General features: G+C 48.1%; 5 protein-coding genes and 2 long non-coding RNA genes across 11 annotated transcripts; 5 read left to right on the top strand and 2 right to left on the bottom strand.

Moving 5' to 3' along the window:
• Nucleotides 1–569: 569 nt before the first annotated feature.
• LOC142819917 (uncharacterized) lies at nt 570–7819 on the bottom strand. The gene is made up of 3 exons (XR_012897603.2): nt 7626–7819; nt 4671–4929; nt 570–823 (listed from the first exon to the last, which is right to left on the bottom strand). It is a non-coding gene; the product is annotated as an uncharacterized LOC142819917 (long non-coding RNA).
• A 12772-nt stretch (nt 7820–20591) lies between these two features.
• Nucleotides 20592–23298, bottom strand: TRNP1 (TMF1 regulated nuclear protein 1). Its single transcript, XM_089773464.1, has one exon. It carries the CDS (start codon nt 23121–23123, stop codon nt 22611–22613), a length of 513 nt encoding a protein of 170 aa, XP_089629590.1. The 5' UTR covers nt 23124–23298; the 3' UTR covers nt 20592–22610.
• On the top strand, nt 21621–28107 carry LOC142819905 (uncharacterized). The gene is made up of 2 exons (XR_012897586.2): nt 21621–22423; nt 27736–28107. It is a non-coding gene; the product is annotated as an uncharacterized LOC142819905 (long non-coding RNA).
• Nucleotides 28108–51971: 23864 nt separating this feature from the next.
• KDF1 (keratinocyte differentiation factor 1) lies at nt 51972–78452 on the top strand. 5 transcript variants are annotated; one of them, XR_012897567.2, is made up of 6 exons: nt 51972–52103; nt 60898–62012; nt 63536–63610; nt 64821–66864; nt 77159–77248; nt 78404–78452. XR_012897567.2 is itself a non-coding variant. In XM_075908576.2 (5 exons), the coding sequence occupies exons 3-5, from the start codon at nt 60917–60919 to the stop codon at nt 64901–64903; spliced, it is 1254 nt and encodes a 417-aa protein (XP_075764691.1). In that variant the 5' UTR covers nt 51987–52103; nt 54489–54651; nt 60898–60916; the 3' UTR covers nt 64904–67656. The 5 variants fall into 5 exon arrangements, 4 of the variants coding, with proteins under 4 accessions (XP_075764689.1, XP_075764691.1, XP_075764690.1 ...); XM_075908576.2 differs by lacking the exons at nt 77159–77248; nt 78404–78452 and adding an exon at nt 54489–54651 and having other exon boundaries at nt 51987–52103; nt 64821–67656; XM_075908575.2 differs by lacking the exons at nt 77159–77248; nt 78404–78452 and adding an exon at nt 56652–56766 and having other exon boundaries at nt 52013–52103; nt 64821–67656.
• A 1569-nt stretch (nt 78453–80021) lies between these two features.
• Nucleotides 80022–98221, top strand: RHBDL2 (rhomboid like 2). Its single transcript, XM_075908578.2, has 7 exons — nt 80022–80250; nt 83320–83468; nt 88663–88775; nt 92373–92473; nt 93572–93632; nt 94197–94258; nt 97741–98221. Exons 1-7 carry the CDS (start codon nt 80041–80043, stop codon nt 97918–97920), a joined length of 876 nt encoding a protein of 291 aa, XP_075764693.2. The 5' UTR covers nt 80022–80040; the 3' UTR covers nt 97921–98221.
• Nucleotides 98222–120040: 21819 nt separating this feature from the next.
• Nucleotides 120041–123239, top strand: GJA9 (gap junction protein alpha 9). The gene has a single exon (XM_006134273.5). It carries the CDS (start codon nt 120041–120043, stop codon nt 121598–121600), a length of 1560 nt encoding a protein of 519 aa, XP_006134335.1. The 3' UTR covers nt 121601–123239.
• Nucleotides 123240–127114: 3875 nt separating this feature from the next.
• MYCBP (MYC binding protein) lies at nt 127115–139542 on the top strand. Its single transcript, XM_075909056.1, has 5 exons — nt 127115–127350; nt 127448–127520; nt 130903–130951; nt 132546–132675; nt 139448–139542. Exons 1-5 carry the CDS (start codon nt 127336–127338, stop codon nt 139490–139492), a joined length of 312 nt encoding a protein of 103 aa, XP_075765171.1. The 5' UTR covers nt 127115–127335; the 3' UTR covers nt 139493–139542.
• The last annotated feature ends 1722 nt before the right edge of the window (nt 139543–141264 follow it).

The following is a 141264-nucleotide window of genomic DNA, read 5'->3' as shown; positions in this document are numbered from 1 at the left end:
TGTGTATTAGAACTGGGATCGGCTGTAGGACCAAAATCATGAATGCCGAGCTACACTTGACCCACAGCCATGGTTGGGCCACAATTGGTCCAAGGCATCAGGTATTGGATATTGCTGGATTAGATGGACCAGTGGTCCAAATGGGGACTGCAAACTCTCTGTTTCTAACATCTATTGCAGGGGAGAGGAACTTCCGGCCAGGGGGCTGGATGTGACCCCTGGCTTGCCTGGATCCGGTCTCCAAGGCTCAGGGCTTCCCTCAGCATTGGGGAGCCTGTGCTGGCACTCCAGCCCCTGCTGCTGCATCGCAAGGCTGGAGCACACAAAATCTACTAGCCTGGACCCTCCTAGGCTGTGCTGTGTGAGAGGAATGTGGGGAGGGTCGTTCTGCTTCTCAGTTGGGGGCCACGTCAGTGAGGGTTTAGTTTTTTGGTTTTGCTTCTTACTTGCGTGTGGCTTCGGACTGATTTTTCTATGGGTCAGTGGCCCCTGACCCAAAAAAGGTTCCCCCACATGGTGTCTTCTTGGATTTCCTGTGCTTGGTGGCATAGTAGTTTTTTTGTTGTTATTTATTGAATACTGATATCGTGGCAGGGCCGAGCTGCCTCCACTACATTAGGACCCCACTTCACAAGATGCTGAATGTACAGGCAGCCTAAATAAACCGATGTGTCGTTGGTTCACATGGCGTTGGAAGCTGGGAAAAATCGCCTTTCTGGCTGTAGTTGCAGGGCCAGTAGGAGGAAAGATTCTTCCGTCTCTTCAGAGCGGCTGTCTCTCAGTCTTACAGCTGAGGTTGACACATGGCCCTGGATGGAGCACCCTGTAATATACAATAGGGATGTTACATTTAGATTAATTAACTAATCTAATAGTCAGTGAGATTAGGTGCCTCAGGAAGCATAGGGCCGGTGCTGGTCCAGTGCTCCCTGCGGTGCCTCAGCCTTTGAAATGTACAAGAGCCCCACTGGGGCTCTTGCACATTTCAAAAGCAGAATCACAGCAGAAGTGGTGCAAGCAGAGACTGCTTCAGTCCCCGCTCGTGCCGTTTCCCGCTGTGCCTCTACCTCTCCAGCCCGCCGCAGAGATGGTGCTGGGGGGAACCGGCTTTTAATCCGGCTCCTGCTCTCCCCCCTTGCTGCCTCTCTGATAGAGGCAGCAAGGGGGAGGAAGCGACTAGTTGCATTACTAGTCACTAGCATAAGCTTATCAGATAGTCGACTAGTTGCTTACATCCCTAATGTACAAACTGTGGAGGCCTTGGCGGCACCTGGCAATGCTGAGACCGAAGTCCTGTTCCAAAAGTTAGTCCAAACTGGATTCCTCTCGAGCTGATTTCTATGCCAGCTGTCTAAGAAGAGTTCATGCTCTGCAGATGTCCAAAGGTTGGACTTGGTAGAGTTTTTTATTTGGGGGGGGGAAGGCGTTGTCTGCTTTGACACAACACACTTGAGCATGAGTTTCCCTTAGCAAAGACACAGAGGGTTGAATAGTCAAGTGGTATTTAACAAAGGGAGTTTTTCCATCAAGTCCCTCACTGAAAGGAGGAAACGCAACGCAAACAGATGGGCTCGGATTTTATGGCCGCTCCAGGGAGCCGAGAATAACAGCCCTGAAATCAGTGCCGAGGCGGTGGAAAAGCACAAGAAAAACACCTTTGGATCCATCTGGACGCGGAAAGGGGGAAATATGGCTTGACACACAGAATAAGCACAACTGTGACATGCCTTCCTCATGACAGGCCAGTCACATGACGGCTCCTGTGTTATTACATTAAGCACCTCGCTCGCTGGGGCAGAGAAGCGCATAATGAATGTATCATTAGTGTTACTAATAGCATGTATTAAGCTCATGGAGCATGTCTAATTCACCCCTCTGATTAGGTGTTTCCCAAGTATCTTTCGCTCCGACTTGGCTCTTTGGCTCAGATCCCCAGGTCCGGCAGCTTACTGGGGTGTACGCCAAATCCGACTCCCACCTGTGCAGAAAACCACGCCTCTTCTCCAGAGATTTGTTTATTGACCAAGCAATTCAGTGTCAACGCAAACCACCTCAGAGCCCGCAGGCTGCCCTTATTTCATGCCTCTATCATTACTCCCTACTGGTTACCTTCCCTACCAGACTTTCCAGCTGGCTGGTCCTAGGATCTTCACCTGATCTCACCTCTGCAGGTGCTCGCATAAAGCCAACAGGCAGAATCGAACCTAGGACCTCTGGAACTTCGTGCATGAGCTAAAAACCAGCTAGTTTTCGGCTAAGGCTGTAGCACAGACTTATTCTCGCTGAGTTATCTTGATGCCACTAGACGGGACCGTGGCCCACACCCAGCATATGTGTGAGTTACCCCAGGCTCCTTTGTCCTGGAAGGCCTGCCTCCAAGCTGTCCCTGTCTTGCCCACCTGACTCAGCCCATTTGCAGGGCAGTGGGTTGCATGTTCTCCAACACCAGAGCCCTGTTCCCCCAGCTCTTGCTGACGTCCAGTTCTTCCCATCTTTGTGAAGCGTCTGGGTGCAAACGGAGCCTGCTGGCTGCCCGTTCCTCCCCGCACTGATTGCTGGGCAATGTCCAGCAAATAAAGGGTCTCTGAGTTAGACGTGCCGCTCACGTTGGCTCTGCAAGCGTGAGGCGTCCCATGGGCGCGATGTCCTTCTTGCACAGTTGAATGCTCTCTGCATTTGGCTTCGGCCCAAGCCCCGAGAGGTGTTGCACAACTGTCCATAAAAGCCCTTCCTGCTGCATCCGGTCTTCTGAGAGCCATCCCCGAGGCTTGGGAAACAACCCGGGCCCCCCCACCACACATATGTTGGGGTCATAAATAACAGCGCCGTAAATCAAGCTGTTTCCTGCAGAACAGGCCTGGCAGCCCCAGCATAGAAACAGGAAAGAGGGCCTTGCGGCCAGCTCTTTTCTGTTCCCGCAAGCCCTGGGAGCAATCCTCGGGTGAAGGGAGGGGGGATGAGGTAGACGGATATTAGTCCAACACCGCTCCAATAACTGAGTTCCTGGTAAGTCTACAACTTCTGGAGAATTGTGACCAATCCGCCACCTCCCTCCATCATGATCTCCTGAGGATAGACATGAATGCCAGAATGGAGAGCAGAGAGCAGGGGAAGAACTGTGTTGACTAGTGGGTAGTGGTGTATGGAGGTCTGGATTTTGTTCCTGGCTCTTTCTCTGAACTGCTGTGATGTTGGGCGAGTCACTTCTTTGCTCAGTGCCTCAGTTTCCCCTCCTGTCCTGACTTTTGTCTGCCAGAGTCAGCTCTGTGGGGTCTGCACAGCGCCTCGCACAGCGGTGACCTGATCTCGGTTGGGAGAAGTCTAAGCTCAATAAGGACAATCAGGCTATCTAATCTCTAGGCAGCGGTGTGTGGCAGGGGTCAAGAGTCACTTTCTTCCTGCGCTGCACAAGGAACTCCTAACAGACTAGGAAAAAAGATTCGCGCTTCACCCTGTTCAGTCTGCCTCTGCAAAGCCTTCTCCAGCAGCCCCCTACCCCATGCTCCTACTTGGCTTCCTGCTCCAGGTTAAAGAAACTGCTTTGGTAATCCTGCAAGTGGGGAGGTTGCCATGGGTTGTGGGTAACTGTAGGGCTGGGGGAGACAAGCCTAACCCTAACCCCACCCCTGCACCACAGGGCAAGCCATCAACTCCCCCCCATGTCTCCCACAGGAGCCTCCCGGGCTCCAGAGCACCATGAGGAAGGCAACTGGCATGTAGCCCAAGCCTCTCTGGTCCTGGAGCATGGGGAAGGCGGGTAGCACCTAGCCCAGGGGGAGCCACGCTCCACCCGCAGAAGGCTTGCTGCTTCTGCCCAGAGCTCTGAAGCTGTAGATGTTCTGGGGGTGGAGTGTGGGTGGGGCTATGCCTAGCTATCTGGGAAGGCATTGCCTTCCCCCACCTAGTATACCTGCCCCCCATGGAGCTAGCCAGACCGTCCTCTCTGTATTACACCCCTCTCCATCAGCTTCATTGCCATGTTTGTCTGCAGCATTTCCCAAGGATGGAGCCTTCCCCCCTTCCCACTAGTAGTCTCCAGATCATGTACTGTCTGCGCCAGGGGCTGTTTTCCCACATCCCTGGTCATACTGTGTCGTACAGGGACTCCGGCTGTGACTCACCTGGGCCAAGCAGGGGCCGGGAGGTTTCTCCTACCCTTCGCTCCAGTGCTGAGAACCTTTTGCCTCAATCTCAAGTGCTGCTCTAGGCAAGCCCCATGCTGGCAGTGTGGGGGGTGAGCCCTTGGACTGCCTCTGACATCATACAGGAAGGGAGAGGGAGAGTCACGGCCCGGAGCTAGTCCTACGATGATATGAGGAGGATCGTGGTGTGGGGCTCTCGGAGAAGCACTTTGGAAGGCAGGGTGTCTGGCGTGCGGGGTGGGGGTAGAAGGGGTCCTGAGAGCCCCAAGGCCCTGTTCCTCTTGTGTGCAGAAAGGCCTGGTCGGTAGAAAGATAGCTGGGACAGCAGCCCTGGCTATGGCTGTCGAACCCTGGCCGGGGGCGTGGGACCGCAGAGGTGCTTGCTCACGCCAACCCTGGAATGGAGCCTGCCCAGTGTCTCCTTCCTCTTAAAGAGCAGACAGATAAAAGCGAAGAGTCTGTCTCCTTCCACTCTCCTGCTTTCATCCCTCCTCCCCTCGCCCCATTTCTGTTCCCTCTTGGACTCACCTTTCTGTGTCCCTTTCCCGTGTCCCCTGGGAAGAGTTGACTCTTCTGAGGGAACCCAACAGTACCACCTGGTGGGCAGCTCCTGTCCCGCAGCCTGCGCTTCGGCCAGTCCCCGGCTAGGACAAGGTGCTCTCACCCCTCGGCTTGATTGACAGCTCCTGAACCGGGCCAGCCGTCCCAAGGAGGCACCGAAAAGACACCACCCACTCCAGCCTTTGGAGACCATGACGCCTGCTTCTGAGCGGGCCGCCCTCCTGCCCTATGGAAACGAATAAGGTTCAAAAGCCCGGGTGAAGCTGGGGCGACCCCAGGTTGGGCCCTGGAGGGAAGAGGGTCTGCATCTCTCCCACTCTGGGTGCACCCTTGACTGGGATCATCGGGATATAGTGTAACTCCCACACCTAACCTAGTGTGGTTCACTGTCCCATGTTGTGGCACTTAGACCACTTACAGCGAGAGATAAGAACAAGGGAGCTCTACAGCCTAAGCTGAGAACCAGCTGGCTTTATAGCTCAAGCTATAGGGCAGGGGTGGGGCCTTAAGGCCCTAGAGCTGGATCCAGCCCCTGGGGAGCAAGCCTCCCTCACGGCATTGGGGAGCTGTGCTGGTGCTCCAGCCCTCAATGCCCCCCATGGGGCCAGAGCACACAATCAGCTAGCCTAAGCCCCCCTAGGTTCTGGTGGGTGTGGGGAGGAATGTTTTTCTCTTCAATCGGGGGGCTACATCAGTGAAAGTTTGTCTGGTTTTTTTGCTTCTCCCGTGTGTCCGGCCCCTGCCTGATTTTTTGTGTGTGTGGATCAATGGCCCCCAACCCAAAAAAGGTTCCCCATCCCTGCTATAGAGGCTCCTATACTTAGCTCCAGAGGTCCCAGGTTCAAATCTGCCTGGTGGCAGTTACAATAGCTCACTAATCCCAGCCTCTGCCTCAGAGATTGGTGCACCTCAGTCCTTCCTGTTCTCTGTGTGTGGCTTGCAATAGGGCAGAAACACTTTGTTCTAATTCTGGAGGGGTGGGGAGAGGATGGTTAGTGGCCTGTGATATACAGGTGGCCAGCCTGGATCATCAGCTGGTCCCTTCTGGCTGTAAGCTGTCGCTGACAGGGTGGGGGTGGGGACTGGGGATTGTTCTCTGCTCAGAAACCTCGCGAGCCGTTTTTTCTGGAGCTGTAGTGTCACAGGCTCACCACAGCCAGAGCCAAGGTCCAGTCAGAGCGAAGCAGCAGCCGGGGGCCCCTCAAGGCTGGGGGGCTCAGGCGCAGACAGGGAGCCTCTCAGGCCTAGTTCTATCTTAGGCCTGCCCCAAAGTGACCGTGTGATACTCAGCTGGCAACTGTGATTGGGTCTCAATCCAATTTTGCTTGGAGGGGGGGGAAGGGAAAGGGCATCTAGGGTCACAGACACCCGCCCCGCCAGGCTACAGTGGTGGCAGCCGTGACCCAGATGCCAAGGAGCAAACAGGCCATGCAAACCAGGCGCTCCTAGATCCAGGGCCTGGCTGGCATGGTGGGAAGGTTGGGGGAAGGGAGCGTTCCGGAGCTGTGATTCAGGCAGCCACTTCATAGAATCATAGAGCTGGAAGAAACCTCAGGAGGTCATCAAGTCCAGCCCCCTGCCCAAGGCAGGACCAATCCCAACTAAATCAACCCGGCCAGGGCTTTGTCAAGCCGAAACTTAAAAACCTCGAGGGATGGAGATTCCACCCCCTCCCTAGGGAACCCAGCCCAGTGCTTCTCCACCCTCCTAGTGAAATAGTTTTTTCGAATATCCAACCTAGACCTCCCCCACTGTAACTTGAGACCTTTGCTCTTTCTTCTGCCATCTGTTACTACTGAGAACAGCCTGTCTCCATCCTCTTTGGAACCTCCCTTCAGGAAGTTGAAGGCTGCTATCAAATCCCCCCTCATGCTTCTCTTCTGCAGACTAAACAAACCCAAATCCCTCAGTCTCTCCTCATATGTCATGCGCTCCAGCCCCCTAATCATTTTGGTCGCCCTCCGCTGGACCCTCTCCAATGCGTCCACATCCTTTCTATAGTGGGGGCCCCCCAGAACTGGACACAATACTCCAGGGCTGTGTCCAGACTCCATGCCTCCGTCGACGGAGGCATGTAGATTAGCGAGATCGGAAGAGGGAAATGAAGCCGCGATTAAAATAATCGCGGCTTCATTTAAATTTAAATGGCTGCCCCGATCTGCCGATCAGCTGTTTGTCGGCAGATCGGGAGAGTCTGGACGCGATGCCCCGACAAAGAAGCCTTTCTTCATCGACACAGGTAAGCCTCGTGAAACCAGGTTTACCTGTGTCGATGAAGAAAGGCTTCTTTGTCGGGGCATCGCGTCCAGACTCTCCCGATCTGCCGACAAACAGCTGATCGGCAGATCGGGGCAGCCATTTAAATTTAAATGAAGCCGCGATTATTTTAATCGCGGCTTCATTTCCCTCTTCCGATCTGGCTAATCTACATGCCTCCGTCGACGGAGGCATGGAGTCTGGACACAGCCCAGATGTGGCCTCACCAGAGCCGAATAAAGGGGAATAATCACTTCTCTGGATCTGCTGGCAATGCTCCTCCTAATGCAACCTAATATGCCATTAGCCTTCCTGGCTACAAGGGCGCCCTGTTGACTCATATCCAGCTTCTCATCCACTGTAATCCCCATTAAATCTTCCTGTCACTATGCCTCAGTTTTCCCATCTATAAAAATGGGAGCAGTGTGTCATCACTCCCATGGCACAGGGGCCAGGCCCTGCACCAGAGGAGCAGGGCCCCGGGAAGGAACAGGTATGAAATGCAGTGAAAATCCCTGCAGGGGATCGCTAGGGCAGGCACAGTGACTCAACTGCTCTTATTGGAGACGGCTTATTTTCACCCTGGTCATCTACTCAGCTCTGTGGCCCCACATGGCTCCCTCCCTTCCCAGGGAGGCTGGGGTCCCCTTGCCGGTGGATACTCACAATCCAGCCTCACAGCTGCCTCTCCCCAGGCTGCTGCCGGAGCACTCTGAGCCAGGGAAGGTGCTGCTGAAGGGACCCAGGTGCCTCCATCTGTCCCTGTCCCTCAGAGAGGCTGGGTAGGAGGCCAGCGGCGTGCACAGCTGCTGCGTGCTGGGGGCTTGTATGGCCTCAACCTCTGGGAACTGCAGGGAGACGGCGTGTAAGCCGGGCAGCGGCTTTGGATTCCGGCTGACGGGAGCTGGGGCGTGCACAGCGACAACAATGGACAAAGCGTTCTGTTCCCTGCGTGGGAGACCCCAGCGCTTTCCCCCTCCCCCACTCACCGCGGCCCTGAGGAGAAGGCAGCAGCTTGCACAATGGCTCAACACATCTCCCTGGTCTCTGGAGGGTGTGGTCTCCAGCCCGTGCCTAGCAGCCAGGAGTGAAGGTGCTAGGATGAATCGGGGGGGGGGGGGGGGGGGAGGGAGGATCACCAGTCTAGGGACACCCTCCATTTGCTTCCTCAGGCCCTAGTTCTCCCCAGCCTCCACCCCTCTCCACTTCTTTCACTTCCCATCTTCTATGGGCCTCCCTGCCCCTCTCGGGCATCAGACTCTCCCGCGACCGACTCTTTGGCTGGCACGGAAGGTGCCTGCTAAATCTGGCAGAGTTTTTCCAGCAGAGCTGGGAACAACCTGTTTGAGGAGACCTGGCGAGCGGCACGGTCTGCCCTGCCCCAGGCACAGTCTGTGTTGCTGTAAAACAATAACCAGCTCCGGCAGAAACGGCACTTGGCACAATCCTTCTGAAGGAAAAGGTCCGTGCTCCTCTTGGAGTGGCTTGGTACCGTGTCCAAGCACCTCAGCCATTCATGCATTAAATCCGCCCTCCATCCCTCCCCCCACCGCTCTGCTGATGGAGTGGATGAGGGGTGGGGAAACTTTTTTGCATGGGGGGGGCTGCTGACCCACAAAACATGAGTCTGGGGTACACACCAGAACCTGAGGGGAGCCTGGGCTAGTTGATTTTGTGAGCCCCACAGGCATTGGGGTGGGGCCAAGAATGAGGGGTTCAGTGTACAGGAGGGGACTGCTGGGAAGTGGGCTGGTGGTGAGAGGTCTGAGCCAGATGGGGATGCAGGAGCAAAGTGTAGGGGGGTGTGGTCTGGGTGGGAGGTAGGGTGCAGGAGTGGGCCGGGTATTGAGGGGTTTGGGAGAGTGGGAGGGTGCAGGAGCAAAGTGGGGGTGGGGTGGGGGTCCAGGTGGGAGGAGGCTGCAGGAGCAGACTGAACATTGAGGGGTCTGGAAGGGTGTAGGAGTGGGTTAGGGGCTGCCGGATCTGGGCGACACTGGTGTGGGTCCCAATGCTGGGGGGGAGATCCCCAACTCTTGGGGGACCAGATCCAGAAAGCCAGGGGCTGGATCTGGCCCCCGGGCCTTAGGTTCCCCACCCCTGCAGTAGGTGAAGAATCAATGCTTCTCAAGCAGGGGTATTCATACTTCTAGCAGTACACAGAGCTTTTTCAGGGGCTGCATTGACTGCTCTAGACATTTGCCTAGTTCTACAACAGGCTACATGAAAGCACTGGCGAAGTCGGTACAAACTAACATTTCATACAATGGCTTGTTTATGCTGCTCTGTATGCTATACAGTCCCTGCCCTCATCAAGCGCTGAGTGAGCTAGACAGAGAACATACTATTACCTCTACTGCCCAGATGGGCAAACTGCTGCACACGGACACGTAAGTACAATATTTATATTCCAGTTGATTTATTTTATGATTATGCAGTGAAAAACGAGCAAGTCGGCAGTTGTTCGGTCCTAGTGTGCTGGGGCACTTTTGTAATTTTGTCTGATTTTTGTAAGCAAGTCAAGAATGGCCAGCTGGGTCAGACCAAAGGTCCATCTAGCCCTGCGTCCTGTCTTCCAACAGGGGCCAATGCCAATTCCCCCATTGAATCCCACCCCTGTTGCCCATTCCCAGCTTCTGACAAACAGAAGGTAGAGACTCCATTCCTGCCCACCCTGGCTAATAGCCATTGATGGACCAAGCTCCATGAATTTATCTAGCTCTTTTTTGAACCCTGTTAAAGTCAATGTCATCTTTAAGGGAGGTGAAACTTTGGGGGAGGTGGTGTTACCAAGACAAATCAGCTTCCTAAAGGGTACAGTTGTCTGGAAAGTTTGAAAGCCACTGGATTAAGTGGCTTGCCTCAAGAAGCACAGGAAGTCTGAGCCAGAAATCACACCCATACCTCCTGCTGGCCGGTCTAAGGCCAGACTCTCTAAGCCATGGATCCTGCCCAAAGTGGCTAAACCCAAGAACAATCACTTTTAAAAAAAGTGTCTTATGTAGCCCTGCAAGAACAGTGAGAATTAATTCACAATGTTGCTAATAAGAGGCCAAATAGGATAACAAATGCAGCTTCTGCGCATTAAACCGCTGGATATCTGTGCTTCAAAGTGGTATGTTCTGGCTTTGGTCAGCGAGTTAGTTTAATAGCACAGCTTAATTGTTTGTGCGGTGAAACAGAAGAAACTATAAGATCCATGGAGCACATAACCCCATTTTAATTTGTCTGGATATAAGGAAAAAATTGTACCCCACAAATGAAGGAGCCAGAGAGTCTCACCATGTCTAGTAGGAATGTTGCCTGTTCTATGAGGATGGAACCCAGGCACTGCGGTGATGGGCAGCAGCATAAAACCCGAATATTACAGTACCATTTACAGGCTCCAGTCACAATCAGGGTCCCATTGTGCTAGGTGTCTTACATACACATAGCAAGAGCCAGTCGCTGCTTTGATAAAGAGAAGAATGAGACAGAACTTATCGCTAATGCACGGATGGGCAAACTCCATCAAGTGACTTGCCAAAAGGCATGCAGCAAATCGGTAGCAAAGCCAATACATAAACCTAGATCTCCTGAGTTCCACTCTAGTGCTTTAACCACTAGCCCCTTCTCAAGATCCAGGACTTCAAAGGAAATGCTCCAGAATGTCTCTGGATCATTAATGCAGGTGTTTTCAAACTACAAGTCATGACCCAGGACGGGGGGGTGGCATGTCGGGTGCTGGGTCTCCTTGCTGCAGGGAGATCAGGTGACCAGCGGGGTCTGGGGAACAGGTGACCAGTGAGGCATGTCCTGGCACTGCAGACTGTGCTGTGCCCCAGAAGCAGCTGGCAGCAGGCCTGGCTCCTAGGTGGGGGATGGGGGAGAGCGCACAAGGCTCCATGCACTGCCCCTGCCCTGAGCACTAGCTCCGCACTCCCATTGGCTGGGAATCTGCTGCGGGCTGCTTCTGGGGTGCAGCCTGGTCTGCGGTGCCAGGAGAGGCAGGAAGCTGCCTTAGCCCCCCCGCTGCACCACTGACCAGGAGCTGCTCAAGGGAAGCCCTTCCTGCCCCAGCCCTGACCCGCCCCCGAAGTGAGAGCCCCCTCCTACACCCCAAGGCTCTCCTCCTCAGCCCTACCGCGAAGCTCCGGTCGAATTATTTTGGGTCACGGGCATCAATGATTTTCTTCAACTGGGTCATGAGAAAAAAAAAAGTCTGAAAATGAACCTCCCCCACCCATCTCTCGCACGTTTGCCTCGGGTCTAAGTCCCTGCTCCTAAGCCTTGCATGTACGTGTGCTTCTGTTCTCCTGCAAAAGCTGTGTCCTTGGACTGTATTGCTGTATTACTCACCGTCTGTCATTTCATTACTGCCAAAATTTCTGTGCAGCAGCTTGGTCATTAATGGGAGATCTTACACTGCCCTCTTGTGTTACCAGTAGACAGGAATGTGGTTTCAGACTCTAAGGAAGTGCAGATTCATTTGCTTTGCAAAGCAGTTCCTCTTTTCTAGCATCCCCTGCTGCCTGCTCTCTGTGGCCTTGGCAGTTAATCTGCAGTATGAGACCCTGTGTGTTTTGCAACCAACATAGTTTCTGGCGTTGCATTGTTTTCACACTCACATCCCAGTCATTAATGGTGGGAGTCTTTGCCCAAATCTTTCTGACCTAGCACTGTCAGCTTTAAGAATTTAGCAATCCTCACCTGCCTCTCCACTATACGGTCCATCCTCATCCAACACGGCTACATCTCCCACCTCCCCTTCCCCCATCAGGCCTCCCCGCCAGGCTTTGTCCTGCTTCCCCAGCAAAAGGTGCCACTTGGTCACATGCGCCTCCTGGCCTCACATTTCAAAAGGCATCAACCATTTTGTATGTGGGGGAAGCTATCGCACTGAAATTCCCATCAGCTAGGTATTGGTGCAGTGCCCAGGGAAACTGAGGCACACACACACAGGGGTTTACTACAGCACCGTAGAACTCACGTGCAACTTAAGGCAAATACAATCCCTGCTTCGTCAGAGATGAACCTTCTGCTCTTCTGTCAATTTAATGAGGGCTCCCGCAGCAATGCAAATAATAAAACCCAAATCCTCTGTTCACTCCCCCCCGCACTTCTAACACCCTTCCAAGTCTTATCGGAGCCTTACAAGCCCAAAGACTCTGGCTCCTTGTCCTGAGACAGGGATCTGGGGCTGCTTGGTGTTCCACCCTGGGCACGATGCCAGCACTCCGTCGCTGACGTGTTTCATGAGATCTACACTGAACCGCAGCACAAAGGAGAAAATCTGGGCTTAGGCATTAACATCCCACATTAATTTTTCTAGAACGACTGTAACGAGATAAGCCTGTGATGGCACCAACAAGCGCCAGCACTACTTAGGGAACATGATTGCTGGCCCCTGGCAAGTGGACAGGACCGTAGGTATTACATAAGCCTCGTGTTCTCCAGGAAGGGCACTCACTCACCTGCTCTCTCCAATGGGCTCTCCCGTGCTGGAAGGGGCTTGACATTTCAGTCTCATCTGGGCGCTCTCCTCTTGCATCGCGCTCATTGTCAGTTGGGCACGTCTACATGGCAGGCTTCTTGGGCAAGAGTGCTTGTGCAAAAGGTCTTCCACAAGAGCGCGTCTACACTGCCGTGTGCTTTTGCGCAAGAGTGTCCATGGCAATGTGGATGCTCTCTTGCACAAGAAAGCTCTGATGGCCATTTTAGTCATAGGGCTTTCTTGCGCAAGAAATTCATATTGCCTGACTACACTGCCTTCTTGTGGAAGAGCTCTTGCGCAAGAGGGCTTAATCCTCGTGGGGAGAGGAATAACTCTTCCGGAAGAAGCCCTGTTTTCTGACGCTGTACTGTAAATTTACTTGTGCAAGAATGTGCGTGCAGTGTAAACGCTCTGCAAGTTTTTGCGCAAGAACAGCTGTACTTGTGCAAAAAGCCTGCAATGTAGACGTAGCCTTGGTGTTCTGGCTCTCCCTTGCAATCCCGGTCGAGGATTGGGGCCCTAGCATGAGCGGGGTTGTACGGAGAAAGAAAAAGACAGCACAATGTTACGATACAATCTGAGGTATCCGTGCTGTAGGTTCCACGAACAGTAGCAAGAGAGTTTTGATATGGACCGTCCATGGGTTTCAGCCCTGGAGTGGGTGTGGGAATTAACAGGCAGTGAGAGAACAAGTGTCCTGTTGGAGAAGCCAGGGATCAGAGGCGTGGCTAGAGTGGAGTGAAATGGCAGGTTGTAACGAAGCCTGAGACATCATGAAGGAATTAGCAACCAGTCCTAGGTGGGCCATAGAGTGCAGGTAAAAGGAAATATGATCACATGGCTACGGCAGTGGGTGGAGACTCAGGAGATCTGACTCCTAGTCTTGGCCTTGCCATCAACTTCCTGTGTGCCACTGGCCAAATCACTGATGTGAAAAGCAGCCAGGGCATGGGGGGCCTTTGATCTTGGGTGTTCACCGAGGCCTGACTTCCAGAAAGGGTGAGTAGCTCCAGCTGCCATCCGTGAGAGCTTCTGATGTTCAGTGCCTCTGGAAACCAGGCGCTAGGTGCATCTCACATCAGTGGTCCCTTCTAGCTCTTTCACCTTCGTTTCTCTGCACCACTACCAGCAGAAAGGGGGCGAATGACGCTTTGCTGCTCCCGCTAGTGGGGATTCACCGTCCACGGCAGGGGGGCACGTGGTTGTCACTCCCCACCTTCCCTCACATTCTCCACCTGGACTGCAGATTTGCCTGTGGGATGGTTTAATGTGACGTGTTATTTCATTGGCTGCGGTGTGTCTGTAGCTGAACGTGTCCTAGGAACCTAGGGTTAGAACAAGTGACTGGGTAATCATGGCACTTGGGTTCTATTTTTAGTTCTTCCACTACCTTCTCCTGCCGTCATTGTCCTTCCTGAGTTTGTCCATGAAATGGGAATAAAATAATAGAATCCTAGAACACTAGAACTGGAAGAGACCTCGAGGGGTCATCGAGTCCAGTCCCCTGCCCTCATGGCAGGACCCCATACCTGACAGATGTCTGTCTAACCTGCTCTTAAATATCTCCAGAGATGGAGATGGAGATTCCACAGTCTCCCTAAGCAATTTATTCCGGTGTTTAACTACCCTGACAGGTAGGAACTTTTTCCTAATGTCCAACCTAAACCTCCCTTGCTGCAGTTTAAGCCCATTGCTTCTTGTCCTATCCTCAGAGGCCAAGGAGAACAATTTTTCTCTCTCCTTCTTGTGACACCCTTTTAGTTACCAGAAAAACGCTATCATGTCTCCTCTCAGTCTTCTCCTTTCCAAACTAAACAAGCCTAATTCTTTCAGTCTTCCTTTGTAGGTTATGTTCTCTAGACCTTTAATTATTCTTGTTGCTCTTCTCTGAACCTTCTCCAATTTCTCCTCACCTTTCTTGAAATGTGGTGCCCAGAACTGGACACAAGACTCCAATTGAGGCCTAATCAGCACACAGTAGAGCGGAGGATGGCTTCTCATATCTTGCTCACAACACTCCTGTTAATGCATCCCAGAATCATGTTGGCTTTTTTTGCAACAGTGTCACACTGTTGACTCATGTTTATTGTCAAAGTCAGACACACAGGACTCACAGATTTGTCAGACCGCTCTGTTTATTAGCAAAGCCGCTCTGCTAATACACCCAGAAAATGTGAGTACCATACAAAGCTCAAACCCCTTTGATTTATACACTCAAAAGAAAGCCAACTTAACAAGATTAAAAGGTGGCAAAACTTCACATGATTAGTATGAGACTAGTCAAGTATCTTCATTTCCACATCAAGCACACAGCAATCTCCTGTCCATATCGCCCTGGTTACCTCAATTACTTTCTGCCTAACACCTAATGTTCCTTTTCCTGTTATCCCAGGCACACCTGGCTTCATTCTGATCTGCATACCTACAAACATAATCTTCTCTTACAATATAATTCTTTCTACTTTCACATTAGCTTGTGGTCCACTATGACCTCTAGATCTCTTTCTGCAGTGCTCCTTCCTAGACAGTTGCTTCCCATTCTGTGTGTGTGAAACAGATTGTTCCTTCCTAAGTGGAGCACTTTGCAAAATACAATATAACCTCCTACCAACGGGGCATTGGGAGGTTTAATCAATTAACATTTGAGGCTGCTTGGTAAAAGATGCTGGAGACAAGCAATTATGAGATTGTAATTGTGCTGTGACCAACGTGTGAAGAAAAGAATCTTTACAACCAAGGCGCTAGCATTATTTCAATCTGAGTCCGTTAATGGAGAGGGGGTTTCTTTTCGAAAGGTCTTTCCCAGCAATTCCTTTAAGCAGGTTCTGCTATAATCGGGTCAAAAGCTGATTTGCAAATAATCACCGGAGCAGGGAAAAAAGAGAGGGATTTAAGACCAAGCTGTGCTTTTCATACTATTAATTGAAAACCTCTGGGACATAATGTGTTCCTTCTCCGCTCTGAAACCTGTAAGCCGCTATTAAAGTCCCCTTTCTGCCCTGCTTTTGAGAAAGGGTCCCTGATGAGATTAAGGCTGCAGCAGACTCTGAGAACCTTCTTTAATATTCTTCCTTCGGGTATGAGTTGATTTAGAAAAGGAGCAGTTGGCTGCTGGCTGGAATAGGAGCAGTTTAAGTGATGGGAGGCACAAGGTCGTGCGGGCTTAGAGGCCCTCTCTGCTGCAGAGCTCTGCAAAGTGGGAGTGTTTTAAAGCCAAACTTGGAAGCATTTCCTTATGCATAATAAAATCAGTAATCCCTCACACTTATCTAGCATTTGTCATCCACAGCTGGAGAAACTGAGGCCAGCAGCAGGATGAAGTGACTTGGACAAGGCCACCCCAGCAATCTAGTTGCAGAGCTGGGATGAGAGCCAAGGTCTGAGTGGCAGTCCAGTGCATACTCACACCCACTCTCCCAGAACCAGGGGGTTGTTCCACAACCTGGTGGCACTTACTACATTTAAAAAGCAGAGCCGCAGCGCTGCCCTTGGGCGCTAACGCCCTTATCGATTAGTTGATGGAAATTCCATCGACTACTCGATTAGCTCACTAACCTCTATTTAACATCCCTAGTGGAGGGCCAGTGGCAAGGATCCCTATGGGGACAGCACGGCAGTAGGTTGCCTGCAGCGAGCTGATGGTGGGGCTGCTCAGCGCATGGCAGCGTGGCTGTCTGGTGGGGCCGGGAGCCGTGGTGCCTGGCAGGTCCTGGAGGCAGGTCCTGGAGCTCCAGTGTGGTGTGTGCACCTGCCCGGCAGGTCCTCTGTAGAGTAACTGAGCCTTTCTCCTCCTCTCCTAGCCAGACTGTCCCTGCAGCCGTGAGCACCATGGCGAGAGCTGTGGTGTTAGCAGGTGGTTTTATCGCCATTATAAAGTGGCCGCAACATACCCACAAACACTCAACATACCCCCCCCTCCACTCCCTATCCCGGAGGCTTAGACTTCTTCCTATCCTGCCTGACAAGGGTGGATGAGAGTTTTGCGGGGCCCAGGGCCCCCCTTTGGAGAAAAAATAGAAAAAAAGGCGTGAAATGTGCAAATTGAAGGCTATTTTCATATTAAATGTGAATTGGGTAAATTTGATAGAAACTTAATTTAGCTGGATAATTTTTATTTTAATTATATTGTAATTCATTTTTAAACAAAATTTTGCATTAATAAAAAAGGGGGGAATATCCAAATGTTGAGCAAAAAAAGCGCCTTCCCCCCCCCCCAAATAATCATGGCACCTTTAAATCTTACACTTCCCACCCCCACCAGACAGGGCAGGGGAAGAATGTCCCAAGTGGCTTTCCAGCTGAGAAAAACGGAAAATATCAGACATTTTACTGGTCCCGTATTTTCTGTTTTTTTTTTTTTACCAGACAAGCCACAAATACTGGTCTCTCAGGGCCAATACCAGACACCTGGCAACCCTACTCGGAACTGGAGCCTGCGTTTACAATAGGCCAAGGACGTAAGTCGGGAGATTTTGGCCCCTTCCCCACTTCGGAAATAGGTCATAATGGTGGTGGTGGTGGGGGCGGGAGGTAGGGTCGTAAATCGGGCTGTTATAAAGCAGGGGCCTCCTGTATTTGTGGCAGGGGTGGGAAACCTTTCTTGGGTTCGGGGACACTGACCCTATAGAAAAACCAGTCATGTGCTGGGGAATTAAAAGCCTGAGGGGAGCGGTGATTAGTAGGTTCCCACAGCTGACCTTTTCCAGGTCCGGCCAATGGGTGGGGGGGGGGGGGAAGCAGCCATGAGGGACCCTCCCCTGCCGGCTCGCAGCTCCTGCACCACAAAGGGCCCCGCCGCGCTGTTCTGTTCTGCGTGGGGGGGAGGGGGGGCTGTTGCTGCCATGCGGCCGGACCCAACCAGCGTGGGGTTTGCTCTGGCTGCTGCAGCTCCTGCGCGGGCTGCCTGCTACGGTGGGGGCGGGGGGGCGGGGTTCCCTCGCGGGCCCCAGGCTGCCGACCCTGCTCTGAGCAGGGCGGATGAGAGTTTTACAACACCGGTGCTCGCGCGGGGCCTATTGAAGCGCAGGGCCCGGGGCCACCGCCCTGCCTTATATCCGCCGCTGCTGCCTGAGTTCCTGTTATAAACAAACCAGACACACCGCTTTCCTCCACGCTAAGTGGACTTTGAACATAAAAGCCGCAGCTCCTGGAATCGTGGGATTTCCTGGGCCCCTCACCTTGTCCTTCAAACAGGCCCTCGTGGTGGCAGAGGAAAGCTTGACAATGCTGTTGTTACAGGCTTACGAACCGGGGGCAGAGGGAAACCAAAATAATTATTTTTTTTAAATCTCATGGTTTGTAAACTAGTCTGACCATGCCGGGGAGGAGGGTAGGGGCTAACTTGTGATTTTTGACCATTGGGGTTGGCCATGCTGCCCACTAGAGTTACTGGGAGCTGGCACCGTACCTCACGGGAGCCCTGTTCTTTGCTTTCCAGGTTAGTGTGACGGGGTAGGCGGACCCCCCGCCGGTCGGACCCCCCGCACTGAGATAAGCCCCGAGGAGGGGGGCAGAGTCCGGGAGGGGAGATTGGGCGGCGGGGATTGCGCCGCTGAGCGCCGGACGGTAGCGCCGAGCACCAGCACGACCGATAATGGACGGCCCGGGTCGGCGTCAGTGAAGGCGCCGGCCAAGACGCCAAGCAGGACGGGGGCCGGGACGCAGTGGTGACGTAAGGCCAAAGCGCCGAGGAGCGGGGGATTCAAAAAGGCCCCGGCCACGGCCGGGAGGAGGAGGAGGGTGTCTGGCTCCAAGGGGAATCCCAGGACCGGCGAGAGGACCCAGACTCCGAGGAGTCCGTGCAACCAGGAGGCCTCCGAAGCGGACGGAGGGTAAGCTGGTCCCCACGCTGGGGGAATCCGCAAAGACATTGACCGGGAGGAAGGGACCCAGGGCGGGGCCGCGAAACCCCGCGAGTGGAGGGTTTGGGGGAAACTTGGCCCCCTCCACTGACAGAAGAGGATGCACGTCCCCTCTCTCAGGGCCCTGGGTCGGGGCTCGGAGTGAGGGAGGGCCCGAGCCCCCTTCCCGGTCCCCCTGGGGATACACATAGGCTCGACCCACTCCGGCGGCAGGAGTGCTGCAATAAGGCCAGAGGCCCTGACAGGGAGCGGAGCTCCCACTTAGGACGGTGTCCCACCCAGACTCGGGGGGGGGCTTTAAGAAAACGGTTACAGTTGGTCCTTCTCTTTCTCTATTTTTTTAAATTTTTTATTTTGTAACTGAAAGTTACAAATGAAACAGAGCAGGAAAGCTGCCCCCGAGCACAAACTCAGCAGGTATTTAACTAGATCACAAGCTGATATATGTGCCTGGTAACCACCCAGAATGTTCTTCTTGGCTAGGTCTAGACTACAGGGTTGTGTCTACACTGCACTCCTTTTCCAGAAAAGGGATGCAGATGAGACAAGTCGGAATTGCAGATGAAGCGGGGGATTTAAATATCCCCCGCTTCATTTGTAGAAACATGGCTGCCGCTTTTTTCCGGTTCGGGGCTTTGCCGGAGAAAAGCGCCAGTCTAGATGGGATCTTTTGGAAAATAAAGCCTTTTCCGAAAGGTCCCTTATTCCTGATTTTAAGAGGAATCTTTCCGGAAAAGGGGTGCAGTGTAGACACAGCCCAGGGCTTTTTCCGAGCGCTTTTCCGGAAGAGGCTTTTCCGTTATTTGGCCCAGTCTAGAGTGCCCTGGAGTGAGAGCTGCGCTCCTTTGCCCTGGCGTGGCCCTGCCCGACCTCCTTAACCTTGCTCAAGAGTCTGGTGGAGGCCCCTCGTGGCCAGGGTCTCAGCCATCTGGCCATATATGTTGGTATTGTGCCGGTTGGGGTGGAGATCCTGGAGAGTCTCCTCTTCGCCCCATACCTCCAGGAGGGCCAGGATCTCCACCCCAGACCAGGACGGTACATGCCTTTTCTGGCCCCTGGCAGGCTCCCGGGAGTGCTGTGCATGCTCCCTGGGAGGGCCAATGGGCTCTTGGGGGCTTGTGGTTGGGACATTGGTGCCCACATGTCAGGCACTGGCAGCCGGGTGGTGTGTTGCAGCTCCCGGAGCTGCCTTCCTGCCACAAGCCCTGTGCCAGGTGTTTGCAGCTTTGAGGGATGCTGGGAGACAGGAACTATAGAGTTATGATGAGTGTGGACGGAGTGGCCAGCAGGGAACACATGTTATTTCCTGGAGGCCTCTCTTTTGACAGAACTCCCTCCTCCGCATGCACACTTGCCTTTTCCCGAAAAAGCTTTTCCCGAAAAAGCCTTATTCCTCATAGAATGAGGTTTACCGCCATTGGAAAAAGCCCGCCGTTATTTCGACTTTTTGTCGAAATAACACAACGGCCGTGTGGATGCTAGTATTGTTTTTGAGGAATAACGGCCGTTATTCTAGGAAAACACTGCAGTGTAGACGTACCCAGAGAGACGTAAGGAGAAAAAACAATGCCTAGGAAACTCCCCGTCCTGTATATTGTCCCCTCACTAAAGCCCAGCAGGTGGCATGCTAAGAGAACTACCAATGAGTACATCTGTCACCCAGCCCGCCTTTCCCTACTACATGCCCGGCGGTTGTTTCCCCTGCTTGTTGGAGCTTGTCTTCAAGGTGCAAGCTCTGCCTGATACGGACTCAGTCACCAAGGGCAAGTCTGCACTTAAAAAGGCGGGTTGGTGTGAAGATGCTTTAAACTGACGGGAGAGAGCACTTCTGTCAGCACAGTTAAGTCACCTCCCCAAGAGGCAGTAGTCACGTTGAGTGGATAGGCTCTCCTGCTGACATATCAAGGTTTCCACAGGGGTGTAAATCTAGTTAGCTACATTGCTCAGGAGTATGGATTTTTCACACCCCATGGCGATACAGTTATCCCCGATATAGGTCTGCAATGTGCAGACTAGACCTAGATATGTGCCCAGTGTCCCAAGGCACCAGCATAATAGATATTCCTGGTCCAGTGATTGTGGTTCTAGTGCAACTTACACAAACCACTAAAAGTAGGAAGACTCCTGTGACAGAGAGGCCAAAAGGGACGCAGAGCCCAGCTAGCAAAGGACAGTTGGGCAGACGGGTTAGAGGAGATTTGCACTGGTACGTCATTTACAAGCAGTTGCTGAGTCTGATTTTGCAGTTTTCCTATCCCACCCTCCTTCCATATTTAAAGCAACCTCTCAAGATACCATATATAATGAATAAAATATATAGCTGTTTATTTATGCAAGTGCCTACTTCCAGAATGTGCTTGCTATAAAGTACCAAAGTGCAACTTGTGTATATTCAGTTCGTCCGGCTGCAGTAGCTGCTCCGGGCCCATCCAGCATAGATTATGTAACAGACCTTCTGTGTATGTCTCTCTCTCTCTCACTCACACACACAAGTAGTCTCTACATTACTTTATGAGTCAGTGTGATTAAAAAAAAAAAGGATCTTCATGTTTAAAAAAATAAAGGGATGAAAGAAACTGCTTCTAGCAGGAGTCAGAGTCCCATGCAAAGTGAGCAATAGAAGCCAGAGTGATGGATGAAATCCAGTACAGAGACACACACTTCACCATAGTTTCTGAGATTTTTTTCTTCCACATGTTGATTGTCTATTTCTGCACAGAGCTTGAAAAATGGTTCTGTTCTTTGTATCCAGCCTGGACTTTCCAGCACTAGAATTTGTCATCAGAGCTCAACAATCTTGCCCTTGAAGGGCTTATAAGGACGTGTCAAGGTTGCTTATTGTAATGTTCCTTCTGAGTGAACTTCATACCTGTGCAAAGCATATGCATCACTTCAGTCCCATAACCGTGGGCTTAGGCAAGGAGAGCTCAAGTCGAGGACATGGAGGGCCAAGTCTGATGGAAGCAATGCCTAGGCCTAGTGCTAGCCCTCTTCCGGGGCTAAGTTTCATCCTGAGAGCACAAACCTCTTGAAGAACATTAGGCCAAACCATGGCCCCATGAAAGTCAGCCGCAAAATTCTCCCAAGATTTCTATGGGACCGTGTTTTCAGTCTAGCTCATAGTTATGGGGCACCACCGAAAGTAACAATCACAGTCTGAAAGTGAGAATATATTGCTTCTCAATGGAAACATTCATCTGAAGCTGCAGAAGACTGGTTCAGACCAAGTGCTGCCACCCTCAGGTGGAGCATCTTGGTGTCCCAGCTGGGAGGCTATGTGGTCATTACAGTCACTGAATAGGAGAATATTCCTCCTTGGTCTCTGTAAAAACAGTCTCAGTGGATTCTGGTCCAGGAATTGAAACATGGTCCCAAACTGTTGTAGGGACATCCGGTTTGGTGCAGTCCAGTTGTGATGTCCCCAGGTGGATAGCTGATGTCTCAGGCTGGATATGTGCAGGGGCAAATTAAGGCAGGATTCTTTGATCCAGTCCCCCCTGACCAAAAGGGGACCAAATGCAGCAGTGAGTCAGAGCAGCAGGCTGATGAAGTGGGAGACACTGGAGTCTATGTGGGAGCTGGCATGGAGGGTCTGTCCCCGGGAGGCAGTCTCTCTCTGGAGGGCCTATTAGATCTGAAAGCACCCTGGGAATAGCCAAAGAGACTGATCCCTTCTGCAGCACATTGGGATCTTCTACATGTGACATGGGACTGTGGCATATTGGGGTGGGTTAGGCTCCTGATGAATCTTCACTCTTTCTTTTCAGATTAGGAGGAGCTGCCGGTGGTTTGAGGAGACAATCGGCCAGTATTGGTGGGACGAGAGGGGCGAGTCACCTCACAGGTGGGATAGGAGTTGTGCATGCTGAGTGGGGGGTGCTACTTGGCCCCCCAGGAGAATTGAATCTTTCAGCGGATGGGCACTATGGGAACCCCCTGCCCACATTTAGGGCTCTCCTGACCTGGGAGGGTATAGACTTAGAGGGGGGCAGGTCCAGCACAACTTCATTTACAAAAGCACCTCCCCCCCCCCAGAGACAGCTGCTGAGTCGGGCCTCGGGAGGCAGAGGTGCAAGTAAAGCAGGAGCTGTCTGAGCCAGCAGGGAGCTCTTCCAAGAGCCGGCAGAATTTCTGTAAGTTACTTTCACCGCCGCACAGAGGGGACGGCTCCCAGCTCGGAGGGCTGCAGCGGGGGAACCCCTCCCGCCCCCGGCTGCAGGGGTGCCCTTCCCATCCCGCAGGAGGGGCACCTCGCCGGGCCGCGCTGCCCTCCCCAGCCCCGGGGGGGGGGGGGGAGACCCAGCCGGGCGCCCCCTCTGCTCAGGCCGCCTGCTGTCCCGGCGGCGGCCCCTGCAGGCTCCTCTTGAAGGGGGACTCGGGCGGCTCCGGGGCGCCCCCCCGGCCGCGGCGCAGCGTGCCCCCCGCCCAGGGCACGCAGCTGCCCAGCCCCAGCGCCGAGGCCAGCAGGGCGGGCGGCCGCGCCTTGCGGGAGCGCCGCAGGCTCTTCTTGAGGCGCTGCCCGTGCGCCGCCAGGTAGATCTGAGCCTGGCCGGCGCCGCTGCCCAGGCGGGCCAGGCTCTCGGCGCGGCTGGCCATGCGCAGCTCGGCCTGCACGAACACGCGGTGCAGCTGCTGCACCCGGCTCTCCAGCTCCAGCACCAGGCGCCGCCGGGCCTCCACCTCCAGCAGCCGCCGCCGCGCCTCGGCCAGCTCCAGCGCCCGCACCGCCCCGGGCAGCGCCGCGCCGCCCGCCGCCTCCTCCTCCGCCCGCCGCAGCCGCGGCTTGCCCGCTCCGGCGCGGCCGGGCAGCGGCTCCGCGGCTCCGCCGGTCATCGGGGGCGCCGCTGTCCCCTGGAGGTGGGGGGCGGGTCCTCTCTCCGCTCCTGCCCCGGCTCCAGCCGCTCCCGCGCCGGAGAGCCGCCTGCTGCTCCTGGGGGGAAGAGGGGTCCCCGCTGCCGAGCCCCGCTTCTCCCCCGGGCGCTGCGGCGCTAGGATGCTCTGGCAGCAGCGCTGGGTGCCAGCCCTTATAAGGAGCCGGGGCTGGCGCGGAGCTGAGAGATGCTTCCCTGAGCCAGTCACAGGAGCCGCAGCGCCGTCACTCAGCCCCCCGCCCCCCTCCATCGGTGCCCGGTGCCGCGCCCTGACCCACCCCGCCCTGTTCCCCCACCTTTCCCTCTCCCCTCGCCTCTCTGCTTTGCAGTAAGCCCGTGTGAAGGGAGGAATTTACACACTGGGTAGAACCGGGTTCAAAAAAGGAGAGACGTTCCTGGAGGGCAGGTCCATCGGTGGCTGTTGGCCCTGATGCGCAGGGAGGCAACCCCACTCTCAGGGTGGCCTTAAACCTCCGCTTGTCAGAAGCTGGGCCTGGACCACAGGGGATGGATCACTCCTAACTGCCCTGTTCTGTTGGTTTCAGGCTGGCCCTGGCCTATTGGGACCGTGGCCGTTCTTATGTTTGTCTGAATTCTTAGCAAAAACTTCCTTTGGTTTGTTTTAAACCTGCTACCTATTCATTTCATTCAGTGACCCCCAGTTCTTATGTCATGGGAGCAAGCAAATCACTTTTCCTTGTGCATTTTTTCCACACCAGTCATGACTGCAGCCCTTCCCGGCTATCCCCACCCCATCCATACTTAGACACCCCCCCTTTACCCAGGCATACATCCCTTCCACAGATACCCTTTCCTCTGCCCCTTTCCCTGCCACACCCCTTCCCCAATCACACATCCCTACTCAGGCACATGCACCCCCTCCATACACATAACCCCTTCCCCAGTGCCCACCCCTCCCAGATATACCTCTGTAGCCACACATGTCCCTTCCCCAGACATCCCTCCACCCCCACACTCTCCTCAAATACACAGACCCTCTGCCCAGGTACAAACACTCCCCCCTCATATCCGCACTGTTGTATTCTCTTCTGTTCAGACCATGCCCGTCACCTTGGTGTCTGAATGTATTAGCCTTCCTTTGCCACGCCCAGACACACTCCTTTTCCCCCGAACACACAGCTCCGTTCACTTGGCATTGAATATTCTGCCCTAAGTAATGGCTCTATGCCCCTGGAAGGGTGACTGTTATTGTGATTTAACTCTGTGGGCATCATCAGTAAACAGATGGAAGGGAAGGGAAGGGAAGTGGGCAGGCAGCTGGCTAGAGACCATCTCGCAAGGCACCTACAGACCTCCAATATGTCTTCAGAGCTCTGCTGAGATGTATACAGCTTGAAATCCTCTCTATTTACCAGCTTAGCTATGAGAAGAATTCACACAGGCAAAGTATCTGCTCTTCAGACAATGTTATGAGTCAGGGATGAAAGTCGGACTGACAAGGCAGGGGTCAGCAGTAACTAGGAAGGGGGTGAGCTCATTTGATCTCCTTGTTGCCCAGTCTGGAGGGACCCCAACTTTACAGAGCAGTTCAATGGGAAAATAAAGGTGACTTGCCAGTAGAGCCTAGTGCCCCGGAAATGCAGATCCTCTGTTTCAGCACTCACTCGGATAGTGCAGCGTGACTGCCAATAACATTATTATATAAGACTTTGTTAATAAAGCTTAGTGTGGGCTGGGTTGACAGGAGATCACAGAGCCAGTCAAAAAGAAGAGAGCATTCTGGAGTGGGAAAATGACATCTGCTCCTAGCTGGTAAACAGAGGTGGCAGCCTCAGTGATCACCCCCCATGCTGGGATATTTTCCTTTATGTTTCCTGCTTTTGTCAGCACAACTAACAGCTGGACCTTAATGCACCTGAGAAACATATGGGCGCGTTCCCTGGGGGTCAGGCGGTGTGTGCATGTCACACTGTTAAACATACTCTTGAGTTTGACAAGGCTGCCACATGTCTGTCAGATATCAGCGCCACATCAGACTCTTGCATCACCTCTCGGCCTGCCCCCGGCTGCCAGCTAGTGCCACTAACAGCCCTCTTGCCAGTTAGCAAACCTGTTTTGATATCCCCTCTGCTGCTGCACTATACCTAAAATAGAAAGCGCTTCCTTGCTCCTCCAAAGGAAGCAGTTGTGTTCTAAGCACCGTCAAGCACAAACATGTTGTGACAGGCTAGTGAAATATTGAGGAATTATACCTATTTTAAATCCTGAGTTGTTGCTTTACATATGCGTGGAACGAATCTGAGACAAAATTCAAGCTCAATTTTGACCACGGGACCTTTGCTGGAACCTGTATTATAGCATTGTCATTTAATGAAAGGACCCTTTTGTGAGACGCATCTTGCTGTTGCATACAAAGTTATCTCCTCACCTTCTATCTGCCACTCCAAAACAGCCCTCCATAGGATGAGTGCAAATACAATTTATGAGTCAGCAAATCCTCTGCTGTAATTATTGACTCTGCCTTTGATAGAACTTGTACCCCCAAGGAATGAAGAAAATCATCTTGAAAAGACTGGTTGCCTCTTCCCCTAGCCTGTGGGAGCAATAAAGAAAGGAGAGACAGAGCCTTACTCCCCTTGGACTAAAATCTGATGAAATAATTGCATGTTTTTCCTTAAGCACCTGAGCAGAAATTCCCTTGGCTGTATTCATGCTCAGGTGAGCCTTTGAGCCAAGTTCTGTGTTCATTTGCAATCATATGTTAATAGTTCAGCTGTGAAGAACCACATACATCACATCAGTCTGTGACTGACTTTCCGGGACTGAGAGTTACTTTATTTCTTTCCATTCTTTTCACATCAGCTGCACCTGGTGAAACAGGCCACACAGAAATTAAAGGTGGACAGGCAGAAATATAAACTGAACAGACAAGATAGGAAGCTGGGAACTGGACAATTATGTACTTGAACATGAAATAATTTGGGCTCCTGAATTGCTGAACGCCACACTCAATACAGATGCTGATATTTTCTGGCTGAAAAAAACCCCCTAGTAATTAGTAATGAAGTCACATTTTCAAGTGCTCAGCTGTTTTCATTGTCCCCAGTGGTGATCCTTCTGAGTTGACTTATTATTAGGGACTGATCCTGCTGCCATTGAAATCAATGGCAAATCTACATTTGATTTAAATTAGAGCAGTATCCTATTAATGATGCAGCATCTATATCATGCCTCCTATGCTTTATGACAATTGGATTATGAATATGTATAACTCGAAGATGATGTAGGCAAAATACATAAGAACATAAGAATGACCATACTGGATCAGACCAAAGGCCCATCTAACTCAGTAGCCTGTCTTCTGACAGCTACCAATGCCAGGTGCCCTACACCATGAAATTTATCATTTTTAAAGGTCCAATCTGCTGAATGTATATATTCTATTTCTGTGCATGTGTCACTCTTGTATGTGAAGTTAGAAATGTGAAGTATGAATCTCTTTATAATCTAGAATTGGCAGTGAGAGCCATTAGTGGTACTTAAGACCTTAATGGCCCGGAGGTCACAATAATGATTTGTGAATGGTTTTGTTTTTCTGTAAACCTGGCTTATGATTGGTCCTGCCAGGACATGTGGTCAGACCACCTGATGCTGTGACTCATTTTGAATCTGGTACTTTTCCACTCAAGACGAGAAAAATTTGAACCGAACACAAAGAATTCTTGCCTTGAGCAAAAGGAATATAAAGGTGGGAAACCAAACAATTAAGGTAGTTACCCGATGCCAGGAGACCCCTTACTTATCACCCAAGATGCCTGCTGGAAACATCTAAGACTAAACGGGGAAGAATTGGGCCCAAGCTAGGAGGCTGCCTAGCTTGTGAAAGAGATGATTAGAACAATTGTTAGGGTAAAAACTTGCATGTAACAAGATTCTTAGGCCATTTCTTCACTTTGGGAAAGATTGATGCTGCCATGATTTATCTTCCGGAATTAGACCTGCTAAATCGAACATAAGAACATAAGACAGGCTGTACTGGGTCAGACCAAAAGTCCATCTAGGCCAGTATGCTGTCTGCTGACTGTGGCCAGTACCAGATACCCCAGAGGGAGGGAACACAACAGGTAATCCTCCCGTGATCCCTCTCCTGTCATCCATTTCCAGACAAACAGAGGCTAGAGACACCATTCCTACCCATCCTGGCTGATAGCCATTGATGGACTTAACCTCCATGAATCTATCTAGGTCTCTTTGAGCCCTGTTAAAGTCCTAGTCTTCACAATATCTTCTGTCAAGGAGTTCCACAGGTTGACTGTGCGCTGAGTGAAGAAAAACTTCCTTTTGTTCATTTTAAACCTGCTGCCTATTCATTTCATTTGGTGACCCCTCATTCTTATATTGTGGGAATAAGTAAATAGCTTTTCCCTATTCACTTTTTCCACACTAGTCATGATTTTATAGACCTCTATCATATCCCTCCCTTCGTTTCCTCTTTCTAAGATGAAAAGTTCAAGTCTTTTTAATCTCTCTTTATATGGGACCCTTTCCAAACCTGTAATCATTTTTGTTGCCCTTTTCTGAACCTTTTCTAATGCCACTATATCTTTTTTTAGATGAGGCAACCACATCTGTACGCAGTATATCAAACTCAGAGGGCACCTTCATTGATGGCTGATACTCCTGCTCCTGCAAGAAGTAAGGGAAGCCAATGGAAGCATTGGCTCCCGTCGGCCTCCCACTGTGAGGATGGCGAGGAAACTCGAATTAAGGCACGTCTACTCCAGCTATGTAATTAATGTAGCTGGAATTGCACATCTTAATTCGACCTTCCCCTTTAGTGTAGACCTAGCCTGCATGTATTAGGATTAGCTGGTATGTTTTGTTTATTTTGGCGTAGTAACTTACTTTGATTTGTCTGTTTTCACCTGCAATCACATAAATCCCACTTTCTATATCTAATAAAAGCACTTTTGTTTATTATCAAGCCCAATGTAAATAATTATTACCTGGGGGTTGGAGGAGCAATCACTGTGCATCTCCCTTTTTCCTTGAAGGAGGGGGCTGACCTTATGGGCTTTCTTGGTTAAAATTTTTATACAGCGTAAGACAGATTTATTTGGGGGTTTGGTCCTCTGTGGGGATATTCCTGGGTGCTGTCAATGGTCTTATAACTGAGCTCTCCCAGACCTGAGCTGGCTCAGCATCTGCTTGCCTTGCTGGGGGACTGTTACCCTAATTCTGTGCCTTGGCTAGGGGTGACCAGAGCTTCTGGCCAAGTGGATAGGGTATGGGGTGCCCCAAAAGGCAGATAGACAGGCTCAGTGGCATGACCAGCACACTGGTTGACAATACGAAGGACATGCCCATCACAACCCATAGATTCCAAAGCACTTTCCAAAAGAAAATTTGAGTATAATTATCCACATTTTACAAACAGGCAAACAGAGAGGAGAAGTGACTGCCGACAATCACCTCGCAGCTCTGTGAGGAGAACCCAGATGTCGTGGCTTTTAAGTTAGGATCCTCGGTGCTGTGCTAACACAGCTAACCAACCTCTAGAACAGTGGTTCCCAAACTTTTTGGCAGCATGCTCCCTTTTTGATTTTTGAGAAAGCCTCACGCTCCCCTCCCCCAATAGCAGCAAAACTTTTTGAGCCAAAAAAAAAAAGGAACTGACCAAAAAACAAAAATAGCAGCAAAACTGGAGGGGGGGGGGACGACCTTGATTGCCTCGTGCCCCCCCCCCCTGGAATTTCTTCACGCCCCCCCAGCGGGGCACACACCCCCATTTGGGAATCCATGCTCTAGAAGCATATTAGCAGATGGACATTGTTTCATTCCCCTCATTGCTTCATTCATGCCTCAGTCATGAACAGTGCCAGGAGCTGTCCATTTGAGGATACTTTGGACTCCTGCTGGGAAATAACCCTTTGTGCGTATCTAGCACCTTTTCATCTGAGGCAATTGGCAATTTTCCCATCACGCCTTTCAGGTGGGTGAATATTATGTTACCCAGTTTATAAATGGATAAACAATGATGGAGTTGGGACTATTGTAGAGGTACTAACAAAGAAGTCCTGACTGCTACTTCCTTGCATTGTGTAACCCACAGACTAAATTCCCTTTCTAAGAGTAAAGGAGATGACCTGAGCTTCTTTTTTGAACAGCACTTCCCCTACAACGACTTTGGAAAGTCTCCTGCCTTGCTCACGTATGCAAATGCTGCACTGCATTTATTATGGCTCTCCTAGAAACCATCAGGCTGTCAGGATGACAGCTTCCTATTCGGATTTCAATCATTGTGCTATTTTAATGTTCCACGCACATTTTATTTCTGGTTTGCTCTTCTTTGCACTTGGTTGCGCAGAAGTAATTAGAATATTACAGAGCCTGCTTTGCAGATTTCCTTGTTCTTCCCTCTTCTCCAGTCTTCGGGTCTTCCAATACACTACTGTGTGATTCATCTGCCACAGTATAGCTGTGATTCAGTCTGACAGCCGGCCCCTGCTCTGTTTAAGTGAGCTATTCTCAGAACATCACCCCAGCAATAATCAATATCAGAGGCAACTGGAGTTACAATCATTCTGAGCTGAATCCTGCACCACTCTTCAGGGGGAATTTTGCCTAAGAACTACAGGATCACGCCCCTTTGTCAATATCTATCACTCAGGTCTTGAAGTGTTTTAATAATTTAGCAGAGCAGTCTGGATTTAGCATCCCTCAAAATAAACCTCTTTGATGTAAAAGCTGGCTTGCAAACCTCGCCAGCAACAGACCCCAGCACACGTGCTGAACCAGGCACTCAACACCTGTACTCGACACGTCACAACCCAAGCCACAAAAAACACACCCACGCCAAACATGCAGGTATATAGTGCTAATTACCCAGCTGCTCGTGCATTTTTACCAACCATCATGATATTATTCTGAGTCTCACAATCTATGGTACTATGCTCCTGGAGTCATGGGATTAGGTCAGGCTCTGGGCTTGCATTAGAACAAAAATTCTAGCCTTTGTAATTGCAGAGAAAAACTGAACAGGAAAAGCTACCGGTGCCCCTAAAATGTTAGAAATCAGAAAGCAAATAAAAAGAATCCCCAGTTGTTAAAAGTCATTATGTTTAAGCCAGTGTCACTATATGCTACACTGAGTGGAACAGAGAGCAAGACACCAAGGCTGTGTCTACACTGGCATGATTTTGTGCAAATACTTTTAACGGAAATTTTTTTCCGTTAAAAGTATTTGCGCAAGAGAGCGTCTATACTGGCATGTGCCTTTGCTCAAAAGATTTGCTTTTGCACAAAAGCATCTGTGCCAGTATAGATGCTCTCCTGTGCAAGAAAGCTCCAATGGCCATTTTAGCCATCGGGCTTTCTTGCACAAGAAATTAACATTCCTGTCTACACTGGCCTCTTGCGCAAGAATACTTGCACAAGAGGGCTTATCCCTGAGCACGAGCATCAGAGTATTTGCGCAAGAAGCATTGATTTTTGTACATTACAACATCAGTGTTCTTGCGCAAATAGTCACGGCCAGTGTAGACAGGCGGCAAGATTTTGCGCAAAAGCAGCTGCTTTTGCGCAAAATCTTGCCAATGTAGACACAGCCCAAGTGGCAGGGAAGTGCCTTGCTTAAGGCCACTAGGAGAGTATAGCCAGGCCAATTGACTCCCATGCACCTGAAGGTCACACTACAAAGTAGCCTGCCTTTGTTTCCCCTCTGGGACTGTTAAAGAAACTAAGGCTGTGTCTACACTGGGGTAGTTTGGCGAGAAAAGTGCTGTTGACAAGCAAAAGTCAGTAAAAGTGAAAACCAGTTAAACTGGTTTTTCTGCCTCCCTTTGTCGACATTTTATGGCCACATCGCTGGCTCCCCTGTTGACTGATAGAGCAAAGCAATGTGGATGTGGGTAATCATCCCGCACTGCAGTGTTGTGGGAAGGCAGAGCTGATCTCTGCACTTCTTGGGACTCTGGGAGCATCAGCATCAGTAGCTTTGTGAGCTCTCTGTGCCGAGGATTGTCAAAGAAGCACCGCAGTCTCTCCAGCCCTCCCCCTGCAGCAGCAGTCTGCCTGCCACTGTGTTCCTAACAGGGCAGAAAAGGAGCGTTCCAAAGATTTGCTCTTTGTTTGTTCCCCAAATGGAGCAGCTCACTCAACTTCCAGATGCTTCCCAGAGCTTTGAAAGGAGAGGGGCACATGCCTGCAGAGCAGAAGAGATCACAAAACACTGAGCACAGCCATCAGGGCAGGCATTGTGGGATACTGGAAGCCAGTTCTCTTGACAAAACAAACAACAGAGTCCACACTGGCTCTTTTCGACAGGAAATAGAGGGGAAAAGACAAAAGCCCCTCACAGAGATGCACATTTTTTGTCAGGAAAAACAGCCACACGTCGGGACATTTGTCGCACTGTAATGTGGATTCTCTGAGGTTTTATGTTGTTCAAAGGCAGTTTTTCTCGACAGAATGTGCCAGTGTAGACAGGGCCTAAACTGCACACACGCACCCCAAACTTTTGTCCATTCCTATCCCTTCTCAGCTTGTGCTTTATTAAATTAACAAAAGATTCAAAACAAAGTTTTCAAGTGCATCCCCCAAAAAGTCCACACACAAAATAAAGATGTTGTGTCCCCTTCCCAGGTGTTCCTGCCTGGGGCCTTTACTACTTTGTCAAGCCATTCCCAGTCTGGCATCCAAAGTCTTAACTTCCAGGACTCTCCACTAGAGCCTGCTTGCTCCCAGATGTCTCTAGTGCCTGAATATGGATTTCTCTCTCCTTCCCTCCATTGCAGCCACCTTGTTGCAGAGAGACAGTAACAGAGTGGGGAATAGGGCTTGGCCATCGTGACTTCCAGTCCCAGTGTTCTCTGCCTCCCTGGTAGTAAGATCTTATATTTTTCTGTTTGCAGGAACGCACAGGAGCAGACTGCTCAGAGCAATAAATAGACCAAGGGTAGGCAAACTACGGCCTGTGGGCTGCATGCGGACCGTCAGTGTTCCATGCGTGGCTCCTGAGGCATTATGTTCACTGCTACCCACACACAGGGTTGCCAGATTCCGCTGGTTTCAGTCTGCATCGGTTTTTTCCTACCACTATTACTAAAGTGACACGCATCCCAAGCCAGGGCACGGGAAGTGAGGTGCGGGCTGTTTGCACACAATGTTGCGTGTGAAAGCCGTGTGCTCCCTCTGCATCCAATCAGAGCACTGCTACGGTTCAGTCGGTACAACCTACACATTCTAGATACGCAAATGCAGCGAGCAAACTGTTCTGTCCCGGGAAACTGTCTTGCGTCCCACCGAGATGAAGGAGGGCCACTCATGCGGCCCGCTCCCTGGCCTACGTTGCTCATCACTGAGAGACACGATACAGACAGTTAGAAAAACAGACCTGAGAGCAATTTTGCAACCCTTCATACGTACAACCTACCATGTACTCTCCAACAGCCGGAACAGAAACAAGGTACATTCCTCCCCTGCCCATTGTTGTTCCCATGTCCTACTACTGCGCACCCCCCCACATGAGTGACACATTCATACACACCAGAGATGGGGTCGTGCCATAGGATCAGGGCTTCCCTGAAATGTTTGAGGGTGTCGTGGTCAGATCTCGGTTCATACATCCCTCCCCTCTCCTGCTGCATCCTTGTCTCTCCCGTCACTCTCTGGTGTTCATGTTCCAGGCAGGATATTTTCCAGGCTAGTTTGAGCCCTGATTTGTTCCAAACAGATTGTATTTTGGAGACTAGGTATTTGGAGAGAACACGTTTAATCTGCTTTCAGCGCTCCATGATTCAGCAATAGCCTGCCAGCTGTTGCTGCTGCACTGATCCATCCACATTGCCTCTGCTTCCCCCAGCACACCCTGTGTCACCCTCATCACCCATTTAACTTCTGGGCTAAAGAGATCCAGCATCGGTGCTTCTGTGCTTCAGAGTCTGCCATCCACTCTGTGATGCCCGTGGGGCTGGAGCTGGCATGAGGCATCCTGCCTCATTCAGCAGTCTGCAGCTATATGTTGCCAAAGTGAGCTCAAGCCCCCAAGGAATTAGAGGTAAAGCTTTTGGAACTGGGTGGATTTTGTCTCTATGTGTGCACATGAAGGAGTGGGGGGGGGGGGGGGGGCATTGAGCATAGCAGCATCAGACAAATCTTGTTTTCCTTCCTTCCTTCCTTCCTTCCTTCCTTCCTTCCTTCAGAGAGAGGGGGAGCAAAAAGGAAGCAGTGTTGTCTACTGGTTAGAGCTGGAAGCTGGGTGTCAGGAGACCTAGTTCTAGCTGTGCCACTGACTTGTATTTAACCTTGGGCATGCCACTTAATCTCAGTTATATCATGTGTAAACTGGGAAAAACAGTACTTCCCCACTCCTATCAGGGTTGTGGGCATGGTACCCCCTATTTCCTTTGCCCCTCATGGGCTCCCCAGCCACTGCACCCCATTGCAACTAATCCCTGCACCTCCCTCCTGCACCCACCCTGGGGAACTGACTTGGATGCACCAAGCGCCTGGCATTGCTGCTGCTCAGGGCCAGCTGTGGATACGGAGGCCCTCTGGGAGCTGGGGGAAGAAGAAGGGGACCTCTGGGAATGGGAAAGGGGGCTGGGAACTTTGGGCACAAGATCAGGCTCCCCTAAGATTTACTGATCTCTTTGCCCTTCACTGAATTCCTAGTATTTGCCCATCCCCACCCAACATGGAAGAGGCCAGCAACTTCAAGCTCCCATAGGCTGGCCGAGACAGCACAGTCATCTTTCATTGGGAGGCCTGGCTGTCATTCAGATGCCTACCCACAAAGGAACATGCAGGATTGGGGCAGGGGGAGAAGAGCCAGCTCTCAGTGGCTAAGCAGAGGCGGGACTAGGGGGCTGGGACACCATGTGGGGTGGTGGCAGGGGGCCTTGCGTTGTCAACTTTCTAATTCCAGAAAACCAAACACGTGTGCTCCACACACTGCCCTGCCCACAGACGAGACCCCACTCACTCCATTTCCCCCTCGCCATCGCTTGCTGTCCCCCACCCCTTTCTCACGGGTTCATTTGCACTGCACGGCCCAAACAGGCAGCTCTGGTCTTTGCACAGGTGCATTATGGGAAGTTCAGGTTTGATTTGTTATAGGACACTAGAGCTGGCAGTCGAAAAAAGTAATTTAGAAAAACCCCGAAATTTCACAAAGGTTTTCATGATTCCCTCCCTCTTCCCATATCACAGGCCTCCTGTATGGCACAGTAGTGAGTTGGGAACCAAAGCACATTTAGGAAAGGCCTCTGATCTTCCCTAGAAGACACAAAGAGATGGAAAAATCACCGTTTCCCTTGGTAGTTAGGAGGAAATGATGCAGCGAGGGGAGGGGCCTAGACCCCAAGGCCACACGCATGAGTCTATATCACAACACTCATACACACAGCACTGCACTGAGGCTGGACACCAGGGGTCCCCAACATGTCTATGCCCAAGATCACTTTGGCAATTGAAGCGGAACTCAAAATCTCCCCTTGTCCCCTTCCCCCATGCCCTGCCCTTTCCCCAAAGTCCTGCTTTGCTCACTCCATCTCCCGCTCTCCATCGCTTGCACTCCCCTACCCTCACTCACTTTTACTGGTCTGCAGGGCTTTGGGGTTCAGGAGTGGGTATGGGGTGCTGACTCTGGGGGGGGGGGGGTCACAGCTGGAGCAGGTGCAGGGGGAGCCCAGGGTGCAGGAAGGAATATGTAGCCTGGGAGGGGTGGAGTAGGGGACTGAGGTGCTGATGGTGTTCAGGGTACAGAAGGGGATATGGAGTGCTGGCTCTAAGAAGGGGCTCAAGGGTTGGGGTGGGGTTTTGGGGTGTGAGCTCTGGGAGCAGGCTCAGAGCTAGGGCTTGGGGTGTGGGTGATGATTCTGGGAGGGGGTGTAAAGCTAGGGCAGGGACTTGGGATTCAGGAGTGGGTATCGGGTGCTGGCTCTGGGATGGGGCTCAAGTTGGGTGCTGGGTCTGGAGGGTGGGTTGGGAGGATCAGGGTGCAGGAGGAGGTGCTGGTTCTGGGAAGGTGGTCAGAGTTGAGCACCTTTGCTGCTCTTTTCTTTCCCCATTTGTGTGTGTTTGTGTAAGGGAACTGTTAGCCCCTTACTAAAATTCTGTGAAGTTTTTGGTTCGCCAGCTCCTAGTATCAAAAGGGGAAGGGTCCATGAGACTGACAGTCCCCAGAGACAATGGAAAGCAGCCAACATTCCAGCTCGGCCTGATTGACAGGTTGGACAGGCCAGTGAGGAAAGTGAGAGGCCAGGCCCCGTCCTCCCTGTGAGCTGGGATTGTTCTGGGTCTCTCTGAGCAAGGAGAGAGCTGAGAGACAGCTAAGAGGAGCAAGCTGTGTGGAGAGGCAGTCTTGCAGCAACAGAGCCAGGCACACAGTCTATGGAGCGCAGACCCTGTGTTGAGCAGGAGACTGGCAGTGCTCAGAGAGCCAAAAGGAACAGAGAAGCAGCGCAAGGAGCTGGAGACTGGCAAAGCAGCACAGCCTGCAGCTGGGTGTGGTGAGCAGCTGGGACCAGCGAAGTGCGGGGAGAGGCTCTGGGCAGGGAGATATCACCAGCCAAGAGGCCCAGCAGGCCAGACTGGGAGAGGGGTCTGGCCACTTAGAGCTTGAGGCTGTGTGGTCACTGCCAGAGCAGGCGTGTCCAGCCTGCAGCCCCCCTGCAGCACATCCAGGGCCTCTAAGGGGCCTATAAGGAGGAGACTGTGGACTGTCCTTACACTCTGCAGACTGCTGTTTTGATGTCCCTGTGCTGCAGAGCAGGGCTGTGTGTTCTCATTTAACCATTCTCATTGTTTCTTATTCTTTTCTCTTTAATCAGTTGATGTTTAATAAATTGTATTTGCTTTGAACCTTATGAAATGATCACTGGGCCAAGAAAGCATGCAGTGTGCAGAGAGCACCCCGGAGTGGGGACACCCTAACTCCTGCCCCTAGTGACTACAAGGTTGGGGATTAAGCCCCAGGAAACCTGGGCCCAGCCTTGTTGGGGTTTCGAGGACTCTGCTACTCAGGAGAGTGGAGGGGGAGCCCTCAGGATCAGGGAAGCCGTGGGGTAAAGGAAGTGGGAGCGGGGACTCAGATCCTTTCGCTGGTCCATTTCACCAGGGTGGTATAGAAGCCAGGAAAGTTCCCCCAATAGCGGGACCATTCCCCCGCTTACGTTTGCCTTGTCTTGCTCCTGGGAAATGAGATTGGACTTCAACAAGAAACACAACAATCACTGCTCCAGCCCATCTTGGCAGATTCCTTCTGTCGTCTCCAAAAGGACAGCTGCCTCTATCTTCAGGATCATCAATGAGACTGGCACACAAGGGACTTTCCTTCTGAAAACTCTCTCCATCAAAAGGGAAAGGGAACAAGGGATGCTGTTAAAATAAAAATCTCGTTGAAACTCAGCATTTCTATTGTTTTAACTCGTTCTCTTTCTTTCTCTCTCTCTCTCTCTCTATTTGGATAAAACATGAACAAAGATTTAAAAAGTGTGTTTGCCATGGCACGAAGCTGGCTGAGATGTTATACAGGCAGTCCCCGGGTTACATGGATCCGACTTACATCGGATCCCTACTTACAAATGGGGTGAGGCAACCCCACACTAGCTGCTTCCCCCCAGCAGACCAGGGAGACGGAAGCTAGCGCCTCCCCCCCCCCGCCCCAGGAGACCAGGGAGACGCGGAGCGGCTTTTCTCAGCAGAGACCTCAGCTTGAGAATAAAGGACTGAGGGAAGTGAGATGTGGGAGAATAAAACTGAGCTCTGGAGAAATGTTTGGCTAGAGTTTCCCCTACAATATGTACCAGTTCCGACTTACATACAAATTCAACTTAAGAACAAACCTACAGTCCCTATCTTGTACGTAACCCGGGGACTGCCTGTATACCAAACCAAACACCTTGTTTAACTTGCCTAATGCTGGACAGTGACAGCATCAGGTTAATACCTTTGACTCTCTCTGAGTCCCTTGAGTCTATTGAAAGTCATAAAATCATAGAACTGGAAAGGCCTTCAAGAGTTCATCAAGTCCAGTCTCCTGCCAAGCACTGTCTATTTCATCCCTGACAAGTGTTTGTCTCACCTGCTCTTAAATATCTCCAGGGGGCAATTTATTCCACTGCTTAACCACCCTGGCTATGTCTACACTGGTGGCTTCTTGCACAAGAACTCTTTTGTGGAAGAGTTCTTGTGCAAAAAAATCTTCCACAAGAGCGTGTCCACACTGCCATGTGCTTTTGTGCAAGAGGTGTGCTTTTGCGCAAGAGCATGCATGGCAGTGTGGACGCGCTCTTGCGCAAGAAAGCTCTGATGGCCATTTTAACCAGAGGGGCTTCTTGTGCAAGAAATTCATGTTGCCTGTCTACACTGCCCTCTTGTGGAAGAGCTCTTGCGCAAAAGGGCTTATTCCTCGCAGGGAGAGGAATAACTCTTCCGGAAGCAGCCCTGTTTTACAATGCTAGACTGTACATTTACTTGCACAAGAACGCTCGTGTAGTGTAGACAGCAGGCAAGTTTTTGTGCAAGAACAGCTGTTCTTGCACAAGAAGCTGCCAGTGTAGACATAGCTCCTGACAGCTTGCACATTTTCCCTAAACCTCCCTTGCTGCAACGTAAGCCCATTGTTTCTTGTCCTATCATCAGAGACCAAGGAGAACAATTTTCTCCCTCCCTCCTTTTAGGCACTTGAAAGCTGCTATCATGTCCCCTCGCAGTCTTCTCTTTTCCAAACTAAACAAACTCAAGCCTTTCAGTCTTTCCTTAGAGCTCATGTTTTCTAGACCTTTCATCATTTTTGCTGCTCTTCTCTGTTCCTTCTTCTCATCTTCACATCTTTCCTGAAATGTGGTGCCCAGAACTGGACACAATACTGCAGCTGAGGCCTAATCAGCACAGAGTAGAGTGGAAGTATCACTTCTCATGTCTTGCTGTGATGAGGCTAAGTGTTCCCACACTGAGCAGGAAGGGGTTAAACCAGCCCTGGGGACTGAGAAGGCCACACCCTGAGGCTCTGTCTATACTGGCGGCTTCTTGCGCAAGAACATCTTGCGCAAGGGTTCTTGTGCAAGAAGTCTTGCGCAAGAACACGTCCACACTGCCATGTGCGAGCTGTGCTTTTGCGCAAGAGCGCCGTGCGAGAAAGCTCTGAGGGCCATTTTAGCCATAGGGTTTTCTTGTGCAAGAAATCCCTGCCGAGCATCCACACTGCCCTCTTGTGCAAGAGCTCCTGCACAAGAGAGCTTACACCTGTTAAAAAAGAGTGCAGCTCTTGCACAAGAAGCCCTCCCTTGCACTCGGTACTGTAAATTTCCTTGCACAAGAGCAGGCGGGCAGTGTGAACGCTCTGTGGATTCTTGCGCAAGAATGACCATACTTGTGTAAGAAGCCGCAAGTGTAGATATAGCCTTATGGGGCATGCTCCAGCTGCACTGCTATAAAAGGGAGCAGCTTAGCTCAGTTAGGGCTGGTGGGGGAGGTTGTGCTGTGCCAGCTACAGGCAAGCCCCAGAGATGACCCAAATTCTGAGGTGTTACCCAGGGGTGGCCTGTGCACCTAGGCAAACTAGGCAGTTGCCTAGGGTGCTGCAGCCCCAGGCACCCGATGATGATGTCACGGGGCACTGGGGCACTCTGTGATTACTTCATGGCTATTGACGGCCGTGGAGGTGGGGGCATAGATCGCGCCTTCCGCCTGCACCAAGTGCTGCAGCTGGCCTCGGGCCGCTCCTGGCGTTACCATGCAAGCTGGAGGCCAGATGTGCCTAGAGACATCATGGGTTCCATACTGAGGAGGGGATCTGGAGATCCATTAGTGAGAAGAGACACCAGATGCAGCCCAGGAGTGGTGATGGCTACAAGGTGAGTGAGCTTGTGCTGGAGAGTCAGTGTGTTGTGGTTGGAGCTTTCTCTGCTGACTCAGTGGCTATAGAAAGCCACTAACTGAGCCCTGTGCTAGGGTCCAGTGGAGTGGGAGGGCTTGGACCTGCTGCTGGGGGATATAAACCTTTCCCCTGTCTACCATCCCTTAATAGAATCTGACCATTGAGTTGCCTTGGGACTGTTGAACTGTGCTGCCCTAGGGGCAAGTTAGTCTCTGACCCTTGGGTCCCCTGCCATGGGGACTAAGGGGAGGGAGTAGAGAAACTTTTGTAGGTGAGATTAGAGACACTGGCTGGGGAACCAAAGTGGCGAATACGAGCATGATGGGGTGAGGTGGACACCCACACCCAGGCCCTGAATGGGGTCTTCTCCCTAGTAGTCTGATGCTTGCTTACAACACCTGTTAATGCATCCCATGGTGATATTTGCCTTTTTCTCAACAGTGTCACATGGTTGTCACATATTTAACTTGTGGTCCACTATGACCCCTAGCTCCCTTTCTGTAGTGCTCCTTCTTAGGCAGTCCCTTCCCATTTTGTATGCGTGAAACTGATTTGTGTGTCTGAAACTGATCAGAGGCAGCAGGGTGGGGGCGGGGGGAGAGCAGGTGGGATGCCAGAGCAGCCTCTGTCCATGGGGGAGTCAGCAGTGCCTCTCTCTCCCCCCACCGACAGAGGCTGCTGCTGACTTGCACTGCTGCCTCTGTACCAGAGGCAGCAGTGTGGGGCAGTAAGCAGGAGCCAATCTGTGTGGGGAGCTGATTTTAAAATCGATTCCCCTCCATAGAGCCATTTCACCTGCCACAGCAGCGCAGGGTAGGGGGCTCTTCGGGAGTGGTACTGGGAGTGCACTGGCTGCTGACCTTGCCCCCAGGGAGTATTTTAGTAACCGTGTAACCGATAAAATGTTTGCAGCTGCACGATAACAAAAATAAACTTCCCTAGTGAAAGTGACGCATAGGGTCAGAATCTCCTTTGGCTTATTACAGACCTCAGGTTCCTGCATTTCCTACACCACTAAACCTGTTTCCTAAATCACTGAGCTTCTAACCCATGTGTGCACTACCTCATATGTCAGTGCCACTTTCATCACTCAATGGCTGCGTCTAGACTGGCATGGTTTTCTGGAAATGCTTTTAACGGAAAAGTTTTCCATTAAAAGCATTATTGGAACAGAGCTTCTAGATTGGCACAGACGCTTTTCCACACTTTTTGCGGAAAAGCGTCCGTGCCAATCTAGACGTGCTTTTCTGCAAAAAAGCCCCGATGGCCATTTTCACGATTGGGGCTTTTTTGCGGAAAACAAATCTGAGCTGTCTACACTGGCCCTTTTGCGCAAAAGCTTTGCGCAAAAGGGACTTTTGCCTGAACAGGAACAGAATAGTATTTCTGTAAGAAGCACTGGTTTCTTATAGTTGGAAGTCAGTGCTTTTGCGGAAATTCAAGCGGCCAGTGTAGACAGCTGGCAAGTTTTTTCGGAAAAGCGGCTGATTTTCTGGAAAAACTGGCCAGTCTAGACACAGCCAATGTGAATGAGCCACCCCCCAGGTGACATAAGTTACACCTACCCAAGCGCCAGTGTTTGTTGGGGGTGAAGAGCGCTCTCCTATCAGCTTCCAGTGGCTACACTAAAGAGTATCAGAGGGGTAGCCATGTTAGTCTGAATCTGCATAAACAATGAGAAGTCCTGCAGCACCTAATAGACTAACAGATTTATTGGAGCATAAGCTTTTGTGGGAAAAGACCCACTTTGTCAGATGCATGTAGTGGAAATTCCAGAGGCAGGTTATAACATACAGGCATATGAAAAGAGTTCCAGTCAAGAGTAAGGCTGAAGATAACAAGGTCAATTCAATCAGGGAGGATGAGGCCCCCTTCTAGCAGCTGATGTGGAGGTGTGAGCACCAAGAGAGGAGAAACTGCTTTTGTATTTTGTATTTGTATTTTAAGGCACTCATCATGCTCATTTCGGATACTCTGCTGGCTGCTGTCCATCATTAAAGATTTCCCTGAATACAGGTCACAGATGGCAAAGATCACAAAATATATGCTCTCTGATTAGAGAATCTTTATTTGGGTGTGCTCTGACTGATGTAAAGTGTGCACAGATACCATAGCAATGAGTGCCTTAAAATACAAATGCAAAAGCAGTTTCCTCTCTGTGCTCACACCTCCACATCAGCTGCTCAAGGGAGCCTCATCCTCTCGGACTGAATTGACCTTGTGATCTCTAGCCTTACTCTTGATTGGAACTCTTTTCATTTGCCTGTATGTTATAACCTGCCTCTGGAATTTCCACTACATGCATCTGACGCAGTGGGTCTTTCCCCACGAAAGCTTATGCTCCAATAAATCTGTCTACACTGGCACAATTTTGTGCAAAAGCAGCCGCTCTTGTGCCAAAACTTGCTGCCTGTCTACACTGGCCGCGTGTTCTTGCGCAAGTAAACTGACATTCTAATGTATGAAATCAGGGCTTCTTGTGCCAGAACTCTGATGCTCTTGCTCAGGAATAAGCCCTTTTGCGCAACTGTTCTTGCGCAAGAGGCCAGTGTAGACAGGCAACATGAATTTCTTGTGTAAGAAAGCCCTATGGTTAAAATGGCCATCAGAGCTTTCTTGCGCAAGACTGCGTCTACACTGGTATGGATGCTCTTGCGCAAAAGCACATGTCAGTGTAGACGCTCTCTTCTGGAAGAGTTTTTGCAGCAGAACTCTTCCGCAAAAGAGTTTTTGCGTGAGAACGTGCCAGTGTAGACGTAGCCTCGCGAGTCTATAAGGTGCCCCAGGACTCCTCGTTGTTTACACTAAAGAGGTTCTAACAGGGCAGCTGCTCTGGTGCAGAAGTGCTACTGTCTGCTCTCCACAGCAGCCAGAGCCTTAGGGCGGGGGTGATGCCCCTAGTCTCTGGGGATATAGTACCAGCCTATCACCTCCAGGGTGGGTTCGTTCTTGCCCAGAACAGGGCTGAGCAAAAGTCTGATGTGATGACCATTCAGAGAGTGAGGTGATCACGGAGGAGAGTTGATCTTCCAGGTGGGCAGATGTCCACAGAGCAAAGACCAGCAGGAGCATTGGAATCAATTGGGCATCAAAGCAAGGAGGCCAAGGAGTAAATTGTCTGGGGAATGAACTCCCTTCCTACAACCTCGAGTTGGTCTCAGTAACCCAGGGTTGAAGCACATAGCTGGGACACCTTGGGGTGCTTGCACTGCCATTGCCATTGCAGTTATGTGGCTGGATTCCTTCTCCTGGCCCTCAATTCCGCAGGCAAGAGATGTGGAGTAAAATAATCATTATGAGGCGGGGGGACAGCTGCCTTTTCACATCTAGAAAGGAACGTTCCAGAAGCTGAAAGCCCTGTTTCCTGACTTGACGACTGGTGCCAACAAATCCCTGTTCTGTAGGAGACTGAGGAAAATCAAAGGTTCCAAGAAGGAAGCGAGGTGTGAAACTGAGACACGAGTCTGGGACTTTTGGAAGTGAGGCGCTCTGAGGGACTAGATGCGACATAAAACTGAAACAAATTATAATTCTGGACTCAGGAGAAAGGACTTGGGAGATTTTCCTAGGCACCGCAAACAAAAAAAGTTTATAATCTATTGTTTGAATCGGGGTTCATTTTTTCCATTCACAAATTTCTCTGAAGTCACAAACACGGGCTCCAGGAGAAAGGAGCCGTGTTACGTTCTCCTGTCTGAGAGTCACAGACTCGCGTCATGGCATAACTCTGTTTATAAATAGAAAGAAGAGGGTAGTATTAGACAGTTTATTAACAGAGGGAAAGTCAATAGACATTTTCACAGAGCAAGGAACTGGGAGCCAAGGTTGGGTTTGAATTCCCTGGGTGACTGTGGCCCATTCATTTCTCTCTCCATTTCCCTATATTTACGGTGGGGTTAGCAACAGTCACAGACCCCCCCAGGAGTGTGCTGGTTTGATGGTTGACCCCATGGTTCAGCAGCAAGACCCTCCACATTCCCCTTGTGCCCGGAGAGCCAGGTTTGCCGTGTGAATTCTGTCAGAGGACTTGGCATTGTGATTATTTACCCATTTCTTTGGCCTAGGGGAAGCACTCATCTCACTGCTGTGACGGCCGAGAGGGTAAGGCGTTGAAATTGAAATCCAATAGGGTTTCCCTGCGCAGGTTCAACGTCTGCTCACAGCAAGGCCTGTGTTTTAGCCACACCCTAGCCTGGGCAATAGAGCTACACCACCCCTGAGACGCTCTCAACACAGGCCCCCTCATCCCAAGCAGATCCTGTTCTTGCTCCTTTCATAGAGAGGTCTTTGATGGTGCCTCTCACTGCCCCTGAGGTCTCAGGTGAACTCTCAGCTTCCGCCACTCACTTGGGGTCCCATGGCTCAAAACTAACCGTGGAGCATGTAGGGAGCTGAGCAGGGACAGCACAGAAGAGCCAGGGGAAGCTGAGCCTGTGCTTAAAAGATCTATCCATGCAAGAGGGAAATTCTGAGGATGCGGCACGGGACCAGGGCCACCTTTGGAGTGAAGCCCATTCTGCTCTGCCTCTTCCCCTTCCCCAAGGTCTTCACTCCACCCTCACTCCACCTTTCCCCCAGGATCCCACCTGCTCTCTGCCTCTTCTGTCCCTGCTCTGCCTCCTTCCCGAAGGATCTTCCCCCCCCCCCACACATAAGGCATGCACTGCCCCATGCCCCCCCTCTCCATATCCCTCCCTCACAGGAAAAGGGCAGAAAGGGGCAGGGGAGTGAAGTCTTAGGGAAGAGTCAACGAGGAGTGAGGGGCAGGTAGGGGAGTCTGAGGGGGAGGGGGAAGAGAGGAGTGAACAGAAGGTAAGGGAATCTTTGGGGGGGGGGGATGTAAGAGCCAAAGCCAGGGAGGACTCAAAGAAGAAGATGGGGGGTGAGGCCTGGGGGACAGGGCCATGGTCTAGCCCCGGGTGACTCCCCCGCAACTCTAGAGAACTTCTGGCCCGTGTGTGTGTGTGGGCCTCCACCCCCAAATCAGTGTTGGTGCCTGTGCCTTGGAGTGTAGAATCAGAGCTGGAAGAGAGCTCAGGAGGTCATCAAGTCCAGTCCCCTGCCCAAGGGACGACCAATCCCAATTAAATCAACCCAGCCAGGGCTTTGTCAAGCCGAGATTTAAACACCTCTAGGAATGGAGATTCCACCCCCTCCCTAGGGAACCCATCCCAGTGCTTCCCCACCACCGGCAGCTGTAACCTGCAGAGCTCCATTGCCAGCTGGTACAAAGGATCCTGGGAGCACATTTGGGCACTAGAGGCATCGGTGCAGTATCTCAGCAATAGCAAAGATGCCCTTGTGAGGAAAACAGGGGGGCCTGATAGGGCCAAGGATGGGCTGGGAGGAGGGAGACTGGAGCAAGATGATGACTACCAGGGTGCCTGTTTTCAGCTTTGTTGAGGCACTACTGGACTGAGGGTCAGGCCCGAAGGGGGAGAGGGAAACAGAAGGGCTACGTCTAGACTGGCATGATTTTCCGCAAATGCTTTTAACGGAAAAGTTTTCTGTTAAAAGCATTTACGGAAAAGAGCATCTAGATTGGCACGGACGCTTTTCTGCAAAAGCACTTTTGCGGAAAAGCGTCTGTGCCAATCTAGACGCGCTTTTGTGCAAAACAAATCTGAGCTGTCTACACTGGCCCTTTTGCCCAAACGGGAGCAGCATAGTATTTCCGCAAGCAGCACTGATTTCTTACATCAGATCGTCAGTGTTCTTGCAGAAATTCAAGTGTAGACAGCTGGCAAATTTTTCCACAAAAGCAGCTGCTTTTGCGGAAAATCTTGCCAGTCTAGACACAGCCATGGGGCGTAGTCAGGAGTGGTGCGAGGCTGGCTGCGGCAGCTGGTGCCCCCGGCGGAATGCGCGATCGGGGCCCCCTGCTGCACGGCCGTAAATGGCTGTGACGTAATCATTGGGTGCCCTGTGACGTCATCATCGGGTGCGCTGGGCCGCTGAAGTCGGCGCCCTAGGTGACTGCCGAGTCTGCCTATACTCATGGGCCGCCCCTGGGCATAGTGACATTTCAGTTCTTACTGAAAGAAGCATCTTTCTGGGCTTCTCTTTGCAAGGCCCCCAAGATGGGGCCAATCCCTCTGGCTCTCTCCTGTCCTCAGCTGTTGTTTCTCTCCATGGCTGTACAACTCAGGGCTGCAGAAACCCCTGTCTGTCTGATGCCTCATGGAGACATGGCACATTGTAAGGGCTGCACTCCTACCTTGCTTTTGTTTGAGCCGCTCACCTTGAAACACCCTGCGTCAGCAGCCAAAGCTCCCATGTAATGGTATCGCAGCAGGCAAGGTGACCTGGTTCAGCTCTGTCAGGCAGCTGCTCGAGATGCTGCCTGCTGTTTTCTCCCATTAAAATCCTAGCACATGCAGTATCATTTGTAGTAAATCCAGGCCCCCCAGAACGTCACTTTGAAGTTCATTGTGGGCACTTGGAGCTTTGTGGCAGAAGGAGGGACAGAATTCAGAACCACCTGTTTCAAAAGCATAGTCCCCCAAAACTTTAGCGGAAGGAGAATCTCCATCAGCTAAAGTAGAGGGCCTCTGACACACAGTTGAGCAGTTCTAATTATATCCTGTAGGCATTAGAAATGCACAGACATACTGGGCAGTTCATCATAGTCAGCTTACTCCCATTGATTATAGTGGTGAATTCTTTCTTTGAAAGGGTCATATTTTACTGTGATTATCTGACCTCTTAGCCATGAGGTACAAGATAACACAAGCCAGTTTAAAACAAAAGACAGGACTACGCAGCACTTTGAAGACTAACAAGATGGGTTATTAGGTGATGAGCTTTCGTGGGCCAGACCCGCTTCCTCAGATCAAATTGTGGAAGAAAATTGGCATGACCATATTGACAAGTATGTATGTGGGAGAAGGGGGAAAACTGGAAGCTCAAGTTCAAACTCTTCAAATTTCAAGTGAATATGGAGTAAAGCCCCCAGCTCTGAACCCAATGCTGCGACTTGGTTCCAGTTTTCAGGGTCTGCTCTGGATGCAGCTGATCTTAAAATATCTCCACAATTTGGGGCCTGAAATCTCATGAAATTCCACTATTGTCAAATTCAAACCCACTGCACCCCCCGGGCTTGGCTCTCTGACTCCAGTTCTGAGTGCTGCTTTCTTGGCCTGACCATAGATTGGATGGTATCTGCTCTATACATGCTGACCTGGACTGTCTCGAGGGGATGGTGTGTGACCATATTGTAAGCCAGAGTGAAAATATTGTGCATAGGGGCAGCTTTAATTCTACTTTGAAGTAGGAATAAGAGATCCTCCGGAATAGGGCTTTATTCCGGAGGATCCGGGCCAGTCTAGACGCTTTTTTCCAGCTTTTCCCCAAGCCGGAAAAAAAGCGGCGGACATGTTTATTTAAATCCCGCGGGGGATATTTAAATCCCCCGTGGATTTCCCTATTCCCACTTTCAAAATTAGCATGCCCCTTCTGAAGAAGGGGCCAGTGTAGACGTAGCCAGGGTGTCATAGTGTAGTTGATTAACCAGTAAGCAAAAACGTATCGGTTAATGATGTAGACTACGCGCATTTCCCTCCATCCAGCCAGTAATTTTTTTAGCTGGCTGGCCAGCAACCAGGCTCAGTCCTCGCTTGCAATGGGTGTGGGACATAGCCCCACTTCAGCTCTGCATTAAAGTGCATTAGGAGCCAGACAGACAGAAGGCCTGGCTCAGTTCTGGCTCATGCCGGGTCCAGGGTTGCTGCCACCCCCGTGCTGCTGCCTCTGTATCAGAGGCAGAAGCGCAGGGCGACAGGCCGCTAGCCCGCAAGGGGAGCTGTTTTTTAAACCATCTCCCCTCGTGAACCAGCTCTCACCTGGTACCCTATGCTGCTGCCTCTGATACAGAGGCAGCAGCATGGAATGGCAGGGGGCTCCTTGGGAGTGGGGCTGGAGCGCACTGGTTGCCAGCTCCGCCCCTGGGGACTATAGAATAGTCGAGTAACCAATAAGAATTCTTGAGATTAATCGACTAATCAATTAATCGATATTTAACATCCCTAGCCTGCACCCTAAGACAAATTCTGAGGGATTACATGCAGCCCCATTCATCCCAGGAGTTATTGCTTCAGTACAGCCTCCCTCTCCCCTCACTTAACTCCTCTCAGATCATCCTAGTTCGGTGAGCGTGGGTGGTTATTGAATGTGAACAGGAGGGGGGTTGGGGGCAAGCATCAAGTTATAGCCGGACCTAACACTGCTGTGCAGACAAGTCTAGAGAGCCACGGTCTTGCCCTTTCTATCTGCCAACTATTTACAAACGGTTGGCTGGCTTTGGAAGTGCAGAGTAGTATAATGCTCATTCATTCATTATGTGATTACTATCACTTCCTCAGTTGCCAGGGAACATTTCCCTTGTGTCACTGGTGCCAGGATGGGGACTCTAGGAGCTGCAGCTTTCCTCTCTCTTCCGCCTCCTCCGCAGACCCCAATCTAGCGAAAGCAGAGAAAAATCACATCGAGGGGTTAGCGCACATGACTTGGCGTCAGGATGCCTGGGTTCTATTCTCGGCTTTGCTGCTGACTCACTTCGTGACCTTGGGAACGTTCCGTTCGCCTCTTTGTGCTTCTGTGAACTCTTCTAGCACAGGGATAATGATGCTGGATGTGAGGAAGGATAGGAAAGGTGAAGATTAACCTGTTAATGATTGCAAAGTGCTCTGAGATCCTCAGATTGAAAGGGGCTGGCGGAGGGCAAACAGCAGCTGAGGGGAAGGAAATGGAGGTGCACTGGAGAGTTGCTCACGTACAGCTCCGGGGCTGACTCAAGCGACACCCCCTCCCAGATGAGTGACTTTTGGGGGCCACTGAAAAGCTCAGATATCCTGGCATAAATTGGAGCATGTTCCAAGTCCTACTCCTGCCCTCGAGGTCCAGAAGGAGGAAGGACCGTGTCAGAAAATCACAAGACCTCTGCCTGACCTCTGTTAAGGATGTCTTCCAGCATTTTCAAAAGCCTTGGTCTTCAGGGAGCTCAGATCCTGCCCTGCACAGACCCTGGCAGAGCAGCGCTGGCTGATGCACTCGCCTCCGTGCTGCTGAGTCATGCAGCTTCCTTGCCCACACTGTGACGCAGATCAGTGCTCAGCAGCAAACTGATCCTCTCGTCCCCCTCACCCCCCCCCCCCCCGGCCATGTTCCTGCTGTCATCGAGCTTAAGAGTTTGCTCACTGCCCGGCACTAGCGTGTCAACTTTGGCACAGGGGGGAGAAGAGTGGCAAAGTTTGGCGTAAACTTGGGAGGACCCACGCTAAAGCCCTGTAAATTCCCTGGGACAACTTGAGCACTAAAGATCAGCTGGGTTCATTAATGGCCTTACTCCATACAAAGCCCAGCACACTTCGGCTATGTCTACACTGGCGGCTTCTTGCGCAAGAACATCTTGTGGAAGGGTTCTTGTGCAAGAACTCTTGCGCAAGAACACGTCCACACTGCCATGTGCCAGATGTGCTTTTGCACAAGAGCATCCATGGCAGTGTGGACGCTCTCTTGTGCAAGAAAACTCTGATGGCCATTTTAGCCATAGGGCTTTCTTGCGCAAGAAACCCCTGCCGCGTGTCCGCACTGCCCTCTTGCGCAAGAGAGCTTACACCTGTTAGAAAAGAGCATTTCTCTTGCGCAAGAAGCCCTCCTACCATGTTTTACTGTAAATCTTCTTGCGCAAAAGCGGGTGGGCAGTGTGGACGCTCTGCGGAAGAACGGCCGTTCTTGTACAATGATCCGCCAGTGCAGACCTAGCTTTCCAGTTTAGATACTGCTCAGGTAGGAGGAATCTTGCATGCAAATGTAAAACCACAGTGTCCAGCTTGTTTTAAGTAGAGTACAAGCCAAAGCAAAATGCCCAAAGCTAACAGCCCTGAACTCAGGGGGTATTCGAATTTCATGGCTTGGGCCTATCTGTAATAATGTAAGCAATGTTCCCTCTAACTTTTTCCATCCATGAGCAGAATACATTTTGTTATGCGCGCCAACACATGTGTGGATGTGCACCACCAGTGGAAACTGTGGGTGCTCTGCTAATCATCTGGCGGCACCTGAATCTCTCTGAGGTGGCCATTTAAGCATGCAGCTTACAAGGAACGCTGCTTGGAAAGGGTTTTGCTCTCTTGACCGGCACTCTAGACCCCCGATGAGGAAAAAGGCAACATATTTCCAAGCTGTGCTTTGAATCCCACACAGCGTGAACCCGAGCCAATGAAATGACATGGAGTGAAGCAAGATGCTGCCCCTGCAGTGCCTACAACAAACCCACACAAAGTGGCGTGCGCCCGGCTGCTGCTTCCCATGGCAAACCAAAGCTAATGGGAGCTGCAAAGCTCCGTGGCTGCAGCATTGGTAAATAAATTAGAGCAGCCCATTAGCAGCTTTTTCAGAGTGGATCCACAGGACATTCCCTCTCTACCTTGTCATAGGTTGATGCTTTCCGTTTGAGACTGGTGTGAACATAACTGCCATGAGGCTGATTGGAACCTGTGACCGCCAGATCTTAGGATAGGAGTAATTACAGCTTAAGCTATAAAGCTAGCTGGCACTCAGCTTAGGCTGTAGAGCTCCCTTGGTCTTATCTCTTGCTGTAAGTGATCTAAGAGCCACTCCACGAGACAGTGAACCACACGAGGGCTATGTCTACACTGGCGGGTTGTTGCTCCAGAAGTATGTAAATGAGGCTAAGCGTGGAATATCGCCGAGCCTCATTTGCATATCGAATGAGCCGCCATTTTTGCAGAAGAGGCTCTTGTGCCAGAATGAGCTGTTTACACTGCCCCTTCTTGCGCAAGAAAAACCCTCTTGCACAATGCCGTTAGGCTGATTATTTTCAGGAAGTGTAGACGCTCCTCCTGGCGCAAGAGCCTCTTCCGCAAAAATGGTGGCTCATTAAATATGCAAATGAGGCTCGGCGATATTCCACGCTTAGCTTCATTTGCATTCTTCTGGCGCAAGATCGCGCCAGTGTAGACATAGCCTAGGTGTGTGGGTTACCCGAACACATCTTTACGGGGCCCTCTGCAGAACTGTGCTAGTGAGACAAACCAGACAGTCCCACAGTGCCTAGCTCAGTGCTGTCAATGCAACCTGGGAAAGATGGCTTGTTTCCCTTCCAGCAGCACAGTCTTGCCCCAGGATCCCAAATAGAGTGGCCTTTGGACTATGGCATGACTGCAGAAAAGATTTAACGTAATGTGGATACGATTTAATCTCCCTTTTCCTCCAAGTAAACCATTTTCAAAATGATTTTAATTTTGGTGCCAGTGTGGGCAGGGTGTAACATTCCAGCTTCCTTTCCTCGACAGCAGATCAGGGCATTGCAGGATCCCCTCCTTTGCCAACAAACTGCCACTTTGCTCCAGCCTCTGCTTGGTTTGCTTGATGCAATGCTATCATTCATTTCTCTACTCTACTCTCCCACCCCATCTCTGAGCCCCGAGATGTCAGCACAAGAAGTACAAGGACGTTTTTATCCACAGCAGGAGCTGGTAGCTTGGCAACGGTATCAGCAAAGACAATTTAAACGTAGAAGGGTTTCTGAGTGTCTGTGTCTTTGCTGCAATGGATGAAGAACTGCAGAAAACCACCCCCAGCCCTGCCACTTCCATTCCTGGATCTCGTTTGAACTACAGATGGAGAATAATAATTACTGGAGGTCAAGGCTGCCATTTACTGGCTAACAACAAAGGCCCACGTGGGTTGCCACTCATTTCTTCTTTATAGTATTTTGCTTTTCTCCAGCTTCTCCCACCTCAAGACCGCAAAGCTTGTTACAAATCTTAACTTCCACAGAAGGTGATTGGTATCATTATCCCCATTTCAAGAATAGGTAAACTGAGGCACAGCACAGGCATGTGGGTTGCCCAAGCCAGCGGTTCCCAAACGTCAATCTGCAGACCAGTGCTGGGCTGTGAACTGCTGGCAGCTCTCATTGCTGAAGCTGGGGTGTACGCCAGCCCCGGTCCTCAGAACCGCTGGCTTCAGTTCCAGCAGCCTCCCAGTGCAGGGTGGATACCAGAACTGAAACCACTGCTGTGCAGAGGCAGTGGGAGCTGGGGCTGGGGTATATATTTTGGCAGACAGGTAATATTTTATTTGCAAACTAATTATTTGCACGATTAATATGCAAATAAAATGGTCCACCAAAAGTTTGTGAATGGGTTTGCCAGTCAGCAGTATAAAAAAGGTTGGGAACCTCTGGCCCAAAGCCACAAAAGCGATGGTCAGGGCCCCTGCAGAACTCAGGAGTCCTGATCCACTCCCCTGCAATAACTATTAGGCCAAACTCCCTTTTGGAAGCAGGGCTTGTATTTCCAATAGTTTTAATGCTTAGATACTGCCTCTAGGGGAGTGCCTGGCCCTGAAATGGAGATAGATAGATTTGTGACAAGCTTTGAGATCTTGAGGTGGGGGCGGGGGGGGGGGCTCTGACCCGGTTGAGTGTGACAGGTGTGTGTGTGTGTCAGTGTTGGGAGAAGCGGGGGGGGGGGGGGGGTGGGAGGGAGGGGGGGGGTCAGTCCCAGTTGGGGGTGACGGGGGGGGGGTCAGTGTCGGGAGGAGCGGGGGGGGTCAGTCCCAGTTGGGGGTGACGGGGGGGTCAGTGTCGGGAGGAGCGGGGGGGGGGGAGGAGGGGGGGGGTCAGTCCCAGTTGGGGGTGACGGGGGGGTCAGTGTCGGGAGGAGCGGGGGGGGGTCAGTCCCAGTTGGGGGTGACGGGGGGTGTCAGTGTTGGGAGGAGCGGGGGGGGGGGGGTCAGTCCCAGTTGGGGATGACGGGAGGAGCGGGGGGGGGGGGTCAGTCCGGGGGGAGGACTCGGTAGCTGCGGGATCCCGGGGCTCGGTGGTTGGGAGGGTCCAGCCCAGGGAAGGGGGATTCGCGGGGGGGGGGGGGGGGTGGGGGAGGGGAGGAGCGAGAAGCTGGGTGGGGGCGGGGCACGAACTCGGGCCCTGAGCCCTCCTCCGCACGGGGTGGGGAGGAACTTCGCCTCTCGGAGAAGCGTGTTCCTCGCGGCAGCCCGTAGCGTTCGGTCACATGGTCTCACCTGGCCCAGGTGAGGGAGGGGCCGGACGCCGTTCACCTGGCTCGGCAGGTAACGCCGGGGCCGGGTCTGGGTCCCGACCCCCCCCCCCACTCCCGCCGGGAGGGGCCCGCTTGGGGAGCCCCGCCACCCCCCGCGCCCGGGGGAGCAGGCCCCGCCCCGCCCGGGCCCCCCCCCCGCCCCAGCTCGGGGCCGCCCGGTGCCCACCTCAGAGACCCAGCCCGCTCCCGCTGCTCCCGGGGCTCAGCCCCAGCCGGGGACGCTCCCGCGGGCTGGGTGCCTGGCAGCCGGGTGTTTCCTCCCCCCTCTCTCGGTTGGCCCCTTGGTGCTCGCGGAGGGCAGCTGCCGACCCCCCCCCCCCAGTTTCAAATGGAGGCGCGGACCCCTCGGGAAATCTTAGCGCGCCCGGGGGCCGCCGTCCAGAGGCTGTAAAGATCCTGCCTCGAGGCACAGGGACCTCGCCTTCCCGCTCCCGCTGAATCAGGCCCTAATGCTTGTGACAGCCCATCTCCTCCAGCATCCCCCGCCAGGCTCTGGTAACGTGGCATTTACCCAAACACTCTGTCTCCCCTCGTCCCCCCGTGGTGACGTGCTGTTGTGCTACCTTGTGTTGCTGGGCCATGGGAGAGAGGGGGGTCCAGAGCTCCGTTTGGGATGACAGATCTGCTGTGTTTTCAAATCCGATCAGCATTCTAGTAAGAATGGGACTGGGGGGAAAAAAGCTCCAGGGCAGCCTTTGCCACTTCTTGCCCTGTGCTCCGAAAGTGCTGCTGCGGGCATAATACTTATAGTTCTCTTGCTATACTAGATTCATGTCTTTTGACTTTTTCTTTAGAAAATCCTTTTTTTTTAAAACTTAACAAAAAATATCCTTCTGCTGTGTTGTTGGGAACTCCCAAGGTGTTTGTGTTCAGAGGTACATCTACCTCCATTTATGTGAAAACTTTGTCTGTAGTGATGAATGCAGGAGGGTGGATATTGTATGATTTGTACAATAGTGGTGTGGAGGATTGCTGCTGAGATTGGCAGCTCCGTTGTGCTAAGGTACAAATGCATAATGAGAGATGAGCTTCTGATCTAAATAGACAAGACAGATATGAAGTGAGAGAGAAACCAAGGCAGGAGCAGTGAAGTAACTTGCCCCAGGTCACCCAGAATATAAGTGATAGAGCTGAGAACAGAGCCAGGGTCTTCTGAGACCCAGTCTCCCACAGCAGAACTGCTTTAATGCAGGTTTGAACCATGACAGCAGTGTGGTTTTTGATTAAACTGTAAGCTATTGAGGGTTGTGTGTGTATTTGAAACTAAAACCAAGAAGGGATTAAATTTGAAATTCAGAACATCCAAGCAACAGTAAAAACTCCTTTTAGTCCAGTGTTTTCAAATCCTCCAGTACTAGTTAGGCATGAGAGTCAAAGGTGTGGCCAGCCTGGTTAGTGGCTTACTAAGGTAGATAATTCAGCTAGTTCTTATAACTGAGGCAGTTTTATAAAACTTTTGAAAATCTCCTTTGCCTCTCAACAAGGAAGATCTTAAATCCTGGATAATTAAATGTTCCAACTACTCACAAACACCATTCTTCTGAAATGGATGCTTAACTGCTTTGGAAGGACTTTTATTGCTTCAAATAAGACTGCTGCTTGAGCAGCAAGAAGGCTATCAACCTCATTGTCAGTGTCAATTTGGCAAATGGGTTTTAATCCTAATATTTATTTACCATTGTTAGGCACTTGGTTATAATTTAGTATCTGGGCTTACAGTCAAAGGGAACAAGTCTTTGGAATCCTGGCTGTTGGCTTTAACAACAGTTTGATATCTCTGTTGGCTGTGAAGTTTTTATAGTCTTAAACTTGTGATATGGTGGTGAATATAGTGTGCAGCTGTTATGTAATAGATTGAGCACAGGATGTGAAAGAGAAGTTCTGTCCCTGACACTGCATTTTGTACAGCTTTAGATAAGTCACTTAACTGCTGTGCCTCAGAAAAAAAATTATTGTACAATGGAGATAGTACCCACTTTGTAAGGTACTTTAAAACCTTAGCATACTAATAGCTATATAAATGGCCATATAGGCTTTGGATATATTTCATTCTTCTAACATGACCTCTGTATTATGAGTAATCTGTCTTCCTGCTGACCAGTAATGGTTTTCCACTTGGAGAGTCTGATCAGCTCAGATGGGATTTTTGGTGCATGAAAACCTGATGAAATTGAGAAACAGCTAATGGCCTGACTCAAAAGTGCTGAGCACCCACAGCTCCAAGTGAAGGCAGTGGGAGCTGAGGGTGCTTATTGTGATTTTCAAAAGGCACTATTTAGATTCCTTTCTAGGAATAAGGGAAGGGGCCTGTTAATCTTACAGACTATATAAGCGAGACCAGATGGCCTGAAGAACAGTTCTGTGCAACTCAAAAACTCATCTCTTTCCCCAACAGGTAGTCCAATAAAAGATACTGCCTCACCTATATTAGTTGCGCTAATATCCTGGGGCCAACCCAGTTACAACACTGCAAAATACATAAGTGTCAACCAAGGCTAATGAAGCCAAAACATCCGTGGAAAGTAGCAGGACAGAGACCAGTGAAGCTTATCCCTGAGGTATAAATATCTGCCAAGCACTCCCAGTCCTTATGTCTGTTACTTTGGTGGGGCTGATGTTTCTATTTTTAAAGTGGCTGTGGTCATCCTAATGAGGATGGGAGTAGGAAGGCTATATTACCTTTGCATTTGATGCTGATGTGACCATTCTTGGAATATTTTAAGAAGGATGTTGATGTGTAGGAGAGGGTTCCAAAAGATGCATACATTTGATGTAAGGGTTGAAAAGCATGCCTTATAGTGACAGATTCATGGATCTCAATCTGTTTAGCCTAACATAGGGATAGCTAAGGTGACTTGATCCCAGTTTATAATAGGGATGTTAAATTGCAGGTAATCAGCCAATCAGATGGTCAACGGAATTCCCATCAGTGACTCGAGTGGTCGATAAGGGGGGGGACTGCAGAGCTGCAGTGGGGTTAGCTTCCAGCCTGGGAAATAATCCCGCTGCGGCTCTGACTTTTAAATGTATTAAGAGCTGCCAGGCACAGTGGTGGGGACTGGGAGCGAGCCAGGAATCAGCGCAAAACAGGCTAATATTATTCTGGGATGCATTAATGGGAGTGTAGTACATAAGACCCAGGCTTCAGCTGGAGTACTGTGTCTCATTCTGAGTACCACCTTATAGTTAGGATGTGGACATATTGGAGAGTCCAGAGCAAAGTGACAAAAATAAGAGCTTTAGAAAGCCTGGACCTATGAGGAAAGGTGGGGGGGAGGGGGGGGAAATGGGCATGTTTAGTCTTGAGAAAAGAAGATTGAAAGCGAAACCTGATCCCTCTTCCAGTATGTTAAGAGCTGCTATAAAGAAGACAGTGATCAATTGTTCTCCATTCTGTTGAAGGCAGGACGCAGAATACGGGTTTCAATCTGCATCAAGGGATATTTAGGTTAAATATTAGGAAAAGCTTTCGAACTATAAGGATTAAGCTCTGGACTAAGCTTCCAAGAGAGGTTGTGGTGTCCTCGCCTTTGGAAGTTTTTAAAACAAGTTGGACAAACACCTGTCAGGGGTGGACTAGGTTTACTTGGTGCTGCCACAGTGCAGGGGGCTGGATTTGGCCGCTTCTGGAGGTCTCTTCATGGCCTAAGTTTCTATGATTCTCCTGTCAAATATTTGCTCCCTCTTCAGTACATTCTTGTGCTGTTCTTTTGTTCTCATCAATTTAACAATGTTTCTACTTTTTGTAAAATTCCTTTTTGATTTTTACTTCATTAAGGAGCTCCTGATGGAGCCATATTGATCTCTTACTAGTCTTCCTATCTTTGCTTTGCAATAGTTTGCAGTTACGCCTTTATAATATTGTCTCCTGGAGGAACTGCCAGCTCTCCTGAACTCCTTTTTCTCTTAGGTTAGTTCATGTGGGAAGAAAATCTATCAGTTCCCTGAGTTTGCTCAAGTCTCGGGTTTTTTAAAGTCCATTATCATTATTAGGGATGTAAAATCCCATTAAAAAAGTTAACCGGTTAAATCGTATGTTTAGCCAGCTAACTGGGATCCTGCAGCGGAGGGTTTCTCTAGCCAGGTCTTCTGTGGGTGTCAGTGGGGGCTGGGCCTGCCAGTTAACAGGTTGCCCTGGTAAGTATGCTGGTAAGGGGTAATCCTTTACATCCCCAATCCTTATTCTGCTGCTCTCACTCCTTTTCCTTAGAGCAGGGGTTGGGGGCCACTGACCCACAGAAAAATCAGTCGGAGGCTGCACACAAGTGAGAAGCAGCAACAAAAAAAACCCCTCTGATGTTGGCCCTGACTGAGGAGAAAGACACTCCCCACATGCCCCTTGCACACCAGAGCCTAGTGGGGCCCAGCCTAGTAGATTCTGTGTGCTCCAGCACTGGGGAGCAGATGAGGGGGGCTGGAGCACCTGTGAGCCCTGAGCCTCAGGGACCAGATCCAGGCCCAATCCGGCCCTCAGGGCTAGGTTCCTTACCCCTGCCTTAGAATCATAAAATCTTATCATTTCATGACCACTGTAAACCAAATTGCCTTTCACTTTCAGATTGACTACCAATTTCTCTCTGTTGGTCAGAAGCAAGTGTGAAATGGCTGTCTCCCTGGTTACTTCCTCCATTTTCTGGAACAAAACATTGGGCTCTTGCATCTAGCAGGCAAAGGTATTACAAGAGCCAGTGGCTGGCAGTTAGGGTTGCCAGGCCTCTGGTTTTGGACCAAGAATGCCTGTTTGAAAAGAGACCTTGGAGGCTTCAGTTGTCCCTGCTGCCAACCCGACTTAACAGCCCACTTGGCACAGTCTGGGCTCGGGGCTAAGGCAGGCTCCCTACCTGCCTTAGCTTTGTGAAGCTCTTGGAAGGGCCCACCTGGTCCCTGCGCCTCCTAAGCGCAGGGGGCCCTGCCCGCATGCTGCCCTCTCACCCACAGCTCCCGTTGATCACCGTTCCTGGCTCATGGGAGTTGTGGGGTTGGCACCTGTGGCACCAGGGAAGTGATGGAGCCTCCCTGCATAGGCACCAACTTCAGATTTCCTGAGGGGTGCTCGGCCTCCACTCTGTCCGAGGCCCTGTCCCTATTCTACCCTTTTCCTCCACTTGCCCCGCGCTGCACCGCCCCTCCTCTGGGGGTGCCCTGTATTCAATAGGTGCTTCCCTATAACAGGCAGGGGTGGGTGGGAGAGGGACAAGAGCTAAAGCAGCATTGGGCAACTTAGGCTAGTGAGTGGGCTGGAAGATTATCATCACCAAGAGGGTCTCCTGGGATAGGGTGGTTTCACTAACTGCCCCTGTGTACATAGAATTTGCGGGGGGGGGGGGGGGTGATTGAACTATAGCAGCACTTTGATTGGATGCAGAGGGAGCACATGGCTCTCTGTCATTGTTGTGTGCAAACAGCACCCATCTTGATTCGTGTGCCCTGGCTTTACGTGTGGGTCACTTTTAGTAAGTCCAGTAGGGAATAAAACTCTGCAGATGGATCAAGAATCTGGCAACCCTGCAAGTGGGCAATGGTAAACACAATGTATCATGAGCCATACATAGAACCCTGATGGGCTGCCGGGCCGCTGCTCTAAAGGGCAGGTATGTTCCCTTGTCCTCTCATGCTCAGCTAAGGGTCCGTCGTGCTCTCTCCACCCCATGATAACAGTGAGGGAGGTGCTTTGTCCTCCTGCTGCACATCATTCCTCTCTCCCCTCCCCAGCTTGTCCTGTTGGGCACGACTCCAGGCATGGAGCAGGAAGGAGCTGCTGTGCAACCTTGCCTGGCAGCTGGCTGGGGAGGAAGCAGCTTCTGCTCCCTGCCTCAGGTGGGTCATCTCCCCAGTCAGGATCAGGCAGCTACTGGCCAGAGCTGCTGGAAGGAGCTGGGCTGACTCTTCCACTCCTAGCATCTGGGCCATGTGTCTCACAGGCCTGCCCCTGCCCTGCCTCCTGCTCCTCCCCCACCAGTGCCCCCTGTCCACCACCATCAACTGTTTGGCAGTGTGCAGGAGGCGCTGGTGGGGAGACAGGGATGAGCGGATCATGGGGGACCCGTCACTGGTGAGCAGCATGGTGGGTGGGGAGGGAGGCCCTTCAGTGAATGCTCAGCACCTTCTACTTTTTTTTTAATGCTGCCCTGTGCCTATAGGCTGCAGGGACCTGGTGGCCACTTCCTGTGGGCCGTGGCAAATTTGCCCAATTCCGAACCTCCTGCACCAGCTTAATTTCCTTCCCACACTCAGACTCTCACAGTCGGTGTCCCCCGCACCTGAGCCCCCTACCCCAGTACTCAGCCCTTCCTGTACCCAAACTCCTTATTTCTGGCCCCACCCAAGAACGTGCACCCCCAGCCAGAGCCCTCACCTGCACCTCAATCCCCAGTCCTTGCCTTGACCTTCCCCCGAACTCCAAACCACTCATACTTTGCGCCCCCCCCCCGAGCCTGTACCCCTAGCCAGAGCCCTCATCTCTGTCCCACATCCCTAACCTCCTGTCTCAGCCTGATGAAAATGAGGGAGAGCGAGAGATGGAGGGAGTGGCGATGGAGCGAGTGGGAGTGGGGCTGCAGGGCATCGGGGTAGGTGATAGGACATGCGTGTGAATTTTTTTCCTCACGACACATGGGCATGTCTACACTCGCAGCTTCTTGTGGCAGAAATATGCAAATGAGGCTAAGCGTGGAATATCGGCGAGCCTCATTTGCATACCGAATGAGCCGCCATTTTTGAAGAAGAGGCTCTTGCGCCAGAAGGAGTGGTCTACACTGCCCCTTCTTGCGCAAGAAAACTCCTCTTATTTTCAGGAATAATGGCATTGCGCAAGAGGGGTTTTCTTGCGCAAGAAGGGGCAGTGTAGACAGCTCCTTCTGGCGCAAGAGCCTCTTCTGCAAAAATGGCGGCTCATTAGGTATGCAAATGAGGCTCGCCGATATTCCATGCTTAGCCTCATTTGCATATTTGTCACAAGAAGCTGCGAGAGTAGACAGCCATGACGACTTGTATGTTCAACTCTCATTTGGTAAGGTTCAGGGATCTAAATTTCAGCATGTGGAATTAGAAGTGGGTGTGTGGAGACCAGGGAGGGGAGGAAAGTTGCTCCTTTTGAGGCTGTTTCTGTAGCTAGGGCTGCCAACAGAGAGGAAAGGGGAGGCAAACCGGCAGCTGCCCCAGGGTCATGTGATTTAAAAGTTTTTGTCTGCTGCTACTGTGGCAGCAGCTGGAATCCCAGCCCTTTTAAATTGCCACTGGAGCCCCAGACAGCTCTGAAGGGCTACCTAGAGAAGGCTAGCCCCTGGCCCCACGCCTTCCACCTGAGTCCCCATCCCTTCTGGGGCCTAGGAGCCCAGCAATTCTGTGAGCAGCCCTGGCCTCGAGGTAGACTAATGTAGTAATTGCCATGTGACATCAGACTTGTTTGTAAAAGCCGCTTCTTAACTTTACTGCAAAGGTCTGATCTGAGACTAATTTGGCATTTACATTCAGCTCCATGAAAACATCTGCAATCAAAATGACAAGAGAAGCACAATTGGTTTTTCCTTCAGTGCTTTTTGCATGATAGGACGCTGATTGCCAAATGCAATCTGCAGCAGCCACCATGGCCAAATCCCAGAGTTTACTGAACACCCAGTAGTGCAGAGCTTGCTATCTTGGTTAGCTGCTCGTATGATGATCATTCGCTTGTCCTCTCCTGGCGCGTGTGCTTTGAAATGGATCTGGCTGATGCTTGGAGCCTAGTTTAAGCCCGAACAATGTCAGACAAAAGGGAAGTTGTTCAAAAGGAGATAGACTTTGCAAAGGGAAGCTGTCAGCTGGCACCTCCTGCAACTGCACCGCTCACTTTCGTGCCTTCCAAACAACTTCAGAGTCTGCGTCTCTTTCCGCCTGTGCTGCGGAAGCATCTTCCGAAGGTTGCAGGGACTCTGGTGCCACTAAAAGTAGCATTTTAAAAATAAGTTGCTTTTCTAAATTGCTGCTTCGCTTTGGAAGTCACTTACGACACGATTAAAGCATTAGTAAAGGTGCTGCAGGGATCAAATCTGACCTGGTCACTGGACAGGAGTTCTCAAACTTCATTGCTCCCCTCCCACCCTTTACTATGTGTCCTCAGGAGTGAGGACAGAAGCCTGAGTCTGCTTGAGCCTTGCCACCCTGGGTGGGGAGCAAAAGTCACAGCCCTATTGTCATGGATGGGGGGGAGGAAAAAGGGGGGAAAAGCGCCTGGCGGGGGGGGAGGCCTGTAACTAGGGATGTGAATGACTATTGGATAGTCGACACACTAGTCCATTAGTCCCTTTCCCCCCCCTTGCTGCCTCTATCAGAAAGAGGCAGCACGGGGAGGGGGGCAAAAGAGGGGGTGCTTCAAAGCAGCAGTGCTGCTTGAAGCCTGGGGTCAGACCCTGAGCTCCATGCGGCACTGCCACTTTGAAATACTGCGGGGAGCATGGGGCCAGCGGGGGCTGCTTGAGTCCCCCACTGGTCCCATGCTCCCCGCAGTGCTTTCAGCCTCGGGGCTGTTGCTGCACTTCAAGAGTGGAGGCACCCCTAAACTAATCTAATAGTCTATGCAAATTAATCTAAATTTAACATCCCTACCTGTAACCTGAGTTCTGCCACCCAGGGCTGAATCTTTAGCCCCAGCAAGTCTAACACTAGCCCGACAATCCCATTAAAACAGAGTCGTGACCCACAGGTTGAGAACTGCTGCCTAGATGATCCAGGTCTCATCCTTTCCTGGTGATTCTTAGATGCTGGATGAAGGCAAAGTTCCTGTGACAGTGACTCTAAGTTTGACATGAGACCTTCTTGTTCTCCAGGTGCCTGAGGAGGTGAGCCATGGTGGGCAGGAGAACCAGACATCCCCAAGAAGTAATCAGCAAGCACCAGGCAAACCTGTCCCACCTAGATGCTGTGCCCCAAAGGATCAGCCCATTCAGAGAGTGTGACATCAGCCTGGAGGTGTTCAGCAAATCCACCCCCGAACTCAAACAGAGCCGCAAGCTGGCACAGCAAGTGTGGGACAGGAGAGCCCGCAAAGCTGACCTTAGAGACTCCAATGGGAGGGAGGCAGAAACAATTACTTTTATTTCTGGCACAGCAGATGCTCCCCAGCCCCAGAGCTTGTGCTGTGTGTCTTTGTCTCACGCCTGGAATGCCTCCAAGGCTGTCCTGTGCTGTATAGTGACCTGTGGGGGCTGCTTTAAGAACTGCAGCGTTCATCTCCCCTGCCTGGGGCACACTGAGACTGTGACTGACGAGGGAAGAAACAGGGAGCAAAATGGACGTGTGCCAAACAGCAGCCCTGCTAACATCTCCCCCATTGAAAAGAATGGGAGCCAGATCAAAAAGAGCACAATAGGGAGCAGCTTCAGCTACCCAGATGTAAAATTGAAGGGGATCCCTGTCTATCCGAACCGGAGCCCTGGCATCCCCACAGATGCAGATTCATGCTACAAAGAGCCCCTGCCAGAGAAGCACAGGAACAGCATAGAAAAGCCACCTCTGTCCAGCAGCCACCGGAGCTCGGAGGAGTATTATTCCTTCCACGAGTCTGATCTGGACCCCAGTGAGCTCAGCAGCTCTATGTCCAGCAGAGAGATCGATGTCTTGATCTTCAAGAAGCTGACAGAACTCTTCAGCGTCCACCAGATTGACGAGCTGGCCAAGTGCACATCGGACACGGTCTTCCTGGAGAAGACCAACAAGATCTCAGACCTGATCAACAGCATCACGCAGGACTACAACCTGGACGAGCAGGATGCCGAGTGCAGGCTAGTCCGAGGCATTATCCGCATCAGCACCCGGAAGAGCAGGGTCCGGCCCCACATTTCCATCCCAGCCACCAAGAGCCATGAGGAGAAGGCGAGCAGAGGAAACCCACCAGACAGTGGTAATGAAACCATGCTGGAGTCCCTAATCCCCAGCCAAGACGGTACGTCAAGTCCCCTGTCCACAGTAGTTTTGCAGCTCAAATCTCTGTGTTTGAGACCTGGGTTCACCTTAGCATAGGGAGACTCCAGACTTAGAACGCCTGCAGGGATGGAGTTGGGAACTTGTAGCTTTCAAGGTTATTTTCCTGAGTTGAAGGAATCCTCGTTCCCTGCCACTTAATACTTTGACTTCCCCCAACCCACTTTGCAGCTATTATCCTTCTGTGTAACACACCACACTTTGCTCTGCCAGATGAGTGATGTAAGGTGTGGCCCTGCTGGCTCTGCAGTAGTCCTGACTCTCCTCCTTAACCCCATCTTAGGAAGCGAGGCCATGAGTCAAACTCAGGTCACTGGCATGATCAGATCTGCCACTTGCCAGAGCACATCCACTAAGGCTAGTAAGCTGGCTGCCTTCTTTAAGTTTTGACCAATGTTGTTCTGGGATCCTGTTTACCTCCTGATGGTTTCTTCCCCATGCCTCATTCTCTAGCCAAAGGAGTTTCCATTTCTCTGCCTGTAGCATGAAGGAACTTTCCCAACCCCGTAAAAAATCTGAATCCGTTGTTGTCTATCAATAACCTTGGAGAGATGGCTGCGCATGGAGTGGTTTCACCAGGTTAATTATCTAATCTCTTTGGGTGCGTCTAAGTTGCGCTCTAAACTCGAAATAAGATGCACAAATTGCATATCTTATTTCGATTTTGAAATAACCTATTTTGAAATTTGGTGCATCTACACAATGCCAAATTTCGAAATAATCCACTATTTCGAGATATCCCTTAAGCCTCATGGAATGAGAGTTACTGGAATGCCGAAATAGTTTTTGAAATAACGGCTGTGCTATTTCGAAATAATGGGAGGCTTATGTAGACGTGGGGTAGCTATTTTGGGATACCTCCAGTGGGTATCCCAAAATAGCTGTGCAGTATAGACTTTGGTTCTGTTTCTGGAAATCCTTTCCTTCCCCCACTCTCACCCTTACCTTAGACTCCAGTAGAATACCCTATATGCTCCCAGACTTCTGGACTGCACATTGAGATCAGTCACTAGCTTTTCCCATATCCTCCTGCTAACTCTTAGATGTTAGTTACTTCCAAGTATCTCAAATGCTGCCTCCCTCTAAAAGAAAAGGAGGAGCTGCTGACAGGGTATGAGGGCCTCTGTCCTTGGAATGTGCCACCCCTCCTTGTCTAGGTACCTAAATCTGCTAACCTGCAGGGCATACCACAGGGCATACCAGTTTAGGACTCTTGAAGAAGCAAATATTGTTGGGTGTGATGGACTGGTCTCTTTTGGGGCTCACGGATGATTTAGTTATACGTTTGCCATATTTAAATATTTTGTCAGCGTCGTTAGAATGTTTCCCCAATCTAAAGAATAAAGAAGTAGCAAGCTTAGCCCTGATACACAAATGAGTGGCTATTAAGGGAGAGCTTGATACGTTGGCTGGCAGGGCTCTGCACATGGGACCAAAAACACTTTCAGTCCTTCCTGTCTCAGGACTTCTGAATTTTCTTTTCAGAGTTGGATGTGCAGATATCGGAGGAAACCACGGCCGATATGATAGCCAGGAATATGAGGCGGTCCAGTGCTGCAGGTAACATGCCTGTCTTGCTCATAGTCAGTGAGAAAACAAAGGCTACAGCTTTTCCAACTCACATCTGTGACTTTGAGATGTGGCACTTCCTGTAGAGAGGCTGTTTCCTTCCTGGGGAGGACACAGGAGAGTTCCCAGATATACTTGAGGGATGAGGGGGTTTCTCGATCTCCCACACTGCACTTGGCCTCAGTTCCCAGTCTGTAAAACAAGAATAGTGCCCACCGTTTGGAGTGTTGTGAGGCTTACGGCTGGACAAAAGGTGCTATAGAAATGCAATGTGGTGGTGGTGAATCTGTGTTCAAGCCTTATGATTGGAGGGGTCTCAAATGGACCACAGGCCAAGCAATTTGGCCTGGGAGTCTTGTGGGTGGGTGGGGTGTCTCCGTCCCTGTCCTCCAAGCCCTGTTCCTTCTTGACACTGCCTTCCCCTCCCACCCCATTGCACTCCTTCCCGCGAGGGACGTGGAGGGGAAAGGGTGCAATGGGGGTGGAGGATAGGGTAGGGGCAGGGTTTGGGGGACAGGTACCCTGGTCAGACTGAGAAAATGCTTGGGCTATCAATGGCCCATAGCCAGGAGTTTGAGATGCCTGATCATGGTGTTTCTCATTTAGATCTTCACTGGTGCAAAAGGGAATGAACCAAAGATCAGATTTTATACACCCTCCCATCTCTCTCTTCCCCCCCCCACGCACACACTTCTCCTGGGGACTGAGGTCAAGCCTGAGGGCTTTCAGGGCCCTAACCTCTTGACAAAGTTTGAGGGGAAGTGAAACCATAGTTAGGATGGGATTTTTTGGACTCAAGTCTGAGGGTAAATGACAGTGAAGTGAAGCAGCAGGGGAGAATTATTTACCAGCAGGTGCCTTGGGCTCTGTTGCTTTCCCATGTTGCTTTTAATGTTTTGCATCAGAGAGCAGCCTTGAGCTGAAATACTAGTGTGTGTGTGTGTGTGTGTGTGTGTGTGTGTGTGTGTGTGTGTGTGTGTGTGTGTGTGTGTGTGTGAAGTGACAGGATCGCTGTTGAAAGTTGCCTATGATACTCGGAGTTGCGCTCTGCCTGAAGGTGTTGTGCTGCTTTCTCTTCCCGTGTGAGACGCAAGACCCTTTGTGGCAGCTGGATCTTTCTAGCTGCTGAGGATTTTGCTGCTGCAGTCTGTCATTCTGTGTAAACTTCTCCTCCCTCCCCTTTTCTTTTTCCCCTCTCAAGGATCTCCGCTGAGCAGAGCTTCCTCCTACCAGGACACAGAGACCGATTCTTCTGGAGCACCACTGCTGCAGGTTTACTGTTAGGATAATGGACCAAAGCAGTGTTCTGTGGGGGAAGAGGTTGCAAACAGAGTTCCTCATCTTTTAAAGTAAAATGTGCTAGGCCACTTTATTTTCAGCTCCCCCCCCCACCTTTGTTCAAGTTCAACTTGCCCCTCAACAGGTGGGGTGCATTGGATTTTTTTTTCTTGTTGAGAGACCATAACAGAAACTTGAGGAAATGGACCATGAATCTAGTGAACTTACTCCTAATGCAAGTTCTGGGACCAGAAGACGGACAAGGGGATATTGACAAACAAAATGTGTTCTCCCTTTGTGGGAACTTGCAGATCCATTTCCACCCTTGGGACGCAGTTTTAAAACCCAACCAGACGTCAGACATTCAGCTGTTGCCCAGCTCCAAGACTCAGCTGTGCAATTTTTGTCCTTCTGACCTTGTAGACGTCAATGTATGTTGTGTAGCTTTTGTGGATGATGTTTTCCCTCTCTAGGAACGTCTTTCCATGTATAGCAATTCTATTGAGGTGAACTCCAGGGCTGTAAGAACAACTGTTTAAAATCCCAGATCTCCACCTACCATTGCTAGTCCGGGTGGCCTCAGAGGCTGAATCCTCTAGGTACAGTAGCCAGATGAGTTTACTTGACAAAGTGCCTTATATCTGTCCTGGGGGGAATACCTCAGGAGAGGGTGGTTCAGCCTTCAGCATTCGTTTAATCCTTGGCCTCTTTACCCTAAGTGCCAACAAAGCAGCCAAGCTTAGTGCCAATTGCAACATGGACAACCTGTTGGTGAGACTACCTGGATTGAGACCCAACTCTTGTCTCACCGGTTGCCATGCAACCATTGAAAAAACACTTGAAATCACTGCCGCTCTGGTGATCCATGAGGTGTTAAATAGTCACTGGTGTCGATTTGTGACTCATTTGCCAATCAGCTTTTCCTTCACTCACCTGCCAAGGCTCACGTTACCCTTGGTCACGTTAACTGTTGGAGAAAACCCTGAACTTGTGTCTTGGAAGGGAAAGGAAGGGAAAGGACAGGCTTTTTTAAAAATGACTAATCAGTCCTCCCTGTAACTTTGCCTGTGTGTTTGGGATCTTAAATGTCCCTTAGAAATGCTCCCTGGAAAACTTTATGGTTGCCTTAAAGGAGGGGAGGGGGGAGAGAGGGGCTTTCTGGGGGAACTTCCCATGAAGCGTATGTAAGGAACGGATTATTCCTGTGTAAATGGGACTCTTGCTCCCCTGCGCACATGGGTGTTGAGCATGCTCGGCGCCTTCCCTCCTCAATCCAGTTACAAAACAACAGGTAGTGTTGCTACCCTAAAGGCACCAAACTGGGTGACCTTGAGGGCTGCCCTCGCTGCTGTGGCCGCTTGCTCGCTTATCAGAAAATAAACATGCCCAGCCACGAGATTTCTTTCTACACCTTGGCACCTTAGTAGAAGAATAGGAAATGCTCATTTGTGGAATTAACGAGCAATGAAACCAAAGTGTCCAGTGCTGCTAGAGGCAGACATTGGTAAAGGTGGGCTCTGGCCACGGTCTAGGCCGCACTTCTGTGCTTAAACAAAGGGAAGGTGAGTTTAGCTCGTAGGTTGGGGGACTAGAGGCTGTTTGCCTCCTGTGCTTTTCAAAGCTTTAGTTTCTCACTTAGCTAATTAGGGCTTCTATGGCTGTCTGCTGTGGACAGAACCCCTTTGAAACATAACATTCACCAGAGCCACGTTAAGTCCCGCTGAGACCTTGCTGTCTGTGTACATTTACTTCCACAAACACACATTCAGTCCTAGCAGTTGAAACGTCAGGGGCAGTGACTCATGGACTGATGCTGGCTGGACAGTGATAGGCTGGCTAACTGATCCCATGTCACTTTGAAACTTCTTCCATGTTTGGCTGGCTTTCTGTTAGCTCTGTGCTCTGCGTTGGGGCCTTTGGCAGGCTCAGCGGGATGGCCTGGCAATGCAGGGGCCACTGAACCTTTGGTGAGTTTGTTTTTCCTTTGGCTTTATTTTTTAAAGCAATGAAATATACATTTGGAAACTTCCCCCCTCCCCCCGCCCGATCATGCAAGGATCAGACTCAGAGGGGTCACAAAAACTCCTGACAAACAGGGCCTGACTGTAAATACGTAATATTTTGCATATCACCTTTGGGCCTTGCAGACTCTTGGCTACTGATCTGGTTTGTAAATACGCATTTGGATTTTTATTTTTATTTTTTACTTTTTAAAATGCAAATTTACCATGCACGGCCTGGAGCTTACTGCTGGGACTAACGGGGCAGTCGGTTCCATGCAGCCCCTATGACAAGGCAGCCTTGGGAAGAGCTGCCAATTGCTGCTGCCCAGATGCAATAGCAGACTTTTCCAGTTCATACAGTCTCTTGGGTTTACTCCTTATGCCAATAGTGCCTGACGTTGTATGGAACAGTGGGGGGTAGGTGTAAAACCACCCCTGTAACTGGGAAACTTGTGGCGTGCTATGTTTGACTCAGTCTGTCTTTGTGTGTTTTTTTTTTAATTGCTCCCTATTTAATTTTGCTTTACATTTCAACCTGAAGCTGATTTCAAACACATTCTTTGCTGATGGGCTTGGGAGAAAATGGGGTGCATAGTGGAAACAGGCCTGTGCCCTGAAGCTGACCGCGGTGCTCCAGCTGGACTTTTCTCTTGTGTTTGAGCACTGTGTCAAGTCTGTATATGTTTTTCTTCCAGTCGATGTGGTTTGATGTCTGGGGAGCAATGAGGGTCTGTGCAAATAAAGTGCCTCTTGGGAGCTGACTGTGTTCGGGGAAATGTAAAGGGGAAACACTGTCAGTGACAGTTGTACAAAACTGAGAGCAAAATGGGAACAATTTCTGTGGTGTGTCGTGTCCCCCCTCCCCCCCCCACCAGTACTCATTTAACCCCTCTGGCAGAGCCACTCCCTCATGAAGGTGCGGGGGAGGTCGGAGCTTTTTGTCCACCTGTCCCTCAGACTAAAAGGACGAGTTCTGGCTTTTTAAAGTCAATTACTCAACTGGCAGCTAGCTCAAAGCCCTGCTCCTGCTGCCATTCTCCTTTTTTGGGGTGGGGTGAGGATGGGAGGAAGATGATCAATCAAAGGATCTCCAGTAGGTTTCTCTGGCCTTGTCATTAGCCAAGGGAGTGTGGCTGTTTATAGGGTAACTACTTTGTAATAAACTTATTCAAAGGAATGGGGGCATGTGGGAAGAATCGATGCCAGACCCTGCTTTCTCCTCTTTGCAAGGCACTTCCTAGTGACAGTGGGGCTCCATTGACTGAGTGATGGTTGGCTTGGAAGGTGGTTGGTTGGGTGGGGTAGAGGGTTTTAATCCCCTTGCAGGGTCGAGGGTTGCTAGGAGCCTTTCAGACTGACGAGATCTGGAGCTTTCTACGTCTGAGTTGCCATTTGATTGCGGGAAGTCTGGCAATTCTCCCCTGCTGCCTGGTGTCAAGCCAGTGATTCTCACCCCTCCTCCCCCCCGTCTCCCCCGTCCCCCATTCCATTTGGGAGCCATGGCTCTGATTAGAGCAGAGGTTTTCAAACTCTTTTCTGCGCGACCCAGTTGAAGAATCTTGCTGATGCCTGTTGACCCACTGTAACTGTATCTTTTGATTAGAGTGCAGGCTCTGAGATGGGACTGCGGATGAGGGGTTTGGGATGCGGGAGGGGGATCCAGGCTGCGGCAGGGGATTTGGGCAGTAGCTTTGGGAGAAGTTCTGCAAGCTTGCAGCCAGCTCGTCACAGGGCAGCCCCCTCACAAAAAGTTGCTCTAGCATGAGCCACCTTCTCTTTTCCAGCTGCTTTCTGGGACCCAAGTAGGAGTCCCAGCTGTTCAGCCAGCTTCTGATTGGGAAGTTCCAATTAGGGCAGGGGTGGGGAAACTTTTTTGGGGGGCGGGGGGGCCACTGACTCAGAAATCAGTCGGGAGTCGCACACAAGTGGGAAGCAAAAACAAAACAAAAAACCAACCCACCCTCACTGAGGTGGTCCCCGACTGAGGAGAGACGCTCCCTACATTCCCCTCCCATACCTGGAGTCAAAGGGGGCCCAGCCTAGTAGATTTTGTGTGCTCCAGCCCTGTGATTGGGGGAGGGGGGGGCTGGAGTGCCAGCACCTGCTCCCCAATGCTGGGGGATGGGGTGGGCTGAGCCATGGGGGCCAGATCCAGGCAAGCTGGGGGCTGCATCTGGCACCTGGGTCTGAGATTCCCCACTCCTGGATTAGGGGTTGGCATATGTTGAATTAATGGGGAATGGTTGAGTGCAGGGAATTGCTTTGTATGGTCTTTTTACTAGTGACCAGGCATATTTGACACACAAGGCCACCTGGCAAAGCTGGAAATCAGGTTATTACTTTTACCACAACTGTGACCAGGCGCCTCACCCACTCTCAAGTTATCTGCTGTGCCTGTGTATATACATAGTGAAATATGTCCCTGTTCCAAAGAGCCATAACAAGAATTCAGAGCTGTCTGTTAGTTCCATGCTCTCATTTCCTACAGGGGGTGTAATTGCGGTTATTTCTGGGAAGTAACTATGATGCCTGATGCCATCTTCCACTAAAGATCTGATCTATATGACTTTGTCCCTTGTAACAGTGAAAGTGCCTTACATCCTCACTCCCAAGCCTGTGTGTCACTTTGTATTTTGTTCGTGTTCTCCTGATTCGTGCCTGGTGGTCAATGAGTTGGCAACATCTTTTTGCTACTGGAAGAGTTGTCGTCTGTCAATCCAGCAGTTTCTTAGCTGCTGCACCTGGATCCACTCTGAGTTCCAGTATTGGGCATGATCTTTTCGGAAGACTATGGTGACTAAAGAGCTATTGCTATAATACTACACGGCTGTGTCTAGACTGGCCAGTTTTTCTGGAAAATCAGTCGCTTTTCTGGAAAAACTTGCCAGCTGTCTGCACTGGCCGCTTGAATTTCCGCAAAAGCACTGACTTCTAACTGTAAGAAATCAGTGCTTCTTGCGGAAATACTATGCTGCTCCCATTTAGGCAAAAGTCCTTTTGCACAAAAGGGCCAGTGTAGACAGCTCAGATTTGTTTTCCACAAAAAAGCCCCGATCGCGAAAATGGCCATCGGGGCTTTTTTGCGGAAAAGCGCATCTAGATTGGCACGGACGCTTTTCCGCAAAAAGTGCTTTTGCGGAAAAGCGTCTGTGCCAATCTAGACACTCTTTTCTGAAAATGCTTTTAACGGAAAACTTTTCCGTTAAAAGCATTTCCAGAAAATCATGTCAGTCTAGACGTAGCCCACAAGGCCAAGAGCTGAGCAACTCAGGAGGAAGGGGATTTTTGGCAGACTGGTTTTAACATACATTTACTTCCAAGGTCTAAATGAATACCGAAGAGCGGATCTCTCCTCCCTCTGCCTGTAGTTGTGTTGACAAAATTCTCAGCATTTGGGTGTTTCCTTAAAAGAGAGTCTGATTCATGATGAATCTAGGTGTTAAAACTATCCCATTGTCTCATGCCTGTTAGTTACGTAAATATCTATGGGTTTAACAGGAACCGATTTTCATGCTGAATATGTATTGTGCTGATTTTAGCTTCAGTAGTACAGTGTCTGTGTTGAGAAACTGTACCTGTGAATGTACGTCCTTTTGGGAGCTTGAGTCAGCATTCGTATTTCACTACTGATAATTTGGGTTAGGTTTTCAATGGAGTAAGCAGCAAGTTTCTACTGAACCTGTGTCTTAATCACCACTGGAAACCACCCTATGGTGCACTTCAAAGGTTTTGTCCCATCACGTGGCTATCGCCTTAGCAGACACTATTATCATGCAGGTCACTGACCTGGGCAGCTATGGGAGCATCTCTACCCGGGCTGTGTTTCTCAGCATACATACGAGTCTAGTACATCCTTGTGCAAAACCCAACATGTCAGCGCTGACAAATCTCTCGACTGATTTAATTCAATGTGTGTTGTTAAAGTTTGCAAAAAGCCATTGATCTTCCCGCGAATGAACAGATTCTGTACAGGGGTTGCCAGTTTGAATTGAACATATTCCTGGAGGTTTCATCACATGACAATCTTTTGATCTTTCATGCCAGGAGACTCCAGGAAAATCCTGGAGGGCTGGCTAGTAAAGCTCCTTTTTGGAGCATGCAAAAAGGCAAATCAAAGCCATGGACCTCGCTCACCTCTTGAAAATGACTAAATGGTTTCTTTCCATGTGGTCAAAAAGATATGTTGGAAATTGGACTGTTCTACCTGGGATCTTTCCTCCTTAGCTTGTCACCTGAAAGTGGGAGCAGCAACCTGTTCAGGTAAGACCATGATTTGAAATGCCTACTACTTGTTCTTTCTGCTGCAGGTGGTGGTGTGTGTGTGTTTATGAAGTCGTGCTAGAGCCTGGGCTGCCTCCCATATTGTTTAAACATGTAGCTTACAAAGCTAAGCCAGGGGCTAGTGTTAGAAAAAGGAAAGTGGGAGGGGAAGAGAATTGTATGTGTCTGGAAACACCTCTGCAAAGTGTCTTCAGGGCTTTGCTTAAGTATGTGGGAAGGGATGAGCGGAGGCCCTTGCGGGTATGTCTGTACTGCACCTGTGAGAGAATCTCCCAGCCTAGGCACACGGACTCAAGCAGGGCATGGACGGCACAGCTGGAGCTCAAGCTTAGGAGGTCAAATGGGCTCGAGAGCAGAGCCACAGCGTCTACGGGGCTGCTATTAGCACACTTGCTTGAGCCCTGCTAGCCAGAGTCTCCACCCAGGCTGGCAGACTCGCTCCCAGCTACAGTGTAGAGTCGCTGAAGAGGTGCAGGACTCCTCCAAAGGCCTGGTCAGTTGCTGACCTAAGGAGCCATAGTGGATCCCTAACCCAAAGGCTTCACAGATCTTGGGCTGTTGTTCCTGCTCTTTTCTGTCACCTGTGCAGTGCTACGCCTCCTGTCTGCTTTCTGTACAGAGTTCGAAGGCTGGGAGGCACGACTGTCTTAGGCAACGCCAGCGCCTGTCACAGGATGATTGATTTTTGTTGTGCTTCCTGTACGAGCGTCCACAGCAGGGCAGTGAGCCTGAGGAATATTGCCCCTGTGATGCTATCTCGAAAATCACTTTTCCAGTTCAACCTGCTTGGGAATGATGACTAGTTTGAACGTAACGTGTGTGCTGAATGCACCTTTCTTTGCCTGGAGGTGGCAGCACTGAAAGGAAAAAAAAAGCAGGAGTATGGGCAAGTGCAAGGCTACATCGCCATCTAGTGGTCACAAGAGGAAGCATCTGCCTGGTCCTGGGGGTGCTGGTTGGTTTAAAGCTGCCATAATGGAAAGTTGGGTTCTCCTGAACAGCTCCACCGCCATCGTCTGCAATGACTGAACATGAGAGGGTGCCTCATATATTCGCTGCTACTAGCGACATTTCGCACGGATTGTCACGTTCCCCGATCTCCCTCGCCATGAGGGAGCCGGTCTGTACACGGGGGTGCAAAGGTGTCCCCCAAGTAAGCATCCTTGGGGAAGGCAGGGCTGTTCGAGCCTCCCTCCCCTATGCTCTGACTGGCTGGGGCTGATTTCCCTGCTTACTTGGGGGGCTATGAGGGATGCATTCACACCCTTGTGGTCTACATTTACAAAAAAAGCACCCCCCGCAGAAATTCCTATGTACGGGTTTGGGGAGGTAGGAGAAGGTAGTTACACCCAACTGATGGAAAAATGAAGGCTGAGAGAGGCAAAAGGAACTTGTCTTACATCACACAGCCAGTCGGGGTAGTGTTAGGACTCAGAAGCCCTGACTTTCAAACTAATCGGTCTGGAGTTTCACATGCTGAAGGATCAGAATAAATTAAGGGACCTCAAACAAGCTGCAGCCCAGCAGCCTTTCTAAGTGATTAGTCAGCAAGTATTTTATAAGAATGAGAACATCAGAGAGAGAACCGATGGCAAGAAGCAGATAAATTCCCCAAGAGGATGATTGGTTCTGGCTTATTTGCTGGGCCTTCAAAAGAACAACAAAGTTGCCAGCCTCCTCCATATCACCGGCCTCCCAGCTCAGCCAATCAACATGGGGACTGGGAAGGGTGGGAATCTATGGATTTCCCCCAGATGGCAGAGGGATGGCTCAGGTCACCAGTTGGCATCATGTTCAGAGCATTCTTCCTGTCCCATCTCTTGTGAGGACTTCTTGCCAGGAGGGCTGGAGAGAAGCTCCCCTCCCCCACTAATACCTGTGAGTGGAGGGAGGGAAAAGGGAAACCAAAACCCCCAATGACCCCCATGACTCTAAGGGTATGTCTAGACTACATGGCTCCGTCGACGGAGCCATGTAGATGAGTTTACTAAACATAGGAAAAGGAAGCGGCGATTTAAATAATCACCGCTTCATTTACATCAAAATGGCCACTGCGCTGTGCTGATCAGCTGTTTGGCGGCACAGTGGGGCAGTCTGGATGCACCGCGGTCAACAAGGGAAGCCTTTGTTGACCGCTCTGTTATGCCTCGTGAATGAGGTTTACCGGAGCAGTTGACAAAGCCTTCCTTTGCTGCCCGCGGCACGTCCAGACTGCCCCGCTGTGCCACCAAACAGCTGATCGGCACAGTGCGGCAGCTATTTTGATGTAAATTAAGCAGCGATTATTTAAATCGCCGCTTCATTTTCCTGTGTCTAGTAATCTCATCTAGATTGCTCCGTCGACGGAGCCATGTAGTCTAGATATGCCCTAAGAGACAAAGGCCAACATGGGGGAAAAAATTCTCCCACCTTAACTTAGTATTTTTCATGCCTTGAATTTGGCCAACACCAGGTGGACGAAGCTGCATCGGTACCAAACCTCTCAGAGACTCTTACCTTTGCCAAAAGGATATCACTTGTCTAGCAAAATTAATAGTGGGAAAGGAGAAAACTCCAAAGAGGCTCCTCCTCGTGCTCATGTATGTGACCCTGAATTCTCTCTGTCTTTAAGGGAAAGCCTCAAGAAAGAGACTTCCTGTGGCAAAGCCAATCTGAGATTGCCCCTGCCCTGTGGCCTGTCCTACTTGGTCGGTGCCATGGGCTCTCTGTGAGGTCACCACGTCCCAATCTCCTTTAGCCAATAAGATGAGGTGCTGCAAAAGAGTCCTTGTGATGTCACTGCCACACCCACCTCAATCCTGCAGGGAAAAATTCCTGCCCCTGGCCAGCCCCTTTGCATGACTGAGTTGCTCACAGGGATGAAAGTAGCTTACATGTCTTACAGGTATTGCTGCATCACCCCCATGAGTGTGTGTGTGTTCTGATACAACAGTACTTGTAAGAAATTAAGTGTGGGGTAGAGTGCAGGGGCCTCAGGGCAGCGGGTGGGGATGTGGAGGGGTTAGGGCAGGGAGGTACAGGAGTCAGGGCAGAGGGCTGAGGATGTGGGGGTGCAAGAGTCAGGGTTGGAGGGTGAGGAGGGGCTCAGGGCACAGGGCTGGGGTGTGTATGGAGGGGTGCAGAAGTAAGGGCACAGTGCTGGGAGGCAGGGGGCTCAGGGCAGGGGGCTGGTGGTGTGAGGAGCTCAGGGCAGAGGGGTGCAGGAGTTGGCAGAAAAGTGGAGGCACAAGAGTAAGAGGATAAAGAGAGGCGGGGCACCGTGGGGCCAGAGGATGCGCATGGGGAGTGTGTAGGGTGGCAGGGGAGCTGGACAATGCTGGGGCCAAGAAAGGCAGGCAGGGAGTTTTCATGGAGCCAGAAATATTCCTGGTGCTGGAGCTGCACAGGTCCGTATAACTTGCCACCTATGGTACGAACAGCATTAGAACTACAAAAAGTGAATTTTAAGTGTTTAATGAGGCAACAAACAGACCCAAACAGATTACAGGCTGCACCTCCCTGGTCTGGCACCCTTGGGACCTGACTCGTTCTGGATAAGGGATTTTGCCAGACCACAGGAGATCATTTCTGGCCTTCCTGCTGCCGGCCCCACCCTCTCCCCTGCCACCCCACCGGGCTTCCGGTCCTCCCTCTCAGCCCAGCTGGGCCGTGCACCAGGCTTCTTGGCTCCCTCCCAGCCCAGCTGGGCTACATGCCAGACTTCCTTAGCTGTGTGCCAGCCCAACTCTGCTGCGTGCCAAACTTCCAGGCTCACCTCCCCCCACCAATTTGCAGCCCAGCTGGGCTGTGTGCTGGTCTCCCAGCCCCCCTCCCTTGCAGCACACCAGGACACTCTAATCCTGGAACATCCATGGTCCTGCCAGACCAGGGATGTTGTGGATCAGAGTCCCAGTTTATAGAGGTGCAACCTGTACTAAGGAAATGAAACCAAGTACTCAAACTAAGTCCGATTCACTAAAGAAATTGGTTAATTCTTTACCCTAAATACTGTTGCAGGAAGATTACTGAAAAGCACGATGCCATTTCAGCTTGGGATCAACTCTTTCCCACAGTTCACTTCTTGTTTCAGGTGTTTTTCAGTTTCTCTTTGCATGGGAAGTCAGGGGAAAATCCTCATCATCTTACTTCCCAGCCTTAAAGAAGATTTACATAAGGTGGGAATCTGTTTTTTCCTGTCTTGACCTGCACATCTTTACCATGGAAAATTACTAGAACTCCAAGGTGTAAACCTTGGCTGGTCTCCAGCCTCAAGGCACAGACTAGAGCAGCTCGCTGGTGTGAGAGTTGGGATCAGAAAGCCCCCAGAGGCTGGGCTTCCTGACCTAGTAATATCACAGCTACCTCCCAGGACACTTCTCAGGAAGGAGAGGAATCAGTATCTTCACAGTCTTGTTCTTTCTCCCTAGTGGCCCATCAAGTTTGATGGCCTGTTGCCAGGTGGATGTCTGCCAAATACAGTAATTCCTCATTTAACACTATAGATGCGTTTCTGAAAATGTTCGTGCTAAGTGAAAACGTGCTATGCCGGGTCAATTTCCCCATTAAAAATAATGGAAAAGGTGGGGGTTGCGTTTCAGGTGGTGGCAGCAAAGTCAATTTTTTGTTGGTGCTGGGTCATCAATGTCAATATTCAATATCTAGCAACGCAAGTCGCCGTGGTTTGTTAAAACACAAAGATAAACACGTGAGTGAGCAGAGGAACGCTGTGACCATGTGTATTCATCTGCTCATGAGTATTACCACTGTTTTCTCCAACTTATACTGCCGTGTGAAGTAGTCTGCCACTTGATTATTTTCATGTTATTTCGGGGACTGTCATGTTATTTGAAAAAGTTCCCTTAAAAAAAAATCGTGCTATTGCAAAAACATGTTAAGTGGGCACGTGTACACACCCAATTGTAATTGTTACATAGTTCCTATTCCTAGTTTTGATACCAAATGATTCATGCATGCTAACTGGATAATCACATTCAGTACACTATAATCTTCCCAGTAATATCTCTCATGTCCCATCTTGCATAAAACATACCTGTTTTGCTTTATTCATATCAGAAAAACAACTCTATGAAGAATATGGGGTATACGGTTACAGTGGGGTTTGGGGAGGGAGAAGTCAGGGTAGGGGACTAAGCACAGTTGGCAGGAGTGAGGAATTTGGGGTTCCCAGGCTGCAAGGGAAAGCAGGATGTGGTGGTACAAGGGTTTAGGGCAGGACTACTTAACCTGCAGCCCACAGCCTGTTTGTTTGCAGCCAGGGTGTGGTTTGGGTTTATCTGGGCCTCAACACATGGCGCGGGTGGGATCCTTTGAACATAGCCGCTACTGGGAACACGCCCCACAATGGCAAGGCATCTCCCAGGTGAGGTGAGCATTGAAAGATGCAAGCGAACGGGCTGGCTGGAACAGACAGGTACAGGATGTTGGTGTTTCTAGCCTCCAGGGAGGAGGTGCCAGGAGCACCAGGGCATTGTGGGAGGTACTGGCTGCTTAGCTCATGGGCAGAGCCTGAAAGGGGCTGACTGGTTCACACTGGCCATGTTTGGGTCCATGCCACACCTTAAAGCTTAATCTTTGTATTCATGCCAGTCAATGTGAAAGAAGCTGTTTGCATATATATTTGCATGTATATGCAACCACACTTAAGTTGCAGCCCTCAGCATGTGGTCTCCTCATCTCAAAAAGAACTAGGCACCACCAAATGAAATTGGGCAGCAGGTTTAAAACAAGTAAAAGGAAGTTCTTCTTCACACAGCGCATAATCAATCTGTGGAACTCCTTGCCAGAGGAGGCTGTGAAGGCTAGGACTGTAACAGAGTTTAAAAGAGAACTAGATTAATTCATAGAGGATAAGTCCATAAATGGCTATTAGCCAGGATGGGTAAGGAACGGTGTCCCCAGCCTCTGTTTGTCAGAGGGTGGAGATGGATGGCAGGAGAGAGATGGCTTGATCGTTACCTGTTCGGTTCACTCCCTCTAGAGCACCTGGCATTGGCCACTGGCGGCAGACAGGATACTGGGCTGGATGGACCTTTGGTCTGACCCAGTGTGGCCCCCTGGGCTTCCAAACGTGAGTAGCCTTGGTTTAGGGAGTGGGAGTTGCTGGGGGCTTGAGGACTGGTTGGAGCAAGAGGGATTAGCAGCCTGGGGGAAGTTGCCGACAGGGGTGTGGGTGCTCATGGCAGGGACAAGGGAGTCATGGCACAGCGGGTCTGGGGGCGCAAGGCGCTGGCAGGGTGGAGGGCGCAGCAGGGAGGGGGATGGAGGGAGTTCGCGGGGATGTGCTCAGGGGCGAGGGGGTCTGGGCTGAGCTGCCGCCGGCCAATGCGCCTGAGCCGGTGGGACCGGGCAGCCAGTGCGCGGAACAGTGGCCTGTCCCCGGGGAACGGGAGCCCGGGGCGTGCGCCGGGGGTGGCCCGTCCCAAAGTGCCGCCGAGCGAGGCTCCTCCCGGGGCGGGCCGAGGCCGGGAGCGGCTCCTGCCGAAGCGAGAAGGCGGAAAGGCCGGGCCCGGCGCGGAGCCGCAGGTAAGCAGCAGCCGGGGCGCGGGGCGGCCGGGCGCCGCGGGGAGCGAGTCGGAGCCTGGCGGGCGGAGCTGCCCTGCAGCCGGCTCCTGGCTCCCACCCTCCCGGACCCGCTTCTGGGAACGAGCTGCCCGGCCCCTGCGCCCGGCGCTCGGGGCCCATCCCCAGCCAGGCGAGGCGGGGGCAGGCGGCTGCGGGCTTTCGGGTCCCTCTCAGCCCGACTCTCGCAGCCGCGAGCCGCTCTGGGGCTGCGCCCGGAGGCAGGAGACGCGCCGAGGTTTCCAGCCGGAGCCTTTCCTGCGCGCAGCGCCAGGACCGCGGCCGCAAGCGGCTGGCGCTAGTGAGAGAGCGGGTCGCCTCTGGAAGCCCATAACAACCAGTCCTGCCGTCCAGAGAAACCAGCTCTGGGCTGGATGAAAGGGAGCAGAGACCTGGGCGGGGAGCTGTGTTTATTTTTAAACAAACCGGCCAAGCAGACATAATATTTTCTCAAATGGGCACATCAAAGAATATGGGAAGCAGGAAGCCTTGAACCAGAGACAGCTTTGCCACAGTGGTCGGCGGAGCAGATGTCTGAGAGCACATTTAAAAATACCTGGTGCCTGGAGCCATCTGTCCGCCTACCACTCATATCCTACTAGCTAAACCAGAGTCAGTAGTCTGAAGCAAGTTTTCAGAGGTAACTTGCCTTCGTCTGTTTCAGCAAGGAGTCTGGTGGCACCTTCAAGACTAACAAGTTTGTTATGGCAGAAGCTTTCCTGAGTTGCAACTCACTTCAGATCATGAAGGGAAACTCTTGCAGCAAGTTCTCTTAGGATCATCTGGATACTACAGTAAGTGGTTTTTAGTATGTCAGTAGTTGTTATTCATGCTTGGCGTTACGACAGAAGTGCAATTTCAGCTTGGGCTAAGGGATTGCTTTGCTGCTGGAGCATTGTGGTGGTGGTGGTGTTTTAAACATGAGTAATAAGCATCTCATATCTATTATCCGTAGGAGACAGAAGGAACATTCTAATACCTAATTGTTTTCCAGCCTACCCCCATTTTAATTGTTGGTTCTGTTCTTGCCTACACATCATCCACAAGCAACACCCATATTAGATCAGAAACTTTCTAGTAAAGAAGGTGTAACTATGTTTCTGTTGTTTGTCTTTACTAATTGTAAACCCCCCACAAATAATCGATTACTTTCTGGAACATTCTTTTTATATGATTGGTTTCTTTTTGGATCAAGGTCAGGACAAAAATATTTGTAAATTCAGGGGCAGCTAAGAAGTATATCTGAGATAAATTGCATAGAAAAGCTGCTTCTGTCTAAATAAAGATATACTTGACTTAAATCACGCTAGTTTTTTTAACCTACTGTTGTTACAAGTAATACTTAAAAATGTCTGTCTAAAACATTATAGAGCTATTTCCTTTTTGAAGTTCATTTACATTGTGCATCTGACACCACTGTTGAATAATCATTTTTATTGTTTCCTCCCCCTTTGTGTGTGTTTCACACATCAACCGGAGAGAAATATTTGTGACCGGAAAAGCACAAAAATTATTAGAGATATTTGGGGGATGGGTGTAGCACCAGAAACTATGTTAATATATTTTAATTGACTACATTTCAATGTGGCTGTGCCCATGGAAAAATAATCTTTGCATCTGTATCTGAGAGAATATAAATCTCTTAGTATATCTGAAAGACTGAACAGGCCAGACTTACGCTGGCAGAACCTAGGTTGTGAGACCACAGAGACCCCAACGGCCTTCATGACACTGGCTGACCATACCAGCTGTGGTCTGAACCTGGCTGGTATAACCTACAGGGGGAGAGACTTGATTCAGTGCATTCCCAGGCAGTCTCTTATAGGGCCATAAATAAAGCTGCGTCCTTTTTGCCCTGTGACTCCCAAATGGAATGGGTTGGTAATACTGCCTCCAGAGGATGCAAATTGCTGCTACTTTAGTTCATGGTTTGAGGTCCTTAAATGGGTCAACCGTGAGCTCATGATGTCTCCCCCCCAAATTAGGGATTTTTTTAGCCCAACTAGTCAGTTTTAGGTAATTGTATTGTGCTTTCCTTACATTCTTCAGTTCTCTCCTAATTGTTGTGTTGTGTTGCTTTGTGCCCTTAGACAATGGGTGGAGTGGTTGGTAAAGTTTGTGAAGTGCTCTGGGTAACCTTTCTGGATGAAAGGTGATGTGTAAATTTGTCATCGTGCTAGAAATTATCCCTGTAAAAATTCACTAGTCATCTGAATGTCGTGCCTAGTGTATGTAAAATAGTAACCTTTATGTTTGATGGAACAGGGTTTGGAACTTCCTAAGTATTTGGCCATTTCCAAAATGAATGACATTGAGTTGGAGAGGATGAACACTGATCCATCTGATGAGCAGCAAAACAATGAAAGAAAGTCCCGAGCTTGCACTAACTGTGACAAGCTTCATAAATCCATTTCCAAATGGATTCTTCCTGAAAATGCCAGAGGAACCTATCTGGAAAGAGCAAACTGTATCCCTCCTCCCCTTTTCATCATTTTCATCAGCATAACGGAGGTAAGCGTTCTTAGCTGGTAACATTGTCTTGCACTGAACATGAGTATTTACAGGAACAACAGTCAAACGATGAGATTTCGATTATACAAATCGCAGTTGATTCACTCCTGGGCTTTGTTGTTCAGCAATGCATTTTCCATGTGAAACATACTGAATTTTGGACCATTGTTAAATTAATGATTATCTACCATGTTGTAGTTTCTCTTTGATTTATTGGACATGTGTAGCCCATATTGTACATAGTGCACCGCTCTAAAGTTCCTTTAAGTCTGGCAAATTTTTATAATTCAGGATGAAATCTTCCATCTCTGGTTTCTGTTTCATGTTGATTTTTCTTTAAACAAATATTTAAACAAAAAAATGGGTCAGCCTCAGCCTTTTCTGAGAAAGAGCTTGGTGGGAAAATAAAAAATATTTGCTAAATAGTTTTTCTGACTTGAAAATTGGTAGGGGACAATTCAGAGATGTCATAACCCTATGAAAATCCACTCTCCTATGGCCAATTTAAGACCCTCTGAAAATTGCTACTAGCACATGCACAGGAGAACTTGTTCCACACTTGTTGACTGAGTGTCGTAAAATCCTAACTGAAGTGCTTGTCCTCCCAAATCTTGATGACCTGGCCGTCCTGCCCAGTCAAAATATTCTTTGACCAAGGGCATGTGCAGCTGGAATATGAGCCTAGGAATCTTGCCATCTTCCCCTGATTGGTCATTAATTGTCCGTTTCTCAATCTTTATCCAGCAAGACCTCTTAACCATAGCAAGTATAATTTTCCCAGTTTATATGTGAAGTAACTAAGGATCTTAGATGTTTCACAAGCCCACTTCAGGCAGAAATGCTGATGAAACACAAAACCTCCGTGGCAGCCACTGAATCCCACTGGGTATATCTACCCTGCAGCGTTATTTCGAAATATCTAATTTCAAAATAATTAATTCGAAATAGCTTCTTTCGAAATAACGCGTCTACACACAAAATGCATTTCAAAATAGCATTTTTTCTATTTCGAAATAGCGCATCCACAGTGAGTGGACGTTGAATCGCATTTAAGGCTGGTTGGAACCAGTTCTGGCAGGACATCAGGTCAGATGTTACCTTGTGGCCATGGTGGCCAGCAGGGCACCCTGAGAAGGGCTGGAGGCCCCCTATTTTGAAATAAGCATCTACACAACACTTATTTCGAAAAAGCAATTTCGAAATTGGTGCTATTCCTTGTGGAATGAGGTTTACCAATTTCGAAATAAGCCCTTCGCTATTTCAAATTAATTTCGAAATAACAGAATGGCTGTGTAGACGCTAGGATAGTTATTTCGAAATAACTTTGCTGTGTGACATACCCACTGTCTCATTGAAAGTGTACACCGCATTGGTTTTTGGTTATGATGTCCAGGGCCGGCCCACAACATTTTGGCACCTGAGGCGGGGAGTTCAAATGATGCTCCCAGACTCTCTCACTTGGGCCAAAACTTTGAAAGGTCTCAATTCTGCCTTCTTCCCGTTCTACTCCTCTCATGGTGCTGCTCTGCTACCTACATGTGCACCATCAGCAGACACAATTTTCTACACTCTGGGTCCTAATGGCCCCTCCCCACAGTCTGGCACCTGAGGCAGCCGCCTCAGTTTGCCTCATGGTAGGGCCAGCCCTGATGATGTCCTCCATTCTCCTGCATCTCGAAAAGAACCAGGAATCCTGACATGGGCAGCGGGTGAAGGCCCAGCTGGGGAAGGCAAGCACCAGCTCTGTCCCACCCCTGGAGCCAGGCCCCACCCCCAGCCCAATCCCTCCTGGCTACCTGGAGGGCTGGAGTTGCTGTGCTTACTGGTCCCAACCCCATCCCCATCCTTTCCCAGCAGCCAGGGAACAAGGCTACTGTGCTGCAGCCACAGAGCTTCCCTGCAATTGCGGAAGCTGGGCTGCAGCCTCACCCCTCCCTGATGGCTGGGGACCTGGACTGCTGCATCATGGTCCCAGCCCATGGTGGTCAGGTGTCTGGGCAGTTTTGATCAGGCTATGTCTTCCCTTGCCTCTGTTACCAGCTGCCCATGAATCCTGACCTGTTTTTCTGTGGTCCAGAAATCATACGATGGAATGTTTTTATTTTTTCAATGTTTAAAAAAAAAATTCCAGTGCTTGTGTGCAATTTCCTGTGTGGAAAGAAGGTTTGAGTTGGAAAATCAGGCATTTCAGCATTAGGGAATGTCAGGACTGAGGTTGCCCTGTGCAGATTTAACTCTTCTCCTTTGAGCCTGGTGTTCTCCGTTTCTAGTTCCATTATCACAAGCTCGTTGTTCTACAGTACCATTCTGTCACACCTCTCCTGATTCAGCAGAATGCTCAGACATCTCTTTAAAATCCATTGAAGTCAATGGGATTAAAGAAAATACCTGGCTGCAAGAACCCCTTTAAATCTGTCAAATATCAGAGGGGTAGCCGTGTTAGTCTGGATCTGCAAAAGCTACAAGGAGTCCTGTAGCATCTTATAGACTAACAGATGTATTAGAGCATAAGCTTTCGTGGGCAAAGACCCACTTTGTCAGATGCATGTAGTGGAAATTTCCAGAGGCAGATATAAATATGCAGGCAAGAATTAGGCTAGAGATAATGAGGTAAATTCAATCAGGGAGGATGAGGCCCACTTCTAGCAGCTGATCTGGAGGTGTGAACACCTCCCTGACTGAATTTACCTTGTTATCTCTAGCCTGATTCTTGCCTGCATATTTATATCTGCCTCTGGAAATTTCCACTAAATGCATCTGACAAAGTGAGTCTTTGCCCATGAAAGCTTATGCTCCAATACACCTGTTAGTCTGTAAAGTGCCACAGGACTCCTTGTTGCCTTTAAATCTGGTGTTTCCTAATTCCAGTGCCTGGTTAAACAGCTCTATTCTGTAGTTCCAGCGTGTGTTCTGACGATTACACACACATAGTTGTATGTTAGTGAGATTTCTGTCTATAGAACGTTTGGAATCTGCTGTGAGACAGTTACAGATTATTGGAGGAAACTTGTTTATATTTCATAATTCCAAATGGTTGTGGAAGTTGTTAAAGTCTCTTCTTGTTTCTAGTTGGCTGTATTCATTTATTATGCTGTTTGGAAGCCCCAGAAACAGTGGATCACGTTGGACTCAGGTGTCTGGGACAGTCCCTTTATTTACAGGCCTGACAAGAGGGAAGAAGCTTGGAGATTCATTTCTTATATGCTAGTGCATGCAGGGTAAGCAATGTAACAATGGATTCTACAAACAGTCAACCTGTGGAACTTTTTACTACCAGATGTTGTGAAGGTTAAGATTGTAACAGGGTAAGAAGAAGAATGAGCTAGCCATTGATGGATCTATCCGTCATGAACTTATTAGCCAGGATTAACAGAGACAGTTTCCTTCGCCTCTGTTTGTCAGAAGCTGGGGGTGGATCACTTCGGCTACATCTGCACTGCAGGCTACTTGCAAGAGAACCTTTTTGTGGAAGAGATCTTCCGCAAAAAGTTCTTGCGCAAAAGAGCATCCACACTGCATGGACATTCTTGTGCAAGAAAGCTCTGATTGCCTTTAACAGAATGGCCATCAGAGCACCTGTGCTTTTTCTGATTAGCTGTTTTTGCTCAAGAAACCCCAGTTTGCCGCCCACACACACCTTTTTGTGCAAGAGCCCTTGTGCAAAAAGGCTTATTCCTTGCAGAAAGAGGAATAACTCTTGCACAAAAGCCCTCTCTTTTTACGATGTACTGTACATTTTCTTGCACAAAAACATGCTTGTAGTGTGGATCCTCCACGGGTTTTTGCGCAAAAACAGCTGTAGTGTGGATGTAGCGTTGGTGATTACCTGTTGTATTAATTCCCTCTGGAGTACTTGGCATTGGCCTCTGTCGGAAGACAGGCTGCTGGGTTAAATGGACCTTTGGTGTGATGCTGTCTTCTCCTCTAAACAAGGTTTTCAGAAAAGCCAAAAGGTGATGCTTCGTTAGGTTCCTCTGAAAATCTCATTCTGCATCAAGGATTCTTGTGTTCATTTGGGAAAATGGAAGATTTTACCTTGTAAAATTTACTAGGGGGCTGCGCCCTCTGCTTGCTACGCTTGCTTACCCACCTCTCTGGCTGCTTTTGCTTCAGCAAGAGCCTGTTGACACTGATGATGTAATGATGTCATTCTGTCATCCGTGAGGAAAAACTTGTATACATAGATAGAGAGATAAAGATCATGTGGTCAGGACTCTAGCCTTAAGACATCTCCACAGGATGATGCTTCCAGGCACGTACTAGGACAATAGGATCTGCAACGTGGTGGGCTGTCCCCTTAAGAGTAGAGGTGCCTACTTGAGGGGTTTGGAACGGGTCCCATATGAGGAGAGGCTAAAGTGACTGGGACATTTCAGTTTAGAAAAGAGGAGACCGAGGAGGGATATGATAGAGGTCTGTAAAATCATGAGTGGTGTGGAGAGGGTGAATAAAGAAAAGTTATTTATTAGTTCCCATAATAGAAGAACTAGAGGACACTAAATGAAATTAATGGGTAGCAGGTTTTAAACTAATAAAAGAAAGTTCTTCTTCACACAGCACATAGTCAACCTGTGGAACTCCTTGCCTGAGGAGGCTGTGAAGGCTAGGACTATAACAGAGTTTACAGAGAAGCTAGATAATTTCATGGAGGTTAGGTCCATAAAAGGCTATTAGTCAGGGAATAGAAATGGTGTCCCTGGCCTCTGTTTGTCAGAGGCTGGAGATGGATGGCACAAAACAAATCACTTGATCCTTGTCTTCAGTCTACCCCTTCTGGGGCACCTGGTGCTGGCCACTGTCGGCAGACAGGCTACTGAGCTAGATGGACCTTTGGTCTGACCCAGTACGGCCGTTCTTATATTATGTTCTTATGAGGTGCCTAGTTGTGAGTCCACCTCAGTCACATGGCATGGCTCTTGTGCTGTTTTGGGAGGTTTTGATGTAGTCTAAGACCTAAGAAATAAGAGGAATTAGTGGAGAGAAAGAACTTGCAGCAATAAATAATAATTGGGAGAAAGTTTGTTACTGTTTCTTTATGGGCCTTGGTTCAGGAGACTGACAGAGTGGGCGGGGCAAGGCTCCCCTCTCACCCGGCCAACTGGGGATGAGTGGAAGAAAGAATAGAATCATAGAATCATAGAATAATAGGACTGGAAGGGACCTCGAGAGGTCATCGAGTCCAGCCCCCCGCCCTCAAAGCAGGACCAAGCTCCATCTACACCATCCCTGACAGATGTCTATCTAACCTGTTCTTAAATATCTCCAGAGAGGGAGATTCCACCACCTCCCTTGGCAATTTATTCCAATATTTGACCACCCTGACAGTTAGGAATTTTTTCCTAACTGCCTCCTCCTCGGTGACAGGGCAGACAATCTGGGTATGTAAATTAGACGTACCGACATTGCAAATGAAGTGGGAATTTAAATTTGAATAAAAATGGCCGCCACGTTTTGCCGAGTCAGCAGTTTGTTGGAAAAAGCAGCTGTCAAGATGGGGATCGGGCGACAAAGAAAGTCTTTGTCGCCCGATTTTGTATTACGAAGCATAAGGGATCGGCCGACAAAGGCTTTCTTTGTCGCCCGATCCTCGTCTTGACAGCTGCTTTTTGCTGACAAACTGCTGACTCGGCAAAATGTGGTGGCCATTTTTATTCAAATGAAGCGCGTGAGATTTAAATCCCCACTTCATTTGCAATGTCGGTATGTCTAATTTACATCCCTCTGGCCACAGACATACCCTCCGAGGAGAGTCCTGCCTGCAGAACCCTCTCAGCTAGGGCTGCCAGATGGTTTCAACAAAAATACCGGACACACTGGACATTACATCACAATCTACATTACATCTTATTTAGAAAATACCGGACATTTCTATTTTCTCATTTATATTTTCTCAATTTGTTTCCCAAACAGAAAGCTCAAATACTGGATTGTCTGGTTCAAAACCGGACACCTGGCAACCCTACTCTCAGCCTGAGGACTAATTGCGGGAAGGACAGAGGAGAAAGTGGGCCAGTACTGAGTACTGGTAAGAAGTGGCTGCTGGTACTAGCCCATACACAGCCCACCCTGAAACGCTGCCACAGCTGTGCTGACAGACCCGTTTTAATGTCTCTGCTTCTTTTGCACCCTCCCTCAGCAGCCCTGCCTATAAGGTCTGGCAGCACAGCGCTTTAACGTCACTGCCCCTTTTGGCTCCTCCTGGGCGCCGACAGGGGGACAGAAGGGGCAGCCATGTTCAAGCAGTGTCATGGCAGGGCTGCCGATGGGAATGGAGGAGGAGGAGCAGCTGCCCTAGACCCCACCACTCCCTGCCACTGCTACTGTAGCAGAGGCTGGAGCCCCAGGCCCTTAATGCAGGGCTGAGGCTTGCTGGGGGAGGCTGGCCCCGGGCCCTCATCCGCGCCCCCTTTGCCAAGGCCCCACCTCTTCTAGGGCCCAGAGTCGGCCCCCGTACTGGCAAGATTTTTTACTTGCTTTCGCCCATGCGTAAGGGGCCAGGTTAAAATTGATAGGGCCCTACAGCTGTCCTACATTGTAATCCAGCTCCAAGGAGGCGAACGGAAGGCTGCTGTGTTAAGGAGGGAAACTTGGAAAGGTGACCAAGCTCTGGGACCACCTGACCAGGAGCAAAAATCCTATTGGGACTATTACATGGTCCCACGATGGGCATGAATGTCAACTTGGAAGTGAGTTACGTGCTGTAGAAAAGTTAATACATCAGGCTCCCACAGGGGCAATACAGGCAACCCCCAATTTACAACCGCCTGACCTACGGCCGCTCTGCTCCGGGAGCCATGGGGCTGCCTACCTCCCGGCACAGCCCCAGGTCGTCTCTGGGCGCTGTTTGTGCTGCTGGCTCCAGGAGACTAAAACTCCCAGGAGGCAAAGTGGGCCAGAACGGAACCCCCATCCATAACATTGCCCCTATGGGCAATAAGGGTTCGACTTACAATGGCCCGACTTACAATGGTTCTCCAGGAACCAATTAGGTCGTAAGTGTGGGAGTCACCTGTAGAGGGTTTGAAATCACCCAGTCTAGGTAATTAATTGAAGGAAGCAGAGTTGGTGCTGCAGGCAGTGCACCCACAGGGCCACAAAGGGGTGTGTGTGCTCATGGGCAGAGCCCCACAACAGGGTCAGTGATGACGAGAGAGCCAGGCAACGAACCACTAGCGCCGCTTCCTGTAGTAGTGAGCAGGACCAAAATCTGACCTACCCCATTAGTTTTGTTTGTGAGAGCTGTACAAGGTGGCGTAGATAGCATGGCAGTAAAGTAGCTTTAATCCCATCTGGAAAGATACAGAGAAGGGCAACAAAAATGATTAAAGGCCAGGAACATCTTCCATGTGAGGAGGGATTAAACAGACTGGGACTGTTCAGGTATGAGATGACTAAGGGGAGATAAGATAGAGGTCTAAAAAAAAATGAAAGTGTGGAAAAAGTGAAAGTGTTGTTTACCCCTTCAGAAAACAGAAGAAGTAGAGAGCACCACATGACATTAATAGGCAGCAGCTCTAAAACGATCCTAAGAAAGTATTTCTTCATACAATGTGCAATTAATCTGTGGAACTCATCGCTAGGGTCCAAAAAAGAGTCAGGGATGCAGCTCCGGTCTTTGGGTATCCCTAGATCTCTGACTGCCAGAAGCTGGGACTGGACTACAGGGGATGGATCATCCAATAATTGCACTGTTCAGTTCATTCCCTCTGATGAATCAGGCACTGGCCTATCATAAGACAGGATACTGGGCTAGATGGACCATGGGTCTCGCCCAGAATGGACATGACCAGAATGGACATGTTTTGCCTTTTGTTTTCCTTTGAGGGCATGTCTAAATTACGGGAGCTTTTTTTTGAAAGAGGATATGCAAATTCAATGGGAATTTACATATCTTCTTTGGATCTCACTTTTGAAAGGGGATCTTTCGGGGGAAAAAACCCTTTTTCGAAAAAACTGGGTAAAACGTCCTTTTTAAAGGAAGAACAGTTTTTTGGAAAAAAGGTTTTTTCCCTGAAAAAACTGCATCCAGACTACTTTCACTTTCAAAAGATTTGCATATGTTTCGAAAATTCTACGTAGTCTAGACGCAGCCTGAGACCTGTTCTTCATAACTCGTGTGGTCCAATTCTGCCTTTCCACCAGAGTGGCTTACTCTGACTTAAATGCAGACTCTGGTCTTCCAGATCCAAATGTATAGCCCAGACCCCACTCTCTACAAAGTAAGGCTTACTTATTTTGAGTTATTTTAGCATATAATTAATAATTTCATTTTCTTTTCTTTATTTTTAAAAAGTTATTTCATCTGTAGAAATAAATCATGCCATTTTATTGTATATTAGCAATAGTTTTACAAAACTTTATATGTTCATTAAAATTTTGATATTTAAATAACAGCATATTTTTTCCTTGCAGCATTCAACACATTTTAGGAAATCTCTTTCTGCAGCTTTTTTTGGGGATTCCCTTAGAAATGGTTCATAAAGGGCATCGGGTCGGTCTGGTGTATCTCGCAGGAGTGATTGGAGGTCAGTGCGTAATGGGAAATGGGTAAGCTTAAATAAAGAGCTGTCTATAGCAGAAAATGAATGTATATTATCGCCACATCCCCTTTCCTGATCAAGACATTCAAAAGTTGTTGGTATACTGCTCTGCGTAACATAACCAGTTCTCTTAGGGTGTGTCTAGACTACATGGCTCTGTCGACGGAGCCATGTAGATGAGCTTTCTAGACATAGCAAAATGAAGCGGCAATTTAAATAATTGCCGCTTCATTTACATCAAAATGGCCACTGTGCTGTGCGATCAGCTGTTTGGCGGCACAGTGGGGCAGTCTGGACACGCTGCGGTCGACAAGGGAAGCCTTATGCCTCGTGAAACGAGGTTTACTGGAGCAGTCGACAAAGGCTTCCCTTGTCGACCGTGGCGTGTCTAGACTGCCCCGCTGTGCTGGATCAGCTGATCATCGCCACAGCGTGGCGGCCATTTTGATGTAAATGAAGCAGCGATTATTTAAATCGCCGCTTCATTTTGCTATGTCTAGAAAGCTCATCTGCATGGCTCCGTCAACGGAGCCATGTAGTCTAGACACACCCTTAGTGCAGAGAATGCCTCGGTTCCAGCTTTTTACCATACTACAAAACAGCACTATTCTCCACTCAAGTGCTAGTTTCAACTTTATGGCCATTCCCCCTTCCAATTTTTTCCACATTCCAATTCATTCATACAGAAAGTGTTAGTCAGCATCATTTTACAATTCTCATATTTCTAATGGACGAGTACATTGAATTAATTCTCAATGGGAAGAGTAAATTGCTTGTACTCTTCTGTATTCTCCAGTCTACTAGGGACTAGAAAAATAAGGACAGATAATGTTCCTGGAAAAGCAAATCTGGAAGTTGGTTACTGTCACTGACTTCAGTGGGTTTCCTGACAGAAGCTCTGTTACTTCTAAATAAAATCAAAGAAGCAGCAACATTGTTCCTCTGTAACCTGCCGTACCTTACTCCATCACCAAGAAAACAAGACTTGTCTCCTGACTGTTTCTAATTCTAAGTATAATGTTTGGTAACCACTTCTGGTACTTGTTTTAATACGACCCTACTGTAGAACTTCTCATGTTTTAATTTTTATTATAATATAAGGGATAGAAGGTGATATCTGCTATCCAACAGTATCAAGAAAAATGAGAGGGTAACAAATAAATCTTCCTACAAAGGCACATTTTAATTATATAAATATGTAAGCAATTACACAATGTGACTCAATTATAATTGAGTACCACATGGTATTAAAATGTTAAACTTGATTTGAAGCCAAAGTCATTGATCATGCAAACAGGTGGATCTCTAATGGCTTTAATGGAATTGTATATATGTACACAAGCAGCAAATTTGCACTTTTAGCTATAAATTAGGCCCTTCTAGCCTTTCAAGCAAATCTAATTTTTACTTATCAAGGATTTAACCTATTGAAAATAAGACATACCTATGAAGAAACCACTATGATTTAGAAATGCAGTGTTTTATGGGCATGTTTCTATTGATGAAAAGTAGAACAGTTCCTTTCTTGGAGGAATTATAAAATGTTGACTATGAGGGTTGACTATCTGATGGCTGCAGAAATTCTCAAGCCTCTGTATTCTCATGCATTGAGATGCAACTGCATTTTGAGTCTTATAGTACCTTCAAAGCATAGCTTCAGCTGGGAGATCACCATGTAACTGCAGTGTCCATTCAGAAGCCATTCATAGGTCTGAAGAGACTGAGGCAGGAACTTCTGAAACTTCATTTTAATTATAAGCAGAGTTCAAATCCTGCATTGAAATAAATGAGTTGGAGGCCAGAAGGGACCATCATGATCATCTAGTCTGACCAAGTGCACCCTTCAGGTTACAAAATCTTGCCCACTCAATCCTGTAATAGACCCCGAACTTCTGGCTGAGTTACTGGTGTCCTCGTGTCATGATTTAAAGACTTCAAGTTACAGAGAATCCCCCATTTACACCAGTTTAAACCTCCAGGTGACCTGTGTCCCATGCTGGAGAGAAGGTGAAAAATGCCAGAGTCTCTACCAGTCTGACCTAGGGCAAAATTCCTTCCTGACCCAAGATACAGTGATCAGTTAGACCCTGGGCAAGTGGGCAAGACCCACCAGCCAGACAGCAGGGAAAGAATTCTGTATAGTAGCTCAGAGGTCTTCCCATCAGCAACTATTGGAGATATTTGCTGCTACTAGTTGGAGATTTGCCATATGCCATTCTGGGCAGTCTCTTCATACTATCCCCTCCAGAAACTTGTCAGGCTCAGTCTTGACACCAATTAATTCCCCTTCCCCCCACTGTTCCCTTTGGAGGCTGTTCCAGAATGTCGCTCCTCTGATGGTTAGAAACCTTCATCTAATTTCAGGCCTAAGCATGTTGATGGCCAGTTTATATCCTTTTGTTCTTGTGTCCACCCTGGTGCTTAACTTAAATATGTCCTCTCCCTCCTTAGTATTTATCCCTCTGATGTGTTTATAGAGAGCTGCCACATTTCCCCCCTGCCTTCATGTGATTAGGCTAAACAAGCCAAGCTCTTTTGTGCCTTCTCTCATAAGGTGGGTTTTGCATTCCTCGGACCATCCTATTAGTAGGGTTGCCAGATGGTTTCAACAAAATACCGGACACACTTGACATTACATCACAATCTACATTACCGTATTTTCCGGCGTATAGGGCGACTGGGTGTATAAGACGACCCCCTATCTTTTTAATTAAAAGATAGGGTTTCATCTTATACCCCAGCGCCCCTCTGCCTCCTTTGCTCCCGGTGTCCCTGGTCTGCTGGAGATGGTCCCCAGCAGACCAGAGGCACCGGGAGCAAAGCCGCAGCAGCTTGGAAAGCCTCGGGGGAAGCCGGCGGGGGGGCAGCCCAGGCGCGCCTGGGATGCCCCGCCGCTGGCTTCCCCCGAGGCTTTCAAAGCCGCGGAGGGACTCCGGTGGGGGGGCAGCCCAGGCGCGCCTGGGATGCCCCGCCGCCGGCTTCCCCCGAGGCTTTCAAAGCCGTGGAGGGGCTCCGGCGGCGGGGCATCCCAGGCGCGCCTGGGATGTATACCCGGCGTACAAGACGACCCCCGATTTTTGGGGGATGTTTTTTAACATCAGAGGTCGTCTTGTTCGTCGGAATATACGGTACATCTTACTAAGAAAATACCGGACATTTCTATTTTCTCATTTATCTTTTCTCAATTTGTTTCCCGAACAGAAAGCTCAAATATTGGACTGTCCTATTCAAAACCAGACACCTGGCAACCCTACCTACTAGCCCTTCTCTGCCCCTGTTCCACTTGGAATTCATCTTTAAAAAAAGATGAGAGATGAGAATTGCACACAACATTCCAAATAAGGTCTCATCAGTATAATGATACTAACACTTCCCTGTGTCTGTGGGAAATACCTCACCTGGTGTATCCCAGGACTGCATTAGCCTTTTTCACGGCCGTATCACACTGGTGTAGGTAAAGCTTTAGTTGGCCTTTTTTATTTCTTTCTCCAGTTTCTAATATATCTGTTCATCTAATTTCAGTTGTGTCATCTTAAAGTTCCCACGAGGACTCATGTCTTAAGGACATTTCTGTCTTTTCAGGTTCCTTGGCTAGCTCAATCTTTGATCCCCGCCATGCTCTCGTAGGGGCTTCAGGAGGAGTCTATGCTCTCATTGGAGGATACTTCATGAATGTTTTACTGGTAAGGAAACAATTGGAAATGCTCAGAAAAAACAACTTCTTTGTGGATCTTTGTTCACTTTTTGGGATCAGTTTTATTCGTGTAAATAAGATGTTTATATTTTTCAGGAAAGTGGAATGATTAAGGAAAATGTATCCCTCATATATGTCTTTGCTGAACAAACTGCCCTTCAGAATCAAAACTTCATAGATGCTTTTTGTACTATTAATGGAGGAAAAAGTGAATTTAGCAGTTGACATAATTTCTTTCTTTCTCTGTCTCTGTCACTCAACATATTTTTGTTTGCTAATTAAGGTCTTGGCTTCCATGATCTCTAGTGTCAGAGGCTGATTGTATATTGGGTGGCTTTTAAAAAATGCTCTAAAGATAATTGGTATCCTTTGTGTAAAGCAAAAACATTGCTTTGAAAGGACCTATATTTGGATTATAAAATAAGGAAGAATGTGAAAAATGTGATGATAGCAGTGGCATAGTGAATTAAGCTCTTTGTTTTTGGAGTTTGGGCATGCCACATTTCCTTTCTGTGCCTCAGTTTTCTCCTCTGTAAAATGGGTAGAATGATACTGACTTCTTTGTAAAATGACTTGTGATTGTTTGAAAGGTGTTCTGAGAAATGTAGGGTGTTACTAAGGGTGTGTCTAGACTACAGAGTTTTGTCGACAAAAGTGGACTTTTGTCGACAAAACTATACCTGCATCTATACTACCGCTGAGTTCTGTCAACATAACGTCGACAGAACTCAGCAGTTTTGTCAACGCTGGTAAACCTCATTTTACGAGGCATAACGCCTTCTGTCGACAGAGTTCTGTCGACAGAAGGTGTTATTGCATGTAAACTCTCCTTGCGTCTACACTGCCATGTCGACAAAGCAGCTTGCTTTGTCGACAGAACTGAATGTAGTGTAGACGCTCTTTGTCGACAAAAGCTTTGTCGACAGTATCTGTCGACAAAACTTCTGTCGACAAAACTCTGTAGTCTAGACGTGCCCTTAGTGTATACTGATGTACCTAACTAGACTGTTTTTGTGTACTCTTACATGCATATATAGGTCCATGTATATAATTATATAGCTCCATTGTTTCTTTTACTCTCTCCTAGAACTTCAAAGAAATGATTCCTTTGTTTGGAATCTTCAGATTGCTCATCATCGTGACCATAGGTAATTTTGATCTTACCTAATATACATATGAGGATAAAACTGTACAAGACACACAATATTTAATTATACAGAAATGAATGCCCACTTGGAGTCCAAAATACTAATACCCAGGGAGATATCAGTTGCACATTATTCAGTTTGCTAGAACCACAAAGAAAAGGTAAATAGGGATTAGGTTAAATTATAATGTAAACAGATCTTTGAACTTTTAAATACTACTTATTACTGTGTAATGCCAAAGCTGTGTGTGGTGCTTGATAAAACTCTAGTTAAATTTTGTTCTGTTAAGAGGAGGGTAATAGTGAAGTTAATTGGAGTGAGAAACCTGTGACTGAGAGTAGAATTTAGCCAGAATCTTATTTTCCTGGCTACTGCATTTCACTCCCAAAGCAATTGCTTCAGTTGTGGGTGAGGTGATCTTTGTAGTTAGCTTTGTTGATGCCACTCAAAGACATACCAAGTTGTTATTTACACCCATTACTTTGATTTATTTTTGAAATGTAATAAATTGTTAAAATTTGAATGAACAATCCTATGATAAGAACTGTGTGGGTTTATTTTTAGTTGGAACAGATATGGGATTTGCTCTGTACAGAAGATTTATAGCACCTATGAATGGACCTCAAGTAAGTGCATTCTTCACTGAAAAAGCTTGTATAATATAACCCGTGTTCTACTACATCTTGTATTAAGTATTGAAATTTAGTAGAATAGCATTAAGTATTGAAAGATTGTGATGATTCCTGTTGTTCCAAGAAACAAAATGGCACATAATCCCAATGATACATACAAAATGAGGGGGGGGGGTCTCAATTAGGAAAGAGATCTTGGAGTGACCATGGATAGTTCTCTGTGAACATCTGCTCCATATGCAATGGCAGTCAAAAAAAGCAAACAGAATGTTAGGAACCATTAGGAAAAGGATGGATAGGACACAAAATCATAATGCCACTATATATTATGGCTTCTAATCCGAACTAGCTGTATTAGCCACTATTAGGCTTCTAATCCGAACTAGCTGTACTCCTCATGGAACGAGGTGTACAGCTAGTTCGGATTAGGAAGCCTAATCTGAACTAGCTACTCTGTGCCGCGTGTAGCCGCGCGGCACGGGGTTCGAACTAGCCGGCATTTAAAAATGGCGCCGGCCGGCTTCAGGCAAATGAAGCCCGGGAAATTCAAATCCTGGGCTTCATTTGCAACTGCAGATGACTACATTACCCCCGCTAGTTCGAACTAGTGGGGTAGTGTAGACATACCCAAAGTGATTATGGATTATGGATGTGTAGAGATATAATGAGGTAAATTCAATCAGGGAGGATGAGGCCCACTTCTAGCAGCTGCTCTGGAGGTGTGAACAGCTCCCTTACTGAATTTATCTCTAGCCTGATTCTTGCCTGCCTATTTATATCTGCCTCTGTAAATTTCCACTACATGCATCTGACAAAGTGAGTCTTTGCCCATGAAAGCTTATGCTCCAATACACCTGTTAGTCTATAAGGTGCTACAGGACTCCTTGTCACTTTCATCAGGAGATACAGTCTGGTAGGGGTCAGGCTGGCGTTCTCCTGCTACTGCTCCCCTGAGCCTTCCCGGCTCTGCTCTGTCCAAGGTGCTGCTGGCTCTTTCCCATCCCGGGATGCAGCTCCTTCTCTCTTGCTGGTGTCTTGGGGCTCATCTACACTACGGAGATCAATGCTGTCACTGTCAATCTTCCAGGATTTGAATTAGTGGGTCTAGTAAAGACCCACTAATTCAAACTGAGAGGCATCCCTGTTGGCGCCAATAGTTCTGCTCCTCACAAGAATTAAGGGAATTTGACGGGACCTCCTGCTGCATGGACGGTGCCAAAATGTGATTTAAGATACTTCGACTCCAGCTACGTAATTAACGTAAGTGGAGTTGCATATCTTAAGTCAACTTTCCCCTTTAGACCAGGCCTTGCAGAGACCTGAAGGAGTAATTGGTGGTAGGAAAAGCAGAGTTACAGAAGCCTGGGTAGGAATTGTAGGACCTGGATGATCTCATTCATCCATTCTAACTCAAAACACCTTTTGAGAAATATTTCATTTCATATTTTTCTATAAAAATAAGTAGGGATATGTGAGGTGGATTGACACGGCTTCTTTCAGTGACTCCAGAATGTTCAGACGCAGACTTCTTATTGTTCAAGGACTTCGTCAGGACAGAATGGACAATGTTCTTTCATCCCGACAGACTTACACTGAAATCCAGATAGCCACAAGATATTTGTTCTTAAATTATACGGGGCATGGACACTTTATATTTGCTCCTAATATGTAGCTCAATTTAAACTATTAACTGACAGTGCTACACATGAAGTCACCAAAAATTCACTATGAAACGGATTAGTTATTTCTGACTCCAACAGCTGCACTCCAGTTATAGGACAATATCATTTACATTCACGATTTGTGACGAGCAAACTCCGCTAGACACCTGGGACTGGAGAGCAGGCTTCTTGGCAGCAACATGGAGTGACAATATACGTATATTCCACGCATACTTGAAGTTGGCATGACATCTCTTTGCTTTGATGCCTCTCTTCCCAGCTTTGTTAATCCCTTAGGGTATGTCTACACAGCAAAGTTATTTCAAAATAACAGCCGTTATTTCGAAATAACTTTCCTAGTGTCTACACAAGCCAACTGCTATTTTGAAATTAATTCGGAGGGCTTATTTCAAAATTGGTAAACCTCATTCCACGAGGAATAGCACCAATTTTGAAATTGGTATTTCGAAATAAGCACTGTGTAGATGCTTATTTCAAAATAGGGGGCCTCCAGCCCTTCCCAGGGCGCCCCGCTGGCTGCCCTGGCCACAAGGTAACTTCCAATCTAATGCCCGGCCGGAACCAGTTCTGGCTGGCCTTAAATGCGATTCAGCGTCCAATCAGTGTGGACACGCTTTTTTGAAATAGGAAAAAGCTATTTCGAAATGCATTTTGTATGTAGACACGTTATTTCGAAATAAGATATTTAGCAGGTATTTTGAAATAACGCTGTAGTGTAGACATACCCTTATTTCCTTAAGTATTAGATTTAGCTACAAACTTTAGAACTCCATTTGCAGAGATTGGTCAGTACTACAGGAATATGGTCAAACTAAATCTGTGTTTTGTACCATGGCACCTTAAAATGATCTGGTGGGAAATCTATTCTAATATTCAAAATCTCCTCTTTTTCTGAGAAGTAATCAGTCTTTTTCTGCTGTGACCCAGTACTTGCCCACACAAACAGCAGAGGGAGCACAAATTAACACACTATTCCTGGACCTCTCTTTACTCTGAAAACAAGGAGCAGGGATGGCAAATCATTTGTGGCCATCCAGATGATATATATATGAGAGAGAGAGAGAGAGAGAGAGAGAGAGTGTGTGTGTGTGTGTGTGTGTGTGTGTGTGTGTGTGTGTGTACACTTCATGGTACATTCTTATCTTAGTTCTATCTAATATATCTAATTTTCTTCTCTTCTCTGTCCAGGTTTTAATACTTCACTCATCACTGTTGTAACCGAATGCTTTACATCTATAACTTTCCTGCTCATCTTGAATATTTTTGTGTACCACCTGCAGCCATGGACTTTTCATACCTGAAGTTAAGCAGGGTTGGACTTGGTCACACTCTAAATTTGAAACCTCCAAGGGATTGTACTGTGCACACTGACTTTTGGCGAATCAGTAGGAAACCATGTTCCCTTGGAATGTCCCAGCATGACTTTAGGGACAAGCCATATTTTGGATGAGGCATAAAGCTGTGATAGAAGATGTCACAACTCTCCTCCTAAAAGTGTGCCCATATTCTAGCCAAATTCCCAGTTAATTTAATTTAATTCTACCTCCCTAGATTCATGCCAGCAGGTTTAATTATATGTAGCTGTACACCATTTAACAGCTACTGCCTTCCACCAGCCTAGCTACATTTAAAAACTCAGAATCTCTACCCATCCTTTACCTCTCTCATAGGCATGTATTAAAGCTAAAGGTATATTGAGAAGTGCTTTCAAATCTTTGGATTAATAATGTTATAGAAGTGCTGCTGTTCCTGTCTTGAAATGTAACTTAACAGTTTACTTTTTTCTCTCTTAAGGTATCCTTTGTGGCTCACATTGCTGGTGGCCTAGCTGGGATGTCAATAGGTTATGTCGTTTTCAGTTGTTTTGATCAAAATTTAATAAAAGATCCAAGATTCTGGATCGCCATTGTTGCTTATTTAGTCTGTGTAGTGTTTGCTGTATTTTTCAACATCTTTCTGTCACCAGCAAACTAGCCTGCACACCCACAAAAGAAACAGTTGAATCACCAGAAAGACTTAAAAAAAAGAAAAGAAAAATTAGAGTTTTATAACAACAAAAGAACTCCATAAATGTTACTTTTTAAAATAATGGTTGTGTTCTGTACAGACTATAATTTTTAAAGCATTAAACCATCATTTGATGGTTTTTCTATCTCAGAAATTAAATGTAATTATTAAAATATGGCCTTTAAAAAGTATATGTAACCTTTTCTATTTTCTATCGCTTTTTATACTGTTAAATAAACATCAAGGGTTCCTAGTTGTTTTGGAATAATACTTGGTGCATTTGTGACATTAGTCAATAATATTCACTTGGAAGAAATTACTTCTTCCAATACCAGCTTTCTGACCTCAAAACAAACAGAGAATTGTTGATCAGCACAATAAAGAGTGCTTTTAGAGGAAAAAAAAGTCGTGGTGTGAGATTTTTTTACAGTTGAATAGCAAGTGTGATGATTCTTGTTCTTTGTCATTTATAGTCAAAGCTTCTAGTTCTTAGACACAGACCTTATGTCTAGTCCACGGCCAAGTCTCTAGATTCTGTGACATGCTACTTCAACAGACTGGAAATTCAGTGGCAGCTCTGTTTTCTTTTTAGAGCGATTTTCCAGGAATTACATCTTATTCTATTGCGAGCAAGATTTGCATAATTGCTGCCTTCAAGGGATCCTTGCATCTGTTTCTAGAGTATTCATTATCTCAGTTAAAGACAGGATACAACATTTGATGGATCACTGGTCTGATCCAGTATTGCAGCTTTTATGTGCCAATGAGCTATGAACATGAAGATGTTGTTGCACTGGTTGTATTCATATTGATATTACACTTTATTTTACAGTGAAACAAAATACAGGACTATGTAGCACTTTAAAGACTAACAAGATGGTTTATTAGGTGATGAGCTTTCGTGGGCCAGATCCACTTCCTCAGATCAAATAGTGGAAGAAAATTGTCACAACCATATATACCAAAGGATACAATTAAAAAAAAGTGAACACATATGAAAAGGACAAATCAAATTTCAGAACAGAAGGGGGATGGGTAGGGGGGAAGGTAAATGTCTGTGAGCTAATGATATTAGAGGTGATAATTGGGGAAGCTATCTTTGTAATGGATAAGATAATTAGATTCTTTATTCAGACTCAGGTGTAAAGTGTCGAATTTAAGCATGAATTTTACAGTGGGTCTTCATTGTGCTGCATGCACAGCTGTGCATTGATAAGGCAGCACACTGCGGGAAGCTGGATGTTTTGATGCTCTGGTTTTCACATTGAAGAGGTGTGACATAGTGGGGGGGGGGAGCTGTGCACTCTTGTGACCCTGGGTCCACTGTGGTTGGGCATTCACTGGTTGCTGTGTTGTGCTATGGGTGACCCCTACTGGCTGGTGTCGGTGAGCACTGCCCAGCGGCGGGTGGTCCCTGAAGTCAGGCACATAGGCCATGGCTAGCAACTTCTCACCTGGCCAGGGGAAGGAGTTTAAACAAAGGAAGGGGTGTGGCTACCTGGGGGGAGTGAGTGACCTGTGGCTGAGAGAGGGGGCAGTCTTGGCTGAGCAAACATGAAGAGAACAGATTAAGTCAAGTACTGTGGGTTCAGGGGCCTGTGTACCCCTGTCCCAAGGGGTCTAAGGCTGCCTGCCCCTGACTCCTATGTCCTCATCGAACCTGGGCTGTGCTGTATCTCTGAGAAGCAATAAACTCTCTCTATTCTACCGGATGGTGGAGTCACATCTTGCTGTGGATGTGAGTGTAGGGTTGGGTGTCCCCGATGCGCTGTCACAGAAGGCATGGAAGTTAGTTTGTGGTTGTGGAACAGGAACATTCTCTAGATATTTCTGCTCAACTTATCAGCGCTGAAAGAGCTGTTGACCCTTTAATTGCCATTATGATCCCGACTTGATATCCTAGTGAGACAATGTCAGGTATCTAAACGGGTATCATGAGGAGGAGGGAGGAAACTTGTTCATCTTGGCCTCTGAGGATAGAACAAGAAGCAGCAAGGGAGGTTTAAGTTGGACATTAGGAAAAAGTTCCTGTCAGGGTAGTCAAACACTGGAATAAATTGCCCAGGGACGTTGTAGAATCTCCATCTCTGGAGATATTTAAGAGTAGGTTAGATAAATGTCTGTCAGGGATGGTCTAGTCAGTACTTGGTCCTTCCATGAGGGCAGGAGACTGGATTCGATGACCTCTCGAGTCCTAGTATTCTATGATTTTATGAAAGGGGACACCTGCCAGACTATTGGTTTGTAGAATGAGGCAGCTAGTACTTCAAGATACATTTGATTCAGAAGCCAAAGTTATTTTTACAACCCGAGGGTTACAAACACTTAACAGAAGTGTAGAGTCTGGAAAAATTATTGGGCAAAAAGTGGATTACACGCTGCATTCCATGCAGTCTTGTAAAATATGTGGTATTACTTCTAACTGATGGAGGAAAAGCAGTTTTGTGCTTTTGCCATTGCCAATTAAAACATGCTTAAACAGGTAATGGTTTTCATTGTAACTTGATTTTGATCTTAATTTGGACTCATCTGACTCAGGGTTTCGCTTTGCTCTGAATTTCTCTCTTAAAATGTTAGAGAATTTTCCTTAACTATTGAGGATGAGTAGTTCACACAGCTGCAGCTGATGCAGGCTGACCATTGTCCAGGTTCCGAGCTACCTAATCTACAACAGCCACTCTGAAAGTTACCCCAACTTGTCATCTTATTTTTTTCTCCTGGAGAGAAAAAAAATCATTATAGGTTGTGGAGCCCATCTGTTCCTTCCCAACACCAGTTCATATTATTTCATTTTCCACATTCTCCTTGTTTAAGAATAGTGACTAAGGCCACATTTATACTTACTGTTCTGGAGATTGATCTTCTGACATTCAATTTAGTGAGTCTAGTTAAGACCCACTAAATAGAATGCTGAGGGTGGCTCCAGCTGGCGCCAGTATCCCTGGCAGTAGTGAGGAATCGGGGAAGCCGACGGGAGTGTTTTCTCCCATTGGCCTTCCTCTGTGAAGATGGTAAGCCAACTTCAGCTATGGAGCTGCATACCTTACCCTGACCTTCCAGGTCTCGTGTAGACCTGGACTTACTCATATGATGCTGAAACTTCCATGCTTGAATTATTTTCTATTGCTAAAGATGTAACTCTTTACACTTAGGTGACTTCACTTTGTCCAGTTACTGGACCAAATGTCTAAATGAAAGCACACTGTCTAATCTATAATTTTCTATGGGAATTTATCCATTTAATGGGAGAAAAGTATACAAATACTTCCTACTTTCTTTATTGTGGCTTTTTTTCCACCAAAAAAAGGAAATACAAAGAATAGCCATATCTATGATAACTAGTGAACAGCTCTGATTTGTGGCAGGAATATGGACCTTCTGAATGATCTGAAGGACAAACCAAATTTTTGCAGACAGTGCTTATGTAAGCAGAAACTCAGAAATGTTCACTGGTAATCAGCAGTTACCTCAGGCTTTGTGAACTGATCTAAAAACAATTGTGGGGGAGGGGAGGAACGTGGTACCTCTAGTTTTATACATGCTTGCTCATTATGCATATTAAGATCATACATAGCAATAGTTATATTTTAAAATATTAATTACAAATGTACCAGAACAACAAAGAAAGTGACAGGAATAAGCCTAGACATAAGACAATTCCTGCATCCTCTAGGGTTTTTTGTGCTTCTATTTATTTAGATGGCCATTGTAGGTCAGACAAAATACAGTAGAAAATAAAAATCAATACTGTCTCTAAAGCACATGCTATTGACAATTAAGAATTAAAAGCTCTTGGTTTTAGGAGTATTTTTCCATGAGGACAATTTGGTTTATAGTTTTTCATGTTAAATTGAATTAGATACAGTTTTATAAGTTTTTATATAAAAATGTTAGGAAGTGGTTAAAGTGGTTTGGGCTTGCAAAGCAACAAAAAACTTTTTCATCTCTAGGGGTAAGTCTACACGGCACGCTTATTTTGAAATAAGCTATTCCGGAAGAAATACTCTGAAATAGTTTATTTCAAAATAGCACGTTTACACCACAGGGAAGCCTCAAAATTAGTCCAAGGCAGGCTTCCCTAATGTGGACATGCTACCTCAATTTAGAGCCCCAGGAGGCACTGGGGAGTAATTACTTTGAATGGCTCTGGGGAAGGAGCTATTTCAAAATAACAGCAGTGGAGTGTCCACACTACTGCTATTCCAAAATAGCTGTTTCGGAATATGCATTATTCCTCCTGGAAGGAGGTTTACAGAAATTGGAATAAGCTGTCCATTATTTCAAATTTATTTCGAAATATTGGTTTTGCTGTGTAGATGTTTGCATTGTTATTTCGGAATAACGGCCATTATTCCAAAATAACGCTGCTGTACAGATGCACCCTTAGTCAGTAGCTTGTTAGTACCTAAGGATTAAATTTTGGAGACAGACAGACACACACACACACACACACGCCTGACCATGTAAAAAAGAGTTTAAAAGTAGATATCACTTGATGCATCTTGAAGCTTCAGGTCTACCTGTTGCCTTCTTCCTTCATTTACAGCTCCAGCAGCTGAACATGTGGCAGAAAGAAGGTTTAAAAAAAAAAAAAAAGCATAAATGTATCTTAGGTGCTCCCCAAAAGGGGTGCTCTGTGCCCCTCACCTGAATAAAATCTAAATAGTTTAACAGAGCATTGTGTAGACTATTTGTGAAATGCTGGTCATCTGTGTGAGGGCTCACTGCAATTTTGCTGTTATTCCAGACTCTTTTTCCTGGCATATGTATTGACTGCATTTCTATCAACTGCTATTCTTCTTCGAGTGCTTGCTTATGTCCATTCCACTTAGGTGTGCACACGCCGCATGCACGAGTTCCAGAAGCTTTTTACCCTTAGCAGTACCTGTTGGGCCAGCCGGGGAACCCCCAGAGTGGCGCCGGTGTATCGGCACGTATATGCCCCTGCTGGCCCTACATTCCCTCATTTCCTTTTTGCCGGTCGTTCCGACGAAGGGGAGGTAGGTGGGATTAGAATGGACATAAGCAACACATCTTGAAAAACACAGTTACAGGTAAGTAATTGTCTTTTCTTCTTTGGGTGCTTGCTTATGTCCATTCCTCTTAGGTGATTCCCAAGCCATGCCTATGGAGGTGGGATCGGAACCTAAGTAGAGATAGACTGCAACACTGCCCTACCAATAGCTGCATCCTGTCTAGCCTGCTACGTGATCGCATAATGGGTAGTAAAGGTATGAATCGATGCCCGTGTGGCCACTCTGCATACGTCTAGGATCGGCACCTGAGCCAAAAATGCTACGGAGGAGGCTTGGGCTCTAGTGGAGTGGGCTGTAATGGGCAGGGCCTGTTTTCTCTTTAGTTCATAACACACCCGAATGCAGGCCGTTATCCATGAGGACAGGCACTAGGCCAAGATGGAAAGGCCTTTCATCCTCTCTGCTATAGCGACAAACAGCTGGGTTGATCTGCGAAATTGCTTTTTCCTTTCTAAATAAAAGGCTAGAGCCCTTCTTACGGCTAACGTGTGGCGTGCCTGTTCCTTTTCATTTGCGTGCAGCTTGGGGTAGAAAACGGGCAGGGAAATCTCTCGGGACCTATGGAACAAGGACACCCCCTTCGGCAGGAAAGCCGGGTGAAGGCGCAGCGTCACCTTGTCCTTAGAGAACACCATATACGGTGGCTCAGAAGAGAGGGCCCTCAACTCCAATACCCTCCTGCTCGAGGTGACAGACACAAGAAAGGCTACCTTCCATGAGAGGTGGGTGATGGAGCACGTAGCCATCTGCTCGAAGCACCAGATTCAAATCCCACTGTGGGATGTGTTGCCTTGAGTCCATAGGTACCCTAGGTGTGCTCCCCACCCAGTATCGGAAGCATCTGTCACTAACTGCGTGGAGGGGAGAGGCTGGGCAAATGGACCCCGGAGCAGACCTCGCTGTCCCTCAACTACTAGTCTAGGGTAGCCAGGATCTCTGGCGGGACAGTCACCACCATGTCGATGCGGTCATGAGCCAGTCTGTAGACTTGTGCCAACCAGGCTTGTAGGGGCCGGAGGTGAAGTCTGGCATAGTGCACTACGTATGTACACGCCGCCATGTGTCCCAACAGTCTTAGGCAGTGCCTCGCTGTCATCATAGGGATGGCCTGGAGGCCTTGAATAATGTCCCCTGTGGTTGCAAACCTGCATCTTGGAAGGAATGCTCACCCCACTGTGGTGTCCAGTTTCATTCCCACAAACTCAATCACTTGAGTAGGTACGAGGGTCGACCTTGGCTTGTTGAGCAGGAGACCCAACGTTTCCCTGGCTAGGGCAATGTGGGATAGCACTTGGTCTCTGGAGTGGCCTCTGAGAGCCATTCTCTGGTCTCTGGAGCCAGTCGTCTACATATGGAAACACATACAGGCCTCTCTTTCTGAGAAAGGCAGTGACCACTGCCATGCATTTGGTGAAAACCCTGGGGGCAGTGGAAAAGCCAGACGGCAGCACCACGAACTGGTAGTGTTTCTCACCTACCATGAAGCACAGGAACTTTCTGTGGTGAGGGACAATAGAAACGTGGAAGCACACATCTGTTAGGTTGAGGGCAGTGTACCAGTCCCCTAGATCGAGTGAGGGAATAATGGTGGCTAGCATCACCATCCAAACCTTGACTTCCTGATGAAGGTGTTGAGCCGCCTGAGGTCTAGGATGGGGCACAGGCCCCCTTTGGACTTTGGAATGAAGAAGTATCGGGAGTAGAACCCTTTCCCCCGGAAAGCAGGTAGAACCTCCTCTACCACTCCCAATGCTAGGAGCAAAGAGACCTCCTGTGGCAGAGGGTACTCATGAGACGGGTCCCTGAAGAGGAACTGAGAGGGGCGTTGGGCAGAAGGGGAGGAGAGGAAGCGGATAGAGTATCCCCTTGCCACTGTCTCTAGGACCCACTGATCTGAAGTGATGGAGAGCCAGGAACAATTGTAGGGGGACAGTCTGTTTGTGAATGGTTGATCTCGGTTTGGGGCTGGTAATCCACAGTTGGGCAATTTCAGGCTTTGAGACTTTTTTGGGGGGGACTTGGGGATGTTCGGAGGCAGATCAAGAGAACCTCCTGGTGCCTCTGTCATTGTTTCTCCTGTACGCCTATAGTCCTGTCTGGGCCCCTGTTGCGGAGGCCTCTGAGATCTGGGATTTAATGGGCGATGCTGGGGAACAGGGGTGTGTATGCCCAGAGACTTCAGCATCACCCTTGAGTCTTTCAGGCTGTGCAACTTGCTGTCAGTCTGCTCAGAGAAGAGCCCAGAGCCTACAAAAGGCAAGTCCTGGAGCATGTCTGTATCTCAGGTGGAAGACCCAAGACGTGAAGCTATGAGTTCCTTCGCATAACGAAGCCCGTGGCCATAGAGTGTGCTGCCGAGTCTGCAGCATCGAGGGCTGCTTGGAGGCCCATATGGGATACCACCTTACCCTCTTCAGTTAGGGCCCTGAACTCCTGCTGCGACGTTTTCGAGAGCTGGGCCCTGAATTTGTCAGTAGCCACCCAGGAGTTATAGGCGTAGTGGCTGAGCACTGCCTGCTGGTTGGCGATTCTCAGCTGCAACCCTGCTGTTGCATACGTCTTTCTGCCCTAGTTTCTTGGGCTCTTTACTCTTTGGGGTGGCCCCAGGCTGCCCCTGCCTTTCTCTCTGGCAAGCTGCCTGCACTACCTCTGAACCTGGGGGCAGGTGGGAGAATAAATGTTCGTGGTCCAATTGTGGCACGAAGTACCTCCTCTCCATGCCTTTCTGCATCGGGGGAATCGACCCTGGAGTTTGCCAAAGGGTCTTTGTGATTTTGGACACTGTTTTGTTCAGTGAAAGGGCGATCCTAGGAGGGGCATCCGCTGTCAATATATATTCCATGGGATTGGATTCTTCCACCACTTCCTCTGCTTGCACCCCTAGACTTTGGGCTAACCTCCTTAGAAGGTCCTGGTGGGTGTGCATATCTATGGCAGGCATGGATGGGAACGGACCATTGTGGGTGCCATTGTGGGTGCCAGAGTGGCACCAGAGGAGGACTGTTTCTCCAAGATTGGCACCTCGAATGGGAACAGTGGCGGGGTCTAAACTGGTGCTAAGACCTGGAGTGGTGAGGCGACCTTGAGCGACCAAATATCGAAGACCAGTTTGAGGAGGCCATTGATATGAATGACTCTGCGTCTGATTCAGAAGAATATCCAGACGCAGACCATAGTAGTGCCATAGGTGCCTCTTGGTCTCGGTGCTAGCTATGGTAAGCCATGGCTGCTGGTTTGCCCCGGTGAGGGTGTGGGGGGGAGGGGGGCAATGATAGCACGCTCCGGTGCCTGCATCAGCTGAGTCTGCACCGGTGCTGCCAGTGTCACAGGTGCCAACATTGCCGGAGCCGGTGCTGTTGCCAGTGCCGGTGCTGCCAATAACGACGTCGGCGGTGCTGATGACATTGTGCCGGAATGGTGCCACTCTGGCCAAGCCCATGTTCCCTCACTGATAGGGCTGGTGCCACCCCCTCTGGTGGAGCCGATTGCAGCTTGGAGCCATGGCACTCCTGGCTTTCATTCTGTACCGTGCGGTGCTGGAACCAGGGCAGAGGTTAGCTCAAAGAACTCCTGGGCAGAGTTGAATGTGTCTGGGGTCGATAGACAAGGTACCTCTTTACTTGAAAGGTCCTGTTCAGGGCTACCAGCCCTTCCAGGACTCGACCTACACCTGTGCTGCGCAGGAGCCTCACCGCATCCAGGCGGTGTCGCATTTCTGGGGTGTCCTCCACACAGACGTACTCCCTTTGTCCCACCTGGAGGAAGATCTCCCTTTCCTCGCCCTCTTGCCTGAGCTTGGTACCAGGGATTAGGAGCGGTGCCTCTGTGCCTAGTGACGCGCTGACGCTCCAGAGTGTCTAGGTGCGGGGTCCATGCCCTGTACCAACGACAGTGCGCTCTGCACCGACTGTGCCTGTTCTGATGCCGCAGGCTGCAGCGTGGACTCCATCAACAGGAGCTTGAGCCTGGAGTCACACTGATGCTTAGTCCTTGTCTTGAAGGTCTTGCAGATTGTACAGGAGTCCGTCAAATGGCCTTCCCCAAGGCACTCCTTATGCGGGTCTCCGCAGGGCATGGGCTTCAAGCAGCATGTGTACGGTCCCAGCATGCCCCCCCTTTGAGGGGCAGGGACTAAACCAACTACTAAGTACTTAAAACAACAAACGAGATAATACTAACTACAGGAACAATTGAACTATTTACAGATATAAGAGTGCTAAGGGCACACTTGCGAAAGCAAGCAAGCATTCCAGCAACTGGCACGGGCCGCTAAGAAGCTATTTCCCATTGAGTCATAACAGTATGATATGTTTACCTTGGACTGGAATCACAAAGGGGTGGGGCGGGTCTTCCCCTGCTTCGGTGGCAGCGAGAGGGCAATTCTCACTATATTTATGTAACTTTTATGAGAATAATTTGTGGTTGAAGTACTGAAACCTTGTGGAGTGGCTTTTTTCCTGGTTGGCTGCCATTTTATTTTAAGCTACTTGGGCAGTCGGGAGGGTAAGGAAAGAGCTGGTCAGCTACCATGGTGATGTGTATGGTATAAAACCAAGACAGAAAGTATTCTAGAGCCTGAAGCCTTCCATACGCCACCTGCTCACTTACCGAAACCATCAAGAAAACCTGTAATTTACATTGCAGCAGGCACAACAGCTGATTTTAAGAGGCAAAGACGGAGAGAGTAAATGCTTGGATTATACCATAACTCAAATTCATGAGTTTGGTACCGTTTTGAAACCGTTTGCTGAAATATTTCTAGTCATCTTTTTACATTTTCTTGAAGACAAGTGTGAGGGGCCAGCTCACCGCCATGGCGCCACCAGCCGGCTGTCCTGGGAATGAGCTCTTCTGGCCCTGCTGGATGCCTTTCTCTAGGTGGTGTCGCCCCATTTCTCCTCAGGTCACGGCGTCCTCTTCCAGACACTGCCCTCCGGCAGTGCCCACACCTGTGTCCAAGCCCCCGTTCCAGGGAAGATTGCTGTTCCCTCTGCTCACATCCCAAGGTCCTCTCTTTCTCAGAGCACCCTGAGCTCCTCCTGAAGAGCTAAAGCCTAGGAGCTTGTCTGGTCAGAGCCCCACGAGCCCTGCTGGGCCTCCCCAGCACTGCTCTAGCTCCAGGGAGCCTCCTGCTTCCCTAGCAGTCAAGCCCTTGCTGCTCTCTCTCTAGCTGACAGTTCCCCCTTCTATCACTCCCAGCTGGGCCCTCATCAGCTAGAACTGCCTCAGCTTGGGCTTTGCTCTTAGCCCCTGCTCTGAGCTGGGGTTTTGCCCTTAAAGGGCCAGTGCAGGGCAAGTGCCCTGTCACAACAAGCTAGAATTATATTTTTAAAACAAAATACAGGACTATGTAGCACTTTAAAGACTAACAAGATGGTTTATTAGATGAAGAGCTTTCGTGGGCCAGACCCACTTCCTCAGACGCAAGCTCATCATCTAATAAACCATCTTGTTTAAAGTGCTACATAGTCCTGTATTTTGTTTCAGCTATACCAGACTAACACGGCTACATCTCTATCACTATATTTTTAAACACATTTATGCCAGCGAAACAATTTAAAGATAGATAACAGTCCCTTTATCATATTCTAGTGAAGGTGAATGTTTTTCCTTATAACGTTTTGTAAAACGGAATTAGTTCTTAGACTCAGTAGCCAATCTCCTGTCTTTCTGTAAAGAGTCAGACTGAGAAAATCTTTAATGACTTTGGATAAAGAATTTAGATGGGTCAAGGATCATCCTTTTAAATCAATGCTACAGTTCTTTTTGGGGGCAGGTGTGGGGGGAAGACACAACATATTAAGAAACCTGTTTTAAACACCAATTGAAAACAGATGTTGACAGACCAAATAAAAAGAGGATTGACATACATACATCCCCCAGCAAGTATATTATACTAGCTGACCATCATCCCAGTATTTCAAAGGATGTGTAAAGCTTCTACCAAAAGCTAAGAACTTAGTGATCATCCTGGTTATTGAAAGAAGGTAAATATATATTTTTTTAAAGTAGAATATTATGTTGGAAATGAAGCATGTTACCTGGAGCAGGGTGCGTCTCAGAGCTTACTGAACACTGAGAACAATTAACATCTGTTGACCTAGCCCAGGCCTGTGTACACAGTTCAGAGCAGATGCAAGCTTGAGCTTTGACAAAGACAAAAGAACCCAGCTTCTCCCTGCTCCCCCTATAAAAAAAAGACTGCGGAGCCATGAGGATTGAGATGAAGTTAATTAAACGCTCTCATTATGCAGCGAGACAAAAGTCTGGGACTGCTTAAGAGAATTAAAAAAGACACAATTTTATCCATTAGACAAGATACTCTGCCAGCATGGATTTCTCATGAACAGAAGGTTTCAACTTTCGGGACTGGACAAGTGCTGTATGGACTGACCACTGGAGGAGCAATACTTTATGAGACAGGGAAGTAACTTATGAGTAAGTATAGGTTCTAGATTAAGGACATCTCTACCCTGGCAAGTTACTGTGTGGTAAATCATCTCCCAGCACTATAACTTCTGAGGTGTACGCACGGGCACGGCAAACACTAGCTCCACAGTTGCTGCACTCTAGGCAAACAGCGCTGATGAGAAGCACAGAACTTGGGTGCCAATGTGGACACTGTGGCGTAGTACTACGTTCTGACTGGCTTCTTGTACCCTTCCCACAACGCCTGTTCTTGCCTCTCTGATCATCTGTTTGAACCCTGCTGCCCCAAACTGTTTTCCATACACCCCCCTCCTGCCATCATCACCAGCACAATTTGGCACCTGCTGCACTCCACACCTGCCCCCTCGATCTTCATCCATGGAGACTTCCACAGGCCTCCAGGGGCTGTGCCTCAGCAGTCCAACCCTGTGCAAAGCTTTCACCCTTCCCTTCACAAATATTATGGAGAGTACAACACACAGCTATAACCATAGGGATGTTATCATTGGCCGGGTCCAGTTGCCCATATAAACATCACCAGCGGGCCTTCCAATGGCCAAAAGCACACTCCACAGTCATTCTGCACATGCTCAGCCTGTTCCTGAACTGCTTCTTGCTGCTGCTAAGACTCCCTCTCTGTCTTGACCGCATCCCTTTTTCGTAAAAGGGATGCAAATTAGACGTATCGCAATTGCAAATGAAGCGAGGATTTAAATCCCCCCCGCTTCATTAGCATAAAAATGGCTGCCGCTTTTTTCCAGCTCGGAGCTTTGCCAGAAAAAAGCGCCAGTCTAGACGCGGATCTTTCGGAAAATAAAGCCTTTTCCGAAAGATCCCTTATCCCTCATTTTAAGATGAGGGATCATTTTAAGAGGGATATGTCTAATTTGCATCCCTTTTACGAAAAAGGGATGCAGTCTAGACACAGCCCCTGTGTATGGCTTCATTAGCTATGGTATTAAGGGGTAGGCAGGGTCTCCCAGAATCACAGTGGGCATTTCCACTTCACCCATGGAGATCTTCTGGTCTGGGAAGAAAGTCCTCTGTGCAGCTTCCTGAACAGGCCAGTATTTTGAAAGATGTGTGCTTCATGCACCTTTCTGTGTTAACGTCCATGAAACACTCCTGGGGATCCGCAAAGACCTGGAGAACCATGGGAAAAAATCCCTTGTGGTTAATGTACTTAGAGGCTGCGTGGTCTGGTGCCAGAATTGGAATATGTGTGGCATCTATCACCAGCCCACCCCCACAGTTTGGGAAACCCCTCTGTGCAAAGCCAACCACAATTTCACGCACCTTGCCCAGAGTCATGGTCTTTCGGAGCAGGATGTGATTGATGGCTCTGCGCGCTTCTATCACCACGAGTCCAACATTCGATTTTCCCACTCCAAAGTGAGTGGCGACTGAGTAGAAGCTGTCTGGGATAGCCAGCTTCCACAGTGCGATCGCCACATGCTTCTCCACCAGCAGGGCAGCTCTCGTTCTTGTGTCCTTGCCTCACAGTCCCATGGAAGTGGCCTTCCCCATCCGAAAGTTCTGCAGCCACTGCTCCTTATCCCAGGCTCGCGTGCCGATGTGCTCTCACCTCTCATTGCGTGCACTGTGGTCAGCACCTCCATGAATGCCACCAGAAATCTTGTGTTGTCCGTTCAATGCATGGATGCCTCATCGCCACTTTGCAGCTTCAGGAACAACTCAACCTGCCATTCGTGACGTGTTAGCGAGGCCTGTCAGCATTTTCTTGAACAGCTGAGGATTCATTCCTGCAGACCGAGGAGGCAGCAGAGCACGCAGTACAAAAGCCATTGAAAGATGGTGCCAAATGTGGACGGAAGTGCAGGGGCTGCTGGGATGCAGAGCAATTCACCATGGGGCAATGGGAGAGGATGCCCTCAGCCTTCCCACATAACTCAGCGGCAGAAGAGGTGGTTGGTGGGATAGCTGCCCAGAATGCACCTCTCCAAAAGCCGCTGCAAGTGCTGCCCGTGTGGTCACACTGCTGCGCTGGCGCCTAGCAGCGTTTTCACTGCTGCGCTTGGTGAGTGGTGCTATAACAGCCAGTGCTTTCCATCTGCCAGCGTAGACATGGCCTACGTTGTATGTTTTCCTTTTACTAGCAACCTTATATTTCCAGATCCTTTTGCTTTGCATGTATTTGAATCTTTAACTCAAGCATTCTTAAGTAAACTTCAATTTGATTTTACTACAGACATGTCTAAGTGCTTTGTCCTCAGGAGAGTGTTGAACTGAGGTAAAGCTGGTCAAGTATTTGGTCCTGCCATGAGGGCAGGGGACTGGACTTGATGACCTCTCAAGGTCCCTTCCAGTCCTAGTATTCTATGGCTATGTCTAGACTGCAAGCCTCTTTCGAAAGAGGCTTTTTCAAAAGATACTTTCGAAAAAGCCTCTTTCGAAAAAGAGCGTCTAGACAGCAAGCAGTACTTTCAAAAAAGCAAGCCGCTTTTTAGAAAAAGAGCACCCAGACAGTCTGGATGCTCTCTTTCTAAAAAGCCCTGTTTGCATTTAAGAACGCCTTTTTTCGAAAGAACACTTTCGAAAAAAGACGTTCTTCCTCGTGAAATGAGGTTTTCCGCCGTCGAAAGAAAAGCCGCGTTCTTTCGATTTAATTTCGAAAGAACGCGGCTGTAGTATAGACGCAGGTGAAGTTTTTTTGAAAAAAGGCTACTTTTTTCGAAAAAAGCCTTGAGTCTGGACACAGCCTATGATTCTAAGTCAGTTTCAATGGCTCCCGTGGGGAGTAGATTGATGTACATTGCAGGTGTCCAGTAGAGAAGGGACTGTGCACATCAGTGTAACCATGTCCGGTGTGTAAACTGCTAGGCTAGGTCTACATTATAGAGTTTTTGCGCCAAAACTCACAGAGCATCCACACCTCAAGAGTGTTTTCATACAAGTAAATCAACCGAACAGAAGGGTTTTTCCAGTGTAGGTATTCCTCCTTCTAAGAGTTCTTGTGCAAAAAGGTGTGTGTGGACGGGAAACAGGGTTTTTTTTGTGCAAAAACAGGAAACAGGAAAAAGCACAGGTGACCTGGTGGCCATTCTGTGGATAGCTATCAGCGCTTTCTTTCAAGAGAGCGTCCATGCAGTGTGGACGCTATCTTGTGCAAAAGCGCATTGCTTTTTCGATGCGCTTTTGCAGTGTGGACGCGCTCTTGCACAAGAAGTTTTTGTGGAAGATCTTGTACACAAAAAGCTTCTTGCGTAAGAAGCCTGCAGTGTAGACATAGCCCTAGTGTGCTTATAGAAAGCGTAGGACTTGTGGTAGCCTGGAAGGCAGGCCATATTTGAGTTGCCTAAAGCTGGTAGCTGTGAGAGTATTTCCTGTGACGGGCACAGATGAGACTTTCACATTAGAAGCAAGAGATAGCTGCTCACCCGGCATGTCTTAGTTAACCCAGAAAAGTGTCACAGGGACTCTCTGGTGATTGTAGAAATGACTGATTATATTGGGACAAGCTTTCATTTAACTATGAAATCGGTCATGACCGATTGATTGATACTCTGTGCCAGAAAGACAGGATATTGATTAGTTTTTTCATGGGTTTCAGCACAGGAAGCTTACTTACTCCGTTCATGGCACCATTTGCATCGGAAATTTATTCTATTTTATAGTGAATTGATGGGCCTAAAGCCAAATAGAATTGCGTTAATGGACACCATATTACAGGTCTCAACTACATTGTTCTAATAGTCCAAATATATGTTTCCAGGCTTGCTTAGTGATACACCATATCGGGGTATTGTTCTGTCCTGGCTAGCTTCGGGAAAAGAATTTCACACTAGACTGACATTTATTTTTAACTTTTCCAAATGTTTTAAGAAATAATTAAAAGATTTCCCCCACTACATTTTTGCATCAATTTGCTAAACGTGAATGTTTCTTAAAACAGGAACCCGAAAGTACCATCTTTTCCAAAATAGAGTTGGAAATGGAATTAGAGTGGAATGTAATTGGCTCCACACAATTAAGTGCTTTGAAAACAATCTTTCAAAGAGAAAGACTCACACACACATACGCCTTCAGGATGTTGTAAAAGCCTCATTTCACGGCCTATGCCCCAACAGTTCTAATTGCCAGCAAGACTATTTCAAATTGTTGTGATTTACTCATGAGATGTTGGGCTCTGAAATAATGATGTTAAGGACTAGTCGACTAGTTGATTCCCCCCCTCCCCGATGCCTCTGTCAGATAGAGGCAGCAAAGGGGAGGGGGAGGGAGAAGGGGTACATCAAAGGGGCAGCGCCACACAGCTGAGCCAAGGATCAGCTGTGCAGCACTGACGCTTTGAAACCCCAAGGCAGCGTTTCAAAGGGGCAGCCGCCACACAGCTGATCCATGGCTCAGCTGTGCGGCTGCCCCTTTAAAATGTCAAAGCGTCCTAGAGCCTGAGGTTAGCTGGGGATTCCCCAGCTAACAACAGGTTCCGCACGGCATTTCCCCAGAACGCAGGGACTCCCCAGCTGACCCCAGGTTCTGGGAAATGCTGCACAGAACCCAGGGTCAGTTGGGGAGTCCCTAACTGACCCCAGCTCTACGGCGCTGCCCCTTTGAAATGCTGAGGCGGCATTTCAAAGGAGCAGCTGCTGCACAGCTGATCCCTGGCTCATGGAGTCCCCGGCTGACCCTGGGCTCCATGGCTTTGAAATGCACAAGAGCCCCCACTGGGAACTCTTGTACAATTCAAAGCAGGCATGCCCGTGTGCAGCCCAGAGTCAGCGGGACTTCCCGCTGGCCCCGGGCTGCATGCAGAGTTCCACATGCCCAGGGCTGGCCCACGACATTTTGGCACCTGAGGCGGGGAGCTCAAATGACGCCCTCATGCCCCCTCGCTTGGGCCAAAACTTTGAAAGGTCTTAATTCTGCCTCCTTCCTGTTCTACTCCTCTCATAGTGCTGCTCTGCTACCTACATATGCACCAGCAGCAGACACAATTTTCTACAGTCTGGGTCCTAGTGGTGCCCCCCACAGTCTGGCACCTGAGGCGGCTGCCTCAGTTTGCCTCATGGTAGGGCCAGCCCTGCACATGCCTCCTTTGAAATGTACAAGAGCCCCAGTAGGGGCTCTTGTACATTTCAAAGGTGACATGTGGAAGTGCCTATCGACTAGTCGAGTAGTTGATGGAAATTCCATTGACTACTCGACTAGTCAATTAACCACAGTTTAACATCCTTACTCTGAAACCCTTCTGTCCTTGGGAGGCTCTTATGAGAGAACATAAGAATGGTCATAGTGGGTCATACCAAAAGTCCATCTAGCCAAGAATCCTGTCCTCTAACAATGGCCAAAACCAGATACCTCAGAAGGAATGAACAGAATAAGTAATCAAGTGGTCGCCCATTCCCAACTTCTGGCATGCAGAGACTAGGGACACCATCCCATCCCATCCCATCCCATCCCATCCCGGCTTATTAAAAGTCTTCTTTCTTTGTTAACTTGAAGGAGGGCAGCCTATACAGAGGATGCCTTCTGCGCCAGCAGCTGCCACTCTCTATCAGCCTCTGTGGAGTGGCAATGTAATCTTGTGCTTAAGGTGTTAGACGGGGAACAAGGACAGCTGTTTTCAGCTGTCACAGACTCTTTGTGACCTTGCATAAGTTGTTTCACCTCTTGATACCTCAGCTTTCTTAGGGTATTTTATGATGATTTATGATCATCACTAAGACAAAAAGGGTTTACCTGACAGTTAGTGCTTCTCTGCGGCAGTAGCCAAGATGTTGTGGGGCGAAGAGTTTGAGAATGAGGATTCTTTAACAAAACAAAGCAAAACAATAAGGCTACGCCTACACTGGCATGATTTTCCGGAAATGCTTTTAACATTCCGTGGCCAATCTAGACGCGCTTTTCCGCAAAAAAGCCCCAATCGCCATTTTCGCGATTGGGGCTTTTTTGCGGAAAACAGTACTGTGCTGTCTACACTGGCCCTTTTGCGCAAAAGTCTTTCGGAAAAAGACTTTTGCCCGAACATGAGCAGCATAGTATTTCCGGAAAAGCACTGATGATCTTACATGAGATCATCAGTGCTTTTCCGGAAATTCAAGTGGCTAGTGTAGACAGTTGGCAAGTTTTTCCGGAAAAGCTGCTGATTTTCCGGAAAAACTTGCCAGTCTAGACACAGCCTATGTGTATATAGATGGACCAAAAGGAAGGTAATTGTTCCTAATGTACTGGAGTTGACCCAGTCTTCTTATGTGTCTGTACTTTATAAATAACTTTTATAGATGAAAAATATATTTAAATATCTGATGGTTAGTCCTTTGGAACTCCAGGTACATGATATTAACACAGGGGTAAGCTGCAGGATTGAGGAAAGGGGAGCTCTTTTTTTCTTTTTCCTGTTTGCAGATCAAATCCAGCTCTTAGTTGAATGAGTTTCATTGTTGCTACACCTGAAGACCAAGATGAACAAGAAAGAAAGAAAGAAAGAAAGAAAGAAAGAAAGAAAGAAAGAAAGAAAGAAAGAAAGAAAGAAAGTCTAAGGTGAAGAATGAGATGTCCAGGGCTGAGAATCAGAAAATAAGATAGTACATTGTGGGAGAGGTTGGGGGATAAGAATGTTTGTTATCTTGTTTTCTGAAGGAGGGTTGAGGGGGAGATTGTAGCGTTTTGACCGATACTGCATTGCACTGATGAAGATCACTTGTCTGCTTTTATTTAAGTTATACAGAACGCAGTGTATGGGAGTATTTTCACATTTAGCTTTTGTACAGTCAAGTTGAGTGTTTCCCCCATATATGGGAACAGTTTGAAACTCAGCCTAAATGTAGGTCTTTAATGGCCACAGCTTTATATTTACAGTGACGAACACCAGGGAATGAATAAATCCAAGGTCTGGAGATATGCCCAAATAAATGCGTTTTGATGAACTGTTCTGTGATAGGGCAGAGACCCTATACTGGCCATGAGATGGTTAAGGAGAGCCTCAGGGAGTTAAAAGGAAAAAACTCACAGATAGCCTGCACTGCAAAATTAAGTCCGCTCATGATAAATAGACATGCAACCACCACAGTAATTAAAGCAGTGGTTTGCGGCCACACCTGCTCCGACTGTTGGGGGTGTGCAATCTCCCCAGGAATCCTTCCATCAACTGAAGTGGAGTGTTGTGTCTATACAGTCACTGTGTTGCCCTATGTCAGCGTATGCATTACACCTCTTATGGAGGTGGAGTTATTATGTCAGTGCAGGTTGGAGGCCTTACTTCAGCAGAAGCAGCATTCTAGCATAGACATTGACCTAGTTCGGTCAACAGCGGTGATGCGTAGTGAGGAGCCATGAAGGGTCAACTGCTGGGGGGCAGGGAGAGGTAAAAGGCCAGCAGCCAGTGGGTAAAGCCACCCCATCCTACCCCTCTGATATGAGAATATGAAGGAAAACTCCAAAAAGGGGAACCTGATAGAATATTCTTCCCCCACTCTTTGGCTCTTCATTGGTCTTTCCACAGTCAGAGGATTCAAATACTTGGTTGTCTAGCAGTCCTTACTGGGATAAACTCCCACTAGATTGAATGAATTTGTCTGCATAAGGACCTTTCAGTATTTGCCTCTCTATGAGGAAAAAAATATATAATTGTTTTAAATTAGCAATGTTGGATCATTTACACTGGAAATAACTTGTTGAAGACTAAAGGTCAACACATGCAGCATCAATGCAATATGATTCTTTTTAAAGTATAAAAGAAATAGATTTCTCCCGAGGACTGAGATTGTCCTGCTGAATTACCAAAAAGGGGGAGTGGGAGGAGGAAAGAGGGACAGAGTTCTATGCTTCTGGAATTCTGCATTCTGTCTGTTGGAAGTGATTGTTTCACTGTATCAGGTTAATTTTGGTCATAGTTAAATGTTGCTAGAAGCCACAGCAGACTAAACAACATATTGATTGATTTTTTTCTGACTATAAGTTCAATGCACAAGGCTTGAGCTCCATTAAATCCTCCAGCAGTACAGAAGCTCTCTTTTGACATTCTCTGAAGTCTCTGACAGAGGCTGAGACGTTTTATTAGATATCATAATGTTATTACTTGACACATTTTAGGTAAGAAAGCTATGTTTTAATTATTGGTTAATTAATAACTAGTTGAAATGATATTGTTTACCTCTAGAAGGCTCTCTTCCTATATAACATGTCTCATACATCAATGTTATTCCAAGTGTTTTTAGTATAATAGGAGCCTGTTAACTTATACTCACAGCATATTTTAAATTAAAGTGTCAGCATACAAAAACATAGTAAAAGAGTTTCTTTGTCAATGTACTGTCTAATATTCAATAAATAAGTTAAAATTTATAAATAATCCTGTCAGATATTTTCAGGGTGTTTAATAAACCATGACCACAATTCTCATTATGTGCCACTTATTCACTGATTGTATGTGATATTTATATATCCGAGTAACCAAGCAAAGGACAGGTACCTATCTGAGATTATGGTGTTTTCTCTTTAGTATAATAACCCAGAATTGTGAATTCATAATTGTGTGTTCAAAAACTCTGATTTTTTAAAAAATGTTAACATATTTCAGAATTCAAGCTACTGAATTTTTTTGTGGTCCCAGAGTGTTATAGCTAAACCTGTGAGTCAGTCATTGGGGACCTGATTTTCTGATACACTTGAAAAATTGCGGCTCCCTTTGACTTCAACTCCTGTTTTGGTGCTCAATAGTTCTGGAAACCAGGACTTGAAAATGTCTTCATCTATTTACTCATACAGAAGGAAAATTTGGTAGACTTCACAAGGCTATATCTACACTGGACAGTTATTTTGGAATAAACTATTCTGGAATAATTATTCTGAAATAGCATGTCTACACTGCAGGGAAGCCTCAAAATTAGTCCAAGGCAGGCTTCCCTAAGGTAGACGTGCTATCTCTATTTACAACCCCAGGAGAAATAACTTAGAATGGCCCGGGTGAGGGGCAATTTCGAAATAGCAAAAGGGGAGCATCTTTACACGCCTTCTGACGAAGTGGGTCTTTGCCCACGAAAGCTTATGCTCCTACACTTCAGTTAGTCTTTAAGGTGCCACAGGACTCCTCGTCGCTTTTGCAGATTCAGACTAACACGGCTACCCCTCTGATACTTTACACGCCTTATTTCAAAATAGCTATTTCAGAATAGGCGTTATTCTTTGTAGAATGATGTTTATAGAAGTCGGAAAAAGCCATCCATTATTTCAAAATTATTTCAAAATAAAGGAATTGCTGTGTAGATGCTCACGTAGGTATTTTGGAATAATAGCCGTTATTCTGAAATAACTTTGCTGTGTAGACACACCCCAAGAGCGCACAAGCCAAGCCACAGCGATCCTGCTCTGGCTGAACTATATGCAGGATGACAGACTACAAAGAGGCCATCAAAAGAGTTCCCCGGCCCTTTGAATGCAATGGAGCAATGTACCAGAGTAACTGTCTTCACAGAGATGGTTCCTAGAGATGAGGGAATGGCATGGGTGAAATCACCCCACCAAATCTCTTTATAGGTCACTTGTGCAAACTCTTGTGTAAAGCCTAAACAAATAGGATTTACATGTGTGATGCGGCTTTTACCATAAATGACAATGGTTCAAATGAGAAAGGTAGTTTCTTTTACTGGACCAACTTATTTTGGTGTATGAGACAAATTTTGGAGCCATACAGAACTCTTCTCCAGATCACATGACTTTTAGAAAATAATAGGTTTGGTAACTGAAGAGAAGGAAGCTATCCATTGTATTCCAGGTTTCTTCAGGGTGAAGCTGCTGCTGCTAAGTATCATTCAAAAAAAATTGGACAGGTAATTTTCAGCTATCAGCCTAATGGGATAATGACAGATACTTCTAAAAACTGTTCTGAAAAATCCATTAAACACATTCACTGAGTAATAATGTTTTCTTAGCTAGTAAGAGAACTATAACTAAACAAAGGAACTATATAACTAATTGCTGCAGTTTCCTTTAAATCCAGTATACTATGTTTGATCTTTATTTATTCCAGATAAAAGCCTTCTGATTTTGTGGCTTTTAACCTTCTTTGAAGCTCTTCTGATTTCCCTGTTATATATCTTTGTAGGCATAAGTAATGTCTAAAAAAATGCTAAGAAGTTACATTCCCCAGTATACAATGTATGTAGATTTGAGAATAGTGATAGAAATGTAGCCGTGTTAGTCTGGGGTAGTTGAAGCAAAATGCAGGACAATGTAGCACTTTAAAGACTAACAAGATGGTTTATTAGATGATGAGCTTTCGATGTTTTCCAATACTTATTTAGATTAGCTAATTATTAAGAGAATATGTTCTGCAATGTAATAATCTCAATAAGGTTCCAGTTCTGAGAAGAGCTAAGCACCTCACCCTTCCATTAACTTCATTGGAAATTGAGGATGCTTATACCATGGTTTGGTCCTATTAAAGTATTTTTTATTTTTAATTTAAAAAATACCTACAAAACATCACTGCATTCGTGTTGTACCTAAGATAATAAAATCCCAGGCAGTTAATGAAAGAGTGATGCTTTTTATGAGCTAGGTTACAATGTTTTGAATTTGAGAATATCAGTGTTAGCTTACAACTGTGACAATATCTTATGTTTATCTTTCATGGCTTTTAGTGCTAAGATGGTCAAGTAACCATGGGAGACTGGAATTTTCTTGGTGGCATCTTGGAGGAGGTCCATATTCATTCCACTATTATTGGGAAGGTCTGGTTAACTATCCTATTCATATTTCGAATGCTTGTCCTAGGAGTGGCAGCTGAAGATGTCTGGAATGATGAGCAATCAGAATTCATATGCAATACAGAGCAACCTGGCTGCAGAAATGTTTGCTATGACCAGGCCTTTCCTATCTCTCTCATAAGATATTGGGTCTTGCAAGTTATATTTGTATCTTCACCTTCCTTAGTCTATATGGGCCATGCTTTATACAGACTCAGAGCCTTAGAAAAAGAGAGACAAAAGAAGAAGGCACAAGTAAGAATGGAACTTGAAGGAGTCGAACTAGAAATGATTGAAGATCGGAGAAGATTGGAACGAGAACTCCGGCAACTGGAGCAAAGAAAACTCAACAAGGCACCCCTGAGAGGCTCCTTGCTCTGCACTTATGTGATACATATTTTTACTAGATCTGCAGTTGAAATTGCGTTTATGATTGGCCAATATCTTCTTTATGGTTTTCAGCTCGATCCTCTTTATAAATGTGAGAGAGAGCCATGTCCAAACATAGTTGACTGTTTTATATCAAGGCCAACTGAAAAAACAGTGTTCATATTATTTATGCAGTCAATAGCAATTGTATCCTTGTTTTTAAACATCTTAGAAATTGTTCATTTAGGGGTCAAAAAAATCAAAAAGGGACTTTGTGGGCCAGATAAAAGCAGGGATGACTTTGATGATTTCTATGTTAGTAAATCCAAGAAAAACTCTGTAATACCCCACTCTTATATGGGAACATGTGCAACGCCACAAAAAATTCATCCCTCTGCCCCTATTAGTTATACCATGTTAATGGAAAAACAAATTGGGACCGCAGTCCGTGATGTTCTACATTCATCTTCTGCATTCCAATCTCTTAAAAACAACCATACTGAAAATAGCAACAATCGCATCCATGATGAACGGGAAAGTAAATTGCCAGATGAAATGCCAACTAATACATTGGACTGTCCTCCTCGAAATACCTGCTCAAATAATAATGATGGCTTAAACAAGGTATTTGGGACAGAAATTAATGGTTGTCAACAACATGATGAAAAGAAACATGGCATGCATTCTAATCTAGTTGCTGCTCCGGGTCTGTGCTTGGGAAGCCTGTCTGAATTAACATCTGGAAGTTCATTGCAACCTGATATGACTTCCACTATTTCAGTTAACTGTGTTCGAAAGCTACGTGGAGTCAGTTCCCCATGGAACTGTTCTACAGTGGTTGAGAGTGAAGGGTCACCAACAGAGTCTCCTTCCACAAACAGCAACCGAGGACAAGACAGCTTCAGTGGAAGCATAGCACAAGGCCTTTCCAGCACTGACTTAAGAAAAATCAGCAGACCAGACACTCCTGACTCCCTAGGCGAACTAAGTTCAGAATCCAAACAGGGCAGAAATTGTGAAAGTCCTCAGGCTCTCTCTCCCTCACGGCGAATGTCACTGGCAAGTAATGCCAGCAGCAGGCGTGCCCCCACCGATCTTCAGATCTAAGTGTTTGTTACCTTACCTGTGTGTTACATGCATGAGCACTGAAGGAAATAGAGGCATTACTGGACACCCCTGTAGTGTGAGTTGTAGCTTTTTGTCATTGTAGCTAAGTCAATCATTTTTCTCCAGCTCTTTTGGAGTATGTCTCCACAGCAGTGTTATTTGGGAATAATTGACGTTATTCCAAAATAACATAGTGCTCATCTTCACTACAAGCCTTTATTTCGAAATAATGTTGAGCTGGAGGACTTCTTACTCTGACTCCTGGTAACCCTCATTTCAGAGGAGTAAGGGAAGTTGAAGGAAAAGTGTTCCTCCTTCGACTTCCTGCTGCGTACACAGCGCCAAAAGCTAAATTAAGCTATTTTGACTTAAGCTACAGAATTGACGTAGCTGAGGTTCTGTAGCTTAATTCGACTTTTGCCCTGCTGTGTAGACGTACTCCTACTGAGGTAATGCAAAGAACTGTGCGCTCTTGTGCAGTAGTTGATAAACACTTGTGAAATAAGAAATTGGTTCTACTTTCGCGTAATAAAAAGATGACTTAAAATCGAATAGATCTAATATCTCCATTATCTTTCCTGTTCCTAAATCAAACAGTCACTTTTAATTTAACCCAGTAATTCCTGTATCAAGTCCATGTAAGGCAAGCCTCAGATCAATGGATCACTGCAATCTAAACAGACTTTTTTTTTTTGAGGGAGTGAGAGTTATGTATGTGTGTGGAGACCTTGTGCCTCTTCATTACCTTTTTTTCATCCTCACTTCCACATAGCTCCATGACAGAGGAACTGTGCTGACTGGGCCTCGCTTGCTGCATTTGCCCCTGAATAGCACTTTAGTGGGGTTTCACATAGTTTTATATGATATATGTGTTTTATTTTAGGGAGGAAATACTGAAAAGAATGGACAATTACTACCCCCTTTCTAGATCGGTGCAGTCCAAATTCCATGAAGAACCTGTGAAATACAAAAGTGTTTATGTGAGGCTGGGGAGAAGTGAGGACTATGCCACGTAGCCTGTAGGCTCCCAGGAGTAGCCTGAGCTGCTTAGCTGGCAAGGGTGGAAATATTTTCAGCCCTCTCTCTGACTAAACAGCAGAGCACAAAAAACAAACTCCCCTCTCCCCAAAACCAGAAAAGCTAAGTGATGACACAGCCTGCAGGAAAATTGGTGCCCAGAGTGATTGCTTTGCTCACCCACTCTTAGAACTGACAATACATGCTTTCTTCAGTGCCTCCCTGAATCAAATTCCCATGTTTGAGCAGCATTTGCATCACTGATAGTGCCACATAAAGGTTAAAACAATAACAAAAAACAAAAGGTAGGAAATGGAACAGTCATTTATCTTTTAGCATTAATCATGTTGTACATGCTGAAGTTTTAACCATTCTTGACTACCTTGTTAAATCTTAGTTTTTTTTCTTTGGTACCTATCACTTTAGCATCTGAGGTAAATACATATTTGTATATTATTGTGTTGATATTGCTAAATGACTACCTTATTAAAGACAAAAAGGGCAATATGTTTGAGTTAACAGTCATGTAGTAATCTTAACTTTTTCATTTTCTGATTTAAAATTTTAATTGGGTATACTTAAATTTGCAATAATGTGTTTTTAAAGAAAAAAATAACTATGCTTAGTGCACTCCTTTTTGCGCTGTATAAATAATACATTAGTAGCCATAATGTTACTTTTTAAATAGTCCCAATTGGGGTTTGAAGCTCTCATCTCAATTCACTGAATTGTGCAGAAGTCTGTCAAAGAGTTTACAGCCTGCTGCTTCTTTCGGGAGAATGTATGACTCACATAGTAATGACTGCACACAGTATCTTTGAAAAGGAAAAACAAACATGAAATTTAGCTAAAATTAAAACTTAAGAATTTGCACAATATGGCAGAAGGCAACAGAATCTTTTGTAAGACACAACTATACAAACAATGGGTTTGTTATTTTTACATCCCTGCTAATGATTCCTAGATCTTATAGGCTGCATCTACATTGCAACGCTATTTCAGGATACTGGAGTATTCCGAAATAACTATCCCGCATCTTCACAGCAAGCCCATTATTTTGGGCTCGCTATTCTGAAGTCCCTGTAAAACTCATTCCACGAGGAGTAATGGACATTTCGGAATAGCGGATTATTTTGAAATTTGGTGCTATGCAGACAGTGCTAAATTACGAAATAAGCTATTTCAAAATAAGATTGAAATAAGAGACGCAATTTGCGTAGCTCAAATTGAACATCTTTTTTCTAACTATGGTGCAGTGTAGATGTAGTCATATAGTGCTTTTCATCAGTATGCCATGAAGCACTTTACCAAGGAGATAAGTATAATTATCCCATTTTACAAATGGAAACATGGAAGGTAAGGCACTATTTTTTGAAAGGTATTTGAGTGTGCATAATTCTTTGGTCCCCTTGCATGATGCTCTCAGCTGAAACTTATTCCCCATAGTGGTGGAAATATTTCAGTCATATTATTCTGCAAACCTGGTTATGATATCAAAGTGAACATTATTTACATGCCAGGTGTCAAAATTCATCTACTTTTGTGTTTGTGAGGGAATGATTTCTTTTATAGAGGATGAGGGAATAATTTCTTTTATAGAGGAGGAAAGCATTCCATTTAAGTCTTGTAATACAAAATAATTAAGTTGAACTTTTTTTTTTCACCCTATGTGAAACCATATGTGAGACCTGATCCAAAGCATATTGAAATCAATGAAAGCTTTTCCATTGCCCTCAATGGGCTTTTGATCAGGCCTTTAAGATTATAGAAACGTATGTTTGGAAGGAATGGAGAACAGTTATCTAGTCCAGATGTGAGGATTGCCAACTTTCTAACTGCACAAACCAAATGCCCTTGCCCTACCCCTCCGCTTCTCTGAGGTCCCATTCCCAGCCTCTGTTGGTGGCACTCCTGCACCCTCACTCACTTTAACTGGGATGGGCAGGGATTGAGGGTGCAAGAGGGAGTGTGGGGTACAGGCACTAGGAGGGAGATTGGGTATGGGAATGGGCTCAGGACTGGGGGTAGGGGGTTGGGTTGTGGACTTCATGAGCAGGCTTGGAGCTGGGATAGGAGTTTGAGCTGTGGGAGAGTTAGAGAGCAGCAGGTTCAGGGTGAAGGCTCCAGTGCTTACCTCCCACAGCTCCTGTTCTGTGGTGCAGTGGGGCTAAGGCAGGCTCCCAAAAGCAGTTAATGGATGGGTGCTTCTCAACTTTGAAAAGTTTATGTTTTGGTTATTTATATTTTTAACTAAATATTTATAACCAAAACATAACTTTCTATAAAAATAGCTGCAGAAGGGGCATTGGGGCTTGGAGTTGAGGAAGAGAAAGGCATTTGACTATACAGAATTTTCTGCAAACTTTCCTCTCAAAAGGAAGGAGCTTGGGGGCTTATGGTGACTGAGGTATGGAGGCAGGATGAGGACCCCAAGTTCTGGAGAGTGTTAGAGCCACTTTGCTGCTATTTTGAACATACCGACTCTCTGACAGCACATGTTCCCAGTGCCTATACATAACCACTCTGCAAGCAGCATTAAGTCCTATGCAAATGAGGGGATACCTGCTACCTTTGGGGGTGATAATACTGTGTTCAGCAGACCCCACTCACAGACATGGACAGCGGAAGAATGGGCCAGTTGTCAGGGTATTGAGAGAACCCAATCCCCTGTTCAGCTACCAATTTCCTGTGTGACCTGTTCAAGGCACTTAATTTGTCTGTGCCTCATTTCCCAAATGGTACAATAGGGATGATTGTTATGGTTTGGATCAGAGATTCTCTCTAAACTCACAGGATGGGCTGATTGTACCACTGAACCCATCCACCTGCCCTCTGGGGCGCCCCACCACCCTGTCCTACTGGGACAGAAGCTCCGTTCCTCCCCCTCCTCCCCAGCAGCAAAGGCACAGAGTTGGGTAACAGCCCCCCTTGGAGAACAACACAGACTCGTCAGCACCCAGCACAGCCCCGCATGGATCCACATCCCAAATCAATCTGTCTTACTTCTAACCATGCCTATTACAAGATCAAGATCAAGAATACATATTCCTGTTCATCCAGAAATATAATTTATGCCATCATGTGCCTAAAGTGTCCATCTGCTATGTTCATTGGACAAACTTCTCAGACACTTCGCCAAAGAATCAATGCACACAAAACAGACATAAGACTTTCTCACAAAGAGAAAGCTGTTGCTTGCCATTTCAGCCAGACTGACCATTCCCTCAATGACCTTAAAACATGCATATTGCTTCAAAGAGACGCTTCAGAATTGTCATTCATGCTTAAATTTAGCTGTCTACACTGGCCGCTTGAATTTCCACAAGAACACTGATTTCCTAATGTCTGGAATCAGTGCTTCTTGCGGAAATGCTATGCTGCTACAGTGTAGACAACGTGGTATTGTTTTGCGCAAAAAAGCCCCGATGGCGAAAATGGCGATCGGGGCTTTCTTGCGCAAAACCGCGTCTAGATTGGCCACGGACGCTTGTCCGCAAAAAGTGCTTTTGCGGAAAAGCGTCCTGCCAATCTAGACGCTCTGTTCCGAAAATACTTTTAACAGAAAACTTTTCCGTTAAAAGCATTTGCAGAAAATCATACCAGTCTAGAGGTCGCCAGAGAAAGCTCATAGAGTTCGCCCCCCCCCTTTATCACTGAGACACACAGCTGTGGCTCCCCCCAACAATTATTTAGACTGGGCTGAGGGACCAGCCGGGGGGCGGGGTCAGAGGGAAGGCGGGAGAGGCACCGGGAGGGAGGGAGGAAAGAAAGAGGGGCCAGGCGGGGGGCGGGGCCAGAGGGAAGCCGGGCTGAGCGACCAAGCGTGGGGCGGAGCTGCGGGAAGGTAGAAAGAGGGACCGGGCTGAGAGGCTGGGCGGGGCCAGAGGGAAGGCGGGAGGAGGGACCAGGCTGAGAGGCTGGGCGGGGCCAGAGGGAAGGCGGGAGGAGGGGCAGGCTGAGCGGCCAGGCAGGGGGCGGAGCTGCGGGAAGGCGGGAGGAGGGGCCGGGCTGAGCGGCCAGGCAGGGGGCGGAGCTGCGGGAAGGCGGGAGGAGGGACCAGGCTGAGAGGCTGGGCGCGGCCAGAGGGAAGGCGGGAGGAGGGGCCGGGCTGAGCGGCCAGGCAGGGGGCGGAGCTGAGGGAAGGCGGGAGGAGGGGCCGGGCTGAGCGGCCAGGCAGGGGGCGGAGCTGAGGGAAGGCGGGAGGAGGGGCCGGGCTGAGCGGCCAGGCAGGGGGCGGAGCTGCGGGAAGGCGGGAGGAGGGACCAGACTGAGAGGCTGGGCGGAGCTGAGGGAAGGCGGGAGGAGGGGCCGGGCTGAGCAGCCGGGCAGGGGGCGGAGCTGCGGGAAGGCGGGAGGAGGGACCAGGCTGAGAGGCTGGGCGGAGCTGAGGGAAGGCGGGAGGAGGGGCCGGGCTGAGCGGCCAGGCAGGGGGCGGAGCTGAGGGAAGGCGGGAGGAGGGGCCGGGCTGAGCGGCCAGGCGGTGGGCGGGGCTGAGGGAAGGCGAGAGGAGGGGCCGGGTCGAGCGGCCAAACGGGCGGCAGACACAGCTGGCGGAGAGGGCCAAGGCCGCGGAACAGAAGCTGGGGGCGGGGCGGGGCCGCGTGCTAGCGTCACCCGTCTCCCTAGGAACAGATGGGACGCGGCGTGCCTTCCCCGCCCCCATAAAACCCCCGGGGCGCATGCGCGCTTAGCGCAGCGGCGGCGGCGTCTCGGCCGGGATGGCGCACTTTAAGGTGCGGGGCAGCGGCTGCTCTCCGGGCTCCGCGGGAGCCGGGGGCGGGGTGTCCCCGCTGGCTGCTCTCCGCTAACGCTGTCCCCTCCTTTCCGCAGGCCGCGGACTCCAAGCGGGAGCAGTTCCGCCGCTACCTGGAGAAGTCCGGCGTGCTGGACACGCTCACCAAAGGTAACGGGCCCGCGCCGCCTTCTCAGGGGCCTCGCGCTCCCTCCCCCCCCCCCGTCCGCTCCCCCGGGCCCCTTCTCTGCCCCGCCCCCTATAGCCGTGGTCTCGCCCCGCTTCCACAGCTCTGACCCGCCGCCACGCCCTTAGGGGGCCCCTAGACTCGCGAGGGGGGGGGGGGGTCATCGGGTCCAACCCCCCCGGGGAGTTGGGGCTCAAGTGACTCGCTCAGCAGAAGCAGGGATCCGATTCGGTTCTTCCGGGAGATCCTGCACCCTGAGACTTACTCCCTTCTTCTGCCTGACTTGCTGCACACGGTTGGGCCGCTGCAACGGGGTGGGGAGCCTGTCGCCTGTCTGGGTTCTGTGGGTGGCCCACGAGACCTCTTGTCGTTGTGCTTGTGTGGCGTTCCCCTGGCTTCCATCTGTGGAGTAGTCCTCCTACTATTACTGAAGCACCATGCACCTCCAGCAAAGGTACCTGGAGTGAGGTGCCTGCTGATTGCACGCAACACTGACTGAGCGAGCCCTGCTCTCCCTATGCATCCAGGCAAAGCGCTGATGTCGTTCAGTTGGCGCACCCCACGAATTCTTGGTACAAGCACAGTTAGCAAACTGTTAGTTACCACTACCCTATCCCAGGAGACCATCTTGCAGCTTATGACAATCTTGAGCATCCCTCCATCTCAGTGGACCACAAGTCAGCCCACTCACTAGGTTGCCCATCGCTACCCTATATCAAAGGAGGCAGGGTTCTTGTACAGAACAGCTCATTCACTACAAAGTTCTGTTTGATTCCCCAACGAGGCAGAAGTCCTGTTTATTCCTCTAATGTATGTATAGCGTTCAGTCATATCAGTTTTGTGTTGCCTGGATGTAGCAGGGCAGAGTTGAGAGCACAGAAGAGTTTCTTTGCTCTTGATTCCTGTGCTCAGCACTGCTTGTGGCACCCAGCAATTAAGAGGAGAAATTGCAAGGAAAGTCCTGGTCAGTCTTCAACTCAGAGATGGAGCAGGCTTAGAGCACATTGAATTTGGAAAAATTTAGCCAACAAAGCATAACTCCTTCTCCTGAGCAATTTCTTGAATCTCTATAATTTGGGCAGGGTTGTAGTAGGGATTGCAAAAGGCATACCTCTTAACAGCAAGGCCATCCGTACTGCTAAGTGCAGAGGCAATATAGCTTCTTAATCAAATAGGTGTAAGAATTTTTAGCATGGGCAAAACAAAATTTTTGCCTTAATTTCGTTCTTGGAAACAGCTAAACTGTTGGGTACAACTTTCAAAAAAACTTCAACATGAGGCATGGGCATGTATATAAAATTTCAGTCCAAATGGGCAAACTGGAAAATGAACTACAAGCAGGGTCTTAATGGATGTTATTAAGCAACCTTACCTATCAGCTCTGGCTATAAACTGTTGTGGAAGTACCCAAATCCCCATATATGGATTGGGATGACATTGGGCTAAATATTAAACATAGAAAATCTTAAAATTTCTTCACAGGTATAGCTTACAATCTAAGGAAGTCAAAATATACAAAGAATTAGAGGCAATTAAATATTTCTCTGTATTTTCAGTCTTGTAATTATATGAATATTCACTTCCTCAGCCTATAAATTACACACAAGCCATATTCATTTTGGCTTCATCTAAATCCAGAAATCGAAGAATGAATTAATCCACTGGAGAACATAACATAATGCTGGCTCAAGTTCACTTGAGGATAGGGATGTAAAATCACATTTGGTTAACTGGTTGAATGGAGCAAGTGGAGGGGGAGGAGGGAAGCAGCTATAGTCTCCACCAAAAGTCATACCCCTACATGAGGATTCAGTCCACAAAGCAGTAAAAAAATAAATATTTCAAAGTTTGTGCCACATGGCTGTCTTTGGTTCAAAATACAAGTTGAGTATCATATTCAATGTAATACCGAGTGCACCTGGAGATGAGCACAACGTGATGAAGCCAAATGTTGGACTGTAAGTGCAAGCTACGATCCTGAGACGCTATTTAGGATTCTTGCTTCAACTCTAGAAGCAAAGCAGCAGGTTGTGGAATTTGTTTCCACCTCCAACTCCTCCCTCCTCCTCAGTGTAAAGGTGGCCTGGTGATGGAGAAGAATACTGAGTTTCCAAACTCATTAAAGGAGACCCTGGCTTTGGTTTAGGGATGTTAAATATTGGTTAATTGAATAGTTGAGTAACTTCACGAATTCTTATTTATTAGTCAACTATTCTATAGTTCATAGAGGTGATGCTAGCAGCTAGTGCAATCCGACTTGACTCCCAAGGAGTGCTGCTGCTGCCTCTGTGGGGTGCCAGGCAGGAACTGGTCTGTGGGGGGGAGCCAGTTTAAAAATCATCTCCCCTTGTGGATCGGCTGCCCATCACCCTGTGCTGCTGTCTCTGAGATCTTGGACCCAGCGCAAGCCGGAACTGATCTTGGCTGCCTGTCTGCGTACAAATACACTTTAAATGCAGAGCCACAGCAGTTGGTAGGGCCTGGACATGTTGCAAGCCAGGACTGAGCCGGGCTGCTGGCCAGCCTGCTAAAAAATATACTGGCAAGGGGGTGAGGAGGAAAAGGTGTGTAGTCTATAGCATTAACCTATAAGCTTCTGATTATTGGTTGACTACACTATTACATCCCTACTTCGTCTATGCTAGAGAGGTCTAGGGAAGAGGTCTCCTATTGGCTTAATTACTCCAGCCCTTGCAAGCAGTGGTAGCTATATCTGCAAAAGCTCTTCTGCTCATATAACTTCCATTTTTGAAGTGGTTATGTTGTTCATGCGGGTGGCTATTTTACTCCGCTGAGCAACATAACTTATGTTGTTGGGTTTTTAAGCTATAGTGTAGCCATAGCCTTAAATTACCTTCATTATAAGACAAGTCACAGATGTGATTGTGGGCAGCTACTTCAGTGGGTAGAGAATGTGTGTCCGGGAACTCTTACTAAAAAAATTAGATCAGTTTTTAGAACATAACTGCTTGAAAGCACTGTTCTTGTAATGTTTGTTTTCAGAAATTAGTGCAGATACTTAGCTTTATGGTTCATTAAAGAATTGTTGGAAAAAAGCTTATTCAGAATAATTCCAGTTATATAACTGCAATCAAGCTTATGTGGATGCACATGCATCTTAATAGTACTCTGCATGATCATTACTAATAGTACTCTGCATGATCATTAATATTTGTTCATTGTCCTAATTTTTGACTGTAATACAAGCTAGCTTTGTTTTAATGTTTATTCTAAAGGTGATGTTTCACGAATCTGAAAGCAATCCTTTTTACATCTCAAATTACCTTTGACTATTGGCACGTGCTTCATAAATTGAACTGTTTAGAAAGTTTCTGCTTTCATCTGTTGGATGTTTTTTATTTACAGTGTTGGTAGCCCTTTATGAAGAGCCAGAGAAACCAAATAGTGCACTGGAGTATCCTTTTTCTTCCTGTGAATTGATGAGGCAAAAGATGGAAGCCTAGTCCAAGAAGGATACTAGTTTGTCTCCAAATTATAAGTAAACAAAATATTTTCATTTTCTTATTAAATACTAGTAGACTTATCTGGTGTTGCCTGGATCCTTTAGGGCAGGGGCTGGTGATGGGGAGGGGGGAAGGGGGAGTGCATGGGGCAGGGAGGTGTAAGAGTGAGGTTTGGGGGAATCAAGAGGGGCTTAGGGAAGGGATTCCATCTGGCAGTGGCATTTTTCTGATTCCCTTCCTCCCCTATCCCCATTGGTGCTGTGGCCAAAGGGAGGAGGTGGTTAGGGCAAGGAGGATACTTACCCATGCTGGCTGCTCCCTTGGTGGTACAGCTGCCCCCAATGGATATGCTTCTGGATAACTCTTCCTCTGCAAGCTTGCTGCCCCTAGTGGCCACTCTGTATTGCATTCTTCCCGTAGCATATTATGGAAAACTGTCCTTTCCTGAGACTGCCAGTTTTCTTGGCACAGCCACACCCTGACCTTGCTTTAAGTTAGGAGAAGAGGAGGCTACATACCAAGTTTGGTGGCCCTAGCTAATAACATCATTTATGAGGAGTCCTTGAACAAATGGGCTTGCAGACAGAGATTATATATAATATAAAAACAGTAAAAGCTTTAGGGAATTAGCACTCAGTCAGCCAAATAAAATAGAGAACTGGAAATTTAACTCTTGCATGATGAAGTACTTACTACCAACAGCCTGATGCTTTTGGCTCATCTAACCTGGTGGTATTTGTTTTTGGCAGTGGCTGATGCTTAATAGAAGACTTGTATCTGTATTAAGCATTTTTATAGGTGGTTTTGCATAGGAATTCCTGTGGTTCAATGCATAGTTTGGAACACTGTATTTTACCTAACGACTAGAGTGTAGTGCTGACAACTCTAGTTTGTCTTAATCCTGCTAGGCTTTGACTTCTTGCCTCAGTGAATTGAGGGCTTACTACACAACTATAGAAATGTAGCCATGTTAGTCTGGGGTAGCTGAAGCAAAATGCAGGACAATGTAGCACTTTAAAGACTAACAAGATGGTTTATTAGATGATGAGCTTTCGTGGGCCAGACCCACTTCCTCAGATCAAATAGTGGAAGAAAACAGTCACAACCATATATACCAAAGGATACAATTAAAAAAAATGAACACATTGTCCTTTTCATGTGTTCATTTTTTTAATTGTATCCTTTGGTATATATGGTTGTGACTATTTTCTTCCACTATTTGATCTGAGGAAGTGGGTCTGGCCCACGAAAGCTCATCACCTAATAAATCATCTTGTTAGTCTTTAAAGTGCTACATTGTCCTGCATTTTGCTTCAGCTACCCCAGACTAACACGGCTACATTTCTATCCTTTTCTAAAGTATTTGGAGACTTTGCAGGCTGAAATGCACTAAATAAATGTACTTGCATTTTATTGCTAAATTATAATTAACATGACACAACAGTATTGGGTAAATTACCTTAATGCTGCAAAACTGTCGGTATTGTAGCCTGAATTTGACTAAATTACCATTTCATAGCCTAGAAACACTTAACTTTTTACTAGCTTTCTGAAGCATCATATAGGAGCTGCTGCTCCAGAAAATCCAGAAATAGAGGCCCTTCGTCTGGAAGTGGCAGAGATGAAAGAAAAATATGAAGCAGTGCTGGAAGAAAACAAAAAACTAAAATCTAAGGTAAGTATATTAAGTCTCCATTGCAATACAGTCTTAAAATATAAAGAAAGAAATACAGTGGTATTAGTACCTCTAGCAATAGTCACTATTAGTCAGTGATAATGTAGTGTCACTTGATGAAAATCTCAGAATATAAGGGGAAACCTGATTGGCTCTTGGTGGCAGTAACTCAAAACACTTCATGTTTTAATATGAGTAAATGCTCACCTTTTTCTTATCTCTCTTTAAAAGTGATGGGGAACAAGTACCAGACTCAAGTAAAATCTGAGTGGAAATTGTATAATTAAATTCTAGGGATGTTGATGTGTAGACATGGTAACCAATAAGCCTGGTCTTATCAGTTAATCCTGTTGACTATGTGCATTCCCCCTCCTCCTCTTGCTGCCTCTGATACAGAGGTGAGCACGGGATGCTGGTGCCTGTGGGGAGCCAGCTCCCCAGTAGAACCAGATTTGCCTGCTGCCCCCACCTCTGCATTGCTGCCTTGGACCCGCTTGCACATGGGTGCCCCACCTCCTGCGCTGCTGCTTCTGTCAGAGGCAGCAGTGTGGGGAGGGGGAAGCTGCTCCGTGGCAGCAGCCCATGTCTGCAGGGAATGTGGGGGAGCTCTCTGTAGACAGCTGCTGCTGCCTCTGTATCAGGTCAGCAGGCAGAACGGGTCTGCATGGGGAGCTGGTTTTTTTTAAAGTCACCCTGCGCTGCTGCCTCTGATAGATGGCAGGACACTCGCTGGGAGTGCAGTGGCCGTCTTCTCCCGTGGCCCCCCCCGCCCCTCCCCGGGGACTATCAGATAGTCTTGTGACCAATAATATTTGATGTGATTACATGAATATTCAGTTACATGCTATCTAACATTCCTATTAACTTATTAAAATATGATGTAAAATAACCTAGATCTTCCCAAATGGATTATATTTTAAAGAAGCCAACTGAAAAAGCTTTTTATAGAATATAAATTCAAGGGGAAAGACCTATTCATCAATGGGATCAACTGATCACAGGATCTGACTCACTGGAGACACTTGTGAATATTAGCTTTCACTCTAGTTTAAAATGCCTGTAGCTTATATTCAGGTAAGTACACCCAAAACAGACTCTGCCTTGCAGACTGTCTGAAAATAACTGGTGCTGTTTATAGCACCTCAGCTATCTCAGTAAGGTATTTGTTCTTAAACTATTTGAGAGGTTTTTTTTTTCAAATCACTTATACAATTACTATATTTACGTGGATCCAAAGCTGCACATACAAATTGCCTTTAGTTTGTGGCTAACAATTAGGAATGTTAAAATTAATCAACTAATTGAATAGTTGATAGAATTTCCATTGACTAGTTGATAAGAGCTCTTCTGCTTTGAAATGTAGCAAGAGCCTGCCCGGCTGTTGCTACATTTCAAAGGTGGAAGTGCTCCAGCATTCCGCCTTTTAAATGTACAAGATCTCCAGCAGGGGCTCTCGTGAATTTCAAAGATTGGAATCTCCGCTGGCCGTGGGCTCCAGCAGCCTTTCAAATCGGCAGCGCCCGCCTGGAGCCTGAAGTCAGCATGGGTTTAGCGGGGAACTCTCTGCTGGCCCCAGGCTCCACCAGGCATTTCAGTCTTTGAAATCCACAAGAGCCTCTGCTGGGGTTCTTGTACATTTCAAAGATTGAAATGCTGCTGCTGCACCCCTGCCCCCTTCCATGGAGCTGGGGGGGACGGGGACGGGGACTGTCTTTTAAAGTGGCTCCCCCCCATTGTCTTCCCCTCGCTGTCTTTGTGATCTTGACTGCTGGGGGGGGGAGGGGAGCAACTAGTTACTTAAATCCCTACTAACAATGCTGGTTCTAAAGATGTGCCCATATTTTCTGCTCACAGTGATGCTGTTTGCAATATTGTTTTTTACTTAACATGACTAGTTACTACTTACTATTTTTGTCTTCCACAACTTTTGATCATGCAAATTTCTCTGTCTGGATTATGGGACTACCTGCAAGGAGACCCAGCTCTTGTGATCTTGGTCAATTAATATTTCAATTAAATGTGCTGTCAGACATAATGTCTATACTGGGTCATATGTCACCCAGTATCCTGTCTGACAGCAGCTAATTGCAGATGCCTCAAAGGAAACAAACAGAACAGACCAATTATCAAATGATTCATACCCTGTCGTACAGTCCCAGCATCTGGTGGTCAGGCTTAGGGACATCCAGGGCGTGGAGCTGTATCTCTAACAATCATGGGTAATAACCACAGATTGACCTATCCACCATCAACTTTTTAGGTTCAAACAAGAATTCAGTTACTTTTTAGCCTTCTCAACAATTTACACAAATTGACTTGGGTTTTATATGAACAAGTACCTCCTTTGGTTTATTTTAAATCTGCCTATTAACTTCATCAGGTGACCCTTGGTTCTTGTGTTATGTGAAGGGTAAATAATACTTCCTCCGCACTGTTCATGATTTTACAGACTTCTATCATATATCCCCACTTAGGTGTCTTTTTCAAGCTGAATAGTCCCAGGCTTTTTAATCTTGTATGAAATCTGTCCCATATCTGTAACCATTTTTGTTGCTTTTTCTATATTTTCTTTGAGATGGGGCAATCAGAACCGCAACAATATGCAAGGTGTGAGTGTAGCATGTGTGCTAGGTCCAGGGCGTCCCATGAGCATAGGCAGACTCAGTGGTCGCCTGGCGTGCTCGATGTCATGGCCATTGATGGCCGTGCAGGCGGGGGAACTTATCATGTGTTCCGCCTGGGGCGCTAGCTGCCACAGCTGGCCTCAGGCTGCTCCTGACTAGGTCAAACTCCCCCCACTGAGCCTGTTTTTCTTGCCCTCTTAAGCCCCCAGTTCCCTGTTTTACTGAGTCAGACACATTAGCCTTCTGCAGCACAGACACAGGGTCCAGGACATGCTGCCAAAGCTGCAGACCTTAACTAAAAACAGCAGCTCTCAGGTACATGGCCTCTCTGGGAACTGAACCATAGATAAATGTCTTGTGTTGTATGGAGCTCTGTACAGTATAAGCTGATGAAACTTTCTCAGTGTAAAGAGATGGATGCACAGACTCCCCTCCTGGTAATAATTTACACTGAGTTTAATAAACATGATTTTATGAAGTATAAAAAGTAATATTTAAATGGTCATAAGCAGGGCTTGCCGAACCATGGCGAGCCCTGCTCACCAGCTGTGCTGTCTGGCGATCTGTGCAGATCGCCCGAACCCGGCTCTTCCGGGTTAGTCTACTCACCACGGGCGAGTAGATTGTATTATTTGTCGAGCCCTGGTCATAAGGACAGGGGCGACCCGTGGATGTAGGCAACCTCGGCAGTTGATGACGTCACGCCATTGAGGGCTATGGAGGCAGGGGCGCTGATCGTGCATTCTGCCTACGGCGCCAGTTGGCAGCAGCTCTTCTCGAGCCGCTCCTGCATAAGAGTACACAGAACAATGATGGTTGGTTACTAAGCAAAAACAGAAACCAGAACACTCAATCTAAGCTTAATATACTCAAGAAACTAGTTGTATGTAACACTTTGCTCTCCAAGTTGTTCTAATAAACTTTCACAACCTGGAAAGCCTTCAAGTCTGGGCCCAATCTTTCCTCCAATCTTAGTTGTCCTTAGCAGTCATCTTGGATAGGGTAGTCAGGGAGAACTGACAACCATGTTTACCTCACTCCCTATCCTTAAATAGGTTTTGCACAAGGTAGGGATCCTTTTGTCAGTCTTAACCTTTCCTCTGTCCAACTTTCCCTGGCCCTCAGCATGACTACATGAGTAACACATGAAGTATAAACCTGTCTCAACTGCTGCTTTACTGTGCTGCAACTTTCTCACTTAGGGCTGTGAAAAACCACCCCCTTGAGCACATCAAGTTACAATGCTGTAAAGAGCCAGTGTAAACAGGCTCCCATGCTTGGGGCTATGCCTGTTGTTTAGGTGGTTTACATAATGTGCTGGGAAAGCTTTCTCCCAGGGCTGCTGCTGTGGCTGTATTCTTACTTTAAAGTGCTACTTTGGTAGCCTTTTAGGGTACATCTACATAGCCGGGATAAAGTCTAATTAAGCTACCCAGCTTCAGCTATGTCAATTGTGCAGCTGAAGTTGAAATAGCTTAATTCAACTTCTGGTGCTGTCTCTACAGCAGGAACTAGAAGGAAGAACACTCTTCCTTCGACTTCCCTTACTCAGATTCCCGGTTACCCTCATTTCACAAGGAGTAAGAAGTCCTTCAGCTTGACATGATTTTGGAATAAAGACCTGAAGTATAAACACGCATTTGTAACGTTGTTCTGAAATAACACTACTGTGTAGACGTACTCTTAACACTTAAGTGTAGATTTAGCCTAACTTCAAATACAGGAATGATACAGGCGTACAAATGAAACATGGGAATACTCATTCATAGATGGTAACCTTCCTGACATTAACTGGAATACGTGAGAGATGTCATACTTGTAAGGATATTCATGTAAAGAATATGGAATGCCCTATCACGCCATGAATTTATATAGTGATTATCAGGGCTTGAGAAACTATAGAATCTACTCGCCTGTGGCAAGTAGATTTCAACTGCGCGCCCTGTTTATTGGCGGCACATGCATGCGCAATGAGGCTCTTGCGCATGCACAGTGTGGGACTGGCGAGCAGCTTTTGCCGCCATTTGTCAAGCCCTGGTGATTATGGTGTTTTAGCTTTTTTTTTAACTGCCGCTGGACTTAGTGATAGTTTGAGATGCAGCCACAATGACTTGAGTGGTGGCGGCAGCAGCAGCAAATTTAAATCTCATGGTTTTGTATGTATAATAGGGATTGTTTTCCTGTATGTATTACTTTATTACCAATGACTTTCATCTGTCACTTTATTGTGAAAGCCCTTGGTAACTCTTCAGTCACTAGTCAAATTTTGCTGCCTTTTTTACACCTGTTTTTTTCCCCAGTCCTTGTTAACTCTGTTCTCAGTACTGATCAGTGCGAGAAAGGGAGAAGGAAGGGACAGCTACTTATCTCACTCTATTCTGAAAACTGGTAGCTTGGCTATACCCTTTATTTTAACCAGTTGCTGATCCATTAGAGGACTTTTCCTCTTGTCCCATGGCTGTTTAGTTTGCTTAAGAGCCTTTGGTCAGGGGCCTTGTCAAAGGCTTTCTGAAAGTTCAGGTACACTGTATCTGCTTAATCACCCTTGTATCCATTTGTACAGCACAAAGGCTAATTTTTTGACTCGAACATTCTGCTTAGTCAAGCTGTCATGCTTATCTAAGTGGTCCTGGCTTGGCTTAAAATAGAAATGCTTCTTTGAATGGGGGAAAAAGATGGGTTTTGTGGGGAGCATGGATGTATTAATTGCATCATGTGGGATTTTTTTTTTTGGTCAGTTGGCTTAAAATGAGAGTAATCTGACTTGAGCAGAAGGGGGGACTTTCCTAAGAAAGTGATCTGAGGTCTGATGAAACTCATTTGGTAGTAAGGGCTGAACTATATCTTAATGTGTGGGACAATTACAAAGGTTTGGGCCATATGCCACAACTCTGAAAAGGTGGGAGAGTTTGCCCTTGGGCAGTAATCAAGTTTGCTGGGAGATACCAGAGATAATGGAGAGTACCATTAGGACCACCAGTTATTCTGCTCTAATTTACTTCTCTCTCCTTTCTGTCTGAATTTTTTCTCATTAACTTTCTCTTCTCCTTTTCTCCTTTCCTCCTCCTCCTCCTTTCATCTCTTGTTTATGTACTTCACCTCTTCTTTTCTTGTTTCATCTATCTTGTCCTGTGCACCTATTCCCTTAGGTCTATAGTGGGCAATAATTTTAGATGGGAGGCCACTTCGGAAATTTTTGAAGTGGTTCCAGGCTGTCCCGGAAGGGGCAGGGCTTTGGACAGAAGAGGTGGGGCCAGAACACTTGTGTGCTTCCTTGATTGGCCTAGGGGTGGGGGAGCATGTGAAGTCTTTGCCCCTGCCCACCTCTAGAGAGAACCACCAGCTGTTCTGAACAGCTCCTTGCCCTGGTCTCTTGCTCCCTGTCCTGGTGCTTAGTCAACCCTGGTGGTTGGCTCTAAGCACAGCATACCCTTGGTAGGGGAGGAGACTTCATGGGGTCTCCGTCCCCAGGCCCTGATTGGCCTGGGGGTAGGGAAGTAGCAGGGTGTTGGCAGGCCGGATCAACCCCACAGAGGCCCTTTTGCCCACCCCTGCCATAGGCCTTTGTTATGGATATAAACAAGTAGCCGAGTACATGATTAACGGATAAGCCTAGGCTTACTGGTTAATTTTTTTCAGCTACTTGCATTTCCCCCCCCTTGCTGTCTCTGTATCAGATATACCTTGGAATATAAGAGACCTTGTAATTGTCTTATGAATAGCCAATCCCCATTCTAGTGATGGCAGACAATTTTATTCCAGTATATTTCAGGACAGCGTGCAAGAATGTAGAACACTTATTCTGTCCAGTACTTGCTCAAGAATAGCTAGTATTTGGTAATCACAATGTAACACTGGTCTGAAGTAAGAAATCTGTCCATGGAAAACCTGTCAAATATTTAAGTCTTGTGTGCTTGCAACCTCCTGGCTTCATAAGTCACTTTAGAAAATCCTGCCTTGCACCCCACCCCCATTTTAAACAAGTTTACTGGGCATCTGTAGCATTTGAAAATAAGTCAACCTAAATATGTAGTAGCAAATTAGATTTTTCCAGAATAAAGCTTGCTCTAAAATTCTCCGCTATTGAGGTAAACCCTGAAGACAGTTAACATTCTGTTGCTAACAGTCCATCCTTTTTAATTCCACAGCTATCTCAGTATGAACCACCTCCAGAGGAGAAGCGGGGTGAATAGGAATGTTTTCATCTTCTGGTTACTTAACTGAATAAAGGGCTTCATTGGAAGTTCACTGTCTTGACTCATTCTGGATATAAATCTCAATATTTCAGGCAATATTTCGGTAATCATTTTACAACTACATGAATTGTTTACAGAGGTTGTAGAATCTCACTGGAAATAAACACTTCTCAGTGATTGTCTAGATAATACTTAATCTTGCCATGAATGCAAGGGGCTAGAATAGATGACTTTCACGGTCCCATCCAGCCATACAATTCTATGAAAAAAGGCCTTACAATTCTTAAGGTAATCTGCAGACATTTTTCTGGAGAGTTCTAAAACTTCTGATGCTTTATAAACTTTTTCAGGGATTAATGTGTGATTTGAGTGTTAGGGATGTTAATGACTAGTCAACTATCCAATTAGTATAAGCTTACTGGGTAGCCAACTGGAATATCAACTACTCGCTTCCCCACCCATTCCTTTCTGCCCCCTCACTGCCTCTGAGGCAGCAACAAAAGCCAGGGCTGGGGAAAGCTGGCTTAAACTTGTTTTCCCCCTTAGCACACTCTCTGCGGTGCCTCCCTGCTGCCTCTGATTAAGGCAGTAGGGGAGGCTGATGAGAAGCAGTCTCTGTCCATGGGCATCCCAGTGGGGAGCTGGACTCCCCCATGAAGAGGGACTACTGGAATTAGCAAGCCAGGAGTGAGCATTCCCGGCTCATGCTGGTCCGGGCCACTGCGGCTCTGCATTTTTAAATGTAAGAGCTCGATAGCTCTTACTACATTTTAAAATGCAGAGCTGCAGCAGGGGATGGTTCTACAAGCTGGCTTGAGTGGGGACCAGTTGGTTAGATAACTGCTATTTAACATCCTCAGTGTTAGCTTTTTCTAAAAGGTATAATTTTAAGACTTCTCTATCACTATATGCCTGAATGACACTGGGTAACTTAAGTAGCAGTATTAAAAATGAGTTGGTGTCCAAAGACTGTTTTTGTATGAGCTGGAAGGTGAATTTTGTTGCTTTGTATTTACAAAAGTGAGGCTGATTACAATGCACACATTTAATAAAACTACTCACAAAAGGACAAAAAGTGAAGTAGTATAAGTGCTGGCAGTTTCCTAGACTACACTGTACCTTTACAACATAGTCTTGCTTTTATTAGGCTGACACGTGCCCTTTTCCCTTCCCCTACACTTGTCAGAAAATCAGAGCTGGCTGGTGCTGGTATTGAAGAGATTCTGTGATTTGTGTGCACAACATATGCTTTGATTAAACATTCATCTTCAATGAAGAGGTAAAAGTAAATCACGTGCCCTTACTGGTATGTTGGGGTCCTGGGCAAGGTGGCTATGGGTTGTTGGCAGAAGCAGGGCCTTGGGCAGAAGGGGTAGGGTTAGAGGACTAGGCTTCCTCAACCAGCCCTTCATGGCAACAGTGGCCAAAAGCCCACGAACTGCAGTGGTTGGGAACGGCAGCCTCACTGCTCTACCGATTTGCAGGATGCCCGGCAGACCTGCTGCTGGTAGGCAAGGGGGAGGGCTTTTTTGAAATGGCTGGGAGGAGGAGGGAACCTAACCCTAAAGCGCTGCTGGGGAGGGTACCTAAAGTGCTGTCGCAGCAATGCTTTAACGCCTGCCGTGTACAGGCCAGTCCTAGCAGCTGCGTCCCACCAGCGTGCCGTATCAGCCCGCTCACCTCTGCATGCGTTCAGCGACTCCAGAGTTACTTCTCCATTAAAAAGAATTCGGTCACTGATCATCAGCTGGGTTGGGGAGGGAGCAGCA

This window comes from Pelodiscus sinensis, chromosome 26 (genome assembly GCF_052426305.1).
Source record: "Pelodiscus sinensis isolate ZL-2025 chromosome 26, ASM5242630v1, whole genome shotgun sequence".
Classification (NCBI taxonomy): Eukaryota; Metazoa; Chordata; order Testudines; family Trionychidae; genus Pelodiscus; species Pelodiscus sinensis.
The sequence above is the reverse complement of the archived record's forward strand: the minus strand, read 5'-3'. Positions and strand labels throughout refer to the sequence as shown.

Bases quoted from the DNA above. Each gene is read 5' to 3' on its own strand.
- TRNP1 (XM_089773464.1), bottom strand. From the start codon at position 23,123: ATGACCGGCGGAGCCGCGGAGCCGCTGCCCGGCCGCGCCGGAGCGGGC.
- KDF1 (XM_075908574.2), top strand. From the start codon at position 60,917: ATGGTGGGCAGGAGAACCAGACATCCCCAAGAAGTAATCAGCAAGCAC. The intron at 62,013-63,535 runs GTACGTCAAGTC...TTTTCTTTTCAG, and splicing joins CCTAATCCCCAGCCAAGACG to AGTTGGATGTGCAGATATCG. The intron at 63,611-64,820 runs GTAACATGCCTG...TCCCCTCTCAAG, and splicing joins GAGGCGGTCCAGTGCTGCAG to GATCTCCGCTGAGCAGAGCT.
- RHBDL2 (XM_075908578.2), top strand. From the start codon at position 80,041: ATGAATGACATTGAGTTGGAGAGGATGAACACTGATCCATCTGATGAG. The intron at 80,251-83,319 runs GTAAGCGTTCTT...TCTTGTTTCTAG, and splicing joins TTTTCATCAGCATAACGGAG to TTGGCTGTATTCATTTATTA. The intron at 83,469-88,662 runs GTAAGCAATGTA...TTTTCCTTGCAG, and splicing joins TATATGCTAGTGCATGCAGG to CATTCAACACATTTTAGGAA.
- GJA9 (XM_006134273.5), top strand. From the start codon at position 120,041: ATGGGAGACTGGAATTTTCTTGGTGGCATCTTGGAGGAGGTCCATATT.
- MYCBP (XM_075909056.1), top strand. The intron at 127,521-130,902 runs GTAACGGGCCCG...TTTTATTTACAG, and splicing joins GCTGGACACGCTCACCAAAG to TGTTGGTAGCCCTTTATGAA. The intron at 132,676-139,447 runs GTAAGTATATTA...TTAATTCCACAG, and splicing joins ACAAAAAACTAAAATCTAAG to CTATCTCAGTATGAACCACC.